The sequence below is a fragment of the Ixodes scapularis genome, unplaced genomic scaffold (genome assembly GCF_016920785.2).
Source record: "Ixodes scapularis isolate PalLabHiFi unplaced genomic scaffold, ASM1692078v2 PGA_scaffold0__279_contigs__length_252992795, whole genome shotgun sequence".
Lineage (NCBI taxonomy): Eukaryota > Metazoa > Arthropoda > Arachnida > Ixodida > Ixodidae > Ixodes > Ixodes scapularis.
In genome coordinates, this window is record NW_024609835.1 from 139,412,037 (window position 1) to 139,535,247 (window position 123,211).

The 123,211-nt window shown below is 43.7% G+C and overlaps 3 protein-coding genes across 6 annotated transcripts; 2 read left to right on the forward strand and 1 right to left on the reverse strand.

Annotated features, from left to right (window-relative positions):
* Nucleotides 1–3,666: 3,666 nt before the first annotated feature.
* On the forward strand, nt 3,667–31,089 carry LOC8035699 (SWI/SNF-related matrix-associated actin-dependent regulator of chromatin subfamily E member 1). Of its 4 annotated transcripts, none has more exons than XM_029988008.4 (13): nt 3,668–4,180; nt 4,569–4,615; nt 9,462–9,554; nt 13,051–13,125; nt 14,364–14,495; nt 15,652–15,727; nt 17,231–17,289; nt 19,246–19,309; nt 21,797–21,856; nt 22,758–22,927; nt 24,670–24,771; nt 26,775–27,113; nt 30,397–31,089. In XM_029988008.4, exons 1-13 carry the CDS (start codon nt 4,120–4,122, stop codon nt 30,538–30,540), a joined length of 1,422 nt encoding a protein of 473 aa, XP_029843868.2. In that variant the 5' UTR covers nt 3,668–4,119; the 3' UTR covers nt 30,541–31,089. The 4 variants fall into 4 exon arrangements, with proteins under 4 accessions (XP_029843869.2, XP_029843870.2, XP_029843868.2 ...); XM_029988007.4 differs by having other exon boundaries at nt 3,793–4,180; nt 13,051–13,137; XM_029988009.4 differs by lacking the exon at nt 21,797–21,856 and having other exon boundaries at nt 3,667–4,180; nt 13,051–13,137.
* Nucleotides 31,090–31,249: 160 nt separating this feature from the next.
* LOC115327078 lies at nt 31,250–39,157 on the reverse strand. Its single transcript, XM_029988013.4, has 4 exons — nt 38,946–39,157; nt 38,656–38,797; nt 33,962–34,013; nt 31,250–31,463 (listed from the first exon to the last, which is right to left on the reverse strand). The coding sequence occupies exons 1-4, from the start codon at nt 38,954–38,956 to the stop codon at nt 31,351–31,353; spliced, it is 318 nt and encodes a 105-aa protein (XP_029843873.1). The 5' UTR covers nt 38,957–39,157; the 3' UTR covers nt 31,250–31,350.
* A 1,084-nt stretch (nt 39,158–40,241) lies between these two features.
* On the forward strand, nt 40,242–121,548 carry LOC8035700 (unconventional myosin-Va). Its single transcript, XM_029988006.3, has 38 exons — nt 40,242–40,523; nt 42,371–42,475; nt 44,424–44,535; nt 46,532–46,588; nt 50,836–50,980; nt 53,039–53,195; nt 54,969–55,194; nt 55,773–55,880; nt 57,184–57,305; nt 62,999–63,264; nt 63,719–63,800; nt 63,923–64,063; nt 66,771–66,977; nt 67,996–68,127; nt 71,507–71,691; nt 76,232–76,343; nt 78,024–78,235; nt 81,442–81,631; nt 86,390–86,596; nt 88,045–88,257; nt 89,654–89,747; nt 92,549–92,802; nt 93,797–93,910; nt 94,033–94,185; nt 94,299–94,404; nt 95,098–95,290; nt 95,355–95,475; nt 101,174–101,251; nt 101,457–101,550; nt 102,308–102,454; nt 104,178–104,329; nt 109,612–109,701; nt 111,137–111,287; nt 111,959–112,101; nt 117,360–117,431; nt 118,705–118,790; nt 119,149–119,320; nt 119,985–121,548. Exons 1-38 carry the CDS (start codon nt 40,497–40,499, stop codon nt 120,234–120,236), a joined length of 5,478 nt encoding a protein of 1,825 aa, XP_029843866.2. The 5' UTR covers nt 40,242–40,496; the 3' UTR covers nt 120,237–121,548.
* The last annotated feature ends 1,663 nt before the right edge of the window (nt 121,549–123,211 follow it).

Consider the following 123,211-nt stretch of genomic DNA (forward strand, 5'->3'; position numbering starts at 1 on the left):
ATATTTTTCACCAAACATCACCGCTTTTAGCGTCTGTCCAAAACAGATCACCGAAATACACCAGCAGTTGAAAAATTAAGAAACACCAAAAACGTCCACCAGTTTCTTTTATAAAAGAAAAAGGGAAATCTTCTGCCAATTATACCAGAACTTAACATCCCTAACAGATCCGTGAGATCAAGCTAATAACCAGCATTTGTACTCAACATTTTCATGCCCTGATATCATGTGGAGTTCTGTACCACTGGTGCAAATTGCGATAAAGTGATGAATTCTAGCTTGGGAAATTATAGTGCCAAGAATTTGTGATTGACCAATGTGTGGTTAAATGACTACCTAATAATTACTATATATATTTTTACGTCGTCTGTGAGGCGAACCAGCCGAGATGAGCATGGTTCTGAAGCTGTCCCTCGAGCTCGAAGCTGTGTCCAGAGCCCGCGGCCGTCGTTCACCTCCTCTTTTTGTGCCGCCTGTTCACTGCAAATGCATCTATGCAAAATTATAACTTTTTTTTTTTTTTTAAGTTGAAAAGGATTGTTTGGAACTGTGCCATTTAAGAGTGTAAGTATAGGTAGGGTGTCAAACCGAACCCGTACTGATAACTGGAGTGAAACCGTTATTTCTGACCGAACTGGAACAAAACCAGAACCGAAATCAAGCATTTAATATTGAACCCGAACAGGAACGGAACCGTAATGTCATGTAGCAGTTACCGGTTTATTGAAAAACGGTTTGGCGTAATAAAATGGGAGCCGCGTGTGGTGGGAAACGGCGTACGGCATGCTTATCAATATTGTGGTGTGCCGATATCCGAGTTTACTGCCTGCATAAGCAACAGGATAAAATTCCTGAGATTTTATCTCATTGCTTGTGCACAAGCAATGGGATAAAATCTGAGGAATTTTGAGGTGGATTTTATTTGAAACATGCTACAAATCAAAGAGCTGAACAATTAGTAAAGTAACTTCACGTGAGATTGTCGAATAGCAATAAATATATGAATACAGCAAGAAATATAAAATTCCAAGCCGGCATGTTTCTGCAGCAGACGATGGAGTTGAGGATGGCCCTCATCACTTGTGCCGCCATCTCTCCGAGACTAAAGGGTGAAACCAACAAAAATATATTTACAAAAATTAGTAATGAGTGTTAAATGGAAGATTCAGATTAAGAAAAAAAGAACACAGTGACGGTGCGCACCCTTTTTTGTGGTTCGCCAAACACCAAAGGGAATGATATGGGAATGTATGTACATATATAGTCATATGTACACACACTCGCCTCACTTTCATAAAAGATACGTGCAGCGCGTGTACCAACGTTCCCGGCATTCTCTGATATAGGCCAAAAGGGGCCCCATATTTTCCCCTTGAAATTCTTAGAAAATCACTTATAACTTTAAGTAAGATAACAGTTAGTGCTGAAACATTGTGGCATCCGATTTGGAGAATGAGCGTTCGGCGGCAATGCAATTCAATGAAGAAACCTTGATGTTACGATAATGCTGAAGGGAGGCTTTGACTGCAGTACATTTTACAATTTCATTATTTTTTACTGGTTTGAAAAATATTAATCCGCAAAGTGCAAATACCGCTTTTACCGTGAATTTGCGCCTAGCTGGCCCAGCTCTCTCCATGCTCTCCATATTCAGTGGAGTGCTCTGCCAACTGAGCGAAGCAAGACGTCAGGAGAGCAAACGGGTTCTATCAGCTGCCCCCAGATAACACCAACAAGGGTGAACGAATAGGCAACCTGCAATGCTGTTTGGTTTGGCGCCATCCAGCGACTGAAACAAGAAATATTGGGTAACCCAGGGAGTGGCGGCCGCATTGTTCAAACGTGAGCTTTTACTCTGGTGGCGCCGCTTAGCCCAGTGTCTGAATCAAGAAATACTGGGTATCCCAGGAAGCCGTGATCGTGTAACGTGCCAGTAGAGCGGAAGCTACGGCCCTGGAGGGGCCAATCGGAACGTAACTGCGTATCACCGGAGCGCGCCTCAACTCCGGAGAAGTATCAGGCTTTTCGCTGCGTCATGCTTCAATATCTGTGTGTTGCGCTCGTATACGTCGTGGATTTCGAAGCCTTCGGCACGCAATGCGGGGCTTATCATTCACCCTTTGCCAAGTTACAACGAGACAGGGTATAACCGTGCGCTCTCAAGCTGCTGGCGGCGCCTGGCCGTTGCCGGTTCCCCTGGGAAATTTGGGAGAGGCCCCTGGTTCAATACATGGCGAACGTTTTTCAGACGCGCACCAGTCACTTAGCCGCGTTTGCCCTTTTTCTTTATTCTTTATTCAGAGATTACCCCGCAGTGCCCGAGGGCGTTACAGCAGGGGGGTTACAATGCTGAAAAAAACACATCTTCACTTTCACTGCACACTTGCAGCTCCGACAGCCCATTCCACTCTCGTATCGTTTTAACAAAAAAAAAAAAAAAAAAAAAAAGAGTTGGCGTACATGCTTGTCCTGGCGCGGAACTCTCTAATTTTGAAAGCATGATCGTTCCGTTTAGAATATGGTTCTTTTAAGTAAGTTTCACTGTTAATTCCAGTTTTATTTTTAAATATCAAAAACAGAGGCGGGCTGAGAGAGGTTCCCAATTCAGTTCAGTCTTGATTTGAGTACAGCTCTCTCTCCGCCCGTAACGTCCCAGAACAAACCTAGCAGCCCTATTTTGTATTTTTTCAAGTTTGTCTATTAATGTTTTTTTGTTCCGGGTCCCAGACGGCACAGGCATATTCCAAAATTGGCCTAACACATGTTAAATATGCGGTTTCCTTTAAGTTAGGGAGTGAACATTTCAGGCTTCGTTGAATAAAGTTCAGCGCCCTGCCAGCCTTTACAATCACGTTCCACGAACAGTCAGTTGATGACGTGACACCTAAGTATTTATACTTGGAGTCCTTGTTTACTATATTGTATTTATATAACATTGGGTTTTCAATTTTCTTCTTCTTTTTAGTAAAATATAAATGCACTGTGCACACACTTTTTGGGATTTAAAGTCATTTTCCAAGTAGAGCACCACGTAGTAATGCATTCTAAATCTAACTGGGTGGCATCATCTTTGTTACTAATTTTTCTATACAACACACAATCATCGGCAAACAACCGAACACAAGATGAAATACCCAAGGAAATATCATTGATATATATTAGGAACAAAAGCGGCCCTCAGACAGAGCCCTGTGGGACTCCCGATGTAACATTAACGTATGTCGAACTTTTACCATTCACTAATACACACTGACAACGCTCTAGCAAATAATTTTCAATCCATCTTAATACCGTTAAGTCAAATTTAACATCTTAAGTTTATTTAGCAGAAGTGAATGCGAATGTGAATGTCCCCTTTCTCCAGGGATTATTATCGTTACTAATAAGAAATACGTTGATAATGCTGAAAATGATCGATATCCACAGGTCGCCTACAATAATAATAATAATAATAATTTTATTTGCACATACTGGAATGGGCACATGTGGTGGTGTGCGGGGCTAGGCAGATAGGTGAAAAACCCTTACGCAGAGCGCCTGCCAGCCCGCCACCACATGTGAAAAAACATAACATCACTGTATTTTCAAGAAATACGTGCCCGCTACCAGCCACCGCTCCGGCAACGTGGAATCGTGGAATCCGAATGTCTCCGCGTGGTCTCCGCGGCATTGTACGACGACTGGCGTGGCCAGCGTGGGGCGCGGGCCGCGCCCCGAGCCTCACGCAGCAGCAGCGAGGCGAGCCGCAAGGCCAGTGGAGCGTCTCTGTGGCTGCTGTGGGGCTGTGGTCCTGTGGTGCCGGGCGGTGCCGGGGTGCCGGTGGCAGCGCCGGCAGCGCGCCGTAGCAGCAGGCAGCAGTAGTGGCAGTAGCAGCGCGCAGAAGCAAGAGATCCGCGCATGCGCAGAGAGCCCATGTTTTTTTTCTTATTCTCTCGCTTGCTGTTTTCCTCTTTCTCTGGTGCTCTCCCCCACCCACCCCTACGGCCTAGGTTCACGGGAATGTCGTGCGCGGCACGAGCGTACTCGCGCTTTTTAAAATTTCACCCATGATTGCGGTCTTCTGAAGGTTTTCAATGTCCAGATTCATGTTTTAGCGGCGAGGCATCACGCTTTTACGTCATGGCCCTGCCGCCAAACTACCGGCAGCCCCAGATCGCAGCGTCTACTCCGCCCGTGCCCCGTAAGCTGCACAAAATGTCTTCCATTCCTCGCGTTATGAGATGCGCCGCGCGGCTTTTGTTGGCGTGTCAGAGTCTTTGAGGTGGCTCTCGCAGCAGGGCGTCTAAACCAGCGGCGGGACGACGCTGATTTACAATTGTGTCCTGCCGGTAACCGACGCTAACTTTGCTGCAGTTCGTTTGTCACGTCGCTAAATGTGTATTGTTCCTACCGGCGTGGGGAAAGGAGGAAAAGGCCCTAAATCGTGCTCCGGCGCTCGGTCAGCAAGATCAATAAGGCGTATTAAAGCTCGTTTATTTTTATTTTGTTTTTTCGGTGTGGTATTAAGCGCTTCGATCTCGGGAGGACAAAGAGTCGCCGTGCTGCATTTCGCCGTTTCTCCTTTTCAGAACGACCACGAACGCAAGGGGCGACTTCCAACTCCAACTCTCCTATGGTATGTTGGTGCCGCAGATTGCCACTTGGAAGTGGATACAGTGCAATGCAGTTGAGCTAAGAACTTGTTTTTGTCGTTTCGTTTGTCTACTAGATTTTGATTCGGTGTGACAAATCTGACATCGTACAATGGAAACAAATTAAAATAGGCTAACGATTTTATGAACCGAACCAATGAGATGACTAGTGAGAATTGAAACGTTATCTAATAGGTGAAAAATTCAGATAAGAGCACCCGTCTTCATTGGCACTTGTTCAGTCAGCGCCTTTTAACGTGAACATAAGTAAATACTGACCTACTATGATATTAACTCGGAAAACTCGTAAACAAACAGACGGACTCAAAAAAAGGGGACACGAACGAGCGCTTTTCCGTGTCCCCTTTGTGTCCGTCTCTTCAGTTAACGAGTCTCATCAAATTGTGTCATTAGCCCTGTTCCTTTTGTTGTGCCCTGCCAACCTGCATTTCTGTGTTAATATTGAGTGCAAGCCAACTTACTACCCCCAGGGTCGGGACTAAACAACTCTTTATTTTATTTTTACCCTGTTTGGTTTTTCAAATTTCTAGCAGTTTCAAGGATGATATATATATATATAGTCACAACTGGGGGGCCTGCTCTCAAATGAAATCTATGTTAGGGAGTTTTAGCGAGTCATTTTGATGCTAACAGTTGGTCCCCGATTTGCCAAGCCCACTGTGCATGAGCATGCAAATTGTTTCAGGACTTTCAGAAAATGGAGTCCTTTGGGAGTTGTTTAGAGGTGGCTGGTTCATCCCCAAGGGTACCTGAGAAGGGTTGAGCAGACTTGTTATGGTTCGCTGCACCCAGCTATACTCTGTTCTCCCCTAAGCTGAGACTGTGGTGGGAGCTACGTGCCCACTGAACCAATCGTCTGTCTCCCTTTCATTACCTGACCCGGCTATCTGTGCATGGGTATGGGCGAGAGCGTGATCACGTGGTGAAAGAGCTGTACGGCTCGTCCAACGAGCACATGGCTTCCACCACAGTCTCAGCTTGAGGATGGGTGGAGTAGAGCGTTAACGAGAAAGTTTCAACATGGCAGATGAAGCAGGACAAGCTTGGGTGAGCGGTGCGAGCCACATTTCAAGGTGATCCATAGAGGCAACTGTGGTATCGTTTCAAAGCAGGATTGTCTATAAACGATTCACCGATGCCTCCCCCCCCTCCTTTATGTGCTGCATAGTATATATAAAAAAAAAAAAGGAAGGTTCATCTTGCCATACATTTGGCTACCTCTGACCAACAGGGCATTGAGGCCGCCGTCGCTGTGCCGAGATTGCAGGTGATGTGTTTGAACGGATGCAAAGAACTGGTAAAATATTGCTTCAAATGTGATTGTGATTGTTTAGTCTCTTTTTATTTTACTTTTGTAAGAAACCACCTGCAGCAGGCATCACAAAAATGAGAACTAAAAGAAAGTGCTCCTCTTTAATTAAGAACTCTGAAAACAAAGATCAACACCACCAAATCTGCATTTTGAAAACTACATTCCATTGCTTGGGAGTGAATATGATAATGTATAATCAGTTTTAATGGAATGCATGACGACTGAACTATTGTTGCGTCTGCGAGAACATCCAGACTGTTCTTTTGAAGTTCGTTAAGTGACCATGTCATAAATTGTCGCAGTCGCCCCTGCCTGGAGGTTAGAGGCACGATTCCGCCTAAACGGTTTGTCTGCCAGCCCTCTCCAACGACTGTGAGCAACATTTATTTTTGTTAAAGGGCCCCTGAAAAGAAAAAAAAGTTTTTTTTCACGATCTGGTGGAGAGCTGTGTGTCAAAAAATAAATATTACACAAATATTTTTTTTATAGGAGTATTGATGTGATTTAGTCGGTCGTCACCTCCTTTCCGCTTGTTTTCTCTCTCAGCACTTCAGGCGTGCGGAGGAGATGGTCATTCCGGAATGACCCTTGACGTCGTGGACTTGGCGTGCAGAATTTCAGATAAATCTCTCGTCAATATTACTACTCTAAAATTTTATTTTTTTGTGCGTAAAATTTGTTTTTTGACACGCGTGTCCCTTCAGACTTCAAAAAAACAACCATTTTGTTTTCTTTTCAGTGGCTTTTTAAGGTTAATCAGCCTGAGCAATTGGTGCGTGTGCCCAAGTCGGGGGAACAACGCAATGGGGGGAGCTCGGGCTGACACACACCACTCAAACAAAAAAAAACCAATATATTTATTCGAAAGAAAAAAGTAAATAGAAATATAGATTTCGAGGTTTCACGCGTAAGCAGAACTACAAAAAAGAAAAAAAGGTTTCACATAGAATTTTATTTAATATTAAAAACAAAGAAAACAGTCAGCATGCTACAGCAACTTCAAGGTTGTAAAACAACATACAGAATAATTAGAAAGTCCGAACAGGCGGCACGCATCAGCAAATTAGAACACCAGACAACGAAATAAAAGAAAAAGGCTAAGAACGGAGAGCATATAGAATAAAACGTCCGTAAAAAGTTTGAACAGGCGTGCCTCACTCAAATTTGGTGTCGTCGGAGGAGCGTTGTCGGGCTTTCGGCGGTGGTGAGCTAGTGGGATGGGAAGACTGCAACGGTGACGATCAAGAAGCCTCAAAAATTGCCGGGCCGTAATTCTCGCCGGCTTCATCCCGCAACCACGAAGGTCCTGTCCCCTTGACAACCCGGAAAGCTCTCCCCGAAAACTATCGGTTTCCCACGAAAATCGTCCCTCTCCATGGCGGCTTATTTCCCGCCTTTGTCGGCGCCGGAGGCACCCCCTGGGGAAAGAAAAGAGAAAAACAAAACCAGGTTTTGTTTTCCTTCCTGTTTGTGGTTGCAAGGTGGGGCAGCCCACTCAAAAGGCAAATTGGTGAAGGAGCACGGCGAACGGCACAAAGTAAAAGATTGTGGGAGAGTCGGCGGTGCCATAGTTTGTGACATATATCAAGTTGACGTTACACTCTGACAAGATTATCAGTTTTTTTTTAGCACTACGATCTCTCCAAGGAACCGGACAGCAAGGAGCACCTTGCACATATGCAATTGTTGTGTTACTACGACAGATGCACATGCATACTGTTCTGGAAATGAATTAATGGGGACAATTTAGTACTTTACAGCTGTCCTGTTTCTTGGTCAGATCATAGTGCTCAGCAAAAATTCTAACGACCTTGTCAAAGTACAACCTCATGGTCGAGATGAGCAAATGACAACCGTCGAAGAAGCTGGGTCTTGATGTCGACACTGGGGGGGCCTTCCGCTACCAACATAAGTACTGGTAGTAGTAACCACAAGGGTTCTATAGCAGCGGTTGCTATCTCTATTTGGGAGGCTTCGAGCCTTGTAGCGTGGTCCCATATCTCCGCGGCAATGATTTCAGCGTTTCATTTACACTGTTATGGGCTGGTTCAATAATATGTCTTTCACGCCAATAATCACTGCTAAATAAAAAAAAAAAAAAACTTATTTAAGGGTGGGGCAGGGTCCAAGAGCTTTTATTAGGCACTCTTCAGAGTGCTTCAATGTCTTCATTCAAAATGCCTCGTGCGCCGGCAAGATAACGAAGAGTTGTTGCCTGGTGGACCCAGGGTCTCGAGACCCGTGGTCGGGGAAGTGACGGAGAGAGACTTGGACAACATATCCAAATCCCTTCGTGGCTGCTGGGCAAGTTTCCTTCTGAAAACGGAAGGAAACGCAAAACCTCCTCACCCAGCGGCTGTCACTGCTTCTCAGACAACGGCCACCGGAGGAAATGGAGACCTAAGGAATCTCCAGAGTGCAGACACGACTGTGGTTCAGTCACCACATGTTTAGTCAAACTTGTTTTATTTCAAAATTATGCCCTCTTCCAATAGAGCTTAAAATACAACATAATGACGTACACAAAAATAGAATACCATAAAGCCGGCAAGTCCATGTTTTATTTGGAATTTCCGAACAAATGGTATGTGTTTTTAGAAGTATGTCTTTGGTGCTGTTGAATGTTCCTCCTATGGTTAGTATTCAGATCTCTTGAACAGAGAACCTCGTTTTAGTTTGTACAACGTGCATAACTAAAGAAAAAAAAAAAAAAAAAAGCTAGGTGGTGACTTTTAATGCAATGTTAAACCAGTACTTTGATTGCGGTACGTCGCCTACAATCTTGACCCTGCAGCTCCAGTTCCTTGTGGTCAGAGGAGGCCAAATGCACGGGAAGATAAAGAACATTTTCTAGAACCTGTCGGTCAATCATTTGTAGACAAACCTTTCACTTCGGGAAAAAATCGCAGTTTCTTTGAACCGCCTTGAGATGTGCATTGCACTGCTCGTCCAAGCTTTTCCTGGTTCATCGACCATGTTAAAAGGCTTTTCTTCCTCGTTCATGCTGCACTCCGTTAACCCCTATGCTGATAGTGTAGTGGAAGCTACTTGCTCATTGCACCAGTCATATGTCTCTTTCGCCACATTCCTGCCCTTACCCTCGCGCAGGGAACGGAGTCGGGTGATGCAGCACGTAGCTCCCACCACTCTGTCAGCTTATGGGAGAACGGATTTTAGTGCACGTGCTGCAGATCTTGTCGATTAGATCAAACTGTTCTCAAGTTCCCTCACGATTTGCACTCACATAAGCAGTGGCCTTAATGAATTGATCGGGGACGAACCGGTCATCACGAAATGACTCGCAGAGTTCCCTCTCGTAATGCTTTGACTCAATACTTCTTTTTTTACTGGGCAACATGCATTGCAAGATTTGCACCAACTATTAAGCGGAGGACATCCAAAACTGGCAGTGCCCTTGTCCTTCTGCTGTCTTTGGGTTTCAATATTGTTTGATTTTTTGGGGTTTCAAGTATTGTTGCACATGCTGTCTCTTGCAGCCTTCTTCGGCTAACAGCAGCCCCTTTGTGCCGTCACCCCACGGGCATCCCTCCTTCAACCCTCTGAAACTGGGCTCTCGCGGCGTCGGGGGGGTACGTTGACATCATCCTGCCCACACAGCTTTTTCTTTACTGTGGTGGCTGACAGTCACTTTGGCGTATTTACTTGTTGCTACTTCTACTGCAGACAAGTTATTTCAATTTACAGCTTATTGATTTGACTGCAAGTAAATTTTATGGAAGCTGCATTTCCTTTTACAGACTTCATTGAGTGGTGACTTTGCTTCCAGAATCTCTATCGTCGTTAGAGTCTAGGAGATCAAACTAGCTTTCATTGATGCACCCACCTTTGCATTTTTGTATTTTTCGAAAGCTATCAGGCATCTTGGAAGTTGCCTATTGTAGACTTTTAAATTACCAACAATTTCTTGTTTTGAAGTGCATCAATTTGGACTGCTTTCTGTTCAACTGTATTTACAAACGTTGATAGGAACTATCAACGTTTGTAAATACAAGAAATAATTGCTATTGTCAAATTCAAATGCAATTCAGACACTTTGTCAAAGGGTAACTTGTTGATAGACAGTTGTCAGGCTACATGCAATAGTGATACAAGTTGACATATCTTTTCGTGCATTTTTATCCCCAGAAGTGTATATGGTATGCAGACAACTTCAGCTATATACCCTGTAAATTGATTTCTAAAATGGGAGATAGATTAAAGGAGCTGTGCAATTTCTCCAGAACTTACTCCAGAACCTTCTGGAGTAAAGAACAAAAAAACGCTTTTGCCTGCATGACCTAGTTTCTATTGAAAATTTACAAAGATTGAGGTTTTTTTGCACCTTTTAACTCCTTCGTCGTCTTCCGAGTCACGTGGGGACTCTTGGGGTTCCGGTGAAGCTCTCTCTCTAGTGCCATCAGTGAGCAGTGAGAACTCACCCGCTTGCGACCACATGCTTGCGCGGCATGATCAACATGGCGAAAGGAGGAAATTTCCAACGTGCTCGTCCAAGTCTGGCCATCCCCGTCCGGCTTATGGCGGCTCCTCGTGGTAGCAGATAGAGCCGACAGTTTTGTTGACCTCAGATAGATAGCGCGCTCAAAAACTCCTTATAATCACAATTTTGTTTATGGTACCATGTTTTTGACGCATTTATATTTATGTTAGAATGACAACTTTTTTTTTTTTACAAGTCTTTTTTTGGTGTTACGCCGTGTGATTCTTGTGACCGCCGCTCGCGGCTGCAGATTAGGAAATATTATAATTTTTGCCTTATGTCTACGCGGCAGAATCGCAAGATTTCAAAGGAAGATGTGTTTTCTGTCCTTTGTGACGAGGTAAACAATGTCGAAAGTAGAAGATGCAAATACTTTTAATGTTAAAACCGTTGCACAGCTCCTTTAAGTTTGGTGTGCATGCCAGTAATAACGGTGAACATATGCAGGGCTCCATTTCTGAACTTGTACCTAAAGGGCAACTCCGCTCAATTCCGAAGATTTTGCTTCACGAAAAATGGGATATATATTTTTAAATCTAATTTTAAACACGAGCGGAAATCGAAGCCGAAACTTCGGCTCCGTCCAGCAACATTGGCCTCGGGCCGCCAAGTACATGGCCATCACGTGGTATGAGATGTCACGTGATCCTCGGCCCAACGACGGGCGGGATGGGGGCGGGCGTGTGGCAGGCGCGAGTGTCGTCTGCACCGCACTCTTTGCCACGTTTTGGTGTCTACGACATTCAACGACGTCTGCACAACTGCGGCATAAGTCTGCGACTCTGCGCACGTGGTGTCCATAGTGTGGACGAAACTCCGAGAGGCAATAATCACAAACGGTGAGACGACGACGGTGGTTGTGACGCGGAAGATGGCGGGACCACGGCGGGCGGTTGGTCTGCTCCCAAGAAGCGCGCTGCGCAGACGCGTACGCCAATCACGTGGACACCGCTGAGCGCCGAGAGGCAACGTTGCTGACGTCATGCGCTACGCTCGATCGGAGAAGTAAAAACAAGCAAAAGGGGGCCATGATGATGACGTTTAGCTCAATGTTGGCTTCGCCCATGCCGTAGCCTTGAGTGTGCTGTTGGTTGCGTCTGAATTCGCCCGCTCGAGTCAGCCGATTTCGGCAACTTGGCGAGTTGCTAAGTTTGCCGGACCGTTTAAGAAACATTTAGACAGAACTGCGTCGTAATATTTGACGTGTGGTCTTCCTAGGCGATACTGAAGATGACTGCATTGTTTTTTCAAAACCAAAAATGAAGCGGAGTTGCCCTAGAATCGCAAGATTTCAAAGGAAGATGTGTTTTCTGTCCTTTGTGACGAGGTAAACAATGTCGAAAGTAGAAGATGCAAGTACTTTTAATGTTAAAATCGTTGCACAGCTCCTTTAAGTTTGGTGTGCATGCCAGTAATAACGGTGAACATATGCAGGGCTCCATTTCTGAATTTGTACCACTATTGCACATGGCCCTTAAGTTAGGAGAAAAATACAGGTCTGCGATTAAATGAGCCAGTGACAGTTCAGCATTCTACATATTATGCAAACTTGTCAAAGAAATAATAACTAGTGATTGGAAACCCTTTATTTTTCTGTAATGCCATATTTTTAATTGCGGCATTGTGGAGGCTTATGGCATCACCACTTTGCTTCTACTTTGTAGAAAGGTGAATGCAGATCATGCCACTGTTTAGGGGTAATTCACATAGCCGTTACAAGCATATAATGTGCTTGTATGCATATAATGTCCGAGGCAACTACATTAATTAAATGTTTTCAAAGCATTGTATGACTTGAAACCATATAATGTGCAAGGCAACTACAATAACACACAATTCAAGGATAGTGAAGGTTTTTGAAGAACGCAATTGGGGAGGGGGGCACAATGCAGCAGATCCTAGATGAAGATTAAGGCAGGCAAGGTTTATTATTTGAAAGAGAGTTCAGGAGGTCTGCTTTGTATCTCCAACTAAAGGTCACAAGTCATGCATTCCAATGTTAATAAATATGCTCTCTACTTGTGGGATGGTCTTAGAGTACAAGTGCTCTCAGCAATTTGCAAAACTGAGATGTTCTATGCATTCTTGTGCTATGAGATACTTAGTGAACAACACTTGCACATATTTTTTTTGCTTGAGGTAATGGAAGTACAGTTAAACCTCGATTGAACGAAACATGATTTTACAAATTTCCCGATTTCGCGAACAAATTTGGATTCCCTGTGCAGCTTATGCCCAAAAGAAGTTGTTCTCAATTTTACGATTTAACGAAATAATTAGCAGGTCCCGGTGACTTCGTTAAATCGAGGTTCAACCGTAGTTGATAATGCTAAAGTGATTCAATGCATGCTTTGCACGCACTAGGATGACTTCTTGACTCTAATGAATTGTCCTTGGACGAAGTGGGCTAGGTGCAAAGAAAGCAAATAATTTGGAGATGAGCATGAACGAGCAAGAACCTGATGTTGTGTCCTGATGACACCAGGAAACTTTTAGAATGAACTTTTAGAGGCAAAATGGTTGTAGAAGAGCGCAATACAGTTGTGAACGGTCAAATTCAGAGCTGCCTGTTGTTGGTGTCAATGCAGGCCGACAGTCGTGTACCAAAACCCCCTAAGCCCCCCGATAAGCCTCTGATGCCATACATGAGGTACAGTAGAAAGGTAAGGAAAATGGTAAGGATTGAAAGCCCCTCAGGTTCATCATTCTGCTTTTACTTCACGGCACCTCTGTGCAAGCCAAGGGTCTAAAACTTCACAGAGCCTTTACTGTTCTTGTGAGGTTCTAATCTAGAGAGCCAGCACTTGTCAGAAATAACCCAAGACAGGGGACGACACTCGCAGATCTTGTACAGGCAGTTTCAGGAAAACCCCAATCTGATCTCATTCTGTTTGGTTTGTCTGCGATTTTTTCTATGCCTTTTCCTTTGTTGCTCTTCATGGAAACTGATGAGACACTTGCCTTTTAGGTAGGATTAACCTTTGTCGTCATTATTGAGCATTTCTATCCAGTTTTCTTGGAACTAGCTTTCAGTCCAGCCTCTTGCTGTAAGTAAAATAGCCATTGCGGAAAGTTTGTGGACATCTGTCCCTGATGGCATGCAAAAAGAGCGAGAGCCTCTGTGTTTCAGACCCTTGGTTTAAAGCCTAGCTCTCGCCAGCTGTCCTTCCGAGGCTCATCTGCATTGGGCCAAAGCAGGGCTCACTTGGTGGAAAAAGTAATTCTTTTAGCATATGTTTGCTCTTCCTTATTTACAGAATAAAGAAATCACAAGTCGGTGCAAATTTTGTTCTGCTGTAAACAAGACCTTGTGGAATTGGGCAGTGTGTGTAGGCCACTGGCAAAGATATTTAAATTAGCTTTGAATTCAATTGCACACAGTTAAGCCTTCATGCAATAGCACAAATTGTTTGATTTAAGATCGGCAAGGCAACATTTGTTACACTTGATCGTGAAGAACAAATTAGGGGTGCAAATTAAGTATAGCTTGACATCGCCACTCCTCAACTAAAGCCTGTCTGCAGGTGCTGAATATCCATAGGTGTTCAGTTTGTAGTCAGTTTGTAAAAGGTGTAAGCTTCTGTGGCCGAGCCTTCACATAAATCGTCATCCACAGGAAGACATGTTCTCTGGCGAGAGCTGGCTTTAGCAAGCTTCCAGGGCATACTCATTGTAGGGGCAGAAAACGAAAACGTTGGTCTCTAATGCACCAACAGAGTATATTCGAGGGATGCCAAGGATCCAGGGAAACGGGAGTGCAACATCGTACGATGTTGCACACACTAAGCCTATAGAAGGGCTGAAAGTTTGCTTGGAAGCCCAGAGGTGCTTGGAGCTGCTTGCCCAATTTACAAAGTTTCTCGTCGGGGGAGCGCCACTGAAAGAGACGTGTCTTTTCAAGGTGTGGGATCAGGTGAAGGCCACAAACCCAGACCTGAAGTTGTGGGAAATCGGCAAAATAATCGGTCAGATGTGGAGGGAATTGCCGGACGAGGCAAAGCAGGAGTACATCGATGATTACGAGACGGAGAAGGTGGGCAGAGAGTCATCGTTCGTGCCACTTTGCTGTCGTTGCTTGCCGTGCTTTCTGTGCTGTCTGCTGCTCCTGCCTCTATGTGCCGCTTTGTTCTCTTGCTCTGGAGTTATGCTTGGATTTTCAAAAAGGGTTGAACTTGCTGTTTCGATGGGCTTTTCATTTGGGAAGTCTTAAGCATTCATCCTTTTTGCCTTTTTTTTTTTGACAAAATATTTTGATTATGTCCAGGCTACATGTGCCCTTAAGACATTAGGAGTGGGCATTCTATACTTGTTTTCACATCAGGAACCGTAGTTAAAAAAGTCCGGCTTCTCGCAGAGCTTCACTAATCTCTCTTTTTATGTAGAGAATTAAGATGCACTATAGATTAAATACATGTTATCTTATCAAGACATACACGTTTCAAGTTTTAAATGCCGAACGCATCGCTTTTTCCTCCGACAACCAAATCTTTTAAGGACTTCTTCGGTTGTTGGGGAACAATGCGCAGAAGTTCTTTTTTTCTTGAGGTGAAAAGGAGTATAAGTGCCAAGATATATAGTAGTTTCATGCGTTTGATGCTTCTTGAAGTTTGCCATGTAACATTGTCACAGTATATTGAGAGCATTAAAGGGCCCCTGAAAAGAAAAAAGTTTTTTTAAACAGTTTAATTGGCACATGCGTGTCAAAAAATTAATTTTGTGCAAAAAAGAAAAATTAGAGCAATATTTTTGGCGCGAGACGCGATTTAGTTTGTAGTCACCTCCTTTCCTTTGGTTTTCTCTCAGCATTTTGGGCTTGTGGAGGAGGGGGATCGGCTCTGCCTCCAAGTTGAGGTGGAAAGAGGGAATTGCCATCTCGTTGAGCTGAGCGAATGACCATTCCGTGACATCGTGGACTTCGTGCAGAATTTCAAATAGACCTCGCGCCATCAATATTGCTCTAAAATGTTTTATTTTATTTTGCGTAAAATTGATTATTTTTTTTTGACACGCGTCTCATAACCAGATTGTTAAAAAAAAACAGTTTTTTCTTTTAAGGGTCCTTTAAAAGTGTATTGCATCTGCCAAAGAAACAAGATTTCACTTTATTCGCTATGCTTCTTGAGCTTACCAGAGGGGCCACCTCTGTGACGAGCTGCATTTTCTTCGCTTGTTGCCTCATATTTTTTTAGATGGAATACAATGAAGCCTTGAAGTCATATCACAGTTCTCCTGCATACCAAGCCTGGGTGGCCGCTAAAGTCAGAGGTAAGGAACTCTCGCTACATGTGACAGATTGTAAGGCTAGACTGTTGCATCTGTAGGCTGCAGGTCACTGCAGACAAGCACTCAACTGGAGGTTGTAGTTGCCTATGTCTAGCTATTTATCGCATAATTTAAGTTATGTAGGTGGAGCGACAAACTTTTCTTTTTCAGAATGTTACTCGCGGCAATACTAAAAAGATGATAATCCATAGCCGCTGGGCTCTTCCGAACTTTATAAACTACAGCTCGATGAGTCATCAATTTATTATACAATGTTATATAAACTACAGCTCGATGAGTCATCAATTTATTATACAATGTTATGTGCAGATACACAGGTAATTTATTAATAACATTAGAACACACAAGCAGTGGTTCTAATGTTGAGATTCAATTCATACTCTAATACCATCTGTTTTTGCAGGCCCATTTTTTACGAAGTGGGCAGAGTGATCATATTCACATCCATTAAGTTTTGAAAAATTTAAAACCTGAAATTTGCATTTGTAAATAATAAAAAAAAGTGCATGTCCTTGAAGCTCGCAAACTCCAGTTTACAAAAATTTTGGGCTCGTGAACATTACAGGTTTTACGGTAGTTCTGGGAAATTCTACTTTCGTAGCAAGCTGAATGGGTGCGCCCCACATTCAGCTTTCAAGCTGAATGTGGAATGCATAGTACATTTAACCTCATGCCTGAAATGCTTGCACATTTCCAGACACTTGTGTTGGCAATTTCTGGTCTTGGTAATAAAATGGTTCTAGTAGGCTAACAGATGGCGCGCTGATGCACTTGACATTCTTCTATTTAATAAAGAAAGCCTCTATGATCTCCCGCTCTGTTTTTTTTGTCGCTTTTTTCAAGAACTTCGTTGGCCCTAAAAGCGGTTTGCAGCCACAACGCTGGCAGTGCTCAGACAGATGACCCCCCGAATTGTTGCGTACAGATAGTTTGGGTTCTCTTGCCCTGTCATCGAAACAGCATCCTGTTCGTCCTATATTTTACTTCTAAAAGTGATTGGTGCAGTGAAGCTTGATAACTCTCAACATACTTGTTGCCTTGTCTGGCATTTTTAAAAGCACACAAAACTGCTACAGTCTAAGATCATTATAACAGACCTGGTTACAACAGACATTTGGATATAACATACCAATTCGTGAAGTTTGTTTGGTTTTCCTTTACATACCATTGGCTTAATTTTATATCTGCATGCTACATACTCCTTTTATAACAGACCAAAATCTTGGTAAAAATCAAGGTCTCTTATAACGAGCTTAGACTGTAGTAGGGTATTCAATCAAATTAAACTCTCTGGTGGAATAAATGATAACCAAAGAAGGCACTGTTTCTAGCTAGACAGACTGCCACATGAATCTTCACATAATAGTTGCAGCAATATCAATAGGAGTTAAGTATATGCTCATGTTCTGAAAGTAATTTTTGCTGCTTTAAAATAACTTGGGCCAATCACATCGCTGAATTCTTGTATATTGTTTCTGATTTCAGCTCAACAAGCTGCAGAGGAAAGGGAAGCCCTCGAGCGCAGTCCGTCAGTCGTGAGTTCGGTTAGTGGAGTTACTCATCGTTGTATTTTTTTAACTCTAGAGTGTCAGGTCACCACAAAAGGCCTCAGACCCATACCCTTGCCCTTGGGTTTGTGATGCTTTGCAAGCTGCTAATGTAGATTATTTTCATGCTGGATTGTTTAAAACCTCTACCTTTACTTGGAAATTTACAGCAGGGCCATTTAAAATGTTGCCTGATATGAGAACTTGCACTTATGTGCACTTGCCAAACTGAATGATGTACTCCTTGCCGTACTAAAAGATTGCACAGCAGTGTTGCACAGTTCATATGTGCAGATAAACTTGATTCCACTAGTTCACAGCTAGCAGTGAGGTTGTAATGTGACTTAACCGGCTGGAGTATCATCGCATGTCTGCTTTGATATAATGATGTTCTGCAACTCCTCGTCACTTGTGTAATGCACATATGCCCACCAGGTTTGGTAAATGGTGATGATGATTACATGTAGTATGGTGACATGTCTACATTCAAACTTGGATGTGTGCCTTTGACTGAGTTACTTATTAAAAGATAAAATAGGTACCATGAACTTTAAAATCTGTATTTAGTTACATGAATTCAAGTGAATTTAAAAGTACTTGAAACCCGTATGGGCAACTATTACCGGCAACAAAAATATGGGACTAAGCTGTACTTTTTCCTTGCTTATATCTTTTTTTTAAAACTAAATATGTTGAAATGGACTTTCTTCCATGCATGATGGAACCTTGGTATGTTTTTCTGGGGATCACGGTAAAAAAAAAGTATGGTTCAGGAAAACATAAAAGTTAACGCTTTTGGTAGACTACAGATGAGACAAGCAGAAACTTGCATAGCAATTTATTTCACGTGGACTTTCATATGTTGACCTTTGTGTTTCGAAAGCATTATTTAAAAATGGGGGTCTACCTGTCATCAGACGAAAAGATGTCAACCTTTAAGTCTGAAAGCAATAAGAGCAACTGACGCTACCCTGCGTCAGTTGCTGTACCTAGTATGCCAGTGCGAAGCATTGAAGCCCGATGCATATTCGGTGCCGTGGGGTGCACAGTGTACGATTCCAAACTTTGAGCTGCACACAAAATGAAACCAGCGGAACCGGGCAAACTTTACACTATCCAAACACAAGAGACGTGTGCTTGTGCCTCCAGAGAAGGATGGAACGATGAACGGACTGCTGCGAAATTCTGAATTCATTCCAAGCCTAGTTTAAGGTCATGTCTACCTGAGCAAGAAGTGTGGGCAAGGAGTGCGGGCAAGAAGTGTGGTGCAGAGAAGCAAGGTGGTGAAAAGGGGGTAGAGCAGGATGAAAGAAAAAGTGTGTTCGCTGCCTGGCAGAACAATGTGTTGCCTTGAACAGCATTTTTATTTTTTGCATAACAGCAAGGAGGCCAACACAGCCTAAAGGAAATTAGTACACATATCGCTCTGGGAGTTCAACCGGATCGGCATCTGTGAACGGAACAGTCAGAGAGACATATCAACCGAGAAAGTACCAGTGAGGTTCTACCGTATATCTGCTAAGTCGGACGTCGGGAAGTGCAGTTGCGCTACCGGTATCAGCCTTATTTTAGAGATGCTTACTTGTACTTGTACAAGTAAGCATCGGCCTACGGTACAATTTATACTTGTACCGTAGGCCAGGGGCAGACGCAGGTATTTTTTGAGAGGGGGGGTCAGGTGTTGGTCAGCGTATCATATGTTTAAGACCCCCCCCCCCCCCTTTCCGTTTCCACGACTTAAATTTTTACATATGCAGAATTCAAGAGGGGGGTCAGGACATCTGGACCCCCCCCCTCTGAATCCGCCCCTGCCATAGGCCATAAAGTTTTTATTAACTTTAGGTGTTTTTTTTTTTTGTTTTTTTTTTTAAGGTTTAATTATCCTTTTTTTTAAACTCTTGTTGACAGTGAGGCTTCTGCAAAATATGCAACACTTGATGTTCTTTGTTTCAGTCTCTTATGGCTTCCCAGAAAACGGACGGCAAGGTCAGCATACAGCCAGCCGAAGATGAGGATGGTAAGTGCGACAGCTCTTCCATCGTTTCTGTTGGTGCTCTCTGCTCTACCTTCTTAAAACATTTTTAGTGCTTTCCGAAAGCTACGTGTTGTTCACGTCAGGGTCTTAGCTAAGCCATCTTTAAAACATTGCAGGGAATTGTCAATAACTTTAGGACTCTCAATTTTACACAAGACAGGTGGTTGGAGCTATCTAAATTCTGGACGACTCAGGGCAGAATGGAAAAAGTGTGTTGTGCATTTGTATATTTCTTCGATTGGCCTCACTTAAAATTGTTTCCTTACTGCTAGAAGTGCTAATGGACCATTTTTGAGTCATTCTCAGATTTTAGAGATACTCGCTTCCGACTGACACTTGAGGGCATGCTTCAGAAAAGCGCACAACTGCATGAACCATGTCATTCTGACCACCAAGTTTTAAACTATGCCTGTGTTGAGTGTCGATGTTGAAATTGTATTGAGGATGTAGCAAGCACCTAGAACGTCTACTGCCGTGCTTTGTCGGTCTTGGAAGTCCGAAATGTGTGACCACAAAAGAATGGACCCTCTTGACTGATCCTGGCACCTGTGTTAACGCATGAATTGGATCACTGCTGGTCGAGCCTATCACGGTTTGTGATGAGCAGGTTTGACTGGTTTTGTGGTTCTACATGCAGTCTGCCGCCATTTGGGACTTGTGAGCATGCAAGGCACATCTCCCATAGTCGCACCATGTTGAGCCTCGCTCGTTTCGCCCCGGTTCCTAGACACAGTCTTGTAATCTTGCTGTTGGCATGAACTTCTGGCCCTCCTGGTAGCCCAGCTGACACGTCACTCCCCCTGCAAAATTTACCGTCGAGCTGACAGGTGTCCATGTAAATGAGGCATGATTGTTCGCCTGCCTTGGTCATCTAAAATTAAAGGGCAGTGGAAGAAACCAAAATAGTCAATTTGGTGAGGCACACTTAGCTGCTGTTGATGTTACCAGTGCTGCAAGCTTGGTTTCTCCAATTTTGGCTTCTACTTTATTGTTATTAAGATGCAAGGTTTTCATTTTTGTTGCTTTTTCTGCTTTATTGGTTGTTACCTTTGTGGTTGAAGCTATTATATGAGCAAGTGGTCATAGCAAATTGCACAGTAAAGCCTTGGAATGTATGTTGATAGACTTTGCACACTCAGTGAGCATGCCATGTCTGGGTGTTCCACTGAAATTTGGCTATGAAATTTTTTCTTATGTGCCCTACTTATAAGTTCTGTTTGCATTATAGCATATGTGAAGGACATGAATATTCTGGAATTTCAGGCACACAGAGCCTCGTAGTGGGAGATCTATTGAACCAAGGAAACACAGCACAATAAGGAAGCAAGCTTCTGCAAATCTTGTGATAGTGTTAATAACTTGTAATATTTAGAGAAAATATCCAGCTCTTGTCTTCCTTCAGAACTGCCAGATCCAAACTGTTAGTCCCCAAATTGGCCCTTTTGCTCTTCATTACATTCATGTCGCATTCATATGGACCCCACTGATTTGGATTCCCAGTCTTTGTCGCAGACATTTTAACATCTTCCCAGTCTTTGTCGCAGACATTTTAACATCCCATCTTAAATTGAGGTGACACTACACTGGAGCACAATGTTTTTGATATTTTTTTGCATCCTACATGTTCAAGAGGTGTAATAGAAGACCCCCTTTTTAAGGTTGCATGCAAATCTCATTGCAAGTCTTTATCAGCACTAAACAAGTGGTGCCTGCTTTATTTTCTTTTTGGTCTCTTAATAAATGTTTAGAACACATCGTGGCAGGAAAAGGTGCTACTAATCAGCAGTTAATAAATCGCATAGATTGAGAGGTTGATATGCCACATATATTAAAAGGAGTTGCTTATCTATAGTTAGCTTCAAAAATTCCTTGCCAGGTGGCATAGTGTTCTAACATAAGCACTGGAAGTGAAAACTAACTTGTTGAACACCTGCAGGTATCTCTGGTTTCCACAGCATATTTATTTTTGTGTGTGTGCTTTGTCTTGCAAAAGTCTTGTAGGCTGTAGAAGCATTTGTTAGCTACTGTGATTTGTCAGCAACAGGGATTGAGAGAGCAATGATTTGAATTCTTGGTTTACACTTTTTTGTCGATATGGAAGCTACTATCAAGTAATGTAGATTGAAACTTTAAGTGTTAAGTCAAGAATCAAGGAAATTATCATATTTTAGATTCAGATCGCCTATGGCTATACACTGGCTATTGGACTTCTGTAGCCTTTTTTTTTTTTCTTGTAGAATATTTCTGAAGGACATTTCATCAACTTCTGCATTCAGTGAAATTACAAATCTGAAATATTGAACTAAGCCATGGGATAGCTCGTTCTTCACCTTCCGATCCCAATTGAAATGTAGAAAACTGTTGCAATCACCAAGGTGTGGCCAGGTTGCCATTCACTTTTGTCTATTGAGTCTCAAAATGGTGATACGGCATAATTGAAACACTTTCCATCTGCTTTTCTTTGTGTAGGGATGGGCTCTGGCTCACTGAGCAATAGCATTTACCTTTTGGAGGTCAAAGGGTTGAGTGGTAGGTCACCTCCAATCTTCTCTCTCTAAGATTTTGAGATGCTTTCCAGTCGCAACATTTCTATCCTTCATGGTGTTTCTGCCCATAGTTTGGGTACTTAAGATAAAAGTGAAACATATCATTCAGAAAAGGGGTTGGAGCCTCATTCAATGTAATTTTTTATGTTTTGACAACATGCAGGATAGAAATTTTTTAACATGCTTTTAGAGCTCAAGCAATGCCAGTTTCAGAAAATTTGTGTCATTTGCCAATTCAAATAACTCTGCCTCATACAATTTTTCGAAATGTTGATATGCTATTAAAATCTTCAGACGCCATTTGTGGAATGTTTAGAAATGTATGGTTTAAATCGTTTAATTAACTATGAACATTTGTATGTGGTTGTTACTGTGCAAGCTATGACCCATCAATATCTTTTATGACTCATATTTGCTCGTTAGTAGGAAATAAGATTTGGAGAAATGCAGCAAGCCAACTGCCTCACCAAGTTGACCATTGCATTTGCACATCTTTTGTTGAAGTTAAATGTTGTATCTTCGCATGCCTGTTACCACTTACTACCACTATATGTCCCTTTCTCTCTCATCAATATTTCCCAAAGTTTGTTGTTCATTTCACCTTCAAATGCACCGTGATATAGAGAAGAAATATTTACAAAGTAGCATCATTTACACATCCTAAAGCCGCATATTTGAACTGGAAATCCCTGGTCAGGGTGTTCCTTTTAGTTGTGCCAAGCATAGTAAATGGCATGTTCAACAAATAGTGCAGACACCAGAAAAGCAAAAGATAATTAATCCTAGGCAGGCATTCAAGAAAGATGGTGGAGCTGAAATGAGCCTCAGAAACAAGAAGTTGACTTCACGTAATATCTGTTGAATGCTTTTTCTCCTCTACACAGACATAGACGAGTTTTCGGTGAAGCACATAGCAGCTTCTCGCTACATGCGGAATCACAGGTTGATCAACGAAATCTTCAGCGACGCCGTAGTTCCGGACGTGAGGTCTGTGGTCACGACAGCTCGCATGAGCGTCCTCAAGCGACAAGTGCAGTCCCTCACCATGCACCAGGTGGGCAGCCACTGGCCCGATCGGAAATGCCGCGATTGTGTTGTTGCATACCGTGGGCCATGACTAAGTGGTGTCTCTTCTAACTCCTGCTCATATCCTTGTGGCTCGCAACATCATCCTCTTCTCTCGTATCACTGGACATAACAGCGGTCACCCTATATTAGCCGAATTCTTCACTTTGGGAGAAAAGTAATTTATGTGGTCATTTTTGGCTGAACCTTGCACAGCTACAGTTGAACGTAATTTACCAAATGTCGCAGTTGAACTTTTTAAAAAAAAATATTTTTATCTTGTTTTGTAGCAAAAAGTATCATTGTTCTTGATTTAGCAAAGTGGTTTTGAGCTGCAGTTTTGATTGAATAAGGTCTTTGCCCGTGCACGCACATATTGTCCCAAAATACATTGGGAGAAGAAAGAGCTTTTTTTTTCTTTGGTACAGAGGCTTTCCCAGACAGCATAATTTTTATTAGTGTTTTATAAAAAAAATATATATTTTCACATTTTGTTTTATAACTTAGATTAAAAGATTTTGGCATGAGTTCACTTATAGGCATTTGCTTGGTTAAAGGAATCATGAGAGAATATTCTCATTGGCTAACTAGTGTTCGGAATAATCTTCTCATTTGTAGAATAAGGAACAGGCGTCAAAGCTTTGTTTTTTGTTCGACACACAAAGGTGCGACTTGACAAGTTCGAAGACCTTCCGAAACCAGCAGTATTGAGGATTCTCTCCTGGTGATCCAGTCAGTCGGTGCATGGGGCCAACAGGAGACTTGGTGAATAACGAGGAAAAAAAAGGGAAAAAGAAAAACCCTGCAGCCAATTCGGCAGGAGATTGAACAGTCGTGCCCCAAGCATTTTGCTTCAGCTGCATGGGCAACAGACGTAAATTGTTTGCACATTGTGTAAGTCCGAAACCGAGTAACAAAACTTCTGGCACAATGTTTGGCTAAGACTCGTTTCAGTCAGTGAATCGCTGATCGAACACGAGTCTCTGCCCAACGGTGACACAACACTCAAGTTCATTCTGTGCCCTGCGCTCATTCGAGAGAGATGATGTAAGGAATTCAATGCACAGGCCTTGTGTTGGGTGAACACTGAGCTACAAAGAAAACAAGCTGGATAAAGAACTCTACTGTTTGCTTTCTTCACGTAAAGCCACTTCAGGTCCCCAGAGCATCATAACGGTGTGATATCACGAGACAGAGAGGTATCATTCAGTATTCCCTTTAAGAACTGAAATTTTGTCTTGCAGATGCACATGACATCAGTTCCAGTCAAAGCTTTCTAGTAGCTTTTCACAACTTTTCTATTCCTGACTAGTGGGGCTCCCTTTTACAGTAAATGTCTATTCTGTGAAGTTTAATCAAAAGTGGTTGAAGCTGGTTATAAAGACCTGGAAAAGAGACCTGCTAGAAGCTCCAGAGTGGTAGGCTATGTCTCGTTAAGCCTTAGTGAAACGCCGGCTACCACTTTGAGGTTTCCAGGAGGCTCCTTTTCTTAAAGTCTACTTCGTGAAGTTAATTGAGGGCAAGCACTCGTTTAAAAGCTACAGTACAGCTATGGTACTATTCTTTGGTACCGTAACCAAGTTGAAGAAACTTTAACATTCTCCTAGTTTGACAAAGCCACCAAGAGTCGTTCTGTTCACTAGTATTGTGAGCCTGCAGTGATCCCCGTAAAGGATCTTTCCTGCTGAGCCAAACTGGCAACTGAAAACTGTAATTAAAATTGGCTTGCAGGAGAAGTTGGAAGCAGAGTTACAACAGATCGAAGAAAAGTTTGAGGCCAAAAAACGCAAGTTTCTTGAAGCAAGCGAGCTGTTCCAGGCAGATTTGAAAAAGGTGAGTTCCCCCAATAGTCTTGTCTAGTTTTGGAGTCTGGAGCACACATTACATAACTTATTTTGTTAAAAGGCAACTCCGGCCAAAAGTCGAACCAAAGAGAACGACCAATATTGGTGTAAGGAGACTAAATATGAGCACTGCCTAAATATTGCACTAATGGGAAATAGCAATCCACTTTAAAATCAATATTAAAAATGCTACCACCAGCTTCTCAGTGGGCATTCAAGGGGTTGGCTCTTTGTCAAGCAACGTTGCGCTCGAATGTCATGTTCATACTCGAGGTTATTTTTTAGTACTGCCATTTCTTTCGCCTTGTTTGTCTGCTGGGTTTTCAGCCGTCCCAGCGGATGATTGCTGCGTGTTATGTTAGGTTTTAGCGGCCGTCGTTTGCAAGTGCTCCTCAGCAATTGCGCACAAAGATTATTGACCCCCTGCCTGTACAAGCACGTTGTGGTGCCAAAGTGCAAGGAGCCCAAGGGACTGGCGTCGTTGTGCAATGCCGAGCACACCTTGCTGTTCCTGCTCAGCCTTCCTGGTCAGCACAAGCTTACGACAGGCTTCCACAATGCTTCTCGGGCATATATTGCACACCACCAACATTGTAGTTCTTCTCAGAAGAGGGGGCTCGTTCTGAGCCTGTGCTGTGAAAAACGCACTCGATCGTGGCACCCAGTAAATACCACCCATTCATTGCGTTGAACTCGCTTCTTTGCCGGCAGTGTGTATTACTAGTTGCTACAGATGTTTCATATCTATAAAGCAAAGCAGTAACAGGGCCGTAGCATCTTGCTCGACTGATCGGAACTGCTCTTGCGATTAGGCCGGTCGTACGTTTTGCGATACCGCAGTACAAAGTTGGCATCGCACGATGGCCATGCACCTGGGCTACCATCTTCTCGAACCGATAGTTTGTTTCACCGTAGACACCAGAAACAAAACTTTCGGGTACGATATCTACAAAACTGCACGAGGCATTGAAAAAGAAATTGCCCTTTGTAATTCAGGGACACCTCCTGCTCTATAAACGGTCATAACCCTGAAATTAAGAAGATGTACCAGAGTTACCCTTTATTGCAGACTAAAAAAAAACCTCCCAGTAGGGGGAAATTTCTAGAAAAATGTTTTCATTAGCAAATTGTCACTTTGGTAACGGGAAGTGGACATTTTGCTGAAAGCATGGTCTAGTGGCCGTAATGTAAGTTATGCTGTAGACACCACTGGAATAGGGCATTGTTTTCAGGAAAGCTGTCTGCTCAAAATAAAGCTAGTAGCTTGTTGACTTGTTCTGATTATGCTTACACTTTACATATGGGACTGTGGTAGTGATGCAAAACGATCGAAAAATTGACTTTTGATGCTATCGACAGTTTTGGAAAGAACTCTATCAGTTGTTGACTATCAATAGTATACTATAGAGAGTTGACTCCCGGATGGCTTTTGATACTATAGAAAGTCATCTTTCAGAAAGTTATTGTGTTATGAATGTGGAAGCACTAGTGAAAAAGATGACGATGACGGCGTTGTAGACAATGCGGGGCTCTAGACAAAACATGAAATACAAGGGAAACTAAACATAAACTTGCATTTTCCTCGAATGAATTTAAAGGTAAAATAAATGGCATTTTGCTACTTTTCTTGGTCACATATTTTGTATATTTCTGTGATCCAGATATCGCGCTTTGCACTTTAGTATGCCTGCACTTGCAAAAAAAAGTACATTTGTTTTTGTAGCTAAGAAAACACTTGCTGAACACATCTAGTATCAGAATGTTTCACAAATCTCTTATCTAAGAACTAATATGTGCACTAGGTGTATACTTTATGAAGCTGCAGGCTAGTCCTCTCAGCTTTTCCAAGAAAGGTGTAAGGAGTGTACACATTTGCAGACAATCTAGGTTTGTTTGCGGCATCGAGCGCTTTAAGAGGGTGGTGAGGGCAGTCCCTTGGCCAACCCGATTGTGGCAAGGAACACAGCTGATTGCGTGCTCTTTCGCGGGCAGAGGTGCGGCAAGACGGTGGACTCTGAGACGTACCAGAAGATGGTGGAGCGTGCCCTGGAGCAGATGAAGAAAGACGCCCAGGCCAAAGAGGAGCAGAGAGACAAGCAGAAGGCGGAGGAGGGGGCGGAGGAGGACGGTGGCGCCTGCAAGGAGGCCACCCCGGCAGAAGAGTCCCCCCAGGGAATGCCCGTGGCCCCGGGCAAGGAACCCGGAGAGGAGGAAGAGGAGGAGGAGGAGGAGGAGGAAGGGCAAGGCAACGAGGAGGAGGCGGGGGACGCAGCGCATACGCCTATGGAATGCGAGGACACTGCGGAGAGCCAGGACTCCCAAGTCAGTCAGGTATGTCTTGTGCCAATTTTTTTCACCAGTTTATTACCTTCTAGGCACGGAGCACTTTGAAATTGCTGCATTGTTTTTAGACCAGGTGTAGAGCAGCTTGATATCCATCAAGCTGCTCTACACCTGGTTTTAAACTCCTCTGGTTGTTCAGACTTGCTTTGTAAGGGACATTCCTCCCTGGATGGGCTCCTATGTCCCAGTGGCATGTCCTCAACCATGGTTGAGTTGGGTCCACGCAACAAGTTGCAAACAAGCTTGTGCTTCAGGCCAGTTGTGCAACCTGCACTGCACTGATTTGCTGCACTAATTAGCTGTGCCCTATCTGTGGAGCATGTAATTGGCTGTCCACACAGACCTTGAGCAACAAAACTAATAGTAACCTGATTTCTTTTGTTACATACTTATCCTTTTCTGACCTGCATGCTTTACACAGCTTCATAATTTCGTAGCACAAGGGGATTTCTGGATGTAATTGGAATGGACCATTTTTATATAAGAAGCTTCTGGTCTGAGGTTTACAAATGGTGTAGATTTAGAGCTATATTATTAGAGAACTGGAGTTGTTTTCTGGTTGGTGTTTGCACTGGCATAGTACATTTTATCAGTTTTTGCGAGGTCAAATCTGCATATAGTAGTTGCCATGCTCCATCCGATACAAGACATGTTCCAGGAGAATTATGGGACATACAACTGGAGTATAAGCATATCCAAAGCTTTCTCTTTAACACCAAGCCAAGATTGTACCTAGAAAATGTTACTGTACTAGATTGTGAATTTAGCCAAGCTGACCTTAGGTGGCTCTTAGCTTTAGTACAGTTGTACAGGCACTGGGTCATCAGCAAAACATAGTTCCAGCCTCTATTTGCACAAAGGCAGCTGTACTTCCTCAGTGAGCCGAGCCTGTGGTATTAACATTGTACTACACATAACGTTGCACTGTACACAAGTGGCATAACAGTCAGTGATGTAATTGGCCCAAGCCATTTTGGAGCACCTGTCGGAGCAGCCAAAACTGTGTTTTGGAGCAGCGAAAGTGGCCTTTGGAGCAGCCAAGACAGTGTTTTAAAGCAGCAAAGGTGGCTTTTGGAGTAGCTAAAACAGTGTTTCGGAGCAGCAAAAGTGGCTTTTGGAGCAGATATTCTTAGACAAATAAAAATATTAGTTTCAAGTGCTAGACACACGAAGGACACTTTGCTCACCGCAATAAACAAATTATAGTCAAGTTAGACCTCCTGGGAGTCTTTCAATATGTAACTGCCAATGACGACACATTTTGCAATGCTTCAGTTAAATGATACATACAATTGTACCCACTACAGATAAATAATAACCAAACTGTACATATTAAAATTTATTTGAAAATGGCCAGCTTAGTAGTAAATATCACAGCATTAGGTTGACTAGTTATATAATAAATGGAAGCAGTCTCAGACTGATGAAACACGTTACTGCAGTGCAATGTGAAATTTCTCTCGAGATGGCTGTTTTATCGAAACCCAGGTACAAGTTAAACACACACACACACACACACACACACACACACACACACACACACACACACACACACACACACACACACACACACACACACACACACACACACACACACACACACACACACACACACACACACACACACACACACACACACACACACACACACACACACACACACACACACACACACACACACACACACACACACACACACACACACACACACACACACACACACACACACACACACACACACACACACACACACACACACACACACACACACACACACACACACACACACACACACACACACACACACACACACACACACACACACACACACACACACACACACACACACACACACACACACACACACACACACACACACACACACACACACACACACACACACACGTGCACACACACACGCACGCACGCACGCACGCCAAAAAAAAAAACAACAAAACATCGCGTGCCAGGGCCAAAAAGTTTTTGAAGCGCTTTGTGCAACGACTAAACTCCAGACAAACAAGCACGCTGTGCGAGTTCAGCATACAGGCATTGACTTCTTTGCTTTAGCTCACTTCTCTTAACAAACTTTCTTTCGTGGCAGATTTTTCAAATACTGGGGTCCCTCTCAAAAGAAAGCTTACCGAGAGAAACCTAGGGAACCAATACTTCGACACAGCAGTCTTTGAGCTAGAAAGATTTTTGTAGCAGCGTATTAAACAAAAACTGGAATGTTGATGAACATGCAACGGTCCATACGTTTCAGTTTAGAAAGCGCCATATCTGCAGCGACGTGGGGATGGCAACACCCGACGTCGCGAGACCACGGCGACTGGCAGGCAGGGACCAAATATAGTTTTCCCACGGCCATTGCTTTCAGGAGCGAGTACTTCAGCTCGTAAAGTACCTGCCACACAAAAACATGGTTTCGTTTCGCAGCCCGACGGCATGGCTGGTACCCAGCACTAGCGTCGGTGCGTCTGCACATGACCACGTCTATCGTTAAAAATTTTTTAAAAAGACGCGAGACAACGAGAACGAGAGCGCGAAACGAGAGATGGCTGGAAAAGCCATGCAAGACCGGATGAACGATTGATTCAGGGTACTTTGTGTCGGGCGGCTGCTTGTGCCACCTAGCTCACACGTGCTCAGTTATGGTACTCAGTTTAGTTTCGCTTTTGAAAGGCGACCAAAATTGGTCCTATGGTGCAGGCTTGGCGCAGATTACCCGTATTTCGGCAAAATGTAGCAGGGTTAGCCCCTTGGCGCAGTTTGGCGCAGCAATCACATCACTGAACAGTGCCAAACACGGGATAACGAGGCAAAGCAAACTGGGGTCTCGAACAAATCTAAATGCCTTCTCGCAATACCATTTCATGGTTTTTCCATCGTGATGAACCAGGTGTCATCCTTCGTCTAGCATCGTGCTGCTGGTGATTTTAGCAGCTCTACGAGAGAAAAAAAAAAGTGTGTTTTGCATGCCACATTAACAACCTGCATCGCAGAAGGCTGAAACTTTCCTGCCTTCTTGAAGAAAGTCCAAAAATGTAAAAAAATCCTGTTTGTCTTTCTGGCATACCCAGTGTCGTTATCCAAGTAGGTGACAGGATCCAAGCGGAACCGAGGGACCTCATTCAAGTTCAGGCTCATCGAGATGGGTTTCAGAATCAAACTAGCGGTGATAGAAATGCTTGGTGATTTGCATAGTCTTACTTTCTGTGCTAGATTGTGCCGTGGGACTGATGGCACTCACTTGTGCATCTGGCTACAGGAGCGGAGCGACGGGGCCTTCTCGGACCAGGAGAGCAAGGAGCCCAGGGGCATCGAGGGTGGCAGTAGCAACGACGACACCAGCCAGAACGACGGCGGTCGGATAGCGTCTCTTGCACAGTCCGAAATGCCGGGCTCTAACTAGGGGCGGGTTGCTCTCCCCGAGCCTCTTGTTTTGCCATACCTTTTTACGGATGACGGGAATAATCCACACAGGAAACAGGAGCTGCAGCTTGTCGACGCGGCCAAAGAAGTACTAGAATGCTTCCCGCCCGACTTTACGAGACGAGCGTTTAGGGAACGTACCAGTAAACTCAGCCTTACCAAGTAGAGTCCGGGAACTAGATATCGACAGAGGCGGCTTAAGGTTTTCGGTCTGTTTTATCACCCATCGGGCCAATTTGAAACGTGACATATTAAAAACGTTGCAAATAGGAACTAGTGGCGACAAACGCTTTTTATATTCAATGCCGGTTCTCACGTCGCAACAGCTAAGTCCTGCGGCGAGAGGACCAAAGCACATAGATAGCATTCGGTCGAAGAAAGGTGTAGATAACGTCATGCCAGGTTTTGCGGAGTTATATTTGTCATTTTGGTTGACTTGAGCATCTGAAATGATGCAATTTTATCTTGGAGCATTTTTTGTATGTCACTGCTGTACACATTTTAAATATAAAACTTTCTTAAAGCCATATCCTACCCGTGTCTGTGTGGCATCATCACTCTCATGTTGGTTGGACCTGTGCAGTTACATTTTCATACGTGCTTTTAAAAATCCTGTCGCGTACATAACATGCTTTTCTTAAAAATCCTGTCAGGTACAAATTTATTCTAGCATATACCCAGATTCAACATTTAGTGAAAGTCTTTTTATTGGAAGCTTCTAGTGAATGGTTATTGTAATGTCCTCTTAGTGATACTACACTTGCTGTTTTGTTACAGCTTACTATGGATTTCAAGGCTTTTTTTCCTGGTTGATTAGTCCTGAAATTGACTTGGAGCACCAGGCTACTGTGGATTTGGTGTAGTGTGGCAGACTTAGGAGATGCTTGAATGTGGCCTTCACACCTGGAAAAAAACAAAAAAAAAACAAAGCATTAAACAATCTAATGGGAAAAACTTTTTTTTTTTTCCAGTGGTTTTACATTATTGAATTCGGTATTCTGTTCACCTATCTAACGCAAAAGTTTGTAAAAGTACGAGGGGCGTTCATAAAGTTCCTGTTATTGTTACGAGAAAGACTATAAACTGCTAGGTACTTGGGTAGGAGTTTAGTCTTTCTCTACATATTCGCCAGCCAGTTGCACACTTTTCCATCGATGGACAAGCTGCCGGAGGCCATGATTTCCTTGTTTTGAGTGATCAGGGATCGCTCCACTTGAGCAATGCTTTCCTTGAAATGTTTTCCGTGCAGTGAAGTCTTCATGCGAGGGAAGAGGAGGACGTCGCTAGGTGTCAGGTCGGGCGAACATGGGGGACGACGCAAAATTTCGTAACCTAAAGAGGTGTGACGTCGCCTGCACCGAGCAAGTCTGGGCATTGTCATGAAGCAAACGGACTCCTTCCGAGTGCCATTTTTGTTTCGACGTTCTAGTGGCATTCATGGCACGCAATATTTATACTGTGCCAAAACTAGAGGGACGCACGCTCGTGTTGATGCGTTTTGTTTTCCTTTTTTCAATTTTCGGCGCTGGTAATACAAACTTTATCAATGCCCCTCGTAAGATCAAGCACACTGGTAAGGTCAAGCGCACTGGTGCAGCCTCTAAAGCTGGGACCTTGTGCGCGCAACCGTCGTTCCAGTTGTGAATGGAGCATAGGGCAGCAACTTTACTGACAAACTCCAGCTGCACTGAAGTAAAAAGGTCTCAAGCCCAGGGTAGGCCTTGTAAGAAGGCCGGTGCAGTGTTCTACCGTATATATCGAGAGTCTCAAATTCATCTCACTATAAGGGCCGACCTTTTGAAAATTCCGGAAGGTTGCAGGCCAATACAGGAGGAGGAGAGGGGTGGGTAAACCCATAATATACCCCCCAGAGGTCCTCGAAGCGAGGGTACTTGCCTTCCCAAAGAGCTCACGAGGAGGCTAGAGCTCCCTCGTGGGATTTATTTTATGTAGAATCCATCTGCTTTCTACCGAAATGTAGGCGTTGGACTTTCTGAGGCACAGCAGATTAACCCCTTTAGTGCATTTTTTTCTTTCTGAAAGTAACCTAAAAGTGTAATTCTTTTTTATTTTTTTTTATTTTGAAGTTTTATTCCTTTAGGAATACAGATAAAATTTCAAAAGTTTATTACGCAAAAATCAACGTCGGAAAAAAAAAAAAAAAAAAAAAAAAGCGCCAACTAAAACGAGTGTTGCCATCTCTGATCAGCACCGCAAACTACTCGGATGAGCCTAGTTCATCCATAGAATTGAGGGCTACTGAAAAAAACGCTGGACGAGCTGAGCTCGTCCAAGGCATTTTTAGCCAAAAAGCGGCCGACAAGCTCAGCTCGTCCAAGGCACTTAAAAGGTTAAATTTAGCTTGGCAACATTCTTCAAAAGTTAAACTGGGTTTTTATTTAAAGGGATTCTTGCATTCAGAAATAAGTTAAACATGGTCAACTCTAACTGCTAATGACAATTGCACACTTGTATCTTGCATGGATGGCTATATTTTTAGTTCCAAAGGACAGATTCCAGCCAGCGCTTGAAGATGGGCCATCGGAGGGCATGATGCATCCCGGAAGATGTGATGTCAACTAGCCCAGCACGGGCAAACTTGCTTGGGGACTGGCGCGGCTAGGAGCTCCGCCACCTAGTGTTGTGAACGTGTTACAACCTGGTCGTTTTAGCTGCCCCTCCCTGCTCCCCGCAGGAGTTGAATAGGCCGAGAGAGAGGGAGATTTCCGTTCGACAGGGCTCACACACGTGCAGTTTGCCACCACATTTCTGCGGAGCGGCACTGCTTTTAAGTTCAGACTTAACGAAATTCGGTTTATTCCTTTTATTAATGTTTTGGTGCCTTTTCAAGTAAAACATTAGTGTCTTTGTGGTGTGGCCAGAACATGGTAGACATTTAGACAATAAAATAGGCACTAGGATTTCATTGCTTAAAGGGAAACTGACAGGGTATTTATTATTGCCAAGGTTTTTATTTGTACATGACACACGAGAGCCCAACTACCAAGGACACAATTTGCAGCTCGAAATTTGTTTTCTTTCCGCCTGAAAACCGCCGATTGAGAACTGGCCGATTTGAGTCGCGCTCACACTCTTCTCCGTGGCCACGTGCCATTTTCTATGGTTTAGACACAATTGCCAAAGATAAAGTCAACGCTCTCCTCCTCTATATTTCTTTCTCCCCAGTCCAGTTTCAGTTTCGAGCAGTTGCATTCTTTTACTTTATTAAAAATATATGTGACACTGTAACAAAATACTGATTGGGTAGTCTTCAGACACCATGTTAAATCACGTATTCAATATTCAAATCAAAAATATTTGGCCAAAACCACTGTGCAAGCCTCCTCGCTAGTCTGAGGCCTGTGCAGCCCCGCTCAGCTGCAGAGAACCAAATGACTCACCGTCGTTCCAGCAGTCGACTGCTTTCATATTGAGCTCCTTCCTGCTTGGTGCCTGCAAACCAACAGTTCCGTGAGAAGAGAAATCGGCAGTATTGGGTAAAGTGCATCTAACAGTACTTCAAGTAAAGAACAAATTAAATGGGAGGTGACATACTTCAAGTAGCAAGTACATTGCATGTATTGTACTTGAAGTAAAGTACTATAAATACAATGTACTTTCAAAGTAAAGCACAAATATTTTTTAACACAATCTTTCATGATGTCCTTTCATACCCCTTTACAGCGATTTTAGAACTGGTATGCATTGCCCCAGGGGTGCATGACCTATTTTCGGAAACTGCGGCGAATACTGGATAACATCAAGTGGCCACAGAGTAGTTACTTGCAGGAATGGCGCCTAATTCAGAAGTCTCTCCGACTTTTGAATTTGGTGCCGCTTGCACTGGCTTGTTGCACCCCAGAGGGGTAAATGTACTATACTCCATTCACCTCAAAGCTGTGACTGCGGTGGAAGCTACGTCCTCGCTGGGCCATTAAGAGCCTCTCTTTTGCCACGTCGTCATGCTCCTGGCCATAACCACGCGCAGAGAGCCGGGTCTGGTGATAAGAGGGAGGCGGCTGACTGGTTCGGCACTGGCCCCATAGCCCCCGCAAGCAATTTTCTCATGGAGGAGTGTACTCTCCCTAATAAAACAAACAGTGAGTGTGCAGGTTAGCAGGTGATAATCATAACGTGACACCTGAAATTGTTGGCTCTGCCCCAACATCTCGGAGTGGGTTCCCCTGCCCGAATATCAGAGTGATAATCTTGCTTCTCTCTTTGCCCAATACGCTACCATGGGCGATTGTGGTGGATGGATTGTGGCGAGAAAAAATTAAGGAACTTTCAAGTCGAAGGAAAAGACAAATGAGAATGTCCCAAAACATTGTGACGTTCTCCTCTGTCGCCTTTTTCTTTGACTTGATAGTTAATTTTTCCGCACCACAGTCTCAGGTGCTGCATTGCAATTAATTTTGCTCTCCTAATGTGTTTGCAATGATCGAGCGACGAGTAGCAAGGGTTTTTTAAAAAAGCCACGGGAAGGCCGCCCCTAGAACAAACGGAGCGATGTGTCGTCTGCTCGCTTTTCTGATGAGAGTAGAATATCCCTCCCAGTATTTCTTCAGAATTAACAAAGCATCATTTTGTGGTACAAATTTAACAAGACCGAATTTAGGGAATGTGCTCTGAAGTCAGGAGTTGTACTTTTCTCAAAAAGTACTATAATCGGTTACAAGAGGTAGGAGAAGCTCCTCCCACAAGTGTGATGCGCCCATTTCAAATCCTTCCGCAGTCGAAAGAAGAGTTCACAAGAAACGCTCCTTGTTCCGCTTCAATGGATAGATATTGGATACAGAGTGATGCCAACTTGTCTCCGATCCCACTTTTTAAGAAAGCGACCTGTGTATTCATAGGAGGGGGAACCGAGCCCCTGGAAGCATCCTTTGTATCCATCGGAGGGGGAACCTAATCCCCGAAAGTCGCATTTGTTTCCATCAAAGGGGGAAAACTCTCATCTCCCTCGTGGCTTCCACAATGCTAAGTCAAAGTCGAAAGATAAAGCAAATATGTACAGGAAGGCAAGACCCTCCTCGCACGTCCGCGACGTCACTGAAACGATGGGACGCTGTTGGATGCGGAGGTGGCGGAGGGATATATGATTCCCTTTGAGGGGCATTTGCCGATACCTTCTTAACCTGTAACTTGCTACAGGAAAAAAAAAAAAAAATCCAGTGGATAATGTATTTTAACTTTTTCCCTACCATAGATGACCTGGGTTCGTCCACACTGTTTGTACCACTCCCCCTGAAAACAAGCTGGGCTTGTCTGTGTTGATTCGAGCTCCAATATGCTACCATGGACGAACTGGGCTAGTCCACATGTTTCTAGTTAGCTTTGCCGTGGATAGATGGCGCTTCACCGAAAATAAAATTGTGGCAAATCTCTGAATTTGGCAGAAAATTGTTGCAACGCAGGCAACAGGGGATTTAAAAATAGTGGCGTCAACTTCTGGTCGCCGCATTCATAGTGACGATCTTGCCTCGAAATTGGGGCAAAAATGAAGATATTGTGATCTCTCTTCAGATTCGGAAGACAAGAAAATGAATCTTTTATAGGACAGCGAGAGCGATGCAACTGAGTTATAGGATTTTAGCTCGGACGATTCCGATTCCGACGAGAAAATTGTGCCGGCGTGTCGACATTGGACTAGAATCAACGTAAAAAATCCCTCTCCAGCCCCTCCACGTTTTGCGTTCACTTTGCATGCAAGGTGATGTGAACTTTCTGCAGTACTGCTACGCCTGGCCTGAATGTCCATGTGCAAGGCAGTGAAGCCGAAGTTTAGTCCCCTTTTCTTCTGCAGCGTGTTCAAAAATTTCTCATGTATTGCATATTAAATTTATAGGTCACCATAAAAAAAATTAATAAAAAAAAATCGGTATTTTTTAACCTTTTTTTTTTTTTTCCCAAAAATTTTTGCTGTAGGCAAAGGGTTAAAGGGATACTTCAACGAAATTCGAAATATTCCCGTCGTGTTCAAAAATAGGTTGAATATGATCCACAATATCCGTAAATGAGAATCGCACGTTTGTATTTTGAGCCTGGTGGCTGTATTTTTCGTTATAAACGGCCCACTCTGGCAAGCGCTCGGAGAAGGCCCAGCAGAGACCACGTGACATCCAACGCAATCGTGACGTAGGTCGTCTCAGGACGAGCAAAGCTGCGGCGAGGCTGACGTCGAGAGGATGGCCTAGTCGTTCCAGCCACCGAAGCGGCTGCTTTTGTACGAATTTTGAGTGACAGGTTAATCTTCTATAACCTTCTAGGGGGACAATAGCGACTTCTGCAACACACAAAAGGCATTCTCGGGAAGAGGGGAGTTCCTCCTGCCCCTCTTCTCTCGTCGTGGCCGGAGGCGAGACAACCTCCGTCACTAGCTGTCAAGGTTCCTAGACGGGCATTACAAGTGAGGTGTGAGCGACATCCACCAGGTGCTCTTTGCTGATCGTTTAATTCGTTTTAAAATTCCTTTTCGTGACTTTTTTAACGAGATATTGGTATGTTCGATGTGATGCTGCTTTTTTGACTCATTTTCGTCTTCTGCGCATGAGAAAGGAAGTAGCGGTGACGTCAGAACGCCGAGCCCTGATTGGCTAATCGCGACCCCCTATCTCAGCGTCGTCTGCTCCTTTGCAACGTCGTCTGCTCGCAACATCGTCTGCGTCTGTCTTACCTTTCCTGCGACTTTCGGAAGTGCAGGTCTTTACGAGCGAGCTCGACTTCGCCTTTCAGAGAGGGCAGACGAAATAACTGGAGCGGTACGTTGTTTAGGTCTAACAACTAGCAGACGCGCATCAAGTCAAAGGACTCACTGGCGAGGTGTCCCGAGGCGCCGAGGTTTGTTTGCTAAGAACCGAGAGTAAGCGTGTTAGTGCCCGCAAGTTCCCTCCCAAATACTTTTTCCCTCCTTTCGTGTGCGGCGAGACCCCTCATTCTTTAACGGCGTCGGCGGGTTGGCGCAGTTAACGTCGTCTGCATTACGTCTGCTAGTCAAAGCGATGGCCGCTTTACCTTTCCTGCTTCTGTCGGAGATTCACCTCTTTTTCACCGGCGAGAGTCACCGTTGCCTCGGGAAACAAGGAGATAACAAGAGGAAGAAAGTGACCTCTTAATCTAAAATTGAGGTCAGCGATCAAAGTATAATACGGGAAGGGTTCACAAGGGTCGCGCGGGCATATTCCATTCAGCACGCCAGCCGTTTGTGGGCAGACGGTCGCCGAGTCGCGGAGTGCCTGCTAGGCCTAACTGCCGTACTCGCTTGGTCGTGTTCGGTGTAATCGTGGCCGTTGGAGCTTTTCCCGGGTGTTTGTGGGTCCTGCGTTCTTGTTCGTCGTAATCTGTTTCAAGTACTTTTTACTTTTTTCTTGCTGCTTGAAGTCGGGACGCGTGAGAAGCGCACGTAGAAAAATAAACGTCTGTGGGTCGTCGCGACCGCGACGCTGTCGGCCATGCTGATTTGATCGTAAGAAGTGCGTAAGACAGCTTCGGAGCTGTCGTAGGATTTCGTCGTAACTTGCGCAAAACGTACGAAAATTTCGTTTCGTGAATACGAATTTGTTCTTAAGTTTTGTCTTACGCACATTTTTGGCGTAAGATCGTTTCGTGAATCTGGCCTCTGCACTTCCGGAAGTCGCAGGAAAGGTGAGACAGACGCAGACGACGTTGCGAGCAGACGACGTTGCAAAGGAGCAGACGACGCTCAGATAGGGGGTCGCCATCAGCCAATCAGGGCTCGGCGTTCTGACGTCACCGCTACCCCCTGCGCAAGAAGCAGACGAACTTGCCCTCCGCATAGACCAAAAAATGATCGCCGAAATTTCGTTGTAGTATCCCTTTAAGGTAAGTACAAGGAGGAGGAGGAATAAACTTTATAATGGCGAGCCTTAGGTGCTGATGTCTGGGCACCCAAAGATTTCTATACCTACGGGAAGTAGCACTTTAAGTACGATTGCTAAAAGTACTTCTGGGCATCGGGAATGCCAGACGCATGTGACAGCGTCACAGGCTGCTAATTGCGCTCATAGATACAGCTTGTCGCATTGCGCGTCGTAGTGATTGGAGAATGAACGTCTAGATACATGAGCTCTCTCACCGTGTCAACGTAGTATTTCAAGCTCGGCCATGCCTTCACCGATGCTTTGATGCTTTCGATGGTGCGCGAGCTGTCGCTCCAGACACCCGAAGTCTGCGCCAGGTACACCGTGCCACCCAGTAGGCTCAGCTTCACAACTCCCCTGACAAAACAAAAATAACAATACAACGGAATCAAGACTTTGTACCAAACAAGAAAACAAAGAAATAATAGTTGTTTTTCTCTTTTTTTTTTTTTTTACTTGTAGAAGTGTTTGTCCGATTTGCACGGCTCAGCCAATGTGTTCTTACCTGAGCGACATTATCTTCTCCTTAGAGCGTTGAAATTCCGCTACCGTAACCAGATGCAAATGAAGAAACCTAGCCTTGGGTCTCTTATACCGTAGCAGTCTTACTGAATTCGAAACAAACCATCAACCTCGAAGCAATGTAAAGGTCACCAAATATGCTAAACCGCGGTCAAAATAAAAAATAAAAGATTATCCCAGCGTGCCAGCGTTGCCAGCGTTTGCAACCACTGTGTTTGCAACCGCTTCACAGCTGATTTTCTATAAAAAAAAAAAACAGAATAGTGGAATGGCGTGATTTAGTGATCTTACATTTTATTTCGAAGCCTAAAATAACATCTATTTACTTCAGATGTTCCCGGAAAACAGACAGATTATAATTTGGGGTTGCGGCACACAGAAAAGAAGAAAAAGATTTCTTCTTGGTCAGATTTCTGTCTCTTTTCAAGCAGAAGAAGACGCAATGTAACCATAGTTTTTAGTTTTAAATTAAATCACTGTCGATATGTAGAGACGAGGCATCATGACAAAATATCGCTAATTCAAATCATGACATGACTCAAGAATAAGCCGCTCTTCCAGTGAGTACATTTTGTTTCGTTTTCGCATAATTTCGCTCGTTCGTCTCTAAGTGCTATCAAAGTGCTGAACCACGGCATAAAGGACACATATCTTTTTATTAAACATACGTCCTTAAACAACGCAGCTTCAAGACAGGAATGTTCGACGAAATTCACGTGGGCAGCTCCTGTCTTCATCATTTCGACCAGTCTCAAGAGCTGATAATCTGCAACTATGGTGCCGAGGCGGAAGGTGATCAAAAACACAGAAAAATGCGCCCAACGATTTATCAAATGACATCTTGGAAAGAAGTAAGTGTCATATAGCTGGACACGCACAGTAGTATATCGCCACTATTTAATTAAGTATTTAAACTTGGAAGGCCGGTCCGTGGTCATATAACCCTACTACCATACCATAATCGTTTCCTCAGGATTAAGTTTTGCTTACCAACACGACGCATGCAATGGGGTATCTAATAACCTCTGGTAAAAATCTCACAATACCTTTGAACAATTGTCAGCTATGAAATGAGTCGTACAAATCGGAGCGTCCTGTATAGTCCTGTATTGTATTGGAGATTGTTCAATTTTACGATGTGAAACTTAGAAGTGTAGCTGTTGCTCCGAAATATGGAGATCAAGCCATCAACCCAGGCTCTGCCGATCAAAATCGCGTATGGAAGGAAAGAAAGTGAGAGAAACGCGGCAGGCAACGTTGGCAGCAGGACTGCAGGACTCGATGGAGCGCCGTGGAGCGAGAGAGCGAGTGAGAGAGCAGCGGGAAGAGGCGGCGGCAGCCATCAGGGTAGCTGGCCAAAGCTGGCTGCGGCAGCGGTGTGTGTCAGTGTGTGCGTCCCAGACAGCCTGGCGTTCAGTCTGCTAAACAAATGCTCGAATTTTCCGTTTCGAGCGGAGCCACAGCGAGTCGTTTAGTGGCGTAGAAATGCGCACCACGACTTTTTGACGACAAGCGTCCGCAAAACGGACCGAACATGTCAACGTTGGAACTTTACACCAAGGTAAGGCACAGGTGTAGTTCCCGACGCTTTAGTCGAAGCCCTTGGCTGGCGGCGTTCCCTCGCCGCTCAGCTCGAAAACATACCCGGCGGCGGAACCAATGACTGAAATGCATAGCTTCCAAAATTAGTGTCCAAAACGCTGTAGCTTTGTAAGCCTAAACGTAGCTTTAAAGTGAACCTCAGCTGACCCAGACAGCTGTCATTTGAATGTTCTACCGATTGAATATTCATTTCCTGCGCGATGTTGCGATTTTTGTGACACCGAATACATGCCTGCCGTTGTTTCTCGGCGTCAAATTCCTTATAAAGGCAAAATTTGATTAGCCACGTAAAATCGTGAGTAATTCATCGGTGGGCGTGTATGCTCGTTGGCGGTTCCAGCGATCCTACGTGGAGCGGCGCGTGAACTGCAGTCGGGTTTCACAACTTTCTCTGTCTGGCTTCGCGACGGAAAGACACACACGGATGTGGGCTAAGCACTCGAAATGGGCTGTGAGCCACTCGCAACGTTTTCCGGCATAATTACGAGCAAATGAAGAGCAGGACCGCCGGGCGACGACCGGCAGCATCGGTGGGATGCAGTGCATGTCTCCGTTCGAAAAACCGTTATCGGAGCGTTTTTATTTTTATTTTAGTACTTCTCGGATTTGCTGCAAAGCACAGGCAATCATTCACAAGGTCGAGTATCTGGGCGGTTGGTTAGACATAAACAAGGAAATGGCGTTTTTGTGATGTACCCATGATACATGCAGACACTTCGTCAAAATCCCACCCCCTGTCTTTTATCTACGCTACGATTTCCTCCTCCTCGCTAGTCGTGTGCGTTTGAATTTCTTTATTTTTGGTTTGGAGTGCTGTTGGAGTTTCATCATAAATAACCAGTTGAAGATTCCAGCCCTTTATGCTTTTTTTTTTTTTTTAGGCAGTGTCAATTCTTCCGGGAGCTGGGAGAATAATTTCCCGAAATTCTACCGGCATTCTGCCATCGGCTGTCTAAAATCATGTGACAACTGCCGGTAGAATACTGACTCCTTATTCTCCTGTGATTTTGTGGAAACATGTCCATGGTCTCGCTAAAACGTCATTCGCCGCTTTGCAGCGAATGCCGTTTGAGCGAATAAAATGTTAACCCACCCGTACACGCCGCTTCAATGTTTAAAAAAAAATTTTGACCACCTGGACCCACCCGTACACGCCGCTTCGAGGCAACAGTCTGGGGCAGCTCATTAGAGAGAACAAAAACTAATCTGGGCTGTCAATGGGCCAATGGGAGGCAGCTGCCGGTAGAATTTCGGGGAAATTATTATCCCGGCTGCCGAAAGAATACACACTAACTTTTTTTGATATAATGTTGCATGGCTGCAAAATATACGCTCTCTGGGTTCTTGTTGTTAGAAGTCTTCACTTTTTAAAGAAAGTGAAATCTAATATTTTCATTATCCCAGCGCTTTGACATAGCATATAGTTCATATTTTATTTTATGGTTGTTGTCACTTGGACAAATCAATTGCCAGGAATTTAATACAGTGGGCAGCCAAATGTGCTTTAATTATGCCCATTGTTCTATATATTTCTATTCATATCATGCTCCCAATTTCTAATGTAAACATGACATAAATATTTCATAAGTGTATCTTAGCGAGCAAGTTTATTGTTAATATATTCTTTCTTGCCAGATGTTTAAAGGGCTTGAAAAGACTTGCCTCGACCCAGATTGTATGCTTTTGCTGCCTTTCTCTTTCAAGGCCTGACCTTGCTTTCTCCCGTTGAGCCGCTCTTATCTGGACGGCTATTGAAACAATCAAGAGGTTGCATTGTGAACACATCCTGCTCACTTAATCTTTCAGGGGACACGAATCTGGCTGCCAGATGCGGCCGCAGTCTGGAAGGCTGCAGAGATCACCAAGGGCTTCGATGGCAGCAGCCTGGAAGTGGAAGATGAAAACGGAGAGGTGGCTGTCTTCATTCTTCTTCTTGGTCATTTCAGGAATTTGTATTTGTATTTGCTTTATTTTGAGTGCTGCACAAACAGCCCTAGGCCTTTCTAGTGGTGCACTGAAATACATCATATCCAATCTGCAAAACAGAGGTCTACATATCAGGATGAAAAAGAAAAAATTACAAACTATCTTTTCAACCAAGAGCTGTATGGTCCACTCCATCATAATAAAAGGAACACACATGGACAACACTTTCTTTTGGCAGTACATGGACTGTGACCCTGGCTGCTGTTGAACTTTTGGCACCATCTTCAGGAGTGCAACATCAACAATGAGTCAGCAGAAAAGCTGACTCATTAATTATGCTAATTTTATTATTCATTTCAAGTTAAATGTTGAAGTCAGCTCTGTAATTTATATCTTGCATGCATATGCCTGCATGATTATTGACCGATGATTAAACGTAAATGTCCCTACCATTATTCCAAGGCCTACATTATCAGTAATTAATACTGAAAGGAGCAGTGATTGCCAATCTTAGTGTTACAAATCGTAGTGACCATATTCCTTTTCCCCTCGAAAGCCATAGTAAAGGAAGTTCAGCTCCTTGCAGAACATTCCTAATTTCCCCCTTTATGTGGTGAATGAAGCTACATATCTATGTGCATTTATTTTCATTATTTTTTATTTTGTCGAAACATGCACGGCCTGTATGCAAAAAGCATCAGTGTTTTTTTTTCTTCGACAAACTAATCTTGTAAAAACTTTTTCACGCAACTCGAAACAATTTTTTTTTTTTCTCTTAAGGTGATGAGTACATGACATGATTGCAAAAATTCAATAGAGAATAAGTGCATGACATAATAACAAAAATTCAATAGAGCAACCTACAGTAGTTGTAACTGGCACTTCACTGGTAGATAACACTGCCTTTAGTACATTGCCTTTTATCAGAGCTGACTAGACCTGATTAGTATGAAAAACTATAGAATTTTTTCTACCATGTTTATTAATGCATCAAACAGGGTTGAAACTTTGTCAAAAAATAATACAACTGGTAGTCATTTAAAAAAGATGAGTCCACCATCTTAACATAAGTCCGAAGTTTATAGCAGACATAGAAAATCTTAAAGCATGTTCTTGCCACAGGAGAATACCATGCCCCTACTAAAAAGTTTGAGATTTTTTAAGGATTTATTGAATTTGTATACAATGTATTTTTGTAGCTACTGACACTTGGTGCATCTTCAAGTTAAATTTCTCCAGGAGTTGTAATAAAACCAGACAACTTGCATTCTTCTAGAGGAGCGTGAAACATGACTTTTAAAAAATTATTAGGCATTGAAATATTTTCAAAATCTATAAATATAAATATTAACAAAATTTCAAAGGTGCCCACAAAATTTAATCTTCATCATTTACCTGTCATCTTTGAGAAATACGAAGCATAAAATCAGCAGTAAGGTAAAAATCAAACTCCATGGTCTGTTTAGTGCATAATATTGTAAAATAATTAGGGTGTTAAGCTTTATTAGTAAGAAGGCACATTTCAGTTTAGTTATGCAGACATTTGGCATTGATGTCAACATTTCTGGTTAGTTGAGCAAATAATACTTACCGTAAAATACCGGGCAAGCGCCCACTCAAAATATAGAGATAATCACGAAAAAATGGGGCGCTTGTCCGGTCATCAGTTTTGCATATAAATGTACTGTGCATATTTTCTCAGATGTTAGAAATTTGGATATGGGCGCTTAATGTGGAATGAACGGATGCGCGGTATTCTACGATAATATTGAAGTCCATTATCTAAAATAGAAAATATTTATTAATTTCACGGCATCTGTTAGCCACCAAGTCAGTTGCAACTTTTGGGGAAATCATAGCCACAAGCCTCTATAAAGACAGTGGTCTCCCTCCACAGTATCTTAATTTATGCTGCATTAACTTCTTTTTATAGAAACAAGTGCTTGCCATCAATGAACCAGACAAGCTGCCTCCACTTCGTAATCCGGAGATTCTCATAGGTGGCAATGACCTGACTTCACTATCATATTTGCATGAACCTGCAGGTGAGTTGCTATTAGTTTATACCATTTATGCCAAGTTGTACATATAATTTTTTTTTCCAAACAAGTTACACATAAAAGACATGTTCTCTCTTATGTGTAACTCTTTCGTGAAAAAATTGTATGCAATACCAACGGGCTTCTTAAAAACGGTATTAGTATATCGTTTGCAAAATTTGTTTTGTGGAGGTTTCATAGCAGGCAGTCAGTCTACTGAAATGGAGTCTGGTATGGTAGCTTAAGCTAGTGCAGTACGACTGCTAACCCAGGGTCTTTAATGTGCATCACGCAGTAATGATAACATGACCGCACACTGGTACAATGCTTATCCCGATTGAAACGGGCAGGGGTTGTGATCTTACCCAGAACTTGTCTCTAGGTTTTGAAGCATGAGCTGTTGCTCCTCGTGCTTTGAGCTGTGGTGCACTAGCAAAAGTTGTACAGGCTTGATCATTCATTCATTTATTCCTTTGTTTATTTTCTGTGCTCATAAACAGCAGATGCCTTGGTAATGATGCACAAACAGTGATATTACAAATCAGACACAATGTAAATGCTAAAAAATTTGAGATATAAATGTCAATATTGATAGCACCAAGGAGCAGTATGCAAATCATGGGGCTAATTGATATGATTTGATTAACAAAAAATAGGAGAGATTCGCAAAACTCGTCTTTGAATGTTAACACAAAAAATAGATGTGAGATTGGGGCAATTAAATAAACCACAAAGGGCATTTGTACAAAAATATTAAATCTTGCTCACGTCTTCTATGACTCTACTGCTATCGCCTGCACGCTTGTATTCAAATAATATAATGTACCCTTCCAGACCAGCTGTTAGTAGTAGCTCAGGGGCTACAGTATAGACTGCCACTGCATTGACCCAGGTTTGAGCCCCACCGGGGCTCGAACTTTATACAGGGTGTTTCACAAAAGCTGAACAAATTCGATATTGCGAAAACTGCGTCGCAACAAAAAAAAGCTTGCGTCGTTTTTGTCCTGGACCAGAGGCCTATTTGGGAAAATGATTAAAGTCCGGGATAATTAGATTGTTCATTATTTGTGCGTAACTAACTTTTTTAGTATTGTGTTAAAGGGCATTGTTTCAATTAGACAATTGCTCAGCATCATCAAAAAAAATTAAATCAACAAATTGCAGAACAATAGAAGGCACGTGAAGCATTTTACGGCTTTCTGAAAAACTGCACAAATTCAACGGGCTTTTAAGTTTCAATCATGCTGTGTCGCACGACGACAGCGCAGCAGAGGTTGGTTGCACTATATCTCCACCGGGCGCGGTGCCGTCGGGGCTGAGATGTGCTCGGATAGCAAATCGAAACCTAAAAACCCGTCGAATTTGTGCGGTTTTTCAGAAAGCCGTAAAATGCTTCGCATACCTTCTATCGTTATGCAATTTGTTGACTTAGTATTTTCCTATGATGCTGAGCAATTTTCTAATTAAAACTATGCCTTTAAATGCAATATTAAAAGTTAATTACGTAAAAATTATTAACAATTAAATTATTCCGACCTTTAATAATTTTCCTAAATAGGCCCCTGGCCAAAAACAAAAACAACACAAGCCTTTTTTTGTTGCGACGCATAGTTTTTGCAATATCGAATTTGTCCACCTTTTGTGAAACAGCCTGTATACTAGCTTTATATATAACCTTAATATGTGTAACACTTCCACTGTGTCACTCGTTAGTGACGCTCATTTGTGACAATATTTTTCAGAAAAAAGCCCCGTAAGACACGTTCGGTGCTAAAAACCTACTTTGGCATATTACTGGCAGTAAAGATTTTTGGCACGGATCGTGGAACTTTTTAAGTAATCTTCACAGCAATTTTATAGTAGTATTTAATGTTAACAGTTTTTCTTTTTTCTAACTAATTTTTTTTTTGTCATGAGAACAGTAATTTTTTACATAATACTACTACTTAAAGTAAAAATAGACTCGTATATGAACTGTGCACTAATTCACATTAATTTACAGTGCTTCACAATCTTCAAGTGAGGTTCTGTAACAACAATGTCATCTACACATACTGCGGTGAGTGATTTTTTTGCTGTTGCTCGATGAAGATTGCTTTGGATATGCCGTAAGATATGGAGGCAGTGCCTATGCTCAGTGTAAGCGCCCACCCTATTTTTCATGGATGCGCAATTGAAAAATGGCACGGGAACTAAAGTTCTTCTGGAACCTCGTGGGCTGCCGTAAACGGAGAAAGCTGTAGCTTTTTGTCAAACAGACTGACAAACCCCAAAATATAGTGGTTCATCTCTTCTTAAAGGGTAGATGGGACACTTTTGCATTTGAGAAAAAACACTTAAATTGCGTTCATTTGGCCTTTAGAATAACAGATATCACAATTATATTTCAACGAGACGCGTTGGAGAGCCTAAAGAGCAATTTCAAAATGGGGCTGAAGCCCCGCCTCCCTAGCCTTGGGCAGCCAAAAGATCCGTCAATGACGTCACGTACAGCGACTGTCTTTCGCGTTTCCTCGCATTTAACAATACTTGCGCAGCTAATGGTTTGGGAATTCGGGTTCACAGGGTAAAAAGACACTAGAACTTACTTCTAACTCAATTTTTTCAAGAAGATCTGTAGCTTCCCTTTAACTGGGCTCTGCATTCTGCTTAAAGCGTCTACCTTTTTTGTGGTTTCCACGTCTCTTGTGGTTCGGGCAACCCAGTGGGCACGGAGAGAGTAAATATCAGTGCGTCATATTTTAACCAGAAGACTCGAAAACCTCCATTTCCTACTGGGGCGCCCCATGTTGTCGAACGCGCATGGCATGTGGTGAAATCGTGACGTTGTTGGCCCTGGTCAGCCAAGGAGAGAGAGCTGCCCCGTTCCCAAACAGCTCTCTCTCTCTCCTCGGCCGCACCTCATTCCCCGTCTTTCCCTCCCTCCTCACATTCCTCAGTCACAGCAGTCTGAGGGCATGGGAAAAGGGGGCACAGAGGACCAAGGACGTCATGAAGAAGTTATTTTTTGCTTGTATTTGTAATTTTAATATGCCTATAACTTTTAAAACAAAGCAAATTTCGAGAAAAGAAAAAGCTAATTAAGTTGCTACGTTCAGTGCGCTCAGGTTCGGCGCAAATTACAAAACAGCAAAAAGTCGTTGCAGGGCCATTTAGTGCATTGCAGAATGTCATATCCACGGAAGATTACTATAAAACAATACTGTATTTTTGAATAAATTTAAAGAAAGTGGCAAAAGCACTTCAGAGCAAACTGTTTCACTATTCAAGTTTATCTGAGAAATTTCGTATTTCGGACTTGACTCATCAGGAGAACTCGAATGTAGAGGTCTGCACGGGTATGGGCCGATGCGGCTGGCGGACTGGGCTTGGGTTTTATGGTTACATTCATGAAGGGCCCGGGCCGGACATGGGCCTTGCATTCAAGTCTACAAGGCAAATCAAGCTTGCCATTAATTTTTTACAGCAGAGCTGTTAAGGGCTAGTTTCCCCAGGATTGGGTCCGGTACCAAACAAATGTTGACACAACGCTCTGGTTGCCGCCGTCGCTCAGAGATGGCGGCAGCTGTCCAGAGTGTTGTTTTCCGGTTGTCTGCTTGCCGCAGTCACTCATAGATCGCGGCAACCTTTCCAGCCTCGGCAACCAGGCAACTGGTTGCTGCCGTCGCTCATAGATGGCGGCAACGTTTCTTCGGGGGAAGAAGAGCGGGAACAGAACAAGCGGCGAAGTGCGCAGCAGCGCGAATGGTTTCGTAACCGCCGCGAGGCCGCTATCGCCTAAAGTTCCACTGCGTCGAGCGCTTCAGATTTCCTTGTGAAAGAAGAGCAGATCGCTCGCCTGGAAAGCCACCGCCGAGAACAGAAGCTACAGCTCCGCTGCTCTTCCTTCTTCACAAAAATAAAAAGACTAAAAGTTTTCTTTTTTTAGGGGCAAAGCTCCTTAGGGTCTTGTCCGTCCGTCCTTGCCTTGCCTTGCCTTGCCTTGCCTTGTCCGTCCATTCGTCCGTTCATCCGTCCATCCGTCCGTTTGTCCATGCTCACATAAAAAGAAAAAAATGTTTGCGCAGTCGACAGGATTCGAACCTGTGCGGGGAGACCCCAATGGATTTCTAGTCCGTCGCCTTAACTACTCGGCCACGACTGTGGGGCGAGTAGGGGGCTCTGATATGTGGTAGTAACTCAAGAGCTGGGTTTTCTGTCATGGATGAAACGTTGCATGTAGCCGCTCAACGTCTATACAGGAGAGGGCGCTGCAGTCAAATGCATATATAATTGTGTTAATTTTTGCATGCATTGGCTCAACGCTTATAGACGAGAGGGCGCTGCGGTCAATTGCTCAAATGCGTATATAACCACGTTCCATACCACACATTCTCTTTCTGACATGGACCGTTGACTTGAGCAGTGGAGATGCGTTCCCACGGGTTCTAGCGGATCCAAGCTGATCCGCTAGAAGAACCACTGGCTCTGCATTTCACTGACCATAAAGCAGTAATAATGAAGTCGAAACGCAACCCGGAACTCAGCACTACCTATGAGCAATAAAAAAAAATCAGCACCATCAGCACTACCTATGAACAATAAGATCAGTATAATCAGCACCACCAGAGCTTCGCCCCAATCAACATCATTCACCACGTGGAGATCCAGTCTTTTTTTTTTTTTTAGCAGCAATGATTTTGGTAGCTTGTTTAGGGGGCTTGAGTGAAAACTTGAGCCAGCATAGCCATTTGCATAATCAACAAAAACACACTGAAGCTGTTTTTTTTTTTTTTTATCTAGATAGTAAATGCCCTTAAACCATTTTATGGTGTGTGATTAAATGAATGCATCTCTTCCTTAATCAATTTCATTTTTAGGTTTCAAGTGAAATTGGATGTAGCGATTTTTTTTTTGTCCAGTGACCTAGTTTAAAGGGGTAGGGAAACGAAATTCCAGCTCTCATTTTCTAGCGTGAATGTGTTGTATGTTGCACCCTAACCTCAAAAATACCAGTCTTCCGTTGAAAGGCACAAGAAAACTAATTTTAAAGCTAAATAAACAATCTTTCAATGTGCACCTGGTGAATGCATGTGGAGCCTATTTGGGAGGTAATCTAGCAACGTTGGGGAACTTGCTACGTAGTCATGACGTAGCAGATTCCTTCGGAGCAGCACCGATCTTTGGAATTTTAACATTTTCCTTCTTAGCTTTCCTCCTAGCTCAACTCACAAACCGCACATTGTACCTAACGATCCAAGAAGTTGGAAAGGAAGGACTCCCCTCTTTCTCGGACCCTCGTTCCTGCAACCGGAAACAGCCATTCTCCCCCTAGAAGATTAACCCGTCGCTCAAAACTCGAACAAAAGTTGCTTTCCCCTACAGTGTTGTGGAAGCTACGTGCTCCTTTGGCCAACCACATGCTAGTCACCCCACAGGTACTTTGAACGGATTGGTTGTAACGCGCTGACGCTATTGACACCACCACAACGCTGACAACGCCACCAAGGGCAAAGCTCATAACCACGCCTGCCTCGCTACTTCTTGAACACGGGAAATTCTTTCTTTCTGTTTTTGTTTGCGCCGGATATCCCATGACGCATCGCGCTCTTCGTTCGCTTCTCTTCGAGCGCTTGCTCGAGTGCGCCGTTTGGAACGAAAAATATAGCCAGTCGTTCAAAATACAAACGTGCGATTATCATTTATGGTTAATATCTGTCATGCTTGACTCATTTCCGAACGAAATCTGAATATTTCAATTTTTGCTTCCGTACCCCTTTAAGTAGCACCGCAGGTCGCAGAAAAGCTCTTCGTGTAACACATTTGACTAAATGTTGACATATGTTTGCTCAAAAGAATATTACCTCTAACTCTGAGTGCACCCAAGTTGCGTACAAATGCTATCATCATCCCACAGGGGTACAGTTTTGGTTTGGCTCGCAGCTCGAAAAATTCTTGATTGTAACACATATTGAGCATAATTTTTTTTTTTTTTTTTTTATTATTTATTTTGGGACACGCTTGACTTAACCAGGCAGGATAAAATAATTTTTTTTTTTACTAGTTTCAGTGTTTTTGAGGTCACATACACTCTTCAAGGGGTGAGAAGTTGCAGGAAATTAGGTATATGTAAAAGCAAACAAAAGCGTTAACACTTCAACATTGCTATATGTGAGCATTGAATTGTGTTGTTCAAAATAAGCAAGATGGATTGAACATTTATGCAAATAACAAACAATTTAGTGAATGTTTTTACTGGTTACTGATATAAGTGAATTGTTTCTCGCATACACATCACATTGCATTTTTATTTATTTCCAATACTAGGTATTGTGCTTGTGGCCATCAATCCCTATGAGGAGCTCCCCATTTATGGCAATGACACCATCTTTGCATACCGTGGCCAAGCCATGGGCGATTTGGACCCCCACATTTTTGCTGTCTCTGAAGAAGCTTACACCAAGATGGAAAGGTAACACCAGTATCAATTTCTTGATTACATTTGCAACCTAAAAAGTACAATGTCACACAAGAAGTTTCTTTTATTGCAAAAATAAACTACCTGCATTGCCGTATTACTCAGTCTTCGCCAAAATGTAGTGCTAGCAGTCCAGGTTCCAGATACCAAAGCTTTTGGGCTAACCGTTTTCTTATTAAAAAGTACAAACGATTTTCTGGCACTTTCATTGGAGAAATGGGGCCCATTCCTAGTAGTTTGCTCCATTCAGCTCAATATATTCGTGGGCTTCATTGAAAATTGCAAACGACCACACAGTGTGCCGAGATTGACAGCAGAAGCAGCCGTGTTATGGAATGGCACGTTGAAGGAGGCTTGCTTTCAGCCAGTGTGCTGTACAATGTTTGCCATTGGTTCTTTGCTTTCAGTGGAATTGATGTAGGAGATGTGTGCTTTGGTGGAACGATTGTGCGAGATGTTGCATGTGTTGGAGAAAGACACAGAGACTACCTTTTTTTTTTTTTACGCTCTTCCAGAATTGGGGTACCATTAACCGCGCCTGCAATAGAAAGAACAAAAGTATGTACGCAAACTGTTCTGTAGAGGCACGGAGAGACACGAGATTGGAACCTAGGCGGCGTCAGTGGGGAGGTCGGGGAGCGTGTCCGCACAGCGCGACCACGTAGGTAGAAGGGAGGGCGTCGCGGGAGAGTACATGGATGTAGCCAGGATTGATGGGGAGGCGAAATGCGCTCTCCTCGTGACCCGTACAGCGGATTGTGCCTTAAAAAAACAAGGACAATAAGACTAGTGACACGCAAGTCATGGCATACCCGTGATTGCGTGGGTTTTTTGGAACAGCTGTGGCTTACAGGAGGGGAGGGGGTGAAGGAGCGAGAGAGAGCCTTGCTGCGTGCGAGAGACGACGGGGAGAAAAAGAGCAGTGCTTCTGCTCTGGAGTTGGGTTTTGCGTTTGTACATGAGCATTTTTTTTGTCGGGAAGGGGCACTAACAGCTACAGCTGTAAAATTTAAGGAAATTGTTTATAACCATTTCCTTAAAATTATAACCTTGGCATCTGGTCCGGACCTCTAACGCTACGTTTGGACAGAGACTGAGCATTTGAAAGTGCATAGTTATTTTTGCAATTAAAAAAAACTACCGTACCGTAAAATTCCGTAAGGACGCCCACCGAAAATGAAGAGATAAATGGTGAAAAACATGGGGTTGTTTTGGGGGATGCTACAACAAAACTTTATCAAAAATAATGATAAGAGCCGGGGCACCCGCTACGAACCACGTGACAAGGGAACTGATATCACGGACGCGGCAAATTTGCTGCAAACTCCTGTGTCACGGGAAAGGATACCGCAAGTGGCCGATGCAGCAGATTCGTGTTTTATGGTGCGGAGGACTCGCGGAAACCCGCCGAGAACTCTCATCTCACGGGAACGGATACCGCAGATTGCGGATGCAGCAGATTCAAGTTTCATGGTGCAATAAAGATGCGGGAATCCGCTACAGTCTTGCCTGTCACGGAAACCAATATCGCGCATGCAGACCGCGGACAAAAAATACACGGGAATACGATACAAACTTGCATCTCACAGAAACAAATACCGCAGATTGCGGACGCAACAGAATTGCATTTCACGATGCAACATGCACGCGGGAACAACTAGTGTGTTACGCGAGCCGATATCGCGCGCAGATCGCAGACAAAAACGTGGGAACCCGCTATGAACTTGCTTCTCGGACACACCGGTACCGCCGATCGCGCCGTTGATGCGCGATTCTCATCGGACATTGCTTGGACGTCCAACTGGAATCAGGGGGTGGGCAACGTTTCGGAATTTTCATGTTACAGGTATTTAGCCAGAAAAATGGGATGGGCGGCCTCTCGGGGGAGGGTGCCTTTACGGGATTTTACGGTACTTTTTTTTTTTTTCGGGAACTCTCTGTAGATAACTGTTTTTGCAGTTTCTTGTCACTAAAATTGAAACATGTTCATCCTAGCAAATCTTTCACAGGGAATGCTTCTGGCTTGTTACTAATTGGGTGCAACTTTTTCAGAGAAAACATGAACCAGTCTATTATTGTGAGTGGGGAGTCTGGAGCTGGCAAGACAGTCTCTGCCAAGTATGCCATGCGGTATTTCGCGACTGTTGGGGGCTCGTCCACAGAAACACACATTGAGAAAAAGGTCCTGGCGTCCAATCCCATCATGGAGGTTTGTGCATTTGGCTTGCTCCGTGTGGTGGCATGATTTGTTTTTAACTTTGGACCTGTAAGAAAATTAGGGACTTTATTAAATGCTGTGGTGGTGCTTTGCACTTCAAGTAAGGGGCTGAACAAGACTGTTTTATATCAAGTACTGTTTGCATCTTCCATGCAGATACTCAGTGTCTTTAAAATCTATATTTGATATGCCAATACAAGATGCAGTCACAAAATTTATTTTTAGCCAACGGAATGGATTTTCACGATATACCCATGAGAGACTGGCAAACCCCACGGAAATTGTACTGTTGAGACCAGTTATAACGAAGTCGACAGGAATGAAAAATTGCTTCGCTTTATCCACTTCTTTGTTGTATATGAACTCGTACGAATAACATGAAAAAAAAAGATAACACGGGTTGTCACGAGCACATGTTTATCGAGCATGCAGAAAGGGGTTGAGGCTTTCCTGCATGCGTCTTTTGCTAGATCTGAGTAGCTTTTTTAACTGCCAGAATTTCCGATCGAAAGGAGATCCTGTTACGTACGGACCGTGTCGACAGCTGTGACGACCCTGCGGGGGACGCTGGCGGTGGACGGCATACTTTACGTTTATGCGCACTCCGTCGAGGATGGCACGCCCTTGATTCAAGAAGATTGCCTTCGTCTTCCCCACCAAGGTGCCAACGATGCCGGGACTCTCCATCGTTGAGCGGCGATGATTCGCCGAAGTAGCGACTTGAGCGAAGTAGACTTTCACTCAAGAGCGACCTCACCGACCAGACGCCGACACAAATCACAAAGCAAACAAAGAAATACACACAGCACAGAGTTTGTGCTCAAGCTTGGTCGTCGGTATAGAGAGCCTAGATTTAAGAGATGGGGCAACTGCTTGATCAAGGTAACATTGTTTGTGGGCCGCATTTGCAAAAATGAGCTGCAGCATACCAGGAGTCAAAACTCAAAAGCGTTCACCTCCTACAAACGTGTCCGCCTCTCCGCCCAATTTCCTCGCCACACTGGTCCCGCGACGATTACATGCAGGCATACTTGCTGCTCCCTCTTTTAAATCTAGGCTCTCTGTCATCTCCACCGGAACGTTGTTGCTAGCGCTTCAAATGTCCGTACCTAGATGCCATGACGGCTTCTCCTTGTGCGATGCGGTAAAGGCGCTTCCCATATAAGGAGTGGGGAGCAGTGAAGTTGCAGAGACTGCCGCCGGCAGCCTTTCCAGCATCTTCTGCTGCCTGTTTTGGGTGGCTTCTTGGCCGTGGCAGCAAAGTGCGGCAGTCCGACTCTTAGTAACTTTTCAAATTTATTATTTTTTAAAATCACTAAATTTCTCTTCGCTATATTTGCGGGAGCCGCTCAATTTCCTTCACTAAAAACAGGCACAAATGCATTGAAAAAGCGCAAACTGGAATGGGAAATCGAGATTGCTTCGCCGTAGCCGCTATTTCGTTACAACCCACTTGGTTATAACTGGTCTTGACAGTAGTTATATTGTAGTTACGTTCATTCTCAGCAGTTCTGTGGTCTTTTTTCTAAATTTTTTTGATAGACAAATGTACCCCCGAACATAAAATATTAGAAGCCCTTTACTGTTTATTTAACTATCTTGGATCTATATCAGGAGTCTCTTTAGGCAGTTTCTGTCCTGGATTGCGTTGGTTAGTGTCTGGCTCAGGAAAGGGGGGAGGTCCAATTGAAATGTTGGACTCTGTCTTGGTATAGAACCTAATTTTTCTGGGTTGACCTCAACCTATCTTTTTTCATTGGACAGGCCATTGGCAATGCCAAAACGACTAGAAATGACAATAGCTCTCGTTTTGGAAAGTACATTGAGATCGACTTCAACTCGAGGTTCAACATCATTGGTGCGAACATGAGGACCTACCTCCTGGAGAAGTCTCGCGTAGTGTTCCAAGCACCAGAGGAGCGGAACTATCACATCTTTTACCAGCTCTGTGCATCCGCCGATCTGGATGAGCTTCAGGATCTCCAGCTTGGTTAGTGCTCTTTCCCTTTTTCTCTCTGCAGTTTGTTCAAAGTGGGCAAGTTTTGCAGATGCCAAAAGAAACATATTTGAATAAATTGCACCATTCTGAAGCTTCTCATCTGCTTTGCTTTCCTAAATAGCTTTTTAGAATGCCACAGTTTTTTAGAATGCCACTAGCTTTTCGATTTTGGTGCATGAACAGTTGGGCAGAAAATTGATGCTGGAATTTAGTTGGACAGTTATTAGTCAAAGTGAATCAGATGGGCCAAAAACCATTGCTAAAGGAAAAAAGAAATTGCACACCTCCAGGAATGAATGTTTCTAATGACTAAAGTGAGTTTGTTAACATAATTTCTCAACAAGAGCAGAATTTGGATGCCACAACTCATTTCTGGCTCAATGTTGAGTTGCGAGTTGTACCTCATTTTCCTTAATGCCACCGCAGAAAGTCAAGTTCGCATTTTTTCAAGTTCCTGAGCCAGTTTGAGACCGCCCCTGAATATGTTGCAAACCCCCCTTGGGATCGCAACCCATAGTTTGGGGAACACTAATCTAAATCTTCAGACTTTCCCTTTTTTTTTTTGACAGGAGATCGGACCACATTCCACTACACCAATCAGGGAGAATCTCCGACCATTCCTGGTGTTGATGACGCTCATCACTTTCAAGTCACACGAAACGCATTCACACTGCTTGGTAAGTTTTTATTGTCCTTTATCTTTCCCTTCATAGTCTGGGGACGCAGCAGTTGGAACTTTTGCTATTCTCCAGTTGTGGGCATCTTATTTACCTCTTGTCTAATTCTGATGTCAAAACATCGATGCGCCGTGACCTTAAAATACATAGTTTGTTTTTTTGTTCTACACCCTTGTTTCTGCGTGCAACACTAATGTGAAACCCAGACAACGGCAACACACTAAATCCTAACGAGGAGTTCGACACACAGTATTGGGACACAGGCATATAGTTATAGACGCTTTGCAGCAGCTGTGCATGGACGCTGCCATAACTGACCTTCAGTTTTTGTTTCCTCCTATTCCGTTTATTTCACTTCATCATTACCATAGAAGGCCATGTTATTGCCACATTAGATTCAACTGTGTCCTTTTCTAAAGCATCGGCCTTTGTAGAAGATCGTCAACTACCGTTTCAGTTGCTCGGCATCTCGGTAAGACAAGAGAAGGTCACCAATGGCGGCTGTAATTTGGCGCGTGTGCAAAGCGTCTATAGAAGTTGTGTTAGTGGAGGCTAGTTAACTACAAACTAGCTTTACACTTTCTTTACACTTCCCTCAACTGGGTTAAACTCTGGCTTGTGAACAATCTCCTTTCTTTCCTGACTTCAGCACTTTCAGCAAAATCTCTATCGGCCATAAAAGTTTGAGAGTGTTCCGAGTTGAATGCTAATGCCAATACACTAAAATGCTTCAAATGGCCGAGGGTCATTTTCCAGGGTTCATTTGGTACTTTGTTACATTTACTGAGTTGTTTGCTGCCTCTTTATTTATAGGCACCAATAGAGACCTGTTGCAAAATGTATGACGCGTGACGGCGGGGGATTTCGGGAACCCTCGGTTCAGATCACATGCTTTCTCGTTGCTCCTCCGCGACTGCACGCAAGTAGCACCAGCAACCGCCAGCAGCCTTCGCAGCCATCCGCCATCCTGCCCATCCGCCGGAACGTTGTACGTCGTTGGCGGCACAGTGGCAGCGTAAATGCATCACGACGGGTGAAACTATTCACTCCTTTGAATACGTTGTTCGTCGTAACTTACCTTCACGTCTGGCAGTGTCACTTAATCCACTTACTTTTCACCGCAAACGTGGTAGGGTTCAGCTGGGTTCGACAAAGCGTTGGTGCAGCAGACGACAGAGCCGGTACAAAGGAGAGGGATGAGACAGGGGCAGCCTTGCAAAATAGCCCTCTCTCCCATTACTCGTCGCACAGCGCGTGCGGGCTTTTGGGATTTTCTGCAAAGGGTCTGTTGTTTCTTGTTCAGGTTTCACGGAAGGGCAACAGCAAATGATCTTTCGAATACTGGGTGCCATCCTACACCTGGGCAACGTTGATGTGGTCCAGGGAGGAGAGAGAGGTGATGACGCAGAGTCCTGCGTGGTTCAGGTGACCTCCCTTGCACATTCACTACTCGCGTGAACTTTGGATTTCCCACAAATTATGCACTATCTTGTGAGCTCCTCACTGCAGACACTTTTCAACATTCTGCTAAGGGTTCACTAAAAACAAGCAGAAGCTGTCGATTGTCTGAACTCTGGGGCTTCATAGAGTCAAAATTTTGTTATTTTGATGGCTGCAAGGTTTGATAAATTCAGCCAAACTAAAATTTCCAAATTTCTTGGGTACTGAGAAATATTTATCTCTGCCTGTGGCAACCAGAGAAAGGCAGGCCACAAGATTGGGCTGCATGTGCAAATAAGCAACCGAAAATCACACAACCTTCGGAACGTGCAAAGATCATTTTATGACACCTAAAAATAATGTGGGCATTTACTGCACAAAAATGACAATATGGTTCCGCTACAAGCATATTTTCAATTTTTGTTTGATAGGTGCCCATGCTTGGTTCATTTTCCTGCAAATAGTGTGAAAGATTTTCTTTCAATTTCCGTTTTGTTTTTGTGCACATGTGTTCGAATCTTCGAGGATGAGAGATGGGTCATTGTCATGAGAAGCAAAATGTCACCACTCTGCCATGGAAATCAGGGCCCGTTTGCTCGAAGCACTAACCGCGGCTAAAGTTAGCCGCAGTACCTAGGAGAGGGATTTTCAGATCACGTGACTGGCTCGGTAGGGATGCCGGGAAACATGGCGGTGCCCCAGTGAGTGAGCGCCGCTCGCTTTGGAACTAATATGTCGTTGTGGTTGCAATATCGGGCGCGTTAGTCAGCAACAAATGGTGCAGGAGGCTTTCGCTTTGCCTTACCTCACTTAAACTGCAAAGCATGGGCAATGACATCGCCGCATGTTTTAGATAGTGTTTCGATTCTGGGCACTCCTAAGCCTAAATGAGCGCGATAATTGCCGGCATAGCAACGTCTTTGGAAAGCGGATTGTTGATAGCAAACAAAAGCAGACGGCGTCCCAACAGACCTTTTTTCTAAATTATCCAAGCACCGAGGTGCATGCTACGACTGTAGTTGCACGCGTCGCATGTGCTGGCGTCTGCAGTAGTAACCGTTCTAAAGGAAAAAGTAAAAAACAAATCTTGCCTTGCACGTGCGTTCGTTAAAGCCTTGTTATGATTATTTACTTCAAATCTTTTATAAGAGGAAGGCCAGTGCACGTGGACCGTAGAATTACACTTAAAGCGTTCCCCTCGCGATGCTTGGATAATTTAGAAAAGGTCTGGGGACGCTGTCTGCTTTTGTGTGCTATCAACAATCCGCTTTCCAAAGACGTTGCCATGCCGACCATTATCGTGTTCATTTAGGCTTAGGAATGTCCAGAATCGAAACACTATCTAAAAAATGCGGCGATGTCATTGCCCATGTTTTGCGGTTTAAGTGAGGTAATGCAAAGCGAAAGCCTCCAGAATTATTCGTTGCTGACTAACGCGCCCGATATTGCAGCTACAACGACGTATTAGTTCCAAAGCGAGCGGCGCTCACTCACTGGGGCACCGCCATGTTTCCCCGCATCCCTACCGAGCCAGTCACGTGATCTCAAAATCCTTCTCCTAGGTACTGCGGCTAACTTTAGCCGCGGTTAGCGCTTCGAGCAAACGGGCCAGAAAGCCAACCAAGTTCTGACTTGCAAGTTGCAACTTGTGGTTGCAAGAACTCTCACTGCCGCTATGGTCTTTACAATGCAACATGGCACAGAGTCATCAATAAGTTTAGAACTAGGATAGTTCTAAGTGTGCACATGTATGCAAACCCTCCCTTTTTGCATTGTAAAGAACATGTAGTGGCCGTGAGAGCTCTTGCAACTTCTCATGCTGAAAGTCAGAACTTAGTTAGGTTTTCTGACTTCCTTCACACAGTTTCAAGATTTTGCTCTCATAACTTCACATCCCTCAAGGTTTGCACATCTGTGCAATCCTTTAGGGGACCAAACAAAAAACATTTTTCTAGTATATTTTCTGAATATCTGGATTCTCGAGGCTTTATTTCGACTTTTGAGCACTATGTAGTCTTACAGAGAAAACTGTTATGGGGGGCTGCCCACCACTGGAAATGACATCTGTCGATGACGTAATTGGTGCAGTAGGGCATAGGGTGTTCGTTGTTCATGTTGCCAAATTTTTGAAAAAGATTGCCCACCGCCTGCTAGAATCAAACCTGGGTCTGCTGCATGCAAAGTGGAGGCTTTACCACAGAGCTTTGCCACAGTGTTAACAACCCGCTTTATACTTGGGTTTTTGTAGTACCCAGTAAAGAAGCATTTGCACCAAGGGGGAATCGAACCCAGACCATTTAGATTATTATGCGAGTGTTTTTCCAGCATGTCACGACTCATCACCGTGAGTTGAGGTGCTGTTGGGTGGGAAAGCCCTGCGGGGCATCCGCTCTGTTCGGCAGATCGCAACTTGACACCCTGTCACAAGTTGTTCAAACCAGGGCTGGCGCCGGTATCTCCATTCCAGGGATTGTTATAGAGTGGTGCATGCCATACGTTAAGCCAGTCGCTAAACTAACCAATGAAGAGCATCGAAAGCGTGGACACCACACATAGAATTGCCCAGTGATTTGCTAATCATTATTTTAGCTGGAAGAGCAGTTGATGTGCTATCTACCTTTCTAATAAATTTTTGTCTTGCTCTTTTCATTTTATTTTTGAGGTCTGCAAGATTGAATTGTGATAGGAATATGCAACATACCTCTCAAGTTGGTTTGAATTGAAGAACCAAAGTTTTAAGGGAAAATGTCTTGCATACAGTGGTGGAACTGCTGCGCCAATTGTGCCAAACTGCACCAGAATGAATAGCCTGCTACATGCTGCTCCAAAGGCTGTATTTGTGCCCAATTTGCACCATGTCTGCATCGAAAGGGAGCCGTTTCCAAAAAGGAAACTGAAAGTGTCTGGCACGTGACATTGTTGGCGATGCCACTGCAAATTAAGAAAGTAGTTGTTTTTTATGCCTAAGTACTATGTGCAAAGAGTAGGGCTTTGGGAATATTCTAATTTTCTAATAGTACTAGTTTCAAATAATACGTTATTTGATATTCGTTTCCAAATGAACTGCGATATTCATACTTTTCGACGTGTTGATTGCGGTGGGTTTGCCCCCTTGAGTGCCCTTCTCTTCAAGCATAGGTGCACTGCGGAGAAGCAGTACCCGCGGAGCAGACATAGTGATTTCGTGACTTTCTTTGCCGCATCGCAGCTTGCGCTCTTGGCAATGAACACACCTTCAAACTAGTATGGTGCATGCTCGTGCCTGGTGTATTAAAAAAAGAAACACTCAAAAAGACAGGAATCTTTTAGACTGTTAATATTACATTGCAGTAAAATCTTCAAAATTTAATTGTGGCTGTTATGCAAGGGTATGTTAGGCAGCGATATGCTAAAAACCTGTGTTCATTATTGGTGCTTTTTTTTTTAGCAGAGCTGTTAAGGGCTAGGTTCACCAGGATCCTGTCCAGTACCAAACAAATGTCGACACAAAACTCTGGACAGCTACCGCCATCTATGAGCGACGGCGGCAACCAGACAACCGGCTTGCCGGCCTTGCTCATACATGGCGGAAGCCTTTCCAGGCTTTCTACTGTGGTTTTCACCAGAGCGGAAAGGCTGAATTTCTCTAGGCATTGTCCTATATGTTGTCCTCGAGGTCGTCCTAGAAGTCATTCTTGAGGTCGTCCTAGAAGTCATTCTTGAGGTCGTCCTAGAAGTCGTCCTTGAGGTCGTCCTAGAAGTTGTCCTTGAGGTCGTCCTAGAAGTTGTCCTTGAGGTCGTCCTAGAAGTCGTCCTAGAAGTCGTCCTAGAAGTCGTCCTAGAAGTCGTCCTAGAAGTCGTCCTTGAGGTCGTCCTTGAGGTCGTCCTTGAGGTTGTCCTCGATGTCGTCATCGATGTCGTCCTTAATGTCGTCCTAGAAGTCATCCTTGAGGTCGTCCTTGAGGTCTTCCTAGACGTTGTCCTCGAGGTCGTTCTCGAAGTCGTCCTTGAGGTCGTCCTCGAAGTCGTCCCTGAGGTCGTCCTAAACGTCATCCTTGAGGTCATCCTAGATGTCGTCCTTGAGGTTGTCTCTGAGGTCGTCCTTGAGGTTGTCCTAGGCGTCATCCTTTAGGCGTTGTAGGTCGTCCAAGAAGTCATTCTCGAGGTCATCCCGCCATAGCACAGCTTCGCTGGTCTTTCTTCTTCACCAAAGTAGAAAGGCTGAAAGTTTTTTTTTTTTTTTTTAATTCAGAATTGAAGAAAATAGTTTTATATAGGAAGATGTATAAATCCCCTCAATTAGGCATGGCTGGGCTCCTTTATAAGTTTAATTTTATGTCAAATCAATCTTTTACTTGCCATTTCAATGTAGGTACTGGACGTTCTGAAACTGCAGTCTATAAATATAGCTAGATTAAATTTAACAGCTCAGGAGTGGGTAATTAGGAATAACTTTTGTGAGTCCAGCTGATTTTTTTGTTTAAGCAAGCATGGTGTAACAGTAGTAAAAGGCGTGGAGAATGGTGCAAAAACTTGTCAATGTTCAGTTCAAAAGTATTCGGCCAAAACCACTGTTAACTTTGAATTTGCTTCGAACCCAAAATCCATTATTTGCACATGCTTAACGAAGAGTTGTCGGTTTTTGTGCGAACGGTGCTCACATCGATGACAATGAATAGCTAGCGCTACTCGTTGTAATCGGTTAGAGTAGCTATGTGCTCTGCTTAGCTGCTTTATGAACATCAGCAGGTTGAATATGAGCGAGGACAGTGTGAGACGCATTCAACACAGAAGTGTCTATTTGATGTTGAACTCGTGACAGTTGCCTCATTGTGATGCAAACCCTCTACAAAGTAGCCAAGAACATATTTCTACATCACGTACAGACCGAAGACACCATCAGTACTCCTGATAGGTTAATTGAGACATCTAGAAAATTGCTGGCATATGATTGTTCAATAAATAAATAAATATCTGTAGAGGCCAGGCCCTCTGTAGACTTAACACTTCAGTCTCCCAATGCTCAAACTACTGCAGTTTTTCTTTGGGCTAACTTTAGAAGAGATTGTATAAACCTTTCTGACATGAAAGCTCAAAATTGTCTGCTCCAAAAATGGGAATCTGTGCCCCAAAACCCATTTGTCTCTGCTACAAGAGCTGTTCCAAATTGCCACTTGTCAATCCTACCACTGTGCATGTAAACAAAAGAAACCCCTGTATTTCTTCTTTAAAGAAACAATAGCAGAGCTTTGCATCAACACATGGTCATACCTTTTGTACCTACTATCTATTTGCTATCATCTTGGTCCTAAATGTTTTTATGGCTCACTGCCTTCTTGCATTGTAAAGAGCATAGTGGCAGTGAGAATTGTTGAAACTGCTCATGCTGCAAGCCAGAACCTTGTAGGCTTTTCTGATTTTTTGATGTAGTGGTGACATTTCGGTTCTTGTACCAGTAACCCTTCTCTCGTTGCTCCAGAAACGTGAATTTTAAATGCAAATAATAAAATACTGGTGTCATATGTTTTTTAAACCATTTGGGAGTATAGTTATAGAGCTAGGCAAGCCTGGTAAAATAAAGTAATTTTTCACAATTGGTTTTTGCTTTTCCTTTAATATACCGAACTGGCAAATTAAGTGGGCACCCTGGAAGCAGGATGTGTGACAGATTGTGACGGATTCTGCACTATATGTTCCAGCCTGGAGACCCCCACATCGAGATGATGTGTGAGCTGCTGGGCATTGACTGTGAGCAGATCGCGGTGTGGCTCTGTAACCGCAAGATTGAGAGCATGCGGGAGGTAATCACCAAGCCTATGACTGTGGACCAGGCCCTATTTGCCCGAGACGCGCTAGCCAAGCACATCTATGCTCGTCTCTTTGACTGGATTGTTTCGCGCATCAACAAGGCCCTGGCCTTCAAGGACAAAGTGAACCGGTTTATCGGTGTCTTGGACATCTATGGGTAAGCCTTGGACTGCCTTGTTCGTTGTTTTGTTGCATTTTCCCTTTTGGCACCACCTCTGACCATGGGCTTTTAGTTTCACACTGTCTTCATTTGGCTTTTTTTGAGGCTTGGATATATCGTGACAATACATTTTATATCCATAATTTTGGTTAGCGTGTATACTATGATGGGTATACTGAAGGCTAAGGAAATTAACCATAAAAAGCTGCACACACTGACGTCTCGGACACAGTGGCAAATTTATGACAATTAGCGCAGGCCTAAATAAACACAAGACCGACGCAGAACCAATGAGAGATATATAATTAGTGTTGTAGTTCGGAGAGATAATGGAAAGAAAAAAGTCTTGGGTATCCATCATAAACCTATCCAGCAACTGTCTCGTTACAATAGGTTCAATGCCTGTATTTGTTGTACGATTGTTAACTCTTTGGTGCCTTGTTGTTTCCAGCTTTGAAACATTTGAAATCAACAGCTTCGAGCAGTTCTGCATCAACTATGCCAATGAAAAGCTTCAACAGCAGTTCAACTTGGTGAGTGCTCTGGGGTTATTTTGCTGCTCAAAGCAATGTTCTAATATCTATATATGACAGTTGGGCAGTCCAATCTGCACTCTACCGTTGTGATTGATCATTTTAATGCCAATCTCCTGCAGCATGTTTTCAAGCTAGAACAAGAGGAGTATGTCAGGGAGCAAATTGAGTGGAAGTTCATTGACTTCTACGATAATCAGCCCTGTATCGATCTCATTGAAAGCAAGCTTGGCGTCCTCAATCTCCTTGACGAAGAGTGCAGAGTGAGTGAGTTTTGCTGGTGTTTATTATTTCCCATTCATTTCTTGTTGTCGATTTGTATATGCTTTCTTCTTGGGCATCAAAGCTTACTGTCTTTATCACAGAATCTGTTTTATGAGTCTTCTTTTAGGAGAAGGTTGTCATGAACGAGCATCATAGCTAGCGTTATGAACGAGTGATGTGCTGGGAGCGTTAGACATTAATACTATATATAAAGTTTGTATATAAAGTTGAGCCCCAGTGGGGCTTGAACCTGGGTCGGATACTATAGCTACTAGCACAGCTGGTCTGGAAGGGTAGAGGATTTTGTTTCAATGCAAATGGGGTGGTGAGTGCAGCAGGTTTTAGATGAAAATAAAAAAATAAAGAAATAAAAAATAAATAAATAAATAATTGAGATATAAAAAAAATAAAATAAAGCAAGTAAGTAGAGTGCGAATATCAAAATCGTTCGAGGTGAATAGAATAAAGTTTATGAATTGAATCAAACATTTTCGAATATGGACATTTCAAAAACAATTTTTTTCTTTTTGATGTAAATTAAACAGTACTCAATCAAATCACAACTGTCTTTTTTTCAACAAGCAATAACGAAAGGGTCAACTTTATTACAATAAAGAGTCACACATGTGACTGATGAGAGACAAATTTCCAATGAAAGTACACAAGTAAAGGCGTTTTGGCATCCCACAACAAAGCCGGAGATTGCGCTATCGCATCGTGCAGCCGCACTGATTTTGCGCAATCTCTTTCCGTGCGCAATAGCTATGCCGAGCAAGGCCGCCACAAAAAAGCTATAAATTAAGAACACCATAATTACTCGCATAATGAACACACTTTTTTTCTCGAAAAATTTACACTCTTTGGGGGGTACGTTCACTATGCGGGGTAAAATTTTTTCATTTACACACTTCATGCAAATGTCATATTAGGTGCCAATATGACACGGCAAGGTACTGTGGCACGTCTCCACTGATGGAGGTGCACCTACAGCTGGTTGTGGGTGCGCCACAGGAACCATGCTTTATAAATTGTGAACCTTTTTAGGGCGCTTTCGGCGTGCCTTTTGCCGAAGGAAAAGCACCCTAAGAAGCTCTCAGCACGGAGAGCAATGCAACCATTCTTAGGCCTAACCACTTCCACTCTGTCCGAAAGCGGACTACATACGACGGCATGTTTGTCGACATCAGTGCATCTGATAGGCGAAGAATGTCCGGAGCTGGGCAAATTCTCGACCCAAGCTTCATCAAGTGTGCGTGCCACTCGGTTTTAAGGCGCATTCCCACCGACGATGTAAGCAGTCGCACGATGCGACTAGATCGCATCGCAAAAAAATTAGATGGTCACACTGGCGTGCGCGATGAGTGAGTGAAACGCCTTCGTTGGCGAGTCGTTTCTCGAATACTCTCGCTCCGAACGCCGTTGATTGGCTCAGTCGCTCCGCGACTAGGTCGCATCGCAAAAAGAGTCGAGTAGCAACTGCTCAAATCGCGTCGCTTTTTGCCCGCGATGGTCGCTTTTGCGATGAAAGTGATCGCGCGACTAGATCGCATCGCCGGTGGGAACGCGCCTTTACGGTGGATCTCTTCCACAACTATGCACTTGCAGCCATTACGAGAGTGGCTTGGCTTGATTGGATTGACTTGGCCTAACTGCTTGGCGGCAAAAAAAAAAATTGGCTTGGTGGCTAGCTAAATTGAACGCACTTGAAGATTCAGTGAGCCGAAAATTGGAAGTGCATTCATTACGCGAGGGAAAAAAGCCTAAATATTGTTACCCTTTTTGGGGATGCGTTCATTATGCAAGTAAATATAGTACAGTTTTTTTTCTAATGGAGGGAGCAAATTTTACTTTTACTAGTGAAAACGGGTAGAAATAATAACAAAAAGAATGCTGGAAACTGATGAACGGGAAAATTGAGGCAGAAAATAACACGAGCCAGATATCGTTGGTTACCGAGGTCAGGCGTAAACCCATATCCGAATCCATTGCAACTTGGCTACTGCAGTGACTGTAGGAAGGACTGTAGCAAGTGTAGTGGGTAGTTTGTGGCGTTTGTGCTCACAACGATGCATGTGCCATTGCAAATTGTAGTCCTCCATCAAATCTATAGCAGCAAAGGCTCCAGTCGTGTTTGCACCACCACCACTTCACCAATTCTGCAATCCATACATTGTGGCAAGCAAAGGACAAATAGCGTTACTGCGTGCAAACAACTTTCCAGTGCTTCATACTAAAAGAAAGGCACTTATGTTGGCTTTTTGGGTTTGCCAAGTTCGAAACCATACTGGGCATTCCAAAATTCAAACGGGGGAACTCGACCACGAGTTGACACTAATCTGTGAGTTCCGCGTTATTCATAGTTTTCGAATATTCAAAGAACTCTAATACTTCAAGCAGTGACGGTATGAAGCGACTCGAAAAGCAAGCACTTATTTGTGAAGGATTCAGTGTTTTGAATATTTGCACACGTCTTGAAACAAGCAAAAATAAATACATAAAATAATCAAAATAAAATAAATAACAAAATAGAACACAATAATAAAATGAAATAAATAAATAATAAAGTAGTAATAAGAAGAGTGAAAAATCTAGCCCAAACTGCACGCAGAGCATGGTTTGTACGGTACACATTCTGTGCTCCCTGGTCTTTGTCGGCATGCTCAAGCCTGTATAATAATCCTTGCTTTCAATGGTTCTATCTGACAGGTGCCAAAGGGGAGTGACAAGTCTTGGTGTGGAAAACTGTTTGAGAAGTGCAAACAGTGGAAGCACTTTGAGAAGCCCCGGTTGTCAAACACTGCCTTCATCATTCACCATTTTGCGGACGACGTCACTTACGAGTCCAGTGGCTTCCTGGAGAAGAACAGGGACACTGTACTCGAGGAGCACATCAACATTCTCAAGGCCAGCCAGGTACAGCCTAGGTTCTGAAAAATCTGAGTTGGATGTATCCCTGCTTTCAATTTCTTTTAATTGCTTACAAAAAAAAACTTTGCTCAAATAAAGAAGCACCCCTGGATACTTGCTGAACTTTTTCATATCATCAAAAGCAAATTGGTATCTAGTTTTTTTGTTTTTTTTTGTGAAGCTGAGAATGTTTAGCAGTTAAAAAGTGATTGTTTGCAATTTTTTAAGACTGAAGCTTAGGCTAGTCAATGGAACATGCTTTCAATTGATGAGAGTGGCTCGCACAAAAGGTGACCATACTATAAAAAAAAAGTGTGCAGATAGCTGTGAGCACTCCTTTCAGCACTGTGTGTGCGCTCCTTTCTTCATGGTCATCTTTTGCCTGTGCTGTCCTCATCGTTCTGCAATTTTGTGGCAAAGTTTTTCTCGGCATACATAGCCAAGATTAAAAGGCTTATGTTCAAATATATGCAATAAAAGTATCGGGCATCCGCGAAAAAACTGAGCCCTGTTTTTCCCATCGCAGAAATAAACTAGACATTGCAGGGAGCTCAAACTCCGTCAGAACATAGCCCCAGCCTTTCGAGCAAGATGCTAAAGCTTCTGAAAATATCAATGGAAAATGGCAGCCGATGGAGCTCTCTAATACAAAGAGCTCTATCACGCCAGAAACCGAAAATGGGTGAAAATGGGCCCCATATTTTCGTTGAAAATTTCAGAAAATTAATGACTTTTGAATAAGATAACAGTTGGTGCTGAAACTTTGGCATCTTGCTCGCACGGCTCGGGCTACGTTCTGACAGAGTTTGAGATCTCCACAATGTCGTTTATTTTTGCGGAGCGAAAAATGGGGTTAAGTTTTCTTGCGGACAATCGTTATATATTCTCACTGTTTTATATTGTTTTTCTGTAGTCATTACAGCAAAATAAGTAAAGGCTATGAGGAGCTGCATTCAGTAAAGTCTGGAAAACCTGCCTCATTGGTCTAAATCCTTGCCTTTATTTATTTTAATTTTTTTTTCAGTATGAGCTTGTTGCTGAGCTCTTCGAAGATGAAAATTTGTCAAGCAAGAGGTTAAAACCCACCGTGAAGGTCTCGTCAGCACAACCAAGCTCGTCCTCTAAAAAGCAACACAAAAAGACTGTCGGTTCTCAAGTGAGCTGTTTTTTAACATCTTGCTTCAGATGCTTTGCCCAAATGCTAGTTCCCTAAAAGTAAACATATTCGGCACATCTGCCTGGTCGGGTGAGAATTAAAGTCCGAAAATGTAGCTCCAACCAAAACTCGAAAGGAACCCAACCTTTCGAAACCAACTCTGTTTAGTCTTCAAGCATGACTGAAAGCATGTGGAACAGCAGCAGCTCCTAACCTCTTCGTTTTCAAAAAAGAGAAAGAAATTAAAGATTGTAGAGCCCTTCCACTTCACGTGAAGATGGAGGACCAGCGAAGGTGTTGTTTTTTTGACGTCTAGAACGATGCCTAGAGGAAGGCGTCTCGGACGACGTCTAGGACAACCTCAAGAACATCTTTGAGGACAATGCCTAGTGGACGACGTCTAGGACAGCATCTAGGATCTCGAGGATGATCTGGAGGACGACTTCTGGGGCGACTTCTGGGGCGACTTCTGGGGCGACTTCTGGGGCGACTTCTGGGACGACTTCTGGGACGACTTCTGGGACGACTTCTGGGACGACTTCTGGGACGACTTCTGGGACGACTTCTGGGACGACTTCTGGGACGACTTCTGGGACGACTTCTGGGACGACTTCTGGGACGACTTCTGGGACGACTTCTGGGACGACTTCTGGGACGACTTCTGGGACGACTTCTGGGACGACTTCTGGGACGACTTCTGGGACGACTTCTGGGACGACTTCTCGGACGACTTCTCGGACGACTTCTCGGACGACTTCTCGGACGACTTCTCGGACGACTTCTCGGACGACTTCTCGGACGACTTCTCGGACGACTTCTCGGACGACGCCTAGGGTAACCTCTCGGACGACGCCTAGGGTAACCTCTCGGACGACGCCTAGGGTAACCTCTCGGACGACCTCGAGGACGATGCCTAGAGATGAAGAGATTAGGACCTCACGATCTCGTAATGCCAAGGAAGGCTGACTTGCTCTGGTTGCCCCCTCTTTTTGTTTTTATTTATTAATACTTGAAATGACCAATGGGGAGTTTTCTGTCAACATCTGCAGACACATTTTTTCCCAGATCCTACCTCATAACAGCTTGGCTGTAAAAGAAAAAAAAAAAAAAATTAAAAGAATTGTAAAATGTTTTTTTTTTTTTAGTTATGGAGACTGTCATCTCTTCAGCTTTCTTGTCAGATCATGGAGGCCATGTGTGTACACCGAGGTAAATGCACCCATGGACCTGTTTAGGTTTCCTGGCATATGCTACATTTGCGACGATTCAAAGAAAAAACTTTAGAAAGTGATCTCTGTGTCCACCACATGCGCGTTCACAAGGTCAATGCGATGGCCTAGGGCAGGGGTGACCAAGTTGTGACTTGCGAGCCGCATGCTGCTCTTCACGTGCTAAAATGCGGCTTGCGGCTCCCTACCCTAACCCCCCCCACACACACACACACACACGCATACACACACTCCTCCGCTTCCCTCCCGGTCACACGAGCACTTCCCCAAAAAGATCATTTATAATTGAAGAGCGTTTTAAATTGAAAGATAGGTTGTGGTTTTGTAGTCTTGTGCTACTGCTACCTTACATAGAGATGGACTGCTTTTGACTCGAATATATTAAAAGTAGTTAGGGTTTCGTTTATTGCTCAAAACAAAATCCCCCCCCCCCCCCCCCCCCCCCCCCCGCGGCTCTGAGGCTGGGTCAGCTTGGCCCTGGTCTCAACTTTTATTTTCCAGGCTTGACTGATAAGGCTGGGCCATTGCAGACCCCTAGAGTCTAAGGCAGTGGTTCTCCATTTGAGAACCACTGCCTTAGACCATTGCATTGTCTTCGCAAACGCGCATGTGGTGGACACAGAGCCCAATTTCCGAAAGACTTTTCTTGGAATCATGGCAAATCCAGCATACGCCACAGGTCCCTGGGTGCATTGCCCTCTGTGTACGCACATGGCCTCTTGACCTGACGAGAAAGCTGAAGATATGACCGTCTCCATAACTAAAAAAATGTCATCTTGACTGATAAGGCTGGGCATTGCAGACCCCTAGAGTCTAAGGCAGTGGTTCTCCATTTGAGAACCACTGCCTTAGACTATTGCATTGTCTTTTCAAACGGCCTTAGTTTCTCCTTTTTTAGTTTCTTTTTCTCTTTCTTTAAGTCAAAGAGGTTAGGAGCAGCTGCTGTTCCACGTGCTTTCAGTCTCCCTTGAAGGAGAAACAGAGTTGGTTTTGAAACGTCTGGTTTCCTTTCGAGTTTTGGTTGTAGCTACATTTTTCGGACTTTGACTGGTAGTTTTCTGTATCAAACCTGATTTCTACCTAGTTCACTGAGTCTTGCCACATATTTTGGTCACAATGATGGTTGTAAGATAAGATGTAGACTGTACATTTACAAGACCTGAGTTTGTTTCAGATGGCTTCACAATTCTCTCATAATCACAGCTGCAAAACCTTGAAGCAGCTTCTTTAGATACATTTTCATAAGACCGAGTGTGCAATAGAGTATTGTGTATGTAGATTTTGACTCCTAAAGATTAGAAAAATTCTGCCTTTCCACTCTGGTGAAGAAGGAAGACCAGCCAAGCTGTACTACGGTGGAATGAAGTAATGGCCGACTGCAAGTTGGCAAGCCAGACTGGAAAAGCTGGAAAGGCTGCCGCCGTTGCTCATAGATGGCGGTAGCTGTCCGGGGTGTTGTGTAGACGTTTATTTGCTGGCGGACACAATCCTGGGGAAACCAGCCCTTAACAGCTCCGCTGTAAAATTTTGCTTTACAGAAAGTGGGCAACATATGCACAAAAGCGCAGGTTAAAGTGGGGTGTCTGTTGAGCTGCAGGTATAGGAATTGAAATGTTTGCCATTGTGCTTTCCAGCTGTAACAAGAACTTCACATTCTAGTGAAAATCTTTAGTTTCGAAATGTGTCTTCAACATCTCTCGTACTGTTTGCATCTTCCACCGTAAGCCAATACAAGAACATGTCACCATCTTGTCTAGGATGAGTCCAATGCAGAGCGACCTAAAGTCTCTAGTTAGTTTCACTTTAAGTGCGAGCAAAGCCAAAACTGCAAACACGAGCAGGTTGCCTCGAACGATGTGCAAGCGCACGTGCTTGGCAGGGACACTAAAAGCTAGACGCGCACTCTTGTAGCTGGCTCTGCTCAGTTTCATCTAGAAGACAAGGCCTTCCCCTCCCCCCACCTAACGTCATCACTAGCAAATCCATGCAGCGTTGCCTAGCTTGCGTCAGCATCGCCGCTAGAGCGTCTTGCAGCCCTAGTACACGGCGACACCGTTGCGCACAAACCTCGTCTTCTAGGTGGTATTGCTCTGCTACACTTGCAAAGTGAAAATCTACGTAACGATGCGGCCATTGCGTTGCACCCACAGTTCCGCGACTCCCTGGGATTGCTCATGGCCACACTGAATGCAACCACGCCCCATTACGTGCGCTGCATCAAACCCAACGACCAGAAGGCGGCCTTCAGCTTCGACACCAAACGTGCCATTCAACAGCTCAGGGCCTGCGGGGTCCTCGAGACTGTGCGGATCAGCGCCGCAGGATACCCGTCCCGGTGGGTGCGAGCGGACGTTTTACAGCCTCTGCGATCAGTTCATTGTATTTGAGTAAGCATGGGCGAATAGAGGATTTTGGGTCCGAATCGAATTCGAAGCGAATAGTGATTTTGGCCAAATAATTTTGAATTGAATAGTTCGAATAGTAAAAGCAACAAATACCACAATATATGTTTAAACTATAGTTTTATATTTGCCCTTATTTGGTATAAGAAGTACTGGAGTTGTTAATTTCAAGTGTATGGAATTCGGGAGCACGAAATGGTCGGAAGCTTGCACCACCTGGCCGGAAATCCAAGCCAGAGTAAGTCAAACCCGTTTATATAGAACTCGCAAGAAAACGTCTACCAGTTCGATATAGCGGGTAATTTGATATAAAAGTTTTAATAAATATGACTCAAAAATCCACTTTCTGCTGAAATATTACACAATGAAGTAGTCTTGCATCTTCTGCTGCTTTTTTTTCATTGCATCCGTGATAACAATATTTTTCTACGCTATTGACGGACTCCAAAATGCTGAGGTTGCTGCCTTCTATATTTGCGCATTAGCGCCGAACTGTGCCGAGAGCACGGAGTACGTCCGAGCAGGAGCACCTTCTCCTGCAGAGCGCCATTTTGCTCTGTAAGTTGGCTTTCCCCCTAAGACAAGTGGGAAGCTGGCTTTTCTTTTTTTTTCTTTTTTCCGGGCAGCCGCATCAATTGCTTGGATGAAAAAATAATATTCTCTTTTGTGGACGGAGCGGGGAGAGGAAGCACGGAGCACCCTCTCTCCGCTCCCTCCACAAGAGAGAGAATAAACTTCATTCAAATCGGCCCAGCAGTTTTGCTTTAGGGCGAGATGGGGGAGAATGGGATTACCCCCTCTCCCGTCCCACCCTCCGTCGACGATGATGGAGGTGGTGGTGCCTCAGGTGACGGCTCGGAGTCCTTAAGATAATTTTTTCTTTTCTTCCAAGCAGTAAAAAAAAAAAAAAAAAAAGTTTGTGTGCTTTGCAAGCTGGTTTTCCCCCAATGTGGCCGCTCGCATTGGGGGAAAGCCAGCTTGCAGAGCAAAACGGCGCTCTTGGCAGTTCGATATATTGGTAGTGGCTGCTATTTTTGTTCGATGTAACCATAGTTTTTGCTATATATTATCACTAACATTACTGTGCACGCAAATTGTTCAAAATAAGGAATAATTCAATGTAAACGGGTTTGATATGGTCGGGTTTGACGTATTTAGAAAGGTCTAATAATTCTATATTGTTGAATAATTTTATATTGTTGAATAATTCAATATTGTTGAATACTTAAATTCGATTTGAAGCGAATGCTGAATAGAACAGAATTCCGATTGGCTATTTGTAATAACCGAATATTCGCCCATCCCTATATTTGAGTTGTTTTTGCTCAAGGATGACCCTTTACTCACATCGGATATTAGCAAAAATTGTAGAGCCCTTCCACTTCACGTGAAGATGGAGGATTAGCAAAGCTGTTATCTTTACGACGTCTAGGACGATGCCTAGAGTCGTTCCAGGTTGTTTTGTGGCCTAGAAGTTGTAAAATTAAATGTAGATTCGTGCTTGCTTGGAAGTGAGCAATGCCCGACAACGCTGTGCCACGCTTAAGACTGAAGTCTCGCAGCAAGCTTGCTGCAAGATTTCCAGATGGGAAGTGTTCTAGGGCCACCCAATAAATGGTGGCAGTGTGCTATTGTGCCTAGATTTCAGTGTTTCCAACTGCTCGATCAGGGTCACATGATTTATGGGGCATGTTTGCAACATTAGTGGCGAGGGGGAGTCAAAAGCGTCGACTGCCTGCAAACATCTCCAGGCTCTGCTCAGTCTCTCCTCTTGCTAGCCTCTCTATGCAGCAATGCACGTAAGGAACATATCTGTTCAGGAGGTGTCTGCCGTTAAATTGCGGATGCTCTCCGTGGCTTGAGTTGCTCCCTCTCTCAAATCTTGTCTCCAGTGTTCTCTCGTCAATAATCGCGAGCTGTTGCAACATACTCGTTCATATTTTACTGCAAATTTGTGAACCAGCCTTAAGCACGAAAAGCGTGACGTGACAGGTGACTTCCGACTTGAAGGTCAGAGCTAGTAGGAGGGAGAAAAACTGGTCGTGTAAGACCCACCTTTAGCACTTTGGAGACAAAGTTAACAACCACTTACCAGATTTTTTCCTCCTCTCCTATTTGCACTGAATGCATTGGGAATGCATTTAACCCCTTGCCTACTAATAACGAGTGTCACTCGTGCCGTCATTTACGGACCATAAAACCCGACCACGAGTGTGACTCGTGTTTCGGTTTCAGAGCTTGTTTTGTGAGCTCTGCGGCAGATGGCAGCACTACCCCTGTTGCTCCTGTTTATCTTGGGTTCTTTTCTTGTTTGCTTTGCCTTTTGACAGAGAGAGGGCGCTCCATTGACAAAAAATAAGCGCGCTTTTGTAAGCAAGCGCGCCAAAAACATGTCTTCGGCGCGGAGGTCTGCTTTGGCGGACGAAGATATACAAAGACTTCTTTTTGAAAGTGATGAATGCGCCAGTATTTCTGACGACGAATCCTGCTGCCTTTCTGATTACTCGGAATCCGATGAGAGTTCAACGGACAGTGAGAAAAGTGTTGAAAACGATGCGAATCCTGGAAGCATTTCATCGACTTCGGCGTCTGCACGTCAGTGGAACTGGGAGAAGAGGGACAACCAGCCTGCTCAGTTCACCTTTGTAGAAACCCCAGGTGTGTCAGCAAGGGTTCAACGCAGTCTTGGTGAGAAGACAAGCGCCTTGTCGACCTTTTGCGTGTTCGCAAGTCATGATTTTTGGGCGTCTGTCTCTGCTGAGACAAATCGCTACGCCGAACAAGAGATGGGCGACGAGGATCGTCCCAAGAAATGCTATGAAGAGCAATGGTTTGACACCACTCCGGATGAGATAAAGGCATACTTTGCCTTGTGCATCATTATGACGCAAGTGAAAGAACACACAGTCAAAATGAACTGGTCCAAAGGTCCATAGTGGAGACCCCAATTTTCGGCAAAACGATGTCCTATGTGAGGTTTCTGCTAATCTCTCGATTTCTATCATACTGTGAAGAACTACTGAAGAAGAGGAAACGACCAGAAGTCCTGGTATAGAGCACGAGACTACGCCTGAAAGTCAAGGAAACGTTTTTCTTTATTTTGACGCAAATTGCTTGATTTAAATAAAGCTTTCTGTACGATCTTTAAAGAAAAAAAATGAGTAGGCAAGGGGTTAAGTTTCTAGTTGGTCATTGTGTTTAAAAGTATGGTAATCAAAAGTAGATCCAATTTAGGTTCTTTTTTCTGAGTTTAAAAACTGCTAGGAAAGGTTAATAGTATTGCTCTGTAGGGTTTTCGTGCATCAATTAGGACCTTGGCTTTAATCAGTCAGGCCTTGGCGTCTCGGAATTGGAGGCAGTACAGAACTATCCCTCACATTTCATATTTTCCAACCTTTATTGCACCACCATTGCCAATATTAAACAGGTCTTCCTCGCTGTTACAGCGATGAAGTCCTGTTTAATATTGAAAAATTTGTTTCTTTATGGAAGCGTATTTTGACAAGGTATATTTGTGTCATAAACTTTGTTGTGACAATCCCCTCCCTATAGTAGATTGGGAACACAACCATTTACCGGTCAGTACAGATTGATTATAGGCAAAGTTCTCACTTCATCTTGCCACACCAACTTGTTCCATAATTTTCTTTTAATCATCAGAACCTCAGTTGCCTGGAGTAATTTTTTTACATCTGTGAAGGAGATTATTTGTGATAAATTTCCTAGCACCCTCACTAGGCACCTTAAGTGAGCTTTTGAGTTGTGTTATTGTATTTTGCTTGCTGTGTGTTTTCCTATTGTTTGTACTTAACCTTACCCACACTCCTTTGTAATTCCTTTACGCTTGGTGGTAAACCAATAAATACAGGGTGTCCCCCCAAAAGATTTGGTGTTTTTTTCACCTCAAAAATAAACTATGCATCGATGAATGCTCACTCTCTTTTCCCGAACGTAGTGCTGGCGATCCAAACCATATGCTAAAGTTTCAAAACCAACCGTTATCTGAATAAAGAGTTGTGCGTTTTTCTGAAATTTTCAATGGGAAAATGGCGGCCGACAGAGCTCTAGAACACATGGAGCTGAATGGCGGCGGTTACAGAAAACATGTAAGAATTTTCTTTGAAATTTTCAGAAAACCACACAACTTTTGATTGAGATAACAGTTAGTACTGAAAGGTGGGCATTTGGTCTGCACTGCTAGCGTTGCGTTCGGGAGGGAAAGGGAGTTTGGTGGTGCAAAGTTTATTTTTGCAGTGAAGAAAAACGCTTAAGGTTTATGGGGCACACGCTGTAGGTACTTTCTGGGGTCATGTGATTATGATTACCATAGCATTGGCTCGTAATCATGGGTAGCTTCTAAAAAACGATCCAGAAATGCATCTCGTCATGCAGTTGAAACAGAATCCCAGTGCAGTGTGAGCATACAGCATGTAATCTTTTTGAGTTAACTAGGACTGTGTTTTTTTGCTGCAGATGGGGTTATCAGGAGTTCCTGAGCAGGTACAGAGTGCTTACCTGTGCCAAGGACATTGACAGGAGTGACATGAAAGCCACCTGCAGAAAGATCCTGGAAAATGTGATTAAGGTACAGCTGTGTCATACGCATGCAGGCATGCCTTTCTAAGATTGTTTGATTTCTCTGATCTAGATACATGTAATGAACATCTTTTCCCTTGAAATACTGCACTAAGGTATTCTATTCGGTTTCGCTTGGGCAGCTGGCAGTCTGAAATGTCCTTACCCTAGAAAAAAGCAACTTGAAAACAGCTTATGGCACATAGGTTTAATCAACTCTATTTGTCAGCAGAGAATCGTAATAAGTACTTTTTCATTTTTATCCCAGTAAAAACCTAGCAATGTATGTATGTCTTGTGAATTGTAACTAAGCCTCATCGTACATTGATATTCAGGTTGCAGTCTGCCTTCTGTGCACAGCAGTAGATGCCAAGGGCGTGCTACTGTGGTGCATGCCTTTGATGGTTAAAGTTGTCTATAGAGAATGATCTCGTGTGGTGCGATTTTAAAATTTTTCACCGGGTAGGAAAGAAGTAGGGTGTCTATTTTTCTTGACTAAGAATTTACAAACCATCTTAGAGTATGCCGATTTTGTTCTCCAATACCTTTTTACAGCGAACCTGTCTATGGCTAGGGTTCCGGAGATTTTTCGTGTGTGTCAACATAAACTCGGGTCCTGAATTTGATACAAAATAGCTTCATTCTATGCGAAAGCTTGTATGTCTCATTACTTGGATATGCATTTTCAGTAGATTAGTTATCAGTAGGCACCATTTTTAAGATCAGTTGCCTCTTGGGTAGATAATAAACGTTTCTCAAATATCTGGTGCTGTGCGACCCGCGTTGGCCGTGTCTACGCTCGCTCCATCCTCTCTTTGTCGTCGTTCCAAGCGCTTGCGTGCCTAGATGCAGTGCTGTGTTGAAATGTTTTGTCTTCTAACTACTGTTGAAAATAGCTTTCAAGCATACATGCGGCATCTAAATTTTTAAGCTGGCCATTCAGAATAGGTTTCTTTCCCAGTGAATGTGTGCTATGCCACAATGCATGGTACACAGTACTATCAGTGCCACCTGCCAAATGCCAGAGCTTGATGCACTCCAAGGACAGGACCAACTCTTGTTGCGCCACGCTCAGATTCCACATTTCCGCGTCTGCTAGCAACATTTCGTTGCCTCGTCTATTTTTGGGATTATTGCAACAAGGTGCTCAATGTTTGCGTATTTATGAAAAAAACTCAAAGCAAAACACAAAAAAGGGATAACGACGGACATGTATGGCCCTTCGGTTTACAACATTTATTGTGCACCAGCAGAAGTCATCTTGTACAAAACGAACTTGTACAGCAAAGTGTGTTCCAGGGCCACATGCTTGTGGTCATTGCTCCCACAGTGTTGTACAGAACTTTTGGAAAGAGTTCTGTGCAGTGTTTTGCTAAACAAAACAATTTTTAGGGAGTATCGGAAGCACTTTAAAACGAGCCTGTAGGGACCTTTCCAGGTTGGGTGCTTTTATTAGAGGTGCTGTTTATCAGAACCCAACTTAAGGTGAATGCTACTAAAAGCTCATGGCTTCAATTGTTCCATGTCATTCAGGAGTTGCTTCTAAGGCTGTATCTCATAATAAGGTTCTTCTGTAGTTTACATACACAAGAGCTAATCATTGCCAGCGGAACCCTTGATGGAACGAGTCCTCACAATTGACCGATTCAGCAGACGCTCCTACTTTTTGGGTTTCCTTCTGTCATTGTAGGAAGAAGACAAGTTCCAGTTTGGCAAGACCAAGATCTTCTTCCGAGCAGGCCAGGTGGCCTACCTGGAGAAACTCCGTGCTGCAAAGCACAAGGCCTGCGCACTCATGATCCAGAAACACATTCGTGGATACCTGCAGTGCAAGCGCTACAGGCTCCTCCTCAACGCTGCACGAGGACTGCAGAAATACGGCAGAGGCATGCTTGCTCGCAAGTGAGTGGCTTCTAAGAGCCTTTATTGTCCCTTTGCAGCAAAATTAATGGGGGAAGTTAAGAATGAGCTTCTGTGCTTAGGTTTCTATTCTGCATGATTTATGCATGAAAGCAACCAGTGGAAAGCAACTCTTTCAACTGGTTGCTTTCCAAACGCTATGCAGGTTGCGAAAGTTGTGCTTATATTCAAAGGGGGCAACAAGAACACGTTTAAAAATTATAGACAGATTTCCTTGTTAACAATATTTTCTAAAGGTCTTGAAAAAATAATGCATCACAGACTTTCTTGTTATCTAGAAAAACATCACATACTCGCCGATTTTCAACACTGTTTAGGAAGAAGCGTTCAACTGAAACAGCGCCGCTAATGCAAAAGGAAGAAATATTCAAATCTATCGAGGATAAAGAGCTTATTCTAGATGTGTATATTGACTTTTCTAAGGCATTTGATTTAATTAATCATAACATACTAATTAAAAATTTAGAGCACTATGGCATCCGAGGAATTGGACTTAAACTTTTTAAATCATATTTGGAATATCGTACGCAGTTTGTTAGCATAAATAATTATAATTCAGCAACCAAAAGAATTGACTGGAGTCCCCCAGGGGAGTGTACTTGGGCCGCTGTTGTTTATATTGTTTATAAATTATATCGAACAATGCGCACCAAACGTCAAATTCTTTTCATATGCAGATGATACCACTCTTTCTATTAAAGGTCAAACAACTTCTGAGATCGAAAGTATGGCGGCAGTTGTTCTTGAAAATCTATACTTATGGACGCAAGTTAATGGACTAAAAATAAACACAGACAAAACTAAATGCTTACTGTTTAGACTACGGAATCGTAAAATATTGTTGCCTTTAAATATCACGATGAATTCATCTCCCTTAGAGATTGCAAAATCTGTTAAAATTCTTGGTGTCATTTTTACCGAATCACTCTCTTGGACTGAACACGTTGAGTATATTCACCGGAAAGTTTGCAAAGCCATAGGAATAATATCTAAAACTCGTTTTATGTTTCCCGCGCTAGTGAAGTTGCTCTTGTATTACTTTCTGATCTACACACATTACGTGTACTGTCACCTGGTTTGGGGAACCACAACGAAACAAAACTTAACAACACTGCTACTAGCACAGAAGAAAGTATTTCGCATAATTGAAAATGTTTCTTTTCTGCATTCTTCTGAGGAGCTTTTTCGTAAACATAAAGCTGTGACAATTATGCATTTGTACAACTATCGCTTGATGGGAGTCTACAATACGGCAGTAAAACAAAATAACAACTTTTTTCTTTCTGTACTGTCAGGCCTGGAGAGAGCAACCCAGACGTATGAAACTAGACACAGTGAGGGCCTGGTGTGTTACTACTTCCCGCACAAACTATGGACTAACGTCTTTAAAACATACACTACCGTCACTTTTAAATGAGCTCGAAGGTGAAAATATTGAGATTACTAAAAAATCAAAGGGTATGCTACGCGAAATGCTATTGGAAAACAGTGTTAACGACTTTTTTTTTGTAGATAATCGATGCAATAAGGTGTAGTACTTTGTTTTTTGCGTGTCCTGTTTGAAATGTCTCTGCTGCTTTGCCACACGGAGTAGGGCCTCGTCAAGCTGCAAGCCACGCAGCTTTTTGCCCTATCTCCCTCCTTTGTAAATAAAGGAAAATAAAATTATTATTATTATTATTATTGGGCAGCACTCAGCAGAACATTGGGTTTCAAGAGGTTTCTAATTGCAGTTGGCATCTAAACAAATTATGAGAGTGGCTTAGCCTGGTGACAATGTGAAAAGAAACCTGATCGAGAGTTGTTCTCTAAAAAAACCTTGCGGCTGTGGGGAAACCGGAAGAACGGGGACACCACACACAGTCTCAAACACAGCAACGGTTTATTGGCCAGCCACAGTCTGAGGTTTTCCAAGAATATGTGGCTTTATGGTGCCTTGTTTGTTGTTGGTCTGGGAACTTTTGGAGGTTGTCTTGGTAGGGTTTTGTTTGAAAAGGAGAAATGCTTTGTGGGGGGGGGGGGGGTTTAGTGTCAGCGGTCTGCATCGATCGACAGGCAGCAGCATAATGACTTCATTGGGGAATGCAGGATTATCATATCTATGTGTGAAGTGGCAGGATGTGTGGCGGGGTATGTGGGAATTGATTGTGGGGCTCACTTCTGTCTGGAGGAATTGGTGTACACAAGTGGTGACGAAAGCTATAATAGTTTGGCTGGCAAGTAAACCGTAGCTGCATTTGAGACTCAGTGTGTGGTGTCCCCTTTTTTTTGTTTTTCTCAGTCTCGAGGTGTTTCGAAGATGGATTGTCACCAGCTCGCCTGTTGTTTGAGTATTTTATTGCTGCTCAAGAGACTCAGAATTGCAGTTAGTGTTGAGCCAAGTATAGCGAAGCTCTGGCTCCCGTTTTGGAGCTTCAAGTGGCTTCTTCCGGTTTCCAAATGCTGCCATTATGACCGTAAATTAACGTTCAGGTATAAGCCACATCTTATTGTGAGTAGAAAGGGTGCTTGATGCGAGGGAAGGCTGTTCACACATTTGAGTTTGACTGTGATCGAGTGTGTTCTATTCTCTTGTACGTAACCACTTACGACAAGAGGGCACGTTAGCTTCATTTCCCAAAACCCTTTCAATCAGTGCATACATTTTTTATATTTTTTTTTGTCATTCTTTTACCTTGAAATAATTCTGACAATGTTATAAGTGACCATTTTTCACAGAGAGTGCATAGATTTGATCTTGCATATCAAAACTTTCAGTCTAGTTATATGCAGTTTCAGTGCTATCTGATAGACTGGCAGTGCGGTCTCTCATTGTAAGTGGTTATGAGAGAATGCGACGCGTTTGAGCCAACACAACCTAGAATAATTGAGGCCTGTGCACTAGGATATTGACGTTGTGACTGTGAGGTCGGGCAAAGACACAGATTGGACACGTGTACTGTTTTGGTGTTTGGCTGGGCCTTGTGTCCAATTGCCGGGTTGGCGCCATCTGAATGTGATGACATTCCACGGAGAAAGAGGACATTCGCAGGCCTCGATTATTCTGGGTGGGGTTGCTCAAGCACAGTGAAGTGCAAATGCGTGAACCAGGCCTAACATTGTCTTCTGTGCTACTTTATGTGGCTGTTAGGGTTTGGCTTCCTGGTTTGTATAACGGTAGCTCCCGTCTTTGTCCCCTTGGCCCAAAGGCATGCCCACTTCCTGCGCTGCACCAAGGCAGCGACCACCATCCAGAAGTCAGTGCGGGGCTTCCTGGCGAGGAAGCACTACCAACACCTCCGGCTGCTGGTGTTACACCTCCAGTGTCGCATTCGGGGAATGTACGCCCGGCTGCGCTTCATGGAGCTTCGTCGCCACGCAGCTTCGATCGTCATTCAGGTTTGCCTTTCCCTCTTTTGACCCTGTGGCACTTGACCTTTACAGTGCAACTGTCCCCTAAGGGAATTGATGCTCATACCTCCAGTCATCTCCACTTGTGACTTCAATGGCAGTTGTGGTTTTGAATTTAGGAAATTGGTGAGGCTAAAATGAGACAGTAACTGGGATATAGAAAAAGCAGCGATGGTTCTTTTCTTGCTGAAAATTGTTCCGAATTAGTAACACTACAGGGTTAAGCTGTGTGTGCAATAAATTTTTGCTTTTAATATTTTTTTAAGTCTTGGGATGATCACTTAGGTCACAACATAAAGCTTTTCCTCGAAAAAAAACAAAACAAAGCTTTCTGGATTTTTTTAGTGTTGACAGACACATTTAGAGTTGGGAGCAATTTTAAAGCATGCTTTTATTTCAAGGCATCAACCCAGAAATACAAGCATGTTTAGGAATCATTCCTATATCATAATGAGCCTCACAGCACAAATAGTTAACTAAACAAATATTTTTCAAGCTTTTTATTTATTTATTCTTTTTTTGAGGGGGGGTGGGGTTTGGTATATTTTGTGATATACCTGTCTTATCCCTACACTTAAGAAATATCTTAGGGAGTTCAGTGTCACTATAAAAGGGTACTTTGACCATTTTTTTAGCTACCCAAGCTAACTATACTTGCTGAATACCAGCTTTTAACTCTCTAGCATGCTATTTAGTATCTCTAAATTCAAAATATGTATTGTTAAATCTGCAAATGAAAGGAATGCCCAAACCAACATTTAGATAAACCCGCGTTTTTTTTCGGTGTCGTGACATTGCTGGAAGTCGAGCAGGCAGTCTAAAAAACAATGTGCCATGTTTCATGCTACTGCATAAGGAATGGAGCGAGCTTCCAGAGCATTCATTTAATGCTATCATACTTCTTGTGATCAGTTGGAAACAAGTTCTACTGCTCAGTGAGTGAACCCCTGCCTCCCACTGTGTCACTTTTTCACTCCTTAAAGTCTAGTAGACTAAATTTAAGAGAAAGGGTGAGCATTAAAAAATAAAATTAATAAATTTGCAAAAAAAGTATTGTTTTGAGGCAAATTATAGGTCACGTAAAGGATGCCCGACTACCCCTAGAGACGTTTGTGAGCTCGTCTGTTCTTGGTGATAACTCACTCTATGGGATCTTAGCATCCCAGAAATTGAAAAATTATGCTCGTGTGACGTCTATTTCCCCACTAAATGTGATCCAAGTTTGTGCCACGCCCCTTTCTAAGCGGAAAAATCTGAAACTGACTCCAGTGGAGGTGCCGGCGGCGCCTCCTCTGCTGGCATCCTTGCTTGTGATTGGCTGACGCGCGCCCGTCGTCACGCCACCAGTGCCTCCAGTGAATTCTGTGCTCTAGATTTTTCTGCTCACAAATGGGCGTGGCACGAACTTTGATCCCATTTTTACTAGAGAAATAGACATTCCACGAGCATTTTTTCTTTTGCGTTCTGGTATCCTAAGGTCTCGTAGAATGAGTTATCACCAAGAACAGACAATCTCAGAAACGTCTTTAGTGCACCTTTAAGGACAGGTTTACTGAGCATTCAAAGAAATCATCACATGCAAATATTTGATTTGCAGATAATTTCTGGGCCATTTAGTCCTTCCCATAACAGTTTTGTGACTCCAAAAAAAGAGATATTGGCACTTTCCACTTGCTGAGATTATTAGCGTATGTGCTGCTGTACTTGAAATCGCCATGCGTGCAGTAAGTTGTGAAGATGGGTGAGTCGGTGCATGATCAGAGAAGTAAAAGCAGCTCGAAAATGAACACAAGGACAAGTAGAAGACACAGACAAACGGCACTACCTAACGACTCATTTTCTTTCAAAACAAAATAGATTGACATAAAAGGAGAGAGAAAAACTACAGGGCATTTTTTTCATCACAGTCAGAGTCAATCACAGCCAGAAAGAAAGAGAAAAAGAACTGCAGTACATTTTTCCATCACAGTCACAAACATTAGTGTCACAGTCACAGTTAGAAAGAGAAAAAAAAATATACAGAACTTTTTTCCGTCAGTCGGAGTCGCATAAATGTGTCAGTCCGATTAATAAGAGAAAATTCACCATCAGAAAGGGCAATCAATTCCACACAGACACAAATGTGAGGTCCATAATGTCTAATAAAAGAAGCCGAATGATTTCTCTAGCTGTCTTATTGTGATGTTTGGCCAGTATCTTAATATTATTTGACTGTGAAGTACACCCACACCTATTACAATGTACTGCGAGATGTGCCGAAGTCTTGATGTTGGAGTCCCTTCCGAAAATCTTTAGGACTTTCCTTGACCTACCTTTTTTCATTTGTACATATTATTTCTCTCAGGATTAACAAGGTTGCAAATAAGTTTGATGCACCGGTAGTCTTCTCCGCACCATCAAAGCTACATCACTTATGCTCCGCAATTGAAAAAGGACAAAACATGAGTTATGTGAGGTAAAGCACTATTGTAAATATGTTGTTTGCAATCGGTGTAGTTTACAAAACCCCTCTTTCCTGTGGAAAGATATATGAAGGACAGACAAGCAGATGTGTAAATGCTTGGGCTCGTGAGCACTCATTTTCTTTATGGAGCGCTGGATAGGGACATCTTCCTGTACATTGTAAAAGATGTGGCTGTACTCTGCAGTTAAATAATATTGAAATACTAGCCAAACATCACAATAAGACCGCTAGAGAAATTCACGAGGCTTTTTTCATTAGACATTAGGAACCTGGCATTTGTGTCAGTGTAGAATCGATTACCCTTTCTGATAAATTCTCTTTTGAATCAGACTGGCACATTTATGTGACTGTGACCCGAACTGTTACTGTGACTGTGATGGAAAATGCCCTGTATATATTTTTCTCTCTCTGACTGTGACTGTGACCCTGGTTGTGAGTGTGACTGTGATGGAAAAAATGCCCTGTATAGTTTTTCTTTATGTTCCTAACGAGCGTGTTGGTAAAGTATACTAGATAACAGAAAGAATAAAACATAGAAAGTGCAAAACGCAGACGAGTACTTGTTTATGTTTCGACCTCTCTGTTTTATTCTTTCTGTTATCTAGTTTTTCTCTTGCTGACTTTCACTGACTGACTGACTGTGATGAAAAAATACTCTGTGTAGTTTTGTTCTTTCTTCTTTTGTGTCAATATTGTTTGTTCTGAAAGAAAACGACAGTTGTTAGCACAAAACATGAGGGCGCAAGTGAGCTGGTGTAAGTTCGTAATTCTAGAATTACTCGAGACTGTAGGGATGATAGAAAAAAAAACGACAAGAAGACAGAAGAAGTCTCAAACACAGCTGAAATTTTATTGCCACAGAATCTATTTATATATATTCCGAACTAGAAAGGCGGAAAAGGTAAAACCAAAAAGCAAAAAAACCAACCAGAAATGACACTCTCAAGGACAAAACACGTGATACAAACACAAACTGTATGTCAGTTTGAGGTCAAAAAGACGGTGAAGCTTTCCAACCAATAGTTCACAGTCTAAACAAACACATACAAAAGAATTGACGTTATAGGGATACTATAACAAAATTTCGGCACTTACCGGTATTTCTTGGTCTATACATGTTCAAAGGAGCAGTATCCCATCAAGCATACCAATATCTTGTTAAAAATGACACAGAAAGGAATTTTAAAACAAATTAAACAATTAGCGAAGAGCACCTGGGGAATGTCGTTAAAGCCTCGTTTGTAATGCCCGTCTAGGAACCTTGACAGGTAGTGATAACTGTTTCGCCTAGAACTACACATGCTTTGAACCTGACGTCATCCCGACAGCTCTACAGCCAGCACATGAGAGGGGAGGGAGGAACTCCCCACTCAACGGGACTCTTTTTTGTGTGTCCCAGACGTCACTATTCTTTCTCTCATTCAAAATTCACACAAAAGCAAATTTGTGGTTAGTGGTAATGGCCCGATGGCTGGCGTGCTTCGACTGCTTCGGTGGCCGGAACGGCTATGGCATCCTGATGACATCAGCCTCACCGCAGCTTCGCTTATCCTGGGACAAACTGCACCGTGATTGCACCAGATGTGACGTGCTCTTCGCTGGCTGCTCTCCGAGCGTTTGCCAGAGTGGGCCACTTATAACGAAAAATACAGCCATCAGGCTCAAACTACAAACGTGCAATTGTCATTTATGGATATTGTGGATCGTATTCAACCTATTGCTTTAACTCAACAGGTATATTTAAAATTTCGTTGAAGTATTCCTTTAAAGCTCTGCTTTGTAAAGAATATAGGTACATGTACACAAAAACTTAATCTTTAACAGAAAAAAAAAATAAAAAAAATTTGCTACAGATATTTTTTCACACAGAAGTTAGAGGTCAAGGGATTTTTTTGCACTCGGCTTCCAAACAAAGGGAGGGCTTATTTACTGCATTTTCATGGTTTCCTATCAAAATTGACTCTTTTAGCAGACATTTGTGGTCATTGTCTTTTGTTGAAATTACAGATGTCAAATTCCACAAAGGGACCCAATTGTTACTATCTTGTACATGCTTTGGAACCTCCAAATACGGGACCTTATTTTGAACACACCGTCCATATTTGGTCGAACGGTCATAGATACAGCGCTTGGTCTGACCAATGTAGCAGAAACCATATAGTTGGCACTGTTTTTGTCTGTGTCTTCTACTTGTTCTTGTGCTCATTTTTTGCTGTTTTTAGTTCTCTCGCTATACTTGCTCTAGTATGGTAAAACGTTTTGTGTGGTTGTGCACATTGCAGAAGAATGTGCGTTGCTGGCTGGCCAGGCGGAAGTACGAGCGTGACGTGTGCTCAGTAGTGGTGTGCCAGTCCTCGGTGCGCCGCTGGCTGGCCAAGAAGGAGCTGCGCAAACTCAAGATTGAGGCCAAGTCAGTGGAGCACGTCAAGAAGCTCAACAAGGGCCTGGAGAAAAAGATCATCTCACTCCAGCAGAAAATTGAAGAGCTGGTCAGTGTTCTTCCAATACCCTCATTTGTCGCTTACATCATTTTTAAGGTGAAAGCCTTAAGGCCCGTTCACACACTTGCGACTTCTTAAAGGGGCACTGACACATCAAAATCATATTTTTTTTTATTATCCGAAACGATTGAAAACGATGCCGGGACATTACCCTCAAAATTTGAAATTTGGGAATTCAGTATTCGTGAAGTAAAAAAACAATTTCCAAATGCCGAATTCGAAGTTCCCGCGCGATCGGCGCCGGTGCCTTGACGTCAAAAATCGCGGAGACCTGAGAGTCGACCTTCTTTCACCACTCCCTGCGTTGCCATGGCGACCCAAAGCGAGGAGGAAAGGAGTGAGCGGCGGCGTTGCGGCGGACCGGTTTTGAGCGGTGTCGCCTGTTTTCCGAATGAGGATACAAATCCAGGAGACGGCACCACAACGAACTCCCGATTTTTGGTATTTCAAAAAGAAGGGCCGTAGTGCGTTCGCAATTGCGTTAAAAAACATGTTTTATGATTGCCGTTATTAAATGTTATAGAGATGTCGCCTACAAAGCTTCTAAATTTCCTGATTTTTGACGTCACCGATCAAAAGAAGCGAGGAGGCGAGAGGCGGGAAAATCAAACGCCAAAAATAAAAAGGCGCGGCGCAAGAAAATTTTTTTTCGCAATGCGTTTTTTTTTGTGTGTCTATGACTGCAACTTGCATCGATTTAGACAATAAAAATAAATACGACCTTTGGGGTGTCAGTGCCCCTTTAAGACCGGGTGCCTTTTAATATCTTACGACGAGAGGACACACTGGCGCCATCTATTGGGTAGCAGTGGAAACTTGGCGGTCCCGCATATTTTCTGTTTCTCTCGAACATCATCCTTTCTTTCTTCGCTCGAAAATGCACCTTCATACAGTATACACATGTCAGTGTAGTATTTTGAAAGCCTAGGGACATGAGAGTTTGCTAGAAAACACAGTAAAAATGAACCATATTAAGTTTTTATTAATTTTAGCAAATGAAAAAGGGTCTACCAGTCCCAAAACTAATCATCTGCTTGATTGAGGAGACTTTTTAGTAACAGTAGCAACGATTTTGTACGTTTCTATTTTGCAATTGCTGCATATGTAAGTTTTTTTTTTAGATTTAATGGTTTATACTTTTCAAGGCACAATGTACAATATCTTGAGCTGCTATATATTAGGGGATGAAGACTCTGTCAATCATCACTCTTTTATCTCTGCCCCTAAGTGCTGAGCCTGCAAAACAAATAAAGAAATGGCTAAACCTTTCATGTATAACCAGTTAACTATTCAAAAGACATACTTTTGTCTTCCCCCTCTCAGATGGCTTTCAATACAGATGCCACACTCTGGACATATTTTGTGGTGATGCTGCTGGATACCATGCCTAGTGTGTAGGAGGCTGAATTAAAATTGGCCTTGTGTGTTTGATGCAGGTTAAGGAAAACAAGACCTTCAAGGCTCAAGAAGAGGACTTGCGCAGTCTCTCGGTGAAAATGGAACTGGCAAAGAATGCCGAGAATAACCTGAAGCTTTCCAACAACAAAATTACTCTCCTGGAGGAAACGCTGGCCTCCCTCCAGGCGGAAATGAGGCATGTTCTCGCTGAAAAAGCGGAGCTGGTTGCCAAGAACAGCTTCTTGAGTGAGGTGAGCCACCCCCCCGGGGCCTGTACATTTCTGCACATGGCTTGCACGTGACGTCACCAGACCGTGCTGGTGGCTCTTCTTACTTGTTCTGGTTGAGGGAAACAAATTCGGTGGGGCACAGTGTGTGCTGCAATAGGTAGGCACTCAGCAGCAAGGCCACAAACAACGGCAGCTGATGTGACGGCAGTGAAAGCCATGCATTGGGGTTCCCTCTGGGTATTCCTACTATCCAATTTTTTGGGGCCACATAGCTCATAAAAATAGAATTTTCAGTTGGGCCACTCCTAAGTAGGGTTTTGTTTTTGGATAAATAAGAAAAATCGTAAGAGGCACTTAAAGAACACCAATTTTTTTTCAATTCGGATGTATCCGAAAAACTTGGAATTTGAACGTCACAACGACAAAATAAAGAGCAAAAAAAAATTGTGTTTCAGAAATGAACTTTATAAGAGCACAGGGTGACTTCAATTTCCTAGAAAATCTCTGAACTACTGACGAAAGGCGTTTGCCTTTTAGCTCTCCAAGGTTCCCTCAGGTCATGGTACCCGGACTTCAATTATTTTGTTTCTGAATTGGGAAAAATTCAAAAACACTGTAAAACAAACTGTGAATTTCAAAAAAAGTAAAATCTAATGAAAATAAAGTTTTATAAACCCCAAATTTTTAGTGAAAAGTAAACTCCAAAAAACATCCTCCAAATTTCATGGGAAATAAACTCTGAATTCTACTCATAGAATTCTACAACAAAAACTGCAGGTGTTTTTGTTTTTTTTTGTTTTTTGTTATTTAATATTAAAATTTGCTTTTCTTTTCAAATTGTTGTTTTCAAGTAATGGCCTGCAGGAAAATACTGGTTCCCATGGTACTCAATGTATCATATTTTCGGAACTACAAATTGGCAACTCCAGCGAGATCGACGGTACCTAGCAGGTAGAGCTGGAAGATGTGGCAGCAGGTTCGCTCACCACCCGTCTCTAGTGAATGGATATTCACATCGCCTGGTAAATCTAAAGACGAAGCCTTCAAAGACATTGAAAAACATGAGGTGATAGTGATCAATAGTCCATACCCAGAGGCTAATCTTGGGGAGAAAAATGTTTTTCTTTAAATTAGTCTGTGCCTGGTGCGTACATAGTCCGTACATATGGGGCACACTGGCCCACATTGTTTGCAAACTTACGCTGCAGCTCCTTCATCCCATTCCTTTTGCTTCAATTTGTGCCGACACCTTTTTCAGAAGTTCTGCAGATATTCACATCCTCACACTCTTCTATTCAAAATCAAATTCTTTTGTGGCTACATGCAGTTTGAAAGCTGCACTGGGGCTGTCTGGTGATAACAAACAATTCTGTAAACCCTATAATTCTATACTCCACGTCCACTTCCACTTTTGCAGAAAGTGGAAGCAGCAGACAAAGATAAGGCCAAGCTCAAAGAAGATCTTGAAGAAATGAATAAGGCTATTAAAGCAAATCAGGAGAGTGCACAAGGTGAGTTTGTCATCTGCATGCAGCCTTTTGTTCTTTAAAGCTGTGCTATAATTATAGTCATCAGCGTCATGGTGGAGGGCTCAGCTGTGTGGTTCAGCAGGGAAGAATGGTCAGAATAGATTTTAGAATGCCAATGCGGTTTCCTCCCTGGAAAGTGACATCTTTTGCTAGTTAAGGATGGTGAAGAAACGTCCGTGGTTTGGTTTCAGACTGTTTTGAAAATATCTACTTTTAGGGGCGAAACTCCTTAGGGTCTAGCCTTGTCCGTCCGGCGTCCGTGCTCACATCATTCTTGCTCGTGCTCGTAAACTCACATGCTCGTGTAAAAAAAAAAAAAAAAAAATGTTTGCGCAGTCGGCAAGATTCAAACCTGTTTGGGGAGACCCCAATGGATTTCTAGTCCATCGCCTTAACCACTCGGTCACGACTGCGGGACGAGTAGGGGGCTCTGAGATGTGGTAGTAACTCAAGAGCTGGGGATGTCATGGATGAAACGTTGCATGTAGCCGCTCAACGTCTATACAGGAGAGGGCGCTGCGGTCAAATGCGTATATAATCGCGTTAAACTTTGCATGCATTGGCTCAACGTTTATAGACGAGAGGGCGCTGCAGTCAAATGCGTATATAACCACGTTCCATACCACACATTCTCTTTCTGACATGGATGCAAACGAACGAAAGGCTCGGCATGCTGCGGCTTAGCGCCTACGCAGACAAGCACCACCAGAGCTTCTCCCCAATCAACATCATTAACCGCGTGGAGATGCGGTCACTTTTTTTTGTAAAAAAGTTTTGTTTTGGATGATTTCGTTGTATAGTCTGCACAATGTTTCTGTTTGTGCGTGCATATGCCTTGCTTGAGTGGCAATGAGGTTGTGAAATTTGAATAACATTAGTACATCTTTGACCATTTAGAGTCATATAAATCGCTGTGCTTAAGAAAGAATGCATAGAAAGATTCCGAACAGCCGATTGCTAACAATAGCCAGGTTCCAAGTCCTTGTGCTGAGTGTGACCGCAATGAACTTCTCATGTCAGTCTCAACCATATAAAAGGTTACTGTCAACGCATCGAATTGAGGCTTCTTGTGTCGTAATATTTAACCTTTTTTTAGACTCCTATGTTACGAATGGGGAAGGAAGATATAAACAGATTTTACCTAATCAAGCCCTAGCACCTTTGTTCATAGCAACACAAATTAAAAAATAGAAAATAGCTCAACAGAAAAAAAAACACAAATAATCTAGTTTTAATCAATATGCACAGTGCCAGATAGCCACAAAACAAATTTCATACATACAAAGTATACAGATTGAGAGAGGCTAATTGCTTACAAATCAAGAAAAACTGAGTGAAAGAAAAAAATGCATACGGTTGCAACTTATTCTTAACTATTCAGCCCAAACTTGTATAATAACCAATACAGTTATAAACAGGCAAACATTGAACACTACAGCTGTGTTCCAAATCTTACCCAACTAGATCTGAGTCACTCCGGCAGGCCGTGTCGCATGATAACACAGAGCGGTGCTTAATGCGGGTGGGTTTTCGAACGCAGTGGTACAAAACCCTTACTTTGGAATAAGATTGAGTAAATTTCGGAACACTGCCAATATTGACCACTTAATAAAATATAGTGTATGATGTTATTTCTTTAAACCACGAATGAAAGTAGCATTTTTCCTCTTTTTCAATAAGAATACGGTAGGTTCTTTTTCATCTCGGAGAAGTTGCTTGTTTATTTGATGCCATTACAGAAGAAATTGCAACTAACTTTGCTCGAAGGTAGTGAACCAAAGTAGTTTTCGCTACATTTCTTGCGAGTAGTTCGTAGTTCTTTTAGATTACTTCAAAAGTTGGTGTCCGTCCAGTATTGCCCAATGTCCTTGTAGCTCCATTGCCTCCATGGTACAGCCTAAAGCTGTGGTCACACTGCTAATACATTGTACAAGAGACAGCTTGCAGACACTGTATGTATGACTGTCATGTTGGTCTCAGAAACTGAATGCAGACATGTTCAAAGCATACACGAAGCAAACATGCTTGAAACATGCTCGAGACATGTCCGCAGGTAATTCCGTCATCATGTCTGCAGCAAACATGATGACGGAATTACCTGCGTGACGTAGAGCAATGTGACTGCAGCTGCAGACAATGTTAGTGGCTTTGAGAGAGTAGGCAGCTGAAGAGGATCCAGTGCCCCTCGAGGCACTGCACCGAACTTAGCATTGTGGGAGTTCCAGGCTGCCAGGTGCTCCTCTGTTAGGTGGCTCGCCTCTAACTCACTGTGTGGGTGTGAGCGAAGCACACTGTGAAGCATGTAAACATCTCTGGTCATGCAATTTCATGTAGCAACTCGTATCGCCTCTGGCTGCACTTTCGACAATTGTCCTTCTTCAAATTAGTATAATGGTGTTGTATGTTAAGACAGTGAGAAGTTAGTATGCCCCACCGGGTGCCATTGTGTCTCCGCCGTAGATGAGAAATGTAGCGAGCGCCGTACCACTGCGAGCTTAATGTTTTTAATCTGCATAGTGCAGTGGTGATGCACTACCGCACTCCGGTACGGCGCTCATCTAGATCGAAACAGGCAGGGTTGGGGATTAAACCCAAGGTACCTGGGCTCTGCAGCACAACCTTATGCTCTGCGCATCCATGCTATGGTGCATTAAAATGCTCTGCCACTGACTCCCCCTCCCCTTTTTCTTCAGAGAGTTGAGTGCAGGTTTATGGACAGCCCTCAACATTAAAAGAAACTAGTGATTGGAGTATGAAAAGTTTGTACTTTCTTTGCACCTCAGAGCTCCTCAAGCAGAAGCTGGAGAGTGAGCGGCAGCGGCTGCTGGCTGAGTTTGATGAGGAGCGCTCGGCGTATCAGCGGCTGGTGAAAGAGCGGGACCGACTGGAGCAGCGCTGTGAGAACCTGGCGTCGGAGAACAGCCGCATTCGAAACCTCGGCAAGGGTCACCAGCGAACGCCTTCTAACCTCAGCATGGCCAGCATGCGCAGCGACGCGGACACTGTTCGAGACGATGCTTCCGATGTGCCCGATGAGGTGGGCAGGTTTCAACCACTGGCATATTTTACTTAGTTTTGTTCTTAAAAGGTAACAAAATTTAAAGGAGGAGTACGTACTAGCTACATAGTCTGTCATAGTGCTCTAGCTTTTTTATTCTTGGCTTTTTATGACAGAATAGGTATTCTGTCAACTCTTCAGGTCAGGAATGTTACAGTCTACATTGTGTGTAGCTTTCACCTGGACATTGTAGTTGTTGATAGAGTAAAAGGAAAGAAAATGTAAAAGGATGTGGCACGGGAGCATGCTTGCTGTGCACAGGATTATATTTATGGTGGTGGCCAGTTGGAGAACAGCTAAATTCTTTCTGGCACCTTCAGCAGTTGTTTTGCCGCTGGCTCCACACAATGGCTGTTGAACAATACCTCTTCATAAATGATGCTGAATTATTGCCAGTTGAGCTTTCTAGCATTACGTGACTTCCATAGATGTAGTGGTGCAGATCCAGACTCTAGTGGTTTGCAGCGTAAAAGAAATCTGACATTGGATGTCAGATTTTGGATAGTGTCTTCTCTCCTTACACTCATCATAGCAGTGTCTCGAGATGCTCTTTATATCTTCATCTAGCCCTACAATGAATTATGGTTAGTGCTACGGGCCACCAAGTTCAGTTATGAACCAATCGGAAATTGCGTGGATACTACGTATGTATTGCTCAGATGTGCGTGTCTGTTCTTTGAGACGTGCGCATTGATACGCATGCCCAAGCAATGTATACCACATGGTTTCTATATGACTCAAGATTAGACTTGGCAGCCCATAGCTTTAACCGTAGTCTATCATATAATAAAATTAAGTTTCCGATTTATATTTTTTGTTTGCTGCGAGACATTGTATTTTTGAACTGTCTATGACACTACACTTTCCTTTGTTCATGTCCCCTGGTCAACTTGACTGTCAAATCTATTCCTCGCTCTCCAGCTTCCTGATTAATAATGCCCATCTGAAAGTATTTTTACTTCATTTTATTCAGGACGGTGGCTATGGTTCAGTAAGGTCTAAAGACAAGGACCCTCTCTACTCCAAGCTGGATACTATTTCCTGGGAGCAGAACACAGCAGCATTGCAAGACAAGAATTCCAGCTCAGTGAGTGATAGGCCCTACTATTTCCTCTACACTTCACTTCTTCATAGTGCAGACCTAACTAGTAATTTGATTTAATGTGACTTCTGCCGAACCTTTAACTAATTATTTGTTACACTCTGCAGGGTCTTCCTGATGTTTCGGTGGTGCTGAAACTTCAGCAGCGACTGAATGAAGTGGAACAAGAGCGGTCGCGACTGGAAAAGAAAGTAGAAGCTCTGGAAACGAGGGAAGAGCAGACACAGGCGAGGGAAACCACTGCCAAGGAACTGATGCGGGTTGGTGGGCTTGGCTGCTCCTGTGTGTCGTTGCTGTCCCATGCACAGCTTCTTTTGCTGTCTTACTCATGAGCTCCGACGGCTTGGGCTCAACTGTCGAAATAATTTTTCAGCTGCATGAACTCGAAATGGAAAATTCAAAGTTGAAGGAGGACGTGAAAAAGATGGTCAAAACCCTGGCAACAGAGGACAAAACCAGCCGGGAGAAAGACCTGATGAGTGAGTCGGCTTGCATATTGAACTTTCTTTCAGCTCCTTTGCATGGGCAGACCTTCGTCTAACCCTGGGAATCGCTTTTGCCATCTATTTTACTGCCTCTGGTGCAAAGGTTTTGTTTTTTAGGTTGATATTGCTCGTTGTTTGCAGAAGCATTAGTTATCCTCACTGTGATCGTTGTGTAATAATGCAGAAACCTGATACTGCAAAAGGAGTCTCGGCATATTAGGGGCAAAGTGCACTGTCCTTCGAATCCCCAGCTTACAAGCTCAAATTGCCCAAGTAGTGGTCCCCAGGTGGTCTGAAACACTTCTCAGTCTTTTGCTGGACATTCCAGATGTCTTTTGGGTATTGAACATTGAACTCCAAAAGTTTAACTGTTCACTATATAGGTGTTTTTTTAATTGGCATATGAACTGAACCTCGCAGTAACTACTTTCAATTTGTAGCCACAGATACTATTTCCACATTATCCCTAGCTAAAGAAACATTTTACTGCTGGAATTTTGAGCCACTTTTGGCAAAGTCAACCTAAATTTGACGATATATTACTTGTAAAATCTCTTATTATGAGTAGAATTGGACATTATTAATATTGCATAATTATCCTGCAATTTTCCCAATTTCCTTTCTGAATGAGCGAATGTTTTTAGACTGATCTATGCTGAGCATATTGTAAAGTGTGCTTCCTTTCAGACCACTACGAGTCCATTCAGGATGAACTGGAACGTCGGCGTGAGGAATGCCTCCAGCTGAGGGCGGTCCTCGCCAACCAAAGCGAAGATCTCAAATCTGTGGTGGCCCTTGATTCATATCGTGGCAACATGGATCGACTGAACGAGGATGGGGAGCTCCTGATGGCCTTTGAGACGCAGAAGAAGCTCATTAGGTCAGCCATTTGTGGACTCACTACGGTCATGGCTAGACGCTCTAATGGTAACTCTTGCTCGCAGGCAACTTGAGGCAGAGCTGCAGACAGAGAAGGTGCGCATGCAGTCGATGGAGCACGAATTCAGGGACGAGATCAAAAAGCTCCAGGAGGACAATGACCGGCAACAAAAGCTTATCAGTCAGGTATGTCACTAAACATTCATAACAAAACTACTTTTAGGATACCGCCATTACACTGTGCATGCCATGTTAAATGGGTAGCATTTATTGGGCCAGCTCTTGAAGGGCCCTGAAAAGAAAGTTTTTTTTTTAAATAGTGGTTGGGACGTGCGCGTCAAAAAAACTAATTTTACTCGAAAAAGTTAATTTTTAGAGTAATATTGACGGCGCGAGATGCGATTTAGTTGGCAGTCACCTCCTTTCCACTTTCTTTCTTTCTTGGCATTTCGGGCGCATGGAGGAGAGGTGGATCAGCTTCGTCTTCACGACCGAGATGGTCATTCCGGAATGACCCGTGGCATCATGGAATTTGCGTGCAGAATTCCAAATAAATCTCTCGCCGTCAATATTGATCTAAAAAATAAACATTTGCGTCAAATTTATTTTTTGACACGCGTGTCCCAACCAGACTGCTTAAAAATAACATATTTTTTTTTATTTTCAGGAGCCCTTTAAGGCTTTTGTGTTCATGCTTACATGTAGCCTCGATGGTGACGTTGCATTGATGACATCAGTGTTCGCACCAGTTGGTGTCTGACTGTGAGGCTGGAGCAATCCCGGGTTCTAAGAAAGTAAACTATCTGGTCGTTGTATTTTTTTGAAAACGTGATGTCACGGGACATTATAACATTGCCTGACACCACAAGGTCATATGGCCATCAGAAAAGTATGTAGCCATGTGACCTTGCATCACGTGACCATGTGACATGACGTAAGATGGCATGTAAAGCCTTGTGCGGATAACAGCTTGGATCATCCGCATCTGATCCTCATCCACAGACTTCGTATCCACACCCAAACCGCTACCACAATGTTTTTCAATCGCATTTGAGTCCGCAACCCAACTGCATTCACAAAATTTGAAACAGCGTTCAACCTGCAATTTGTGCATTCATTTTACAGCATGAAATCAAGCGTAAATAAAAAACAAAAGGCATCTGGGTGGTACCTTGTAACTTAATAGTAGAATTCCGCGTTTTTGGTAAATACCGAGAAACCCCGAAAATTAATTTCCCCGACACGGTTTTATCAAAATCGGGGAAAACCAAAAAACCTCATACTCGAGCTGTCCTTGAAGGAGATAAACCCAAGCTTCACGGGAAGAAATTTTTATCAACAGCTTTATTTTTGCGTTGACCCGGAAAACAGGTTTAACTGAACTGTAAGCGAGGCTGATTCTTTCTTTGGGGCCAAACATCTTATTTTGTTTTCTTCTATTGCCTCTACGGGGATGGTCTCCAAGCATACAGGTGACGCGCATGTTCGCTGGAGGTCAAGGAATTAGATGTCCGTGCCCTATTCTCTTCAACACAGGCCAAAATCAGTACCGAAAAGCACCGAGTCTATAGAAAAAAAGTTAACCCCCCAAAAAATGCCCACAAACTCTCTGGAAAATTGACCCCAAAAGGCCGGAACCCTGCTTATAACTAGGGCACTTAATGTTCGGGTTTTTATTTTTTAGGAGGGGGAGTGGGGTGGATGGGGGGGAGGAAATTGGCAGTATTTTTTAAGCTTGTAATAGGGGAGAAATCGGGTTTTTCTAAAAACTATTAACGGAATTCAGAATTTTCGGGTTATATATGGTTTTTGGGACATGGGATTTTTATTTATATGAATAAGTCGTTAATATGAAGATAATCGAATACAAACTACCTTAATTATATAAATAAAAAAAATATCTTGTTGATATACATAAGTATTTGCGTGTGCAGCTTTTCTGTCCTGATATCAGACCTGTCCAGTCTCAAGTCTCAAACATATCTTAAAGAACCCCTGAAAAGAAAAAGTTTTTTTTAAACAGTCTGGTTGGGACACTCATGTTTTTTTAAAGCAGTATTGACTGCACAAGACGCGATTGAGTCGGTAGTCACCTCCTTTCCACTTGTTTTCTCTCTCGGCATTTCGGGTACGTAAAGGAGAGGTGGATCGAAAGAGTGAATTACCATCTCATTTAGCGAATGACCATTCCGTTGCATCATGGACTTTGCGTGCAGAATTTCAAATAAATCTCTTGCCTTCAGTACTGCTCTAACAATTTTTTTTCGCAAAAAAAGTTATTTGTTGACATTTGCGTCCCAACCGGACTGTTTAAAAAAAACTTTATTTTCAGCGGCCCTTTAACTGATGAGTTATTTTCTCAATATCAAAGCTTTTGTTTGCAATGCACAGCAACATCAGAGCAGCATTCGGTAGTCTGGAATAGCACCGTCTTATCAAAATTGCCTTCGTGAAAATTAATTATTTTTCAGAAAATATTACTCGAATATATTTTGTATTGCTTCTGTCATGCGCACTTTAACAAGTTTTTTTAATCAGCTCCACATTTATACAACGCCAATAAAAAAAGTGAAAATGGTAAAGTTTTTGTTATAAATACCAGAGAAAAATGTGTTTATCATATTTAAAAAAGAAAAGCATCTTCAGGGTGTAAATATAGGGAAATATTGAGTTTTACCTGAAAACGAAGGGCCCTGCTTAAAAGCCATTGGCTTATGTTTTGTATAAAAAACTCTGCGTCAAAATATGCTAAAAGTAATTTTATTGTAGAGTCAAATGGCTTTGAACGAATGCCTCTATTACGAAAATAAAGTCCCAGCCAATCACCTATGCGTTCAATCTGTTTCTTTGACAGCTACAACAAATTCTTGTTTAACAAATATTTCTGTTTAACAAAGCAATTGCACGGCCCCACAGAGCAAAAATGACAGGTGTTACGGATATTCTAGGTGAAAAGTAATCACTTACGTAAATTTTCACTCAAGTGACGTGCATAGAGAACAGGAATACCGTGGCAGCGACGAAGGTCTATGCCGCCACCATTCCCCTCCGCCGCCGTCGCCGCTGCGCTGCACGTTCTAGAGCCCAAATGATTTGTTAGTGCACAACCTTGTGTCTAAATGGTGCCACATGGCAACGTTGCTGCGTAGAAAGCCTGTACGCTGCAACATAGTCACGTAGCACCGTCCAGACACAAGGATGCACACTAACAAATTATTTAGACTCAAAACCGGTGATGCGCGGCACAGCAACAGCATGCAGCGCCACTTCCGCTGCATGCTGCATGCTGCATGTGCTCGTGCGTACTGCTTTTCTTTGCTTTCGTTTTGCTCATGTTGTTGACTTATGTCATTGATTGAGTACGAGCCACTCCACTCCAAAATGAGCTTCTTCCAGCGATAGCTGTTACAGTGTAGACCGCATATAATGTTTGTCGCGGGAGTAGCGATAATCCGCACTGTAAGCGGTACCGCGCTATAACCAAAACATCAATTTTTCAGGCCAAAATGCATGCCATCAGACAACTTACATTTGGAAAAGAATTTATTTTATGTTAGATGAAAAATAAAGCTTAGTTTGAGGAAAGTCTTTATTTCACCAGACTAGTACACTTCTCTCTCAAGTGTGTCACACATTTTAAAAGAAATTAGCGACTTTTGCCTGGCGCAGCCTTTTAACAGCGTCGCGGGTTGCGGACGGACGTTGCGAGCGTTGAAGATTGCTAACCCTAATCACTTTTCTCCGGCGATGAAAACGCGTGAAAATTCACATCCTTTATACGGTATGCGCCAGTAATACCTTCAACTTTAGCACAGGCGTGAAATGTTCCAAATAAGAAATTCAAGCGATGTTCGAAAACACAAATGCTTAGAAAGCACCACTGCAGTCGAAGTAAACAAACACGACGACACGGGCGTTTCTGCAGTCTTGAGAGTGCCGCCACAACATCGCCGCACAAGTAGGTGGATCTTCCCTTCTAGTACACACAACGAAAATTCACAGTCAAGGATAGCGCTTTTACGCGGAACGATGAGCTTCTACCACGCTGTCTACATCGACTATCAAAACCGACGCCATGTTTGCGGATAGAAGCAGTCGGCCGGCCGGCCCGCGACCGGCATGCAACGCGCGCGAACACTTCTCCTCGACCTGCGATTGGTCTGTCGTTGCAGTTGTTTCCAACGCAGCGAAGGGACGCACGCACGTGAACGACACGTGCGTGCATCCCTCCGTTGCTATGGCAACTGAAGCCTCTCTCCGCTTCTCCCCGCTTCTTCAAGCAACCTCCTTGCCCCGAGAGTGCCGCTTGCGGCTCGCGCCGTTATCTAGTGTCACACAGGGAAGCATGCTCTCTGCGTCGGTCAGTCGGCGCGGTCGCTGGGTTGTTCCGAAAACCGCACTATAACCGGTATTTCCCTTCGCGCGCCTGCATTTTAAGCGGTATGTAATTACATGGAGTTCTATGGGAGGCGAACCGGTGGTTTAAAAAAGCCGCATTATACCCGGTCCTGCACTATAAGCGGTTACGTTGTAAGTGGTCTATACTGTACAGGCTATTCCCACGACTGGAAATGATGTCCATCGTTGATGTTGTGGTACTTGTCGTCGTTGATGTTGTAATTGGCAATGTAGGGCATTTGTCGTTGACGTTGCCAAACCCTCGAAAAAGATTGCCCGCCGCCTGCAGGAATCAGCCTGGGTCCGCTGCGTGCGAAGTGGAAGCGTTGCCACTGAGCTACTCCGCAGCTTTATTAACTTGCTCTATACCTACGGTTTTTTTGTAATACTCAATGCCCACCACATGCACACTCTGGTAAAAAAAAGTAGCCTATAACAAAATGCCGTTGTAGCACTGTCTGTGCCAAGATCTTGTGCCGGGAGATGCACTTTCACGTGCTTTCGAGTAAAAAAAAAAGCAAAAGTGTTTAAAACAAAATGGTCAGATATCTATTTTTGTTCTGAACGCTTTCGTTCCTGCACTTTACAGTGCATGAACGCGACGGAGATGCACAACGATTTTGCCGTAACATGTCACAGCTATTGCTGTGACTGTACTGTGGATTAACACAGGACTGCTCAATATTTTTTTTCTTCAACTCTCAATTCGGGCAATGCACACACTCATTTTCTCTTTTTGCAACTATGTAGCGCATTTGAAAGGACCCACGCAAACAAGATTATATATATATAAAGAAAGTATTTTCGTGGGCAGTCAGAAATGTGTAATGTAGTCTTGGCATTTATTTGATCGACATGCCGATCTTTGTGAGGATCCAAGATCCCCAATTTTGCTCAGTCAAAGTCCCAATTTCTTCCGCCTTGGAGCAATCATATGCGATCGAGGAAACGTGATATTTGGCTCTACTTGCGACGCCCAAATCTAAGTGAAATCGGTAGAGATGCACAGAAAAACGCCAGACAGATGTGAAAAATGGCTCGGTTGTGCGCCTCTCCATCCTCACTACTCACTGCGCCGCGCACTGCAGCTGTCGCACGTCGAAAACGTGGCCGATTCTGCCGTGCTGCTGCGGCAGCACGGCAGAATCTGCAATCCTTTAAATCTGATGCATTTTTTCCGCATGCAGATATCCATGGGAATGCAGGGCTTTAGTGACATGATCGTGTGCTTTTCTAATGTTCACGCGACACTGACGTCATGTGATGTGGTTTGATGTCACATGGTGCTGACATGTGTGGCCATGACGTCAGACTAATAAATGATATGCATTTAGAATGCCCTTGGAATATCCTAAAGGAGCTTTTTTTTTTTTTTGTGTGTGTCTATACCTGCACCTGTTTTTGAACAAGTTCTGTGTGTTTACTTTCCCACAAAGCTTGTGGGAGCCATTGTCTAATAATCGTTGAATGTAAACATCATTTTCAGAACCTCAAGAAGACTCCCCAGGCTCAGTCTGACGCAATTCTACAACATGAGATCAATCGCCTCACAGGAGAGAATGTGGTACGTATTCTTTGACTGAGCTACATGACCATGTGAGGGTTGAGTGTGTCTTTTAGCTTCAGTAAAACTTTTTCATAGCAAATGTGGGTGTAACCGGGAAACTATAATGTATCTTTGAAGATATTCTAAATAAAGGAAAACTTCTGAACCATGGGAAGGGATTAGTGTCGAAGTGGTTTTGATTGAACACTGCTTTCTGTTCTAGGACTTGAGAGAGAAAATTGATGGGTTGGCAGAGCAGCTGAAAAAGTACAAGCGGCAGCTGAAGATTTATGCCAAGAAAATGAAGGACGGAGGGAGTAAGTTTTCTGCTACAAACCATCTGAAACGAGAACTGATACCGCAGATTGCAAACATGGCAAATTCACATTCTAGAGTGCATTAAACGAGCGGGAATTTTCGCTACGAACTCCCGTGTCATGGAAACGGGTACCACTTCACGGTGCGATAAACACACGAGAACCCGCTCCAAACACGGGTGTCACTTTAACCAATATTGCACTGCAGATTGTGGACCAAAGCGCGGAAACCTGTTACGAGCTTGCATGTCACTATGTCACAGAAATTGACAAGTGGACTGTGGACGCAGCATTCCCGTTTCACGATGCAATAAACACGCAAGAAACCGCTATAAACTTGCATGTTACAAGGACTGATATTGCATGCGCAGGTCGCTGACCAAAAAAATTCGGGAACAAGCTACAAACTCTCATACCACAGGAGCGATACTGCAGATTGCAGACGCTGCAGATTCACATGTTATGGTGTGATAAACATGAGAGCCACTGCAAACTCGCTCGTCCCACGTGCCGTTATTGCAGATAGCGCGGTTGATATGATTCTTGTCGAACATCACATGATTGATATCCGGCGGGAATCAGGGGGAGGGATGGGGCAATGTTTCCGAATGATTGTGTTATTCAGCCTAAAAAATGGGATGGGTGATATCTCGGGGGCGGGCGTTCATACGGGATTTTATGGTAATTCAAAACACTTGCAACATGATTAGTGTTACCTAATTATGCGTGCTTGATTGTGCAACTTTGTCTTCCACAGTCCTGGATCAAGCTGAGGTCAAAGTTGAGGTCGGCGAAGACCATGGCAAGAACATGCCCGAAATCAAGCACAAGGATGCTCAAAACCTTGGCATGTTTGAGTACAAGAAGGAGGATGAAAATTTGATCATCAAAAACCTTATTCTTGGTGAGGAATCTTTTTTGTGTGGAAATTCGGAGTACTATGAAGACTGCACAAAGATTATCATCTTTAGATTTCTTTATCCCTAGTGTAAATGTTCTTAACCCCTGGGACTTCATTTGTCATGTTAAATCTCTATATAATACAGTTCAACCTCATTAATTCTAAGTCAGTCAGACGGCAAAAAATATGCGAATTAAGCGGATTTGCGAATTATTCAAAAACAAAAGAAAATGGAAAAAAACTTGTGCGCAAAGCCTTGAACCTTGAAGGAAATGTTTTATTCAAAACTAGAGAACATAACACCAAAATGGTCACCGATATGGGACTGCCGCGTTCTGTAATTAGCGACGCCGACCGGCATATTTTCAAGAAGGCTAACTAGGCACAACATCTCGGAATCACCGCCGTTACATTCCACAAAGCTGCAGACGACATTCAGTGACTGTATAACTTCCCCTAGAGTGGGGGACCGAGGCGGCTTATCATCAGCTTCAATCTCTGCCATCACACTCAGTGATTTCGCTCTCAAGGCCTGCGTAGCAGGTTTAGTCATTCTCTTCCAAGTTTAAGTAGTCTGTCAACCTCATGCCGACCAACCCACCGTCACTGTCCTTTATGCGCGAACAAAGCTCCTCTCTCTCATCAGCAATCTCACAGACAATACTGGCACTAGCACTGGCAGTATCCTCCTGCTCCCCGGCAGGTCGCATGTAAGCGATTTGGGAAGCAACGAGACAAGTGACGGCGACCTGCTTCGCTGTCCCTTCGTCATTCGTGGAACAAGGCAAACCGCATGAAAACGATGAGAGCAAGTGACCAAGGCGATGAGCGACGCGACGGGACAGCGATGAGAGTCTCTCGTCTCATCGCTCGCTAAATGACTTACATGTGAATCAGTAACGGCCCGAACCACAGCGGCGCAGCACCAAGAATACCGATCACTGACACCGATCATCAACTCCATGTGAGGCAAGAGTGACTAAGCCTGCCCAACGCCTGCCCGAGCCAAAAAAACAAACAAACAAAGGGATTACTAAGCGCATAGACCAGCAAACAGGAAACAGATCAGCAAAGATGCACGCCATCTTTGTTCTTGCTGCCGAACCTGGATGCCAACTGGCACCACAAAGCAACTATATATTTAACCTGAAAGACCAAATTGGTGAACCCATTGGGTAGGCACGCGCAGAGTGCTTATATTATTTGGTCACATTTTCATAAGAAATTGCGGGACCGTGGAAATTTTGCGAATTATCAGTGATTCCGAATAAACAGATAGAATTAGCAAGGTTCTACTGTAGTTTTTTTGGGGCCTTCAGCAAATGGGCAAACTTGTGCACACATTTAAAAAAGTTAATGCTCTAAATTTAATAGTCAAAATAATTTCACTGCATAAAACCTGCGAAGTGTCTTTTACATGCATGATATTTACCACTTGACAAACATTAGTCATTGCAAACCTTTTCTGTCTTTGTTTAGTTTAAAAGGAACATCCCTACATTTGCCAAGAATGTGTCCAAGTGGGATGAGTTAATTCTATTTTCATTGGTAACTGAGCAAACAGTTGTAATTGCTAGTGATTATCTTGGCTGAACATGGGGATGATAGCCATCAGGTTCTGAAATGTAACACCTTTTAGTTTTCTTTGACTTGTCAATGATGTAAGCACAGGATAAAGTCGGTCTTTATCCACAGAAGAACCTATTTTTCTATTTTCTTCTACTAGACTTGAAGCCCAAGCTGGCTGTGACACTCTTGCCAGGACTACCTGCCTACATTCTGTTCATGTGCATCCGACACACGGACTATGTCAATGATGATGACAAAGTAAAAAGCCTCCTGAACAACATAGTTTTTGGCATCAGGAAAGTCATTAAGGTATGTGTTGGCTCAAAACCAGATGTTTTTCTTGGATGCTTCTTATTATTGATTGCAGAAATGCATGCATGTTAATTGTCCAACCCATTGGTCTCACTGCATGTCATGATTATATTGATCCTTAAAAACATGTTCCTGTCGGCGAACATTTTGCACACTTACGTCTACAGGGCGCGCAAGGTGTTGGAAAACATAACGGGGGATAATGCAGAACAAAAGATGTTTCAAAAAGAAATATTATTATAATATCTGCACGGAATTTGGTACAAATACTGTTTTCTATTAGTATTCTCTAACTTCATTTGATAAGACCACCTTCAGCGGTAATGATTGACTCTATATGGCCTCGAAAACGGCTGCTTGCCCTGATCATGTGGTCCTTGTCAATGCCAGCCATAGCGTCCAGAATGGCAGTCTTAAGCGACTCTATGAAGCTGTGGGGCTGCTTGTTGGTCTCTCTCTCTATGACACCCCAGATATAATAGTCCAGGCGGTTTACATCTGGAGAGTTAGGAGGCCACATGTTGGGGGTGACGTGGTCATAGAGGCTGTCAGTCAGTCAATCTTCGGTCGCGTGGGCCTTGTGGCATGGAGCAGAGCCTTCTTGAAAAATGTATGCTCCCCCCGCCTGGCCACCCCTTCTATCCGGAGTTTTACTACAGTGCCCAGGGTCTCGATGCGGGTAGGCCTTTGAGTTGATTCTAAGGCCCTTTTGGAAGAAGTGCTGTGGCATGATGTGGCCCTCGTTGCTCACAACGGCTAGGACCATCACAGATGATGGAAACTTGGCCCGCATGATTGTAGGTACCTTATGGAAGATCGTACAGACACCTCTCATTCTTCCAGCTGAACTTTTAGTCTTGGTCAAAGTTCTATTCTCATTGGAAAAAAATTGAAGCACATCAAATTACTCAGATGGATGACATTGTTTTCCTGGGTTCTTTTAGGACATAAACTGCCCTCTGCTTATCACATACAGCTGGTATCTAAGGTCCTCACACACTGCAAGCCTGATAGTAGACTTTGCCCCCTCGAGTTGCTTAACAACGGCCCTCATTGACTTGCCGGGGGTGTTGTTCACAATGTCCTGCACCTGCTGAACAAACTCAGCTGTCTTGAAGACGTCCGACCCCTGGGAATGTTTTCTCGCTTGGCCACAAATGCAACGTCGGTTGTTTACTGACCTTGGAAATGAATGACCTTGACAGATTCAAGGTGGCAATATCCGAATCGCATGGTCTGCAGCCAATGCAACCAGGACAGCATGGTTTTCATTTTTTGTGTCAAACCGGAAGGAGCCTTTTTGAAATTGATACACGAGATAGATGACATAGATGCAGTTGATGACAAAGTCGGGCATCTAGACAGATGTGCAGAAATTCCTCATTATACAATAATGAAGTGAATGGCACGTCAAAAAAATTCTATATAAGTGGTAATTCAATAAAAGCGACAGAGCCAAAAGTTGTGTCAGCAGCCTTGAAGGTGGATGGGAACACTGCGGAACACTCTGACCGTATATTCAATCAAACACACCTTAGTTATGAACATCTCGTGGCAGCTTTACCGAGTAAAAAAAATAATTAAGTGGAGTTTGCCGATAATTTTATCCGGTCATCAGTCTTCCTCGAACCGCTCCAGTCATCGCAAGGACACTGTCGCTGCCGCTGCGCTCCACTTCGTTTCGAAGCAGCCGTAGGATGCTTCGTGTTTCCGCAGTTGTCGGCGTTTCCGAGGTGCCTCACAGACTTTGCTTCTTGTTTACCCTGGTCGTACGCAAGGTCTACGATCGCAGCATTCGTGGCAGGAGCAACAATGAAAACGTCTGCATCGACAAGCACAGATAAATATTGTCCTCGGTGACTTCACCAACATGTTTTCACACTCCTGTAGAGGTTGTTGTAGCTCTGGGAATCATGTGCCGGCTCGACAAGCATGCTCGCGAGAAAAAGTCTGACGGGCTCGAAGCAGTTGGTGACCTTTAATCTTCGGGTCATGGGTGCGCTTTCTCCTGCATGAGAAACTTCTCGAACCTATCCAATATGTGCTTGTTCTGCAAAATGGTAGACAGTGTCGAACAGACGATACCGGAATGTCGATTTCTTTGGTGATTTCGTACCATTTTTCACAACCTCGCAGATCTAAGTGACTTACGGTAAACACTCCAAATCTCCCATACGACGCAGGTGCGTGTGTGTCAGGGTGTCTCGAAGGGATGATCTTATCCGGGCTTCACTGCTCCCATAACCCAATTCCAACAGGAGTTGGGCAGCCTCGGCCACAGGCGCCGGGATTAGCGTCGGAACGTTGACGCTGCTCCCGCTGCGCCCCGCTTGCGTCCCCGTGTCGGCGCATCGGAAGTGGTGCTCTGCCAGCTCTGCACGCTGTCCCCTCCGTCACCCATCTACTTTGTTCTCCCAGTTTGCTGTTGGCCTCGGTGGAGAAGGGGGAAGGAATGCAAGTGTCTCCGTGCACCTCTGTGTAGGCTTGCATGCTTTCGGCACTGCGGCCTTCATAATAAGCGTGGTCGGCCGCCAATACACTTCAAATAATTCGGTTAAAAATGCATACATTTCAGTTGGGACCACATTAAACTTAGAAAAAATGATATTTCGAAAAAAGCGATTTCGTTATAACGAGGGATTACTTTAGTAAAAGTGAGAATTTACGGACCCTGAAGTTGTCTTCGAATGCCTTGCGCACCCTGTATGTTACTGCATTTCTTTCAGAAGTCAAGACTCGAAGCCTGTCGAGGCTAAGAGGTTCTATAGTGTATTACTGCAGTTACCATGCATATACAGTCCAATACAGGGGGAGCGCCCACCTTATTTTTGCCGAAAACTGGGTTAATCTAGGCATGGCACTTGTCCGGTCAAATTGGGTGTTTAACATAAAGTTTGCAGGATTCCCAAGTTTGGAAAAAGTTAATTCTGGGCACTTGAACGAAAAGGGTGCTTCTCCCGTATTCTATGGTATGTTCTGTAGGACATACAATGAAAAAATGGCTCCAAATAGGCATTCGATTGCTTTATAAAGGCTAATAAACAGGCAAGTTATACGGCCTGGGAATACAATATAGGGGGCTAATTGTCACGAAAAGTTGAATAATTAACTAAAATTTAATAATTAACTACTAATTAGTGAAAATAAACATGATTCTAGTAAGAAACTCGCTCAGCATCACCGAAAACCACTAAATCATTAAATTTGAGAAAGATTGGGAGCATGTGAGAAGCACTGTGGTGTACTAAAGTTACCACTCCTGCAACAGGCACAAGGCTGGCAGTGCGAAAATGCATATGATACAAGACTGAAAAACTGCTTGGGTGCTATTTTGTACCTCCAGGCTTGCACCTGTTGCCCGAGTAATAACCTTAGCGCACCATTGTGCTTCCCACGTGCTTCAAGTCCTTCCAAGATTCGCTGATTTAATGTGTAGAAAAAAAAAAAAAAAATGGTTTGTGTGTATGTTTATACAGCCTAGAGCTTGGTCTGCCTCACAGGGGCGACGAGTCTCCCAGCTGTAGATGAGAAATTTAGCCAGTGCGGTACAACCGCTAGCCTGGGGTCTTTAACGTGCATCACGCAGTAGTGATACACGACCGCACGTTGGTACGATGCTCATCCAGATCGAAGCGGGCAGGGGTGGGGTTCGAACCCAGGATCCCTGGGTTCTGCAGCGCGAGCTTTCGCTCCACGTGCTCCGAGCTGGTGTGCGCTAGACCACTCGGCCACTGATCCCCCCTGATGTGTAGACATCACACACAAGTTCAGTTTCTGATTTGTTTCCGGCAGCTGGCAAACATTCAGTTTCAGTTTCGCCTTTGGCAGCTTGCAACCAGGATTGGCTTCGACATGCTGCCGGAGAGCGCAGGTATCTGTGTAAACAGAGTATCAGGTTTGCTTTTGGAACCAGGAACCGACGCTCCCCCACCAAGACCGCCGGCTTATGTAAAACCTTCTCTTGATCAAGCAATTCAAATTCAAATAGGTTTTATGTATCGGACATTTTGTACCACATAATCGGTGACCTGAACTCTCGGACCTCGAGCATGACCCCAAGCTACCACCAGTAAGCAGCATGGCAAATGCTAACTGTGCATCAACTGAAGTGGGCACCGAAACCCCACCACTTCCTGCCGTCTCTGCCGTTGCTTTGAAGCTTCCTTGATTCTGGCCCGCAGGCCTAGCTTTCTGGTTTGTGCGAGTGGAAGCACAATTCTCCACTAGACACATAACCTCTCAAGAAACCAAATTTCATCATGTCATCACCGCCGTCAATCTGACAAGGGCAGCCAAGGTGTGGGATATCATATTGTCCCTGCCGGCCAAGCAGCCAATCGACGAGCTGAAATTAAAGCTCGTCTGCCGCCCTCTCGGAGGAAAACTGCCTCTAACAGCTCCTAACTGCAGAGGATTTGGGGGACCGCAAACAGTCTTAGTTGCTCCGCCTCCGGCGGCTGGCAACCAGTGTTGGCTTCAGTATGCCCCCAGAGGGCGTAGGCATCTGTGTAAACAGAGTATCAGGTTCGCTTTCGGAACGTGGAACAGGGGGCCCGCACCAAGACCACTCGCTTATGTAAAACCTTCTCTTGTACAACGAATCTGAATGAATAGTGGTTTTCCAAGATGCCCAGCAAGTTAGTAATTGTAACCATATATGTTTACCTTCACTATTTAAAACATTAATGAACAAATATTAGTTGAATTACTAGTCTTATCTCGACAATTAGCCCCTTTACTATGTCCCTCTGGCCCCCTTACTATGTTCTGCCTGCACAGACTGCTTTTATGTAGCTTTCGCAACTTTAAAGCAAATCTGCAAAGCTAAAAAAACGTCCAGCCTTTCCACTTTTGTGAAGAAGGAAGCCCAGCAGAGCTGTACTGGATACACTGTGTGCTTCTTCTTCGTCGTCGTCTGGTTTTCACGCTGTTTCCTACGATGAATTCCCGCCAACGCGCCAAACTATCCATTCTTCTATTATAGCTGGAAAGGTTGGTGCAATCTACGAGCGACGGCGGAAACCATACTGGTTGTGTGCTTGCCGCCGTTGCTTATAGATGGCGGTAGCTGTCCAGGTAGGTTTGTGTCGACATACCGGACACGATCCTGGGGAACCTAGCCCTGAACAGCTCCGCTGTAAAAAACAAAAAAGAAAACAACTATGTGTTAGGCAGATAAAATGACAGTGCTGGTTGGGGCATTTCAAAGAACAAGCTGTTTAAACAGTCCTAAGCAGTCAAACCATTGTTGTTGGGTCAATGCTTGCATACTTTTCCAGAAACGACACGAGGATGTGGACTACACGGTGATGTGGCTCGCAAACACCTGCAGGTTTATGCATAATCTGAAGCAGTACAGTGGTGAAAAGGTTTGTTCTTAATTTTTACACAGTGCTTCTGGAAATTTGGGCATGTATTTGTGCATTTGTGCATGTATTGTATGACCAAAGCTGTTAGTGCCCCTTCCCGGCAAAAAATGCTCATGTACGAACGCAAAACCCCACTCTCCTCGTCGTTCCTCACGCATACATGCCAAATGTGGCAAGGCTCTCTCGCTCCCCCCCCCCCCCCCAGTGATCTTGTGGGTTTTTCGGAACAGTGGCGGCCTACTGGGGGGGCTGAAAAACCCATGTGATCATTGGGAGAGTGCTCTCCACCTCCCCATCGTTCCTGCTACATCCATGTACCCTCCGGCGACGCTCTCCCTTCCTTTCCCCAACCCCCGTCCGGCAGCCGCCAATGCGAAATACCCATATGGTTGCGCTGTGCGGACACTCTCCCCTCCCTCCCTACTGGTCCCGATATTACGTTCTTGTATGCTCTCCGCACCTCTACAGAAGAGCTTGTGTACATACTTCCGCTTCTTCCACAGCCGCCTCGGTGGCTCCGAGGCGAGAGCGACGGCCTACGGATCCCCAGGTGGCGGGTTTGAATCCCGACCGAGGTGCCCGCAATATGACGGAGGCTTATTGCGGAGAAGGCAACCGAGCTTTCGGTTGCACGTCAAAAGATCCCCAGGTGGTCCAAATTAATCCTCAGTCCTCCGCTGGGGCGTGCCAGATGCCCGTCGTAGGTTTGGCACGTAAAACCCCCAAATTTGACTTTAACTTTGACCGCTTCTTCCACCGCAGGGGGCAGTCACGGGTGCCGCCGTGTTCTAAAAGTGTATCAGGAAAAAAAATGTGTCTGTCCTTTTTTTAACACATGCAACATCTCGCACAGTCACTCTACCGAAGCACACATATCCTCATGCACGTCTCCTATGTCAATTTCATTGAAAGCAAAGAACCCATTGCAAACATTGGAGGCTAATCACCTTCAACATGCCTTTGCTCAACGCAGCAGCTACCACTGTCAGTCAGAGCACACTTTGTGTGGTTGTTTGCAATTTTTTTCAGAACTAGGTGCAGAAGTTGTGAGTATCAAAATTAGTACAGGAAAACATGTCTAAAATACCACACACTTTTCTTTTTTTTCCAGTGTGTTTAAAAGAATGGATTATGGAAGGTTCCATTTGGTGTCACTTAAAGTTCTTTTGAATTGTTTCATCATGACCCCTTGAAACGATGAAAACAGCTGGGGCAGGAACTGGCATCCGGGTGTTTTTGCTCATGCGTTCTGTGGCACATATTAGTTTCAAACTGAGTGATTGAAAGGAAAGGCTTCTCGAGGCAATTATCGTGAGCAGTAAACTTTTGTCAATGTTCAGACAACAGTCTTTGTTACACTGTTATTTTAAAGCTCCTGTGTCAATAAACTTTTTGCACTAATGCTCGCTATTCTTTTCCTCCGTTGCACATGCAGCAATTTCAGGTGGAGAACACGCCAAAGCAGAACGAACAGTGTCTGCGCAACTTCGACCTGTCCCAGTATAGGCAGGTGATGAGTGACATTGCCGTCTGGATCCACCAAGCTGTCATCAAAAGCATGGAGGAGAAAGTACAGCCCCTCATCGGTAGGCTTTGCTTGATTCACTAGAGCCCAACCAAGGGTGGAAAGAGTAGGGGTAAGAGTTGCAAACCAGGCAATAATTTGCAGGTGGAGCTGTCATATTTGCTGGGCCGGTGGTTTGTTGGTTTATGTAATTTGCAGGTGGCTTATTTGTTTATGGAGAATGTTTGGTCAGTTTCAAAGATGCTTGATCTGAATTTATTTGAGGCCAAACCACTATTTCTCTAAGTAAACTCGTGGTGGAAGGGAAATATTTAGTGCTTGAATGCATGGCCAAAAACTGGCATATTTTCTTTTATATAAATACTACTTACAGGCATGCAAATTACTTTTTATATAATGCGGTGAATTTTGTGTCTTTTCAGCTGTCTCTTGTGTGATCTAAATCTTCATAAAATCACCCCAAGCCTTACCTCCTGTTTGTGATACCTTGATTTAAACCAGGGACTAGCTTGTTGCATCAAAATGGGCCAGCACCTCATGTGACAGTGTCACTAGAAGCGCTGCCCAGTGCTTGAATATGGCTTGGACACATGGACATTAGCTCCCATACGCTTCTCTTCATGTGTCTTTGCAAAGGAATGTTCCCCTTCGCTAACAATATGAACTGCCTGATGCACATTGCTTGGTCAGCTGGGAGCATATATCAATGCCCAATTTCTTAACGAAATGCAGTGCCTGCTGTGTTGGAACACGAAGCCATTGCTGGTATCTCTGGGAACAAACCGTGTGGCATGAGGAGCCGCGCTTCCAGCCTGGCACGTGACCTGGAGTCTCCTGTTGATCCTCAACATGCCCTGGACGTACTGCTGAAGGAGGTCTGTGGCTTTGTCATTTTGCTTGTGCCACAGCAGGCACTGACCTTCCTTTACCATTTGTAGAGTGCTGTAGTCATGTCCGCTTTCCCACTTTGCTTACGCTACAGCGTTACCTTCCTTTGCATTTGCAGAAAGTTTTCTTTAGGCAAAGCTTTGCTGCTTTTACATGTGTGTTCAAGTTCTATGAATAATGCTGCCCACTCCAGCCTAAAATGAACATTTTAACACAGAGTATGTTAAAATGTTCATTTCTGGCTGGATTTTATGGAAAAGTGTACTGCTCGAATGTGACGAAAAGGGTTAAACGCGGGCCAAGGCAACATAAGCGCTTAAAGCATATAGAAGTCATAATTAGTCATAATAATTCATACGTAAGCATAACTAGGAACAAACAATCCAAACCTGAGAGATTCACCAAGGAGCTCAACTGGAATCGAACCCCAGACCGTGCAATCTGCAGTCTGACATCCCTGCTCAAAGCCACAACTACAGCAAGTCCCCTCCCCCCACCCTTCCCACCTTCCCACAAAAGGAATTTGCAATCTTTTGTTAATTGCGAAAATAAATTATGTGTTACCAAACACTTATTCTCCGCCCAAAGGTAGCACTAGAGGTCCGGACCAGATGCCAAGGTTTTAGTACGAAGCATTATCTTATTCAAAAGTTATGATTTTGTGAAACTTTAAATGAGAAAATGTGGCCCTTTTTCACCTGTTTTTGGTTTCTGGCGCTGTAGAAGGTCATATATCCAAGAGCTTTGTCAACTGCCATTTTCCCATTGAAACTTTCAGAAAAATGCTTATACTATTGAATAAGGTAACGGTTAGTGCTGAAAGTTTGGCATCCGGTTCAGACCTCAGGTGCTACATTTGGGTTGAGAATGAGCGTTTGTTGATGCATACCGTAAAATACCGTAAGAACGCCCACCCAAAATGTAGAGATAAATGGTGAAAAACATGGGGTGGGCTATCTTTGGGGATGCTGTAGCAAAACTTTATTAAAAATTATAAGCGCCGGGCACCCGCTACAAACCACGTAACGAGGGAACCGCAGATTGCAGACACGGCAAATTTGCGTTTCACAATGCGATAAACTCTCGCGAATTTCCTACGAACTCCTGTGTCACGGGAAAGGATACCGCGAGTGGCTGATGCAGCAGATTCACATTTGATGGTGCGAAAGACTCGTGGAAACCTGCCGAGAACTCTCATCTCACGAAAACGGATATCGCAGACGCAGCAGATTCAAGTTTCGTGGTGCAGTAAAGACTCAAGAACCCGCTACAATCTTGCTTGTCATGGAAACCCGTGACGTTTTTGTCCGCGATTGCGCAAGCAGATTGCAGACAAAAACAGGGTAATACGCTACATACTCGCATGTCGCGTAAACAAATACTTCATATCGCGGACGCAAGTTTGATATCGCGCGCGCAGATCGCGGACAAAAACACGGGAATTCGCTACGAACTCGGGAACGGATACCGCAAATCGCGAACGCAGCAGATTCGCATTTCACGATGCAATATACACGCGGGAACGACTCGCACATTACGGGAGTTGATATCGTGCGCGCAGATCGCAGGCAAAAACGCGGGAACCCGCTATGAACTCGCTTCTCGGACGCATCGTTACCGCAGATTGCGCCGTTGATACGCGATTCCCGTCGGACATTGCTTGACGTGCAACAGAAATCTGGGGGTGGGTTACGTTTCGGAATTTTTATGTTACAGTTAGCCAGGAAAACGGGATGGGCGATCTCTCGGGGGAGGGCGCCGTTACGTTGGTTTCACGGTAGTTTATTTTTGTGGTGTAAAAAACCGTGAATTTTTCTTTGGGGACACCCTGTGGATGAATTAGAGCGCAAGCAACTGGACTAAGTAAGACTGGCTGCCGGGAGTCGCTTACGGTAGCACACGACTGCCCACGGCAAGTGATACGTAGTAGAGCATACTTAGATCAGCATACTTAGTCCACAGTTTAAAATTGGAAGTGAGTTATGCTTAGCTCACAGCAGTGACATGGCCATTGAGGAAGGCTTATTTCAGCGCCCCCCCCCCCCCCCCCCCTCCTAAAATCCAACAGGCTTTATAATATACACATGCATTTGGACTCCCACCCCACACCTGAAATCACAACACCCCCCCCCCCCCCCCCTCTCCCGGAAAAAAAAAAATATAATAAAAAATCTGGTTTACAGTTCCATGCATGCTTATTTTGCAGGGGACCGTCGGTGGCGGTTCATATTTAGACAAGCGTTCTTAGTTCGCAGGCGTCCAGTGGTAGCGATTGATACTTAGTCCACCTTACTTAGTCTGCAGGCGATCTTTGGAGGCAGCTTAAACTCGGTCCAGCAAACTTAACCCGCAGACAGTTGGTGGCAATTCATACTTAGTCCACAGTTGACCGTCGGCATGTGCACCTGGTTTTCAACGAAGCTTAGCTCCCTGCGTGGATTCATGACACCAAGGGGTGAATCGTTATGTACCAAGGGATAGCGCAGCAAGCATATGACAACAGAACTTCAGACAAAAATCAATCTATAGAGTAAAGGGTGCGAGAAACGTCCTCCTCTCATGATTAACTTGTTGCCGCAAGGGCTCCTAAAAATCCAAGAGTACTAAGAATACCTACAGGCACCCACCAAAGATCGGAAGCCAAGGGAAACTTCTCATTAAAACATGCTCGTTAGACACTTCGCTTCTGAAGAAGTTTAAACTTGTCTTGAACCCAGAGATCACAGGTGTGTGTTGTGTGTGCAACCCATCCGAAACCACCAAGTATAGAAAATCATAACACCTATATAATACATGCATGACACATTCTGTGTTCGCCGGGTTTATCAGAATGATCAAGTCAAGTTAAATTCTTGTATTTTTTGAGAACTGGTAATCATATTTAAGATGCCGCAATAGGGCCGTTTCACCATATTTTGGCTCACCATCTCGCAAAAGAAGCGCAGCAGTTGTTTCTTGAAACGTTCATTGGAGATATCACTTGTTTCTGCTAGTTCATAATACATGTTCAGCACCATCTATTATTTTTTTCTCACCTGCATGCTTGTAGTGTGCTCACCTCTCTGTAGTGACAAGAAGTGATGCAAAGCGTGTGACCATCAGTCATTGATCTTGCAGTATCTAGGTGGTGTTGGAATGAGTCTGATTAGTAAAATTTACAGCCTCTAGTGATGATTTTAAGATGAAATTCTTGCCAACTTCCATTTTTAATATTGGTGATGCGAATAAGCTTGAGAATTTGGTCTGCGTGTCGCAATAAGTACCATATTTACAGAATTGAAAGAAAAAAAATTGCAGTTGCATTTTACAGCAAACATGGGAGAACAACAGGGTATTTCTTTCAAAAGCCCAGCCTCTAGCACGCGCTTGATGCCTTCTGGCGTGCTTTGGCTGCGCATGCACGTATGAGATGTATCAGGTACCCAGGCGTTACCGATACTAGGAAGCTTATGCTGGAGGCAGGAGGTTTTTCAGCGGCCATTCCGAAGTGGCTCTTATAAGAAGTGCCGTCACCCCCGGGAGTCGGGCACATTATGCGCTGTTCACCAAATCGCTATCAATAACACTCGTTCGTGCAAATTTAAAAAAAAGAAGAAAAGGGGCCGCATCTCCACGTGGTGAATGATGTTGATTGGGGCGAAGCTCTGGTGGTACTGATGATACTGATTTTATTGTTCATAGGTAGTGCTGATGGTGCTGATTTGTTTTATTGCTCATAGGTAGTGCTGAGTTCCGGGTTGCGTTTAGACTTCATTATTACTGCTTTATGGTCGGTGAAATGCAGAGCCAGTGGTTCTTCAAGCGGATCAGCTTGGATCTGCTAGAAGCCGTGGGAATGCATCTCCATCGCTTAAGTCAACAGTCCATGTCAGAAAGAGAATGTGTAGTAGGGATCGTAGTTATATATGCACTTGAGCATTTGACCGCAGCGCCCTCTCGTCTATAAAGGTTGAGCCAATACATGCAAAATTTAACGCGATTATAGATACATTTAACCGCAACGCCCTCTCCTGTATAGATGTTGAGTGGCTACATGCAACGTTGGAGTGTAGCGTAGTGGTTAAGACGTCTGCCTCGTAAGCAAGCGGTCCTAAGTTCGAACCCCCGTGCGGTCGTACGTTTTTTTTTAAAAAGTGGGCCGATCCCGGAGGCAGTGCAATGGATGCGAGCACGGACGCCGGACGGACAAGGCTAGACCCTAAGGAGCTTCACCCCTAAAACTTGTAAAATGAGCGCGCAGAATAGCTTAGTGCTACAGGCACAGCCGGCTGAACTCGTATCAAGTCGAGGTGTTCTTGATATCACAATTGTTTTGTTTTTGTTGGCGGTGGGATGCTTTGGTTCAATTATAAGTCAACCCCCTCCACTTCAGATTTTTAAAAATTTTTAAATGGGTTGACCTACATTCGTGTAAATACAGTACTTGTCTTCTAAGCTGGGCTTACCCTTTGAGACCGATTTCTGTACTAGTTTAATTCTGTAAGGTCTTTCTGAATACCCCTATCCATGAGTAGTTGGAAGGGAAATTTGTTTTTATTGTACGAATTTCAGAAATGCTAGTACCAATCCGTAATGAAGCCTTGTTGGAAGATACTTTTTAATATTAAAGGGACACTGACAGATTATTTATGGTGGCCATGGTTTTTACTTGTACATGACATATGGGAGCCCAACCACCCAGAACACGATTTGCGGCTTGAAGTTTGTTTTGTTTCCACCCGAAAACCGCGCTCACGCTCACTCTTTCCTTCGTGGTCGTGTGCCGTTTTCTATGGTTTAGACACAACCACCAAAGATAATCAAAGCCATGGGTCATCGAAGGCGCACGCTCAATACTAAAACTAGACAAAAAAATATTTTACCCATTCTTTGTAGCTTATAAAAAATAAAAATGTTAATTGAAAAAAAAAAAAAAAGTTGCACAACTACGTGACTTTTAGAAACTTTCCCCTTCTCTATATTTCTTCTTTCTCCCCAGTCCGGTTTCGGTTTCGAGCAGTTGCACATTTTGACTTTATTAAAAATATATGCGACGCCGTATCAAAATATTGATTGGGTAGACTTCGGACACGATATTAAATCGCCTGGCACAAAAAATAAGAAAACAAATTTTGGGGGGGTGTCAGTATCCCTTTAATAAGATTAGACCGTTCAAAGGAGCACCATAAAGGCAGACAATCCAATCATTTATTTTTAATGGCCCTGCATGGATATCTCCTCTCACCAAAAACCATTCTTGTTACAGCTGAACAACTTCTACAAGGTTCTCCAGCTGCATGGAGTTGATCCAGAGCTCATCACGCAAGTTTTCAAGCAGGTGTGACAGTTTTCCTAAATTTTCGCTTATTCTTTTATGCTGCAAGGTTTTTTCTTAGACTGATAGTATGCTTTGAAAGAAGGCATCTTGCGATAACATTGTTTTCTTGATGCTGGTGTTTCGTAAAAGGTTTTCTTGCACTGAAAATGTACTTTGAAAACTCGCCGTCGTTTGTGTTTGTCTGGGTGCATCGTCTGCTTGCTGTGCCTGTTGGGAGGCGGCACCACTTATGCAACCCTCGCTAACTTGGATGTATGTGTTGTTGTCCATCTCTACCGTGGCAAGGGTGTTGGCCTCATTTTACGGTGACACCCGTTATTGTTGATGTCTGGGATCCTTGGTTGTGTTTTGTGTTGGGTTGTCATGGCACAAGATGTCACAGTCACATGACATCAAGCTGTCGCGTGATGTGATGTCCTGTGACCACGTCATGTGATGTCATTGCAATGTGTGACGTGTCATATGATGTCAGCATCGCATGATATCATGGTGTCACATCATATCACGTGATACCGTGACGTTTATTGGAGAAATGCCTGTGTGCAGAAGTCTGCTGCAGGGTGTATAGACCCTCGGCTCTTGCCGCAGCTAATTTGTACGGCAGATCAATCAACTGAGTTTTTTTTTACATGAGGGGAGGTATGCTTCGAAATTTCTCAATGTAAAAAGCACCACTATAGTCGGTGACAGTTTAAGGGTTCAGTGCGAAAGAAAGTAGGCAGGCCGAATGCTGGAGCGAGGGTTAATGTTTTCACCTCCTCTCCAGCAATCCATCCGCTTCCTCCTCCCCAGCCTTCCTTTCCCTCGCCCTGAACTTTTAACCTGTCACCGACTATAGAGCACTGCAGGCACCGATTTTTCCGCCCGATTTTGGAGCGTGCCCGAGGGCTGAAAACACCCTGTTTATGTGCAAGATAGCCTGTGCTGCCACATCCGATTCAGTAAGATGTGCGGCAACTAAACATTACTCTAGTTCTGCTCTTGATACTTGGCTGATGTAATAAGGCAGGTCAAGTTTACTCACTCTATGCATCACTCCGAGCCTGTGAAATTAACAACATGGTCGCTTTTTTCTTTGGTGAAATTGAAGTGAACGGAGAATGTTCCTCATGCAGTGTAAATGTTGTTGGGGGTAAAATGCTCTCACACATTTTCGTAGACTGTTTACAATGTTGGAGATTTTTTTAAAAAAATTATGTACCATATTAGTACCAACCTCTCGTCAGAGGACGTGCCCGTTCAAGAACCAATGTTTCTTTTCTTTCTGGTCCAGCTCTTCTATTTTGTCTGTGCGGGAGCCTTGAACAACTTGCTGTTACGCAAAGACATGTGCCACTGGTCGAAAGGCATGCAAATGAGGTACGAATATTTTCTACTTTGTCCAGAACTGCACGTGTGGTACATTTCTGTCCTCATAACAAATGTCCTACTTTAGTATAGGCACTGTTCTATTCAAATAAGATTGTTCGTTTTATTATCTGCCAAAGTAACTTGTGGGGAAAAATACAAAACTTCTATGTACGTAGATGCCTGCAGCGGTCACTTATTGGGCATCAGTCTAAAGTTCGAAGTGGCAAACTACAAAATACTTCTAGTTGTATGAATTGAACTTGACTGGATCAAATGCTACAAAATAATGTGTACAGTGTAAAGCCTGGCTTCAATATTCTGACTTTAAGTTTTCTAATTGACATGCCTGCCTTCCTCTGGCGAGCAGGTACAACCTGAGCCACCTGGAACAGTGGTGCCGTGACCAGAAGGTGTGCCAGGCAGAAGTGCTGGATACCCTACAGCCCATTGTGCAGGCCTCCCAGCTGCTGCAGGCCCGCAAAACCGACGAAGATGTTGCCAGCATCTGCGACATGTGTGACAAGCTCACCACCGCACAGGTGCTGCCACTGGCTTCCACGTGCCTCACTTGGCTTCTCACATTGGTTTTGTGCACTTGTTGCGGTGTTTTTATTGAAGAAAAGGGAGATATGTTTACAAAGCCTTGAGGCAGAACTTGGTTGGAATCAAGAGAAGAGTGTGATGATAGTATAACCAAGATGTAGGGTATGCACGGGCTCATCGTCATGATCACCAATGGTCATGCAGAGAGCATGCTGCCGGAGCTGTGCAAACCCCTTTGGGACGCTTCATAGTTGTACTTTGCAGTAGAGCCCATACAGAGAGCATTTCTGCACAAGGTCGATAACTCTTGCCTTATTCGCAAGATCCCTTCCATCGATCGCAATGATTGGCTGTCTGTGCACTCTGCGGGAAAGTGGGAGTGCAGGCTTTGTACATCAACAATATGGCTATTGCTCAAGTATAAATATGGTAACAATTTTGTTGAGAGGGTTCGGACACCACTTCGAAAAGCCTTCCACTCTACCAATAACTGCGAGGAAAATTTTAACGCTTTGGACTAGTGTTGTTTCACACTTACATGCCTTGAAAGCTTTCTTCTATGTTAGTGATGGAAAGAAGACTGTTTTCCCCTTCCCCGAGATGTACTTTTAGAAAGTGTTTACTTGTTGGTAAAATATTTTTGCTCTGTTCACGGCACAGATCACAAAGATCCTGAACCTGTACACCCCGGCGGACGACTACGAAGAGCGAGTCCCGGTGTCCTTCATTCGGAAGATCCAGGCCAAGCTGCAAGAGCGCAACCAGGAGACACTGCCGGTGTCCGACAACACCCTCCTGATGGACACCAAATTTGCCTTCCCCATCCGCTTCCCCTTCAACCCTTCCAGAATCCAACTCGAAGATGTCACCATTCCAGATGTTCTCAACCTCTCCGTGCTAAGGAAGATCTAAGTGGGGAAAAGAAAAAAAAAAGGGAAACTGTCTACCCATTATCTTCTTTTTTTATAACTTATTTTTGAGTGTAATTTATTTTGAATGACTTTTGTATGTGGCCCCTTGGATAGACAGTAAGCAGCTTCTATCTTTACTTAACTGTCACAATTTTATTTTCTTTCCTTAACATTGCTCACTTTTTTTCTTTGACGAAATCAACTTGAAGATGAGTCATAATGTTGAGATCATGCATGGCTTCACACCTATTTAGAAAGGCAGTGTCACAGTACAGACTCTTTCTGCTTGCCTGGAATGCTAAACACTGCACCTGATGAACCTGTGAAACTACTGTGCACGCAACGTGGCAGTTGTGGTTAACACTGCAATTGTTTTATCTGTGATTTATGGCTCCGTATATATATATAATATATATATACCGCATAATTGTATAGAAACTGATATACTTCTAGTGCTGTCTGTGAGATGAGAGAAGCAAATTTATATTTTGGTATGTTTTTCCCTTTTAAGAAATATATTTTACCTTGCCATTTTTGGTTTTTCAGATTCCAACTTTAAAAGAAGCTTTGACCAGTGCTTTTTCTGCCTGAATGCAACATTCCAGCTTTATTTATGAATATGTAAATGACTTATAATTTGCAGTGACTCGACTTTTTGCAAAATCGTTTTACAAAGTATTCGTAAAAGGGTCTTTGGCGAATGTGTGAAATATTCGGAAATTTGCAAAATATTAAGCACCGCAAATATATCATTGTTCACAGCGTACATTGCCTGTTTGTATTCCAATACAAAGTATTTTCGGGTAGCCGTTCACAATTCGACATTGGACTGAATTTGACCGGTTACAATTTTAACTTATTGTAGGGATTGATAGTAAAATAAAAAAATAATTAACGGGAGCATCTAAGTAATTAGTTCGACTTGAAGCATTGAAATATAAGGTTTTGAAATTTTACATTGGGGGTTATTCGGCGCTAAATTTAATTTATTGGTTATTGTTTTTTTTTTCTTCAGATATTTTTTTTTTCCCAAAACTATTGTATCCAAGTGTTATTCATTTATTATCATTGGGAAGTTTTGTATCATACACACATAGAATGAGTGCAGTCTTCACATACACTACACAGATGGTTACAAAATGGAAATATGGTTGATATTTCCTGCACCTATAAGCTGCCATGTTGTTGGAATTAGTGCAACTTGTTTAGAGGCTGATCTTACATGAGCACAAGATGCGCCAAATTTATACCACCTAATATTGTTAAAGTTGCTGTATATTAGTTTTCGAAATAAAGTAGGAAGTACAAGAGTGGACTACTTTTCATTCCGAATAAATGTCTTTGAAGACCCTAGAAATGTGTAGCAGTAAGTGTAGCATGTGATATAGGTAAAACACTGGCTTGTGTGTTTGAAGGGGTTATGAGGGATCTGTGGCCGAGTGGGCTAGCACACACCAGCTCGGAGCACGTGGAGCGAAAGCTTGGCTGCAGAGCCCAGGGATCTTGGGTTCAATCCCCACCCGTGCCCGTTTCGATCTGGATGAGCATCATCCCGGCGTGCGGTCGTGTATCACTACTGCGTGGTGCAAGTCTTTTAATGACCCCAGGCTAACGGCTGTACTGCACTGGCTAAATTTCTCATCTACAGCTGGGAGACAAGTTGCCCGTTGAGGCAGACTGAGTTCTAGCCTGCATAAACATATATACCCCAACTTTTTTTTAACGGGTCATGACCAGTGGCATTGCCAGGAATATTTTTCGGGGTGGGTGGCTGATGTAGCTGAAGTCCCTCTGGCTATGCTGCTCGTTAGGGGTCACATGGTTTATGACTTTGCCAACTTTAGCGCTTTGAGCTGAAAGTTGTGGTAAACACTGCTCATTCAAATTGAGGCAAATGCTAGTGTATCATTAAGTGCTCACTGTGTTTGTTTATGCATTTCAATGTGATTAATTAAAGGGACAGAAAAGAAGCTGGCAGTGGGAAAAGAGATGGGTAATCCTTTTGTGTATTTTGATGAGGGGCATGGTGTATGTTCAAGAGAGAATGCACTTTATTAATAGCCTAGTTTTGTTGCATGAAAGTTTAGACAGCAAAAAACTTAACCAAAAAAAAAAAAGCCATTTACAACTCCCTGTAACGCCGAATTTGAGCGCAGCTCTTGAGGAGGAGGAGGGAAGGGTACTGGGGGGATCAGTTGGCCTCGGAAGGGGGGGGGGGTCACGTGACCTGGGAGATCACGTGACCTCGGGAAAGGGGTCACGTGACGATGACGTCATCAGTGATTATGACAATGCCGATTACGTCATTGATATCCACATCGCCATCGTCATTATGACTGATGACGTCATCAGTGACGTCACTGATGACGTCATCGTCTTCGGGAGGAACTCTGAAGGACCTCGGGTTCCTTCGGGAGGGCCTCGGGAGGACCTCGGGCTCCTTCGGGAGGACCTCGGGCTCCTTCGGGAGGACCTCGGGTTCCTTCAGGAGGACCTAGGGGGGGTCACGTGACGATGACGTCATCAGTGATGATGACGATGACAATTCGGATGCCGATGACGTCATCAGTGACGTCGCTGATGACGTCATCAGTGACGATGACGATGGCGATGTGGATGCCAATGACTTCATCGGCATCCGCATCGTCATCATCACTGATGACGTCATCGTCACGTGACCCCTCCCCAGGACCTCGGGTTTCTTCGGGAGGACCTCGGAAGGACCTCGGGTTCCTTCGGGAGGACTTCGGAAGGACCTCGGGTTCCTTCGGGAGGACATAGGGAGGACCTCGGGTTCTTTTGGGAGGACCTAGGGGGGGGGGTGTCACGTGACGATGACGTCATCAGTGATGATGACGATGACGATGCGGTTGCCGATGAAGTCATTGGCATCTGCATCGCCATCGTCACTGATGACGTCATCAGTGACATCACTGATGACGTCATCGGCATCCGCATCGTCATCATCACGTGACC

Excerpts from the sequence above, each read along its gene's own strand:
- LOC115327078 (XM_029988013.4), bottom strand. Across the intron at positions 34,014-38,655 it reads TGAAATACTACGTTGACACG|GCACCAAGCAGGAAGGAGCT; the intron begins GTGAGAGAGCTC and ends GTTGGTTTGCAG. Across the intron at positions 31,464-33,961 it reads AGTCGACTGCTGGAACGACG|GTGTGAAGGCCACATTCAAG; the intron begins GTGAGTCATTTG and ends GTTTTTTTCCAG.
- LOC8035699 (XM_029988007.4), top strand. The coding sequence starts at position 4,120 with ATGGCCCTGCCGCCAAACTACCGGCAGCCCCAGATCGCAGCGTCTACT. Across the intron at positions 13,138-14,363 it reads GTAGAAAGGTAAGGAAAATG|GTGTGGGATCAGGTGAAGGC; the intron begins GTAAGGATTGAA and ends TGTCTTTTCAAG. Across the intron at positions 15,728-17,230 it reads GGTGGCCGCTAAAGTCAGAG|CTCAACAAGCTGCAGAGGAA; the intron begins GTAAGGAACTCT and ends TTCTGATTTCAG.
- LOC8035700 (XM_029988006.3), top strand. The coding sequence starts at position 40,497 with ATGTCAACGTTGGAACTTTACACCAAG. Across the intron at positions 92,803-93,796 it reads CTTCCGATGTGCCCGATGAG|GACGGTGGCTATGGTTCAGT; the intron begins GTGGGCAGGTTT and ends CATTTTATTCAG. Across the intron at positions 102,455-104,177 it reads CATCAAAAACCTTATTCTTG|ACTTGAAGCCCAAGCTGGCT; the intron begins GTGAGGAATCTT and ends TTCTTCTACTAG.